Consider the following 138,014-nt stretch of genomic DNA (forward strand, 5'->3'; position numbering starts at 1 on the left):
AGGTCCTGAAACAGGACAAAGCAGCTGGAGCCTCAGCCTCTCTCGGATAGAAGTGCCCACTGCTTCCTCCCTGCAGATATCTCACTGGATTGCGACCTGAACTGCGACGGCAGGCACGATAGGGCCCTTGTGGACAAGGTAGGTGTCCCTGCCTGGGCCCAGGAAGGGCAGTGGGGGGCCTTCCGCTACAGGCTGGGTCAGGAGGGTCAAGGATGTGACAAACAGCCCCCTGCCCCCTGACTGACGCTGAGGCCAGGAGAGCTGAACAGGAGCCTGGGGTGGCCCCAGATTGTCTTGCAGCAGGAGAAAAAAAAACTGGTGTGCAAATGAGCAGGCATAGAGGTCCACAGTCCTGGGTGATGCCCGAAGGTCAGGAGTGACCATGTGCCAATAAAACTTTATTTTCGAAAACAAGCATTGGGCCAGATTCGGCTCATAGGCCATCATGTGTAGAAACCCTAACCCAGCTGACAAAGGATATCTACCAAGTGTGAAATCTGCAGAATTTGGGGGTACATCATGGTGGCACTGATGTACTGGGAGTTCAGTGGGGGTGGCGAGAGGAGGAGGGTGGGTCCAGGAAGGCTGAGTGAGAGAGAAAGCTCTGGAAGGAAGTGTGCTTGAGCTGGACTGCAGGCATGCTGGAGGGAGGGCATTTCAGGTTAGGGATCAGCATAGGGCCATGGCGGAAGGGGAGAGGAGGAGGAAGGGGCATGAGCGGAGGCGTGGGTCTCACGTTCCAGAAGAGAAGCAGGGGAGGAACAGCCCAGACAGCCACACAGGCCACTGGACTTGATGGTGTGGGCCATAAGGAGCCATGGCGGTTCCTGAAGCGGGCCGGGAGGTATCCCTCTGTGACAGGGACACAGTCTCAGAGGGTGAGAAGGCTTAGCCGTCGGGCCGGGGGATGGGAGGGGCGCAGGTCTGGGTTGAGCCCCCATGGTCAGCTGGGCATTGCCGTCGGCAGCGGCAGTGGGTCTGGGGGCCCGAGGGCCATGGCGCCATCCTGCTGGTGAACTGTGACCGGGACGACCTGAGCTGTGATGTCCGGGACAACTCCGACCAGCACGTGTGCTGCCTGGAAGGTGAGGGGCTGAGACCGGGGGCTGCCTGGGTGTGTCCAGGGTCCCTGCTCGGGTAGCTGCCCAGGGTTTCCAACCCACAGGTGGGGCTGTGAAGGCCAAGCCGGGCTGCCACATCTCGATGTTGCTCAGAGTACATCTTAGGGTGACGACCAACCCTCCCCAATGTGACCAGAACCAGCAGTCACTCATACTGGGGCAGAAACTGGCGGCCTCACCACGCTCTTCTTCCTGGACAGTGGACAAGGCTCACACTGTCTGAGCACCTGCCGTGTGCCTTCCCTTCCCTTCTAGTATAATTTGCCAAGCTGGAGTTATCCTCACTCCATGTTAGATGGGGATGCTGCAGTTTGGAGACAACCCCTGTTCCACCTGGCCCCAAATCGCCAGGCATTTCTGGCAGGCCCCGACCTGAGCACCCTCTGGGGGTGGGAGGTGGAATAACACTTGCCCTTTGCTGGTCACCGCCCCAACCCTGGCTAGAGACCAAGACCCTCCCCATGGGACCCCCAGGCGGCCCTCGCACCTGCTACATGCCAACCTCTGGTCTGGGTCCTTGCACATCCTACATGTTGCCAGGGCAGATGAGAACATGTGGCTCACGGCAGGCCCCACAGGTGCCCCGCATGTCACGCAGGTGCGTGTGTCTGGGATTTGCTCCAGTGGAGGAATCCAGCACTTCCCGAGTAGGCTGGGAGCCCCGGGTCTCAGCTGCCCTAACCGAGGGGCAGGTGCTGGAGTCCAAGGCCACCGCCCTGAATAGTGCCTCCTGCTTGGCTCTGCAGACCTAGAAGACATGTCTGTCATGGTCCTGCGTACCCAGGGTCCCGCGGCCCTCTTTGACGACCACAAGCTTGTCCTGCACACCTCCAGCCATGATGCCGAGCGTGCCCGGGTCTTCCACATGTGTGGTGAGTCCAGGCCACCACCCACCAGGGCCATTCCACTGTGGGCAACTCTGCACGGGCTCCAGGAGAGGCCTTGGGGGTGCCCAGGAAGAATACTCTGAAATGGGGGTCCTGAGCCCCATCAGGTGGGTTCCCCAGCTCAGCTAGAAGGTGTCAGATTGGGTGAGTGAATCTTGAAAAATACAGCCAAAGCATATTTGAAATTCTTGATATTGAAAAAGTCAAGTGTGTTTAAAGAACCAGTGTCAGGAGTCCCCATTCTTCCGGCTCCGTCTTCACGTCCTTGTGTGCACGGCAGCAGTGCAAGGCCGGTTCCACATGCGTGGGCTTCTGCCCTGTGAACTTCAAGGGGGTGTCTCCTGAAAATGCAACTGACATGCGTTGTGCTGGGCCAGCGCTGAATCAGAAATACAAATGAGACACCCGTGCACAATTGTCCATGCGTGTAGGGCTTTTCTCCCAAAGATTAATTGATTAAGAGGCAAAATTACAGAGAGAGAGAGAGAATCCTTCCATCTGCCAGTACGCACCTCAGATGGTCGCAATGGCCAGGGCCAGGCCAGGCCAAGGTCAGGATCCTGGAGCTTCATCCCGTAACCCTAATGGATGCAGGGTCCCAAGGCTTTGGGTCATCCTCTACTGCTTTCCCGGACCATGAGCAGGGAGCTGGATGGGAAGTGAGCAGCCAGGACTCGAACCAGTGCCCATATTGGATGCTGGCATTATAGGCAACAGCCTTACCTGCAACACCACCACACTGGCCTCAACTTGTACATGTAGTTTTATCAGCAGACTACCTAGAAGTGGACTTTCGGGGTAAGGGGCAAGCACTGCTTGTTTGGGTACCACTAAGCTGCCCTCCAAAAAGAGCTGAGTACCCATGTAGGAAAGGTTGACTGTGCCCACACTGGACACCCTCGCTAGCTGTGCCCATGCTGGCTGCCCTCCTAAGCCATGCCAGGTTGGACACAACACATCCCTTTGTCAAGGAGCGGGTGCAAAGAATACGTCATGAAGGCCTCACACGGCTCTCTGCACCCCCCGGCTCCCTGGGCCTGACAGGCAGTCACGGCCACCTCGGTTCCCCTTCAGGTCCCGAGGACTCGTGCGAGGCCTATAGGTGCGTACTGGGCCAGGACAAGGTGTCGTATGAGGTGCCCCGCTTCCACGGGGATGAGGAACGCTTCTTCGTGGAGGGCCTCTCCTTCCCTGACGCCGGCTTCGCAGGACTGCTCTCCTTCCACGTCACACTGCTGGACGACTCCAACGAGGTAGGGGCTGGCCAGGGCCGAGCGGGGTCGCAAGGCCTGGGGCCACATGTGGCAGGGAAGGGCGCCAGATGTGCCACCCCCGCTGGGTAATGTCCATCTTGCAGAGAAGCCAGGGACTTGCTGCCATGAGAACAGAGGACTCCGTGTCCAGTGCTCTCCCCCTGCCCCATCTCCCCGCAGGACTTCTCCGAGACGCCCATCTTCACCGACACAGTGGTGTTCCGGGTGGCACCGTGGATCATGACACCTAGCACCCTGCCACCCCTGGAGGTGTATGTGTGCCGGTGAGTCCAGGGGATGAGGGGGCATCCGTCCCGGGGAGAGGAGGCCGGCTCTGACCCTGACGCTGTCCCTGGGCTCACCCGCAGCGTGAGGAACAACACGTGTTTTGTGGAAGCGGTGGCTGAGTTGGCCAGGCTGGCTGGCTGCAAGCTGACCATTTGCCCCCAGGCTGAGAACCGCAATGACCGCTGGATCCAGGTACCTACGGCCTCCGGACAGGCCCAGCCTGGACGGGAGGGACTCTGGAATGAGGCGGGCTGGGTTTGGGTCCTGGGCTGTGCAGCCAGTTGGCTCTATGTCCTCAGACTTGTCTGCTCCTTGCTGTTACCTTCTGTCACCTGGGTGTGAAGAGCTCCTCTGCATGGGCTGGTCACCGAAGCTGGTCGCCTCCTAACCCAGATAGCTCAGCACTGCCCTGCCCCGACCCCTCACGACCACAGGGGGAAGGCAGAGGTCCTGGCTGGTTCCCAGCAGCTTCTTTATCTCACTGAGACCACCCAAGGTCCTCTCGTATCTACCCTGTCCCAGCCCAGCCAGGGGATAGCCCCAAGGTCATGTCCATTTTCTCCCTTACTCTCGGCTTTGTGACCCTAGGCAAGTGCATGCTCTCTATGAGCCTGCAGCCCCTCCCCTCATCAGTTGGCATCAGCCCCCTGTCCTTCCCTCTCCCGCCCCCCACCAGGCAGCTCCTGTGCACAGCACGAGGGGGAAGCTGTGACCACCCATGCCCCACCTTCCTTCGCAGGATGAGATGGAGCTCGGGTACGTGGAGGCGCCACATAAGACCTTCCCTGTGGTCTTTGACTCGCCCAGAAACGGCGAACTGCAGGACTTCCCTTACAAACGGATCCTGGTGAGGACCCTGTCCTGGGGGCCAAACAGGGCATGAGGGCACAGGGAGGGGTTGTGCTGGGAACCCGGCTCCCTGGGGGTGAGGGAACAGTCGCCAGCATGTGCACAGGAGAGATGTAATTACATTAGCCTCTCGCGTTCTGCTGAGTCTGTTGGCCTGGAATGCAGGTGCAGCCAGGCAGCCTGGAGCCTTGCTCACTAAATCCCTGGACGGCAGAGGCAGGGTGGTATGACTGGAAGGAACCCAGGCCTTGTTGCTTGCCCACAGGCTGGGTGACACTGCCTGAGTTGCTTTCCCTCCTGGAGCCTCTTGGGGGAACATGTGGGTCACCCCGGGCTCATGGTGTTTTTGCAGCCACTCTTGCCGTGACAGGAGCTGCAGGGAGAGAGTGGGTCTTGTTGCCCATCTAAAGGCTGCTAACCTGGATCCCTGGCAACTGCTAACCCTGGAGTGGATGGAAGGACCCTCCAGCTGTACCTGGTCATTGGGGGAACCCCATTCCTTCTGGGGAGGACACTCCTTTCCTGAAACCCAAAGACTGGGGCTCAGGGAGCGTCTGCAGTCTCAGGGTCCCAGCCTCAAGACTGGCTGACGTCAGGCTGGGTGTGGCTAAGGGCGTGGCCATGGTCTCAAACTCCATGTCTGATGGGGGGCTGCAGGGAATCCCCCATGTCAAACCCTGCACCCTGACGAGCACCACCACCTTGGAAATCAGCAGGGCCAAGAGCCCAAGTGCATCCTGCCCATGGCCTCTGTGCTGGGGTGGTGGCCTATCGAACAGGCCAGGTGTCTGCCGGCCTCCATCTGCCCCTCCTGGATGCAGCCACTCCTCGCGTGGGATGAGGGAGCTCGGAGCCCAGCAGTGGGCTTCGGGGTCTCCTGTGACCCCCTCCACCACCTGACTTAGTTGCCTCCTCGTCCCTCACCAGGGTCCAGATTTTGGCTACGTGACTCGGGAGCCACGGGACAGGTCTGTGAGTGGCCTGGACTCCTTCGGGAACCTGGAGGTCAGCCCCCCCGTGGTGGCCAACGGGCGAGAGTACCCCCTGGGGAGGATCCTCATTGGGGGCAACCTACCGGGGTGAGAGAAGGGCAACGGGAGGGAGGAGTGCCCAGGGTGCGGGTGTTTAGGGGGGTGAGGGACCCCTGCACCCCTCCAAGGGAATCGAAGTGATGGATGAAGCGGTAGCCCTGGGGCGTCCCCCCTCCCAGCACTCCCCTGGGAGTGTCCAAGGACCTATGAGGCTCTTAAGCTCTGTCCTTCCATCTCTCCCAGAGAGGGTGAGCGAGTTTATGACTTGGCTTGGCTCTGCTGATTCTAAGTAGATGGTGCTGATCTTAGTATCTGTGGGTTCGTGGTAATAAGAGAAGCTTCCATTCCCAACAGTCCTGGGAGAAATGCCAGTGACTCAAGGCTCATTCATATTACCGTGTGAATGACTGAGATCAGATCTTTTCCAGAACGCAGGAGAAGGGGAGGTAGGAGATCAGAGAAATGTGACGCAGTTACCCAGAACAGTGGATTCTGCGCCGTTCATCACAGTGCACAGTGGAGTGGCCCGAGACATTGAGACCCAAGGCAGCCTTAGACTCAGGCGAGAGGTGGCCCAGGGTGAAGCCTTGGAGGGGACTGGGAATCTGAAACATGATGCTTCAGAGAGGACAAGTGTGGGCCCTGCCATGAGACATTGGCAGAAGCCAAAGCAGAGCAGAGGGGCTTAAATACGCATGCATACAGTGCTGGTGCTGGGGGACCCTGCCCACAGGACAACCCAAGGAGTAGAGAGACAGGGCAGAAACTCAAGGAAGAATTGCCTGGCTGTGGGGATGAGGCCAGGGGTGAAACCCACTGGGCTCTTGCCTGGATGTGACAGACCTATCCTGGGTTTGTCCACGTGGAACCCACCTGATGGGATCTTAAGATACTGCTGTTTGTTGTCAGTTGTTTGTTGTCTTTCCTGCTGGCAGAAGGAGTGCATAGACTGATGCGTTTTTTAAAAAAATCAGTTCTTGCAGAGCTCGGCAAAAAGTGTCTGCCAGCTGTTTTCAGTCTGATGCCTCTTTTTTTTTAACCCCGGTGATTCCTAGGTCAAATGGCCGCAGGGTCACACAGGTGGTGCGGGACTTCCTCCACGCCCAGAAGGTGCAGCCGCCCGTGGAGCTCTTTGTGGACTGGCTGGCTGTGGGCCACGTGGATGAGTTTCTGAGCTTTGTGCCTGCTCCCGATGGGAAGGTGAGGATGTGGGGTTGCATCAGCGACAGCAGCTGAGCCACCCCTTCCTCCCTCCTCGACAATGCCCTCCTAGGGACCATGCTGTGGCCAAGAGCTCAGCCCATATCTTCTCCCCACACAGGGCTTCCGGATGCTGCTGGCCAGCCCTGGTGCCTGCTTCAAGCTCTTCCAGGAGAAGCGCAAGTGGGGCCACGGCAGGGCCCTCCTGTTTCAGGGCGTTGTGGGTAGGTCCCTTGTCACTGCTTCCTTGCCACTCACCTAAGACTTACTGTGGTTTGAAAGAGGGAAGGATTTTTTTTTTTTTTTTGAGAGTAGACACAGAGAAAAGAGCAAGAAGTGTCAGCATCCCCAGTTTACCCTCAAGTGCCCTCAGTGCCTGGGGCTGGGCTAGGCCAAAGTTGGGAACCAGGAAAGCAGCCCAGCTTCTCCCATGTGAGGGCAGGAGCCCAGCCACTGGAGCCATCACCACAGGGTCTGCAGCAGCAGGAACTTGCAGTCAGATATCACAGCTGGGTATGAAACCCAGGTGTACTGACATTACCAGCAGGCGCCATAACCCTGGTTTAAACACCAGCTCCAGCATGGCCAATATATTTTTAAAGATTTATTTATTTTTATTGCAAAGTCAGATATGCAGAGAGTAAGCGAGACAAAGAGAAAGATCTTCAATCTGTTGATTCACTCCCCAAATGGCTACAATGGCTGGAGCTGAGCCAATCCAAAGCCAGGAACTAGGAGCCTCTTCCTCTGGGTCTCCCACATGGCAGGAACCAAAGGCTTTGGGCCATCCTTGACTACTTTCCCAGGCCGCAAGCAGGGAGCTGGATGGGAAGCGGGGCTGCTGGGATTAGAACCGGCATCCATATGGGATCCCGGCACATTCAAGTCAAAGACTTTTAGCTACTAGGCTACCGTGCTGGGCCCCAGCATGGCCAATTTTAAGCAAGGCTGTCCCCCAAATTAGATGCCCACCAAGACTCCTGCCCCTGCTCAGTGGGCTTTGCCAGCCACCATTCCATGGGAAAGAGCCAACACAAAGCAAGAAGCAGGTGGTGGGTGACAGACACAAGGTAGACATGGACAGAATGGAGACATGGCTGGCTCCCTGAGTGTGGCACCAAGGCAATGTACCACATCCCCTGCTCAGAAGGACCCAAAGCTTAGGGCTTCATGTCCTGTGATCCAGGTCCCCAAATCCTAATAGTAAGTGAGCAGTGCCTGCTGGGGGCTTGGCGCCTCGGTCTCCCCCGACTCCCAGTGGGAGCCTAGGCACAAGGACAGTCAGGCTTGGGCCCTGCTGCTCCAGCCTCACTGGGCCTTGTGGGTCAGTGCCCTGTTATGCCTGAGAATGAGATGCTTAGGGGCCAGTGCATGCAGCTGAGACTGGCCCATCTGTCTGCGTCCACCTGGGCAGCTGCACATGTGTGCACAGCCTAGGGAGTCCTTCTTTGCCCAGCTAAGGCCTCAGGGTGGCTGTGAGCACCCTATTCCATGTCCCAGCCTCATGACTTAGGGCAAATCAGCTGACCTCTGACTGGTGAGATCCAGTGAGCCCCTGGGCATGGGCAGCAGCTCGGGGCCTTCTTGTAGGAAGAGCCTCATCCTCTTTCCCACCCCCACTCTTGCACGCTGGCCCAGCAGAGCCCTGACAGGTGATGCCCAAAACCTCTCATCCCCCGCATCAAGGTGCAAAAAGATGAGAGGCTGTGACCTTGGCCTCACTTCTCAGGCTGCCCTCTAAAGTCCCCCCACCCCCAGCTCCGTGTACCTCTCTCTTTCGCAGGTGACAGGAGGGCCAAGACTATCTCAATAGACCAGGTCCTGTCCAATAACAACCTCATCAGCTTTAACAAGTTTGTACAGGTACAGGGGCGAAGGGCTGGGGCAGGCATAGAAGCCTGAAGCTTGGAGCCTAGGCAATCTCAGGTTGAGCCAGGCCCAGATAAAGAGGTTCATGCCTCCTCTCTGGGCCTTGGAGAAGTGAAAGCATGAACCCCACCTGGGTGTGGAAAACAGGTGGCCAAGAGCAACTGGTGCAGGGCTGAGCCCAGGTCCCTCGGCCAGTCACAGTCCTGGAGCTGGGAAACTACAAGGAGGCCATGTGACAGGTCAGGAGGCCGCTGACATCAAGCAGCCTGGAAGGGTGGCCTCTGCCCCAGGAGGAGGCCGAGGAGGGGGTGAGGGAGGAGCAGGCTGAGAGTGGGTTTTCAAGGTGGTGCTCACAGGAGGCTTGGCTGTGGCGTGAGCAAAAAGTCAGGGAGCCAGGCGGCAAGGCTTGGGGCCCTACCTGCTGGGCTGACAGTGGTTTCATTGAGGAACCACAAGGGAAGCAGCCAAGCTGGGGGCGCGATGGGGAGCAAAGAGCTGCTGGGTGACAACTGTGCTCAGTGACATCCCAGCAAAGCTACCGAACAGGCTGTGGATTGTGCAGGCTTAGGAGCCTGAGGTCAAGGAGGACACTGGCCTTTATAAAGAGGCTGGGGGAGAAAGAAAAGGTGGAAATGGAGGGGGGAGAGAGAGATGGAGGAAGAAAAAGAAAGGAGGGAGGAAGACAGAGAGAGAGGAGAGAGAGGAGGAAGATGGCGGGAGAGAGAGAGGAGGAGAGAGAGATGAGAAAGACGAGGGAGAGAGAGAGTAAAGAAGACAAAGAGGGAGAGACAGAGAGATAGAAGGAGAGACTTGGGGTCATCAGCACGTTGATGAGGCTTTCAGCCCCTAGACTAGGTGAGGTCCCCAAGGAGCAAGGGCTCTGGGGGGTCCAGGCTGGAGCATCCTGTGTGGCCCTGGCGGTGGCCTGGTGGGCAGCATAGAGGACCCAGGGTAGTGTGGTAGGGATGGCTGCTCCACAGGCCCTCAGCCATCACCCCTCTCCTCAGCTGCACGTGCCCCTTGGGGACCCCCAGCACTTGCTGGTGGGCCCTCCTCAGCTGTGCCCCCACCCCTTCCCTTCTACCCCCAGAGCTGCATCGACTGGAACCGCGAGGTACTGAAGCGGGAGCTGGGCCTGACTGACCGTGACATCATTGATATCCCCCAGCTCTTCAAGAGCGAGCGCAGAAAGGCCGTGGCCTTCTTCCCCGACCTGGTGAGGATGCACCCAGCGCTGGGGCCCTTCAGCCAGAGCTCCCAGCCCCAGTCCCCAGCGGGAGCAAGCTGTTGGGATTGCACTGGCTTGGGGGCAGTGAGGGGAGACAGGGATGGAGAGAATCAGGGTGTGTGAGGTGCCCAGCAGAGGGGCCACTCATTGGTTGAGCGCCATGGCTGAGCCTGGTCCTGCTCACAAAAAGCTCCCAGGCTAACCCACCAAGGGGCTAGCTTCTGAGCCTCTTTGAGGCAGAGTCTCAGCCATCTCTCTTGTAAGATAAAGTGGGCTGTGGTTTGGGGGTGCCTCTGTCCTAAAGACAAGATTGGGGTGTCCAGGAAGGCTTCTCGAAAGAAGTGGCCTTAGACAACATCTTGAGGATTTGGCTGGGGGCTCTCAACCTTGTGCACACCTGGGGCCATGCACCTGGGGTCCTGATGGCGCCGGTCTGAGGATCCGCTGCACCTCAGGGGGCTGCCTGGTTCTACTCCCAGAAGGACTCAGCTCATGTTCACTCAGAGCCTAGAGGCAGGACGGGGTTAGGGGGAGGCCATCAGCCTGCCCTTGCTTCAGCTAACCCTCTATCCTTCCTTCCCCTTTCTGGCTAACTTGGCCCTCTTCTTCCTCCCCGCTCGCTGGAGTTGCTGTGTAATTAGGTGCGCCCCACCCCCACTCCCCGGCCTTGCAAGAGCTTGTGCAATGGTTCAGGCTTTGGTGTTGGCAAGAGACAGAAGCCACCCACAAGGTGGGGGAACGGGAGAGCTTAGTAAGACCCCAGGAGGCCAGAATCGCCTGTCAGCTCTGTGTTTGCATCACTCCCTCCTCCCTCCCTCCCCCTACCCTGCCCTAGTTGACCTTTCTCTGCTGCTCCATCCCTGGGGACACACAGGACCATAACCACACCTTGCCGGTCCTGCACAAGCAGTAGCTGATGAGAATCGCCAGGTCCCCAGAGCCAGAATCTGATTGGCCAGTTTTGAATCCGCTGTCCAGCACTGTCCAATCAGCTGTGGCCTAGAAGTTTGGGCTACCTGGCACAGAGCTGAGAAAGTCCTTGGGAGCGCTGCAGGTGTTCTCAGAGGTGTTTGGCTCCAGAGACCCTTCCCGGGTAGGACAGGGCAAGGCAGGGTAGCGCAGCGCTGTCTGAAGGACGAACTAGTGCAGCTTCTGCCCTGAGGCAGGTGCTGGAGGTGGGAACTGATGGGTAAAGTCTCTCCTGCTTCAGGTGAACATGCTGGTGCTGGGCAAGTACCTGGGCATCCCCAAACCCTTCGGGCCCATCATCAACGGCCGCTGCTGCCTGGAGGAGAAAGTGAGGGCGCTGCTGGAGCCGCTGGGCCTGCACTGTGTCTTCATCGACGACTTCACCCCCTACCACATGCTCCATGGGGAGGTGCACTGTGGCACCAACGTGCGCCGGCAGCCCTTTGCCTTCAAGTGGTGGCACATGGAGCCCTGAGCACCTTGGCTTGGCGCCCCCCCCACCTGGGGCAGTGGACCTCCAGCGACCCCAGAGTTACAGATGGCTGGTCCTGCCCGGAAACCTCTTCCCTGAATGCATCCGCACCTGCTGCCCGTTTGATTCTCCGACTCTAAACCTCTCAGGCTTTCTCGAAAGAGGGACCTTATTTCCTGTGGATCCTTGGGACCCTTGCATGGGGAACCCTGCCACCTCAGGCACCCCAACCCACTGGCAAGTCCTCTATTTGGGAACAAATTCATTTTGGGGTCTTGAGTCTGCTTTGGTTTGATTGCTTCCTGCTTTGCAGGTAAATGAGCCCAAAGTGAGACCCTTCTACCCTATTCAGGAGGACGTCTGCTTAACACTGCCCCTTAGAGAAGGAGCTGGGGGTCCCTTTGGGTCCCCATGTAGTCCTGGTTTCCAGGCCAAGCTCCTGACTAATGCTTCTGCCCAGCACAGAATGACAGTAACCCCCTCTCAGCCTGACAGAGTCCCATCTCCAGTCTGTGTGGCTGAAAACCCACCTGAGGTTCCTCAGAGATGGAAGGATGCAAGGAGACGCTGGAGATGGGGAGGGCCACAGACAAGGGTGCAAAGCATCTTCCATAAGCCACAGGGTGGGCCCCAAGAGCCGGCTCATGGAGACTAGCCTAGGCTGTGGCACCTGCCCGCACAGAAGAAAAGGCCTGGTCCAATAGGATCCGAAGCCCTCTGCAGAGCTCTGCCACATCCTGCCCTTGGGAGTGGGGGGCCCATGTGATGGGAGGGGTCTGGGAAGAGTCACTCGGGGTGTGTGGCCTAGGGACCAGGGAGGGGCTTGAATGTCCACCCCTGTGTGTTCTGTGAGAGACCAGGCCGGCCGCACTTCCATCCTTGGCAAATAAACATAGCACCAGATCTGGGGTCTGGGTCCGCTCTCTGGGGGTCTAGGGCAGGTAGTCAGGATTGAGGCGTTTCTTGCAAGGATGTGGGGCTCACATCTAGCAACACTATGGGCTTGCCTCGTCTCCATCACGGGATGGGCCAGGACTAGCCCAGACCGCATGAGCAAGCCTGGGGACAGGGTGCTGGTTGCCATGCAGGACCCAAGCCTGGGTTGTAGCTGGGGGTGCTCTGCAGGCAGTGGGGAGCCCATGCATGTGAACCTTGCAGGATGCCCTTAGCTGTACTCCTTCCTGCCCCCAGGGACCACCTCCAGGAGCCCTGCTTGCTAACTCCTCGGCCCACCATCCCACAACCCCCTGGTCTCCTGAGGTTCCCTAAAACAGGAACATTTCAGGTGTCCAGGGAGGAGGTCCAAGGAGGTACTCCCTGCCCTACCCCAACCCCAGGGCTGCCTGCTCACCTCCATGGATTACAGGGAGTCTTCAGAACAGATGCCAGTGCCAGACTTTGTCAAAAGACCCCTTCCACCACCACAGGAGGTGGGGACAAATGAGGGAGCAGGCAAAGTCTGGCTTGGGGAGAAGGTTGAGGGTGGGGTGGGGGTGCAACTCTCTGAACGGCTGGGATAGGGAGTGGGAAGTTTTCAAGTGGACTTTCTCAGCCACAGTGGCCCTGGCACAAAGCTCTGGCCACGTCTTACCTCTCAGCCAGGGTGGCTGTGGGGAGACACCCTTGAGGGCAGGGTCTGGCATGGATCCCCATGGGTGAGGCCAGGAATGTGCAGGGACGGTTGGCCTCTTGTCTTTTGCCTTGACAGCTCTGCACCCTGGGCAGGTGGCCCCATCCTCTGAGCTGGTAGCCTTGCCCCTTCTGCCCTCCTCACTTCTGGTCTTCCTCCTCCACTGCCCCCCTTCATGAAGAGGAATGCACATAGGGACCCCAGTCAGTAGAAAAAGGACCCTCCCTCCATCTTGTATGTTTAGGGGTGCTCGGCTGAGGCCTGGAACACCAGAGTGCAGCCTAGATGGTTCTGGAAAGCACCAGGAGCTTCTCGAGCAAACCTGGGAATAAGGGTCCTTCTTGGATGGGGTCGGGTTCCCAGGCCCAGGACCCCAGGAAGGTAGCTTGGGACCAGCTTCTTGGGGGCCTCTTATGGGCACCCTCCCATCCCTCAGACTCCTACAACACAGATGAACCTTGGTCAGGCCTGGAGGCTGGAAGATGCCTCGCTAACCACCCTCCCCTCACTGGCTGCCTGGAGCCCTTTGGAAATGAGCCCCTGGATACTTGCCCAGCTAAGCCAGGCTCTGATCCCTGTGGGTTTCAGTTTTCTTTTCTGTAAAATGGGCATCGTATCTGCCTGCCCCCATGGGGCTGGCTAACTGGGAATGAAGGAAGACAGTGCATGGTACAGAATAAGTGCCCAATAAAGGATAATCATGCAATAAAGGACCCCTCCCCAGGCCCTTGCCCAACAATCACCACTTAAACACCCACAGTGGTCCTGTGTCCTAAGAGGCAACAGACTGCAACAGCCAGAGATCACAGGGGTGGGGTGGGTGGGGGAGAGTTGCCTTGGCACCTGGGCCACATCCTGCCACCTGGGACTGACCGAGGGGTAGTTCCCATCCAGACAGGAAGCAAGGCCCCACGGCCCTCGTGCGGATCCACAGCTCGGAGTCCTGACTCATGCTTTCTTCACACCCAGGAATAAAGTAACTCCGGGGCTTAGGCAGGAGGTTGCCCAACCTGTGCCTTCCGCAGTCCCAGATGGAAGAAGCTAGGGTGAGGCTGGCCACAAAGGGGTTTCGGGTGACAGGACAGAGTCTGAGGGGACCCTTCTCCCTCCAAACCAAAGTCGGCCCGGGCCCCATCTGCACAATGGTGGTACCACCCTTCCTTTATAGACAGGAAGCTGCAGCTCAGAGGAACGGTGGGGCCTGCCCAGCTATCAGTGCGGCAGATGGGTCTGAGCATGGCCTGTGGCCTCCAGACCCTACCCTTGGTTCTCATGCCACCTTCACACCAGAATCCCCCGCAGGCTTCAAAAATCTAGCATCCTCCGAGACCCTGCCTGAACACTGGGGCACATCACAAGGCTGCCTAATAGCCCTTTAAAAAAGTGAACAAAGCCGCCACCTGCAATGCCAACATGTCCTGTGGATGCTGGCCTGTGTCCCAGCTGTTCCACATGTTCCACTTAGTTGTTTGAAAGGCAGATTTTACACAGAGAAGAGAAAGAGAAACTCTTCATCCACTAGTTCACTCCCCCAATGACCACAAAGCCAGGAGCCTAGAGCTCCATCTGGGTCCCCCATATATAGAGGTCCAATACTTGAACCATCGTTGGCTGTTTTCCCGGGGAACATTAGCTGGAAGATGTATCAGAGTGGAGCAGCTGGGACTAGAACCGGCGCTCATGCAGATGTCAGCGTCAAAGGGGGCTCTTTCCTGCTGCCTCCCGACACAGGCCCCATCTCTGACAGTACAGACATATCTCTGGGGACAGCAGCAGTCACCTCCCATTCCCCCGGAGCATCCTTGCTCCCTGCCTAGCATCTCAGCTTGTCCCAACCCCTGCCCAACTCTTGACCTGCAAGTTGCAATTCCAGTTCCAGTTGCCATGTGGGTTCCAATACTGCATGTGTGGGATTTCACCGAGCACACATGAGATTTCCCTGAAGACTGAGTTGAAGCTACAGGTTCCTGGGCGCCCTCCAGCCAGGTTTCCGGGGGCCTGATGCCTGGGCCCGGGGCTCTGTCTGCTGTAATCATCCATGCAAGCACCCTGGGAGAAGGTACATGTTTGTCACCCAGTGCGGCTCCTCCTGCCCTTGCACTCCTTGGCCACAGATGAGAAATCATCAACAGGAAATGAGGCCGCCTGACTGGGAGGGGTCTCCACCAAGGAGTGTGGTGTGAGAAAGGATATCAAGACAGATCCACAGTGGATGGTGGGCATGAGACGGCCAGGCTAGGAGAGAGCTGCGAAGCTGTGATTTGGACACTTGCCATCATAAAAGTCTAAGGTATGCATGTGTATGCACTGAAGATTAAAAAATATATATATGGATTGGGCCCAGCACGATAGCCTAATTGCTAAATCCTCACTTTGCACTCTCTGGGATCCCATCTGGGTGACGGTTCTATCCTGGTGGCCCTGCTTCCCATCCAGCTCCCTGCTTGTGGCCTGGGAAAGCAGTCGAGGACGGCCCAAGGCCTTGGGACCCTGCACCCACATGGGAGACCCAGAAGAGGCTCCTGGCTTCAGATCAGCACAGCACCAACCATTGCGCTCACTTGGGGAATGAAGACCTTTCTCTCTGTCTCTCTTCCTCTCTGTAAATCTGAATTTCTAATAAAAATAAAGCTTAGAGAGAGAGAGAGAGAGAGAGAGAGAGAGAGAGAGAGAGATGCCTGCTGAGCAGGGGCTACACAGCTGGGTACAGAGGCCATTGGGAGTGAGTATGCTTCCATTTGCCAGCTGTGTGACGCTGGACAGACAACTTAACCTCTCTGAACTTGGTTTTCCTTGTTAGCAAGATGAGAGACAATTCTCATTTCGTGGAGGGAGGTGCTGTGAGTGGGTAGAGAGTTCCAGGTGGGTGCCTGGCACAGTGCCAGGCACTCGTCAAGCAGTGGCAGGGTTGGTCGTAGGAACCTGCCTGAGAGTGCTGGCACGAGAGGCGAGCAGCACCGTGGGCGGAAGCTCTCTGTACTGCCAGCCGAGGAGACCTGCCTGCCTCTTCTCCGTGTTTAACACTGCCTTTATTACTTCTTCTTCTTCTTCGAGAGAGATCTCCTATTTGCTGGGTCACTCTCCAAATGGCTGCAAAGGCCAGGGCTGGGCCAGACCAAAGCCTGAAGCCCAGAATTCCGTTTGGTTTTTCATGTGGGTGCAGGTGCCCAAGAACTTGGGCCATCTTCTGCTGCCTTCCCAGCCACATTTGCAGGGGGCCGGATCAGAAGTGAAAATGCTGGACCTTGAATCTTGTCTCTCTGCTAAGGGATGCTGGCGTCCCAAGTGTCTGTTTAACCTACTGTGCCACAATGCCCACCCCTTCTTGCCCACTTCTTCTTGATAATAAATAAAATTGAGCTACAGCTGGACGTGTGAAAAGTCAGATGGAAGCAGAGGAGCCTTGTTTGACAAGCCAGGTGCGTGTCTCCTCTTTGCCCCCTGAGACTCACCATGAGGCCAGCAGCAGGCAAGTTTTCACAAGGCCTGGACTGGGGAAGGAGCTGGGCTCCCTGTGCCCTGAGGGCATCACCAGCACCCCCCACCACCCGCTCTGAGCTCAGGCCTTGGTTGGGGATCTGAGCAGGCGCACCCACTGGGGAGAGCCTGGCTGGGCATTCCCCCAGCCTCCTGGGAGACCTGACAATCCGGGAGCTGGAAGACCTAGCAGAGGCTACATGTGTGAGCAGCCGAGGCCAGTGCTAGAGCAAATTTAATGCTTTCTTCTGGAACCTTCCTTAGGTTTTCAAAATAAATGTTAGTCTTTTTCAGAAACTGCAGGTGAACATGAATGACCTGAGTCTGTCACAGAAATGGCAACCATGCCAGGCGGTTCTCAGGACTCAGCAGGGCTGGGCAGGGCTGGGCAGGGCGCCTTTCAGGGCCATGTCCTACCATAAGGAGCACCTCTGGCAGTGCACTGGGCTGCTCAGCCGTTAAGAGATTCTTAGTTTCAATTTTATTTCCTGGACACATTTCTGAAAGGATTTCAAACAATATTTAAGTAAGAGGATGCTCAAAGGACAGCATCATGGTTCAATAGGCTAATTCTCAGCCTGCAGTGCCAGCATCCCATATGGACACCGATTTGTGTCCCAACTGCTTCACTTCCCATCCAGCTCCCTGCTTGTGGCCTGGGAAAGCAGTCAAGGACGGCCCAAAGCCTTGGGACCCTGCACCAGTGTGGGAGACCCAGAAGTGGCTCGTGGCTCGTGGCTCCTGGCTTCGGATTGGTGCAGGTCCAACCGTTGCCGCCACTTGGAGAGTGAACCATCAGAAGGAAAATTTTCCTCTCTGCCTCTCCTCCACTCTGTGTATCTGACTTTCCAATAAAAATAAAGAATTCTTTAGAAAAACAAAAAAAGGTTAACACACAGGTAACCACAAGGATCAAACCAGTGCATGTAGCTGAGCTCGGAATTAGGATCCGAGCTTCCCAGCAGCCAGTGCGAGAAGGGAATCACATGCCAGCCCTCCCCCCACCACCAAGGGAAGACAGCCAGGGGTATTCTCACCATATGGGGGTCTTTACAGGGGACACAGGGGTGAGATGTCTTTGGCTGCCTTGCTGCAGGAAGCCCAGCAAGACACTTCCGGCGGCTGAGCCCGCTTGCTCAGGTGCACAGGGGAGTGATGCGTCCTCGGGATTACTTTGGAGCTGAAGCAGCTCCAGGCCGCCAGCCGGTGCCCAGCAAACTCCTCTTCCATCTGCTCCTGAATTAACAGATCCTCTAACCTGTTGGCATTGGCACAGAGTTCCCTGAACATGTCTAGTTTCGGGGCTAAATAGGGGACACAGCAGGAAGATGGTCAACATGGAGCCTGTTTCTAGGAAGCTTGTGGTTTAACCCACTGCACCACAGCACAGCCCCAACCTGTCCTTAGCATGATGTGTCTGAGGCAGCTTTTTCTTGACAAGTGCAGCATGAGAAAGAACAGTTGAGCCACACCGACAAAGCTCTCAGCCAAGTAAATGTAGATACACTCTGCTAGGTAAGTGCAAGCTTAACTGATGCCAAGGATGTAAACTTCACCTTAGAAAAGAAATTCAAGGACCAGCATTGTCATGCACTGGGTTAAGCCACTGCCTGCAACATTGGCATCCCATAAGGACACTGGTTCAAGTCCTGGTTGCCCCAGTTCCAATCCAGTTCCCTGCTTGTGGCCTGGGAAATCAGCTGGGGATGGTCCAAAGCCTTGGGTCCCTGCACTCACATGGGCGATCCGGAATAAGCTCCTGGATCCTGGCTTTGGACCAGCTCAGCTGAACCCATTGTGGCCATTTGGAGAGTGAACTAGGTGATGGAAGACCTCTTTCTCTTAGTACTCTGGAGCCTGCAGAGGACACCTGGTACCATAACAGAGGACAGAATAAATTGATCAACTACCACATCCAAGTGTTGGCAGTGAATAACTGAGCAAACAGAAGGTCTAAGGTAAACTATATCAACCAGTAGATTCTGGAGAGATTTCATTGTGCTTGGAGTGGTGAGATCAGCAGTAATTCAGAACTGTTGAAGTACCAAAACCTCTTAAGCAGAGCCCTCAGAGCATGCCCCACATTGGGGACCCTGGGATGGCTTTGGATGGCTGTCCTCCATCCCAGGGTACAGAGGAGGTCGGGAGGCTGGGTGTGACTTCTGCCCTTCCCCCAGGTACAGGAAGGAAAAAAAGGATGTGGAAATAATGGTCTCACCCACCTTCCTGTAGCCCTTGACCCTTGGCACCCTAATCAACTATGTCATAATTATCAAAATAAAAATAATTATCTTAAAAAAAAAGATGTCCTCCTTTTTCTTTGATGTGTGTGTGTGCAGCTTCTGCCAAGGCTGCATTTGGACAGAGGCACTGGTGCCTGCCGCCTGCCTGCTGTCTGGGGACCCTCTCCCGGATCTGTCACCACATCTACAACAAATGTCCTCTCTCCCAGTGTGTGGCTTATATCTTTGCTCTGTTTATCGCTTCTGAATCTTAATCCAAATAAGTTTTTCATTCTTGTCCCTTCCTCGTTTTGCTCTTTGCAAGCCATTATCTAGGGTGCACAAACAATGTCTACCACCATTTAATAGAAACAGAGAGCTGGGACTGACACCGTGGCATGGCATGTTAACTGGCCCCCAGCCACGTCGTAGTCCCGGCTGCTCCGCTTCCAATCCAGCTCCCTGCTAATATGCCTGGGAAATCAGTGAAGGATGGCTCAAGTCGTTCAGCCCCTGTACTCACGTGAGACATTCTGAAGAAGTTCCTGATTCCTGGCTTCAGACCGACCCAGCTCTGGCTGTTGTAGCCATTTAGAAAATTGAGAAAACCTCTCTCTCTCTCTCTCTCTCTCTCTCTCTCTAACTCTGTCATTCGAATAAAAACTAAAAGAGAGAGAACCAACTCAGTGCGCAATAGGATCAGTCTTCAAACAGGCTCTTTGCTGGTAGCTGATCTCCGGGGTGGGCATTCGGGGTAAATGTTCAGATTCTGCCTGGGATGTGCGATTCCCAGTTTGGAGTGTCTGAGTTCCAGTCCCGGATCTGCTCTGGTTCCACCTTCCCACTAAAGCGCTCCCTGGGTGACAGTGGTGATAGCTGGAGTCCCTGGCACCCACACGGGAGCTTGAGATGCAGTTCCTGGCCCCTGGATCTGGCCTGGTCCAGCCGAGCAGTTGTGGGCATTGGGGGAGTGAAATAACAAATGGGGGCTGGATGGCTTTCTCTGTTTCTCTCTGTCTCTTTCACACCATATAGATACATTTTAGAAAAGAAAATGTATATTTTCAATCATCACTTGACAAGCTGGTCTAGGTAATGAACATGAAATCCACGCTGCTCACGGCTCTACTGTTCTCCCTTGCCAGGGAGGCAAACACAGACCCATGAGCACAGTGGGACCATCAGCCAGGATGTGGCACGGCTAAAATCCTCTTGCATGGCTGGGGGGTGGAACTGGTGCAACCACTTGCTATTCAGCAAAGTTGCAAACGGCCAAAGCCTGTGCCAGAAATACTCCTGATGAGAACGTGGGGGCAGACACGAGTGTTCACAGCCATGCCAGCCAGGTTATCTAAACACCGACAGCAGGGTCCTCCTCCAGCAAAGCCAGCAGCCGAATTCTGGAATCACAGGGTGGGCTATCAGTCAGTAGCGGCAACGTGTGGCCTATGACCCCTTCCCACTACTTCACCACGGACACATTTGAGACACAGTGTCGAGTGAGAGAAGCAGGTCACAAAGGATCACAGCCTTCACAGAGCAGTGGGTGTTTGGAGCAGCAGCCAAACCTCCCCTGGACATGCCTGAGCTACACATCAGAAGGCCCCGGGTTTGAGTCCTGCTAGACTCCCGGTCCCAGTCCCCGGCCAATGCATGCCCTGAGAGGCAGCAGGTGAGTGACTCAGGCAACCTGCATGGAAGCCCAGGTGGAATTCCAGGCTGTTGATGTCAGCCCAACCCAGTCCCAGACATTGCAAGCACGTGTGGGGTGGGGGAGGGGAACACATGAAATCTCTTTTTCTGCCTCTCAAATTAATTAATTCAATACATAAAATTTACCAATAATTTTCATTTACATAAAACCCACAAACGGGCAGAACTATGCAAAGTAGAAAGCGTCAGGAAGAAGCAGGGAATGAGGACCATGGTAGCTGTGTGGCTGCTAATGGCGGAGAGCAGGGTTGGGGCAGCGGGCAGCGGGCAGCGGGGCAGCAGGGCAGCGGGCAGCAGGGCGCCAGCCCCAGGAGGCCACAGAGGCATCCAAGACCTCAGTTCTTGTCCTGGGTGAGTGGCGTTTACCAGTGTTCGTGGCAGTGTCACGTCTGCACGCTGCCCCGGGGGCGTGGTGCACTTGGCAATCCTAGGTCCCAGATGCAGAGCAAGCGTGCAGTGCCCATGGGAGTAGCCTGGTGGCCATCTAGGAAACTTGGGCCTCGGTGGGCAGATAGCGGTGCCCCCACGCAGCCCCAGGGAGGGCTGATGGGGTGGCTAGCAGGGAACCAGTGGCCTGGAGCTCGGAGCAGAGCCGGGGCCACACTCTGGTGGCAGGACTGTGATGCAAGAGCTGAGGGCATGTGGGTATGGGGCACCTGTACTGATATCGCCCCACCTGACTCCTGGTGAGGGGAGAGGGAGTCAGTGAGAGAGACTCAAGCCAGAGGCTGGGACTGTAGTCCTCAAGGGTCCATGACCCCCACCCCTCCCCCAACCTACGCAGAATGTTCCGTGGTGGTGTTTGGGGGAGTATCCTCAGCTGCTATAGATGCCATGAGCGCCTGCCCACATCACCTCCCCCTTTGGTCCACGGAGGCCCAGCTCCAAGGACCACCCCCTGCATGCTTTGCCCAGAGCCCTCTCTGGCCACCAGAGCTACTGATCCAAGTGCCACGGAATGAATGCCACAGTGACTGGTGTGAGCTGATCCAATGTTTTAGATGCCAACAACCCATACAGGAGGTCCTGAGTTCAAGGCTTGCCTTTGACACCCAACTCAAGGTTTCTGCTAACGTATACCCTGGGGAGCTGTAGTGATGGCTCAAGAGCTGGGCCCCCACCGCCCACGTAAAAGACAAGGATGAAGCTCCTGGCTCCGGCCTGGCACAGCCCGGCTCTTGTAACTATTTGGGCAGTAAATCCAGGGGAGGGGGTGGCGGGGGAAGCGGGAGGGCAACCCTGCTCAGTACGGGAAGATGCTGAGTGAGCTTGGGAGCACCAGGCAGAGGCCCCTGGACAAGCCAGCCAGCCGCCACCCAGACCACCCTGTTCACATCCAGCCCAGTGGGCCCAGCCCTCCCTTTCACATTCCCTTGTGGGTGCCAGTCCATGTCCTGGCTGCTCCACTTCCCATCCAGCTGTCTAATTAATAGTCTGGGAAAGCAGCAGAGGGTGGCCCAAAGTCCTTGGGAGGCTGCACGGCACGGGATACCTGGAAAAGACTCCAGGCTCCCAGCTTCAGATCAGCTCAGGTCTGGCCATTGTGATCATTTGGGGAGTGAAAGATCTCTATGTGTGTGTCTCTTTTCTCTGTAACTCTACCTTCCACACAAAATAAAACTTTAAACATATCTATGTATGTTTTATATATAAATGTGTACACACACATAAACAATGTTGCAAAATGGCCAGACATAAGGGCTCAAGTTCAGGTCCCAGCTGCTCCACTTCCAATCCAGTTCCCTCTTAGTACACCTGGGAAGGTGACAGAATGGCCCAAGTCCTTGGGCTCCTGCACTCATGTGGGAGACCTGGATGAAGCTTCTGGTTCTTGGCTTCAGCCTGACCCAGCCCCTGGGCACTGGAAAATTTTTTATTAAACAAAGCCAGGCACTTGGGATCTGACGAGAGCTTGTTGAAGAACCTGTTTCTGGAGTGGATTTTGTGAAAGAAGTAGGCTGAAGGGCTGGCCCAGGCCACTTACTCCAAACATAACTTGGCTCTGGCTTGGAGCACCCGGGGGAGTTCCTGACCCCAATTCCTTCCCACAGTCACCTGGAGCAGGTAGCCTGGCCAGTCCCTGGGTCAGTGGCTCAGGTGAAAACCATCAGGATGGCAAATGCCCCCAAAGGCCCCGGGCAGAGGAACCCTTGCTTCCTTTAGGGGCTGGGCTGGCGGCTGAGCCTTTGAGAGAGCAGGCCTCCTCCTCTTAGCCTCAGGCGCTGGGTGAGCACTAACCACAGGTGCAGGCGTGGGGGCGAGGGGAGGGTACAGCCCAGGCAGCAGCGCCCTGCGCTCGCAGCCAACTGGGACAGACATTGAAAACAAGCCGGGGGCAACCTCAGGACAGGTCAGCGTGCTGGACCAGCCGACAGAATGGCACACAGCATTCCACAGAGTCCATGGACACAGGCACAGGGACTGCCTCGCAGCACCGTCCACAACACACAGAACTTGGTACCAGCTGCTGCTTGAGCTTGAAAGGATGCGGATGCAGCCCAGGTGTGGATGACGCAGCCCGAGCTGCAGGTGTAGGCGGGGCCGCACCAGTTCCCCGGGCTGTCTGCTCGTGGTTCCTGTCTGTCAGAGCCGATGGCCACAGCTCCGCTGTGCGTGACAGCTGTGCGGCTGCAGGAGGTTTTGCACCCACAGTGCACCTGCTTTCCTGCGTGCATGTGACTCGGTGTGTATATGTGTGAGTGTGTGTGTTTGTGACTATGAGTGTGTGTGGCTGTGTGAATGTGTTTGTGTGTGACAAGTATGAGTGACTGAGTGAGAGTGTGTGTGTGTATCATTGTGTGTTTATGAGTGTATTATGAGTGAGAGTGTATGTGAGTGTGACTGGGTGTGAGTATGTGTGAGAGAGTGTGTATTTTATAACCTGGCTTTCCATTGGCCACGGTGAAACAGCAGGTGGGGACGCCCCTTGCTGGCCGCTCCCTCCAGGTCTCTGGTGGAGGGCTCAGGGCTCAGCCCTTGGCCTCCTTCCCCTCCACGCCCAGTCCCTGGGGCCGCTGGAGACGCAGCCATCTCTGTGATAGCCTGCTCTTGACTCCTAAACTCCAGGGTCGTGTGCCCCACTGACTCATACCTCCCACGGCTAGAATCAGACCCCGGATCTCCTCGCTGCCCACCCCTTCCCCAGCCTCCCAAGGGTGCTGGCCCCTAACCTTGGGGGGGGGGTCCCTTGATTCCTCTCTCCCTCACAGCCTCCTGCATGTCCTGCACGCTGCACCATTCCTGAGGGCCCAGGATTTGCCACGTGATGCTTCCCATACTGGGCACCCAGCTTTACTGCCCACTGCAACAGCCTTCTGGTCACAGAGCCACCAGGGCACTCCTCCTCTGCTCCCAGCACCCCTGTGGCTCCTGTGTCACTTGGCACAGAAACCCAGGTCCATGGGGTATCTGGAATGCAGTACTTGAGCTCCCTCGCCAACTCTGTGCCCACCATGTTAGCTTCCTTGTCCTTCCCTGAACCCAGCAGGGTTCTTTTTTAAATTATCTTTTGTCCCTGTCTTGGGATTGTTTTTTTTTTTAAAAGATTTATTTATTTTTATTAGAAAAGCACATTTTCAGGCAGGAGACACAGAAAGATCTTCCATTTGCTGTTTCATTCCTCAAATGCTAGCAATGACCAGAGCTGATCCAAAGCCAAAAGCCAGGAGCTACTTCCGGGTCTCCGGTACAGATGGCTTTGGGCCGTCCTCAACTGCTTTTCCAGGCCACAAGCAGGGAGCTGAATGGGAAGTGGAGCAGCTGGGACATGAACCAGTGCCCATATGGGATGGTACCACTTGTAGGTGGAGGATTGTTGAGCCATAGCACTGGCCCTCAGGCTCTTTATACAAGTTAACTCCGAGACTGTCACCTGCTCTGCTCCCTCCCCCACCCCAGCTCCAATTGATTCTGCACTAATCAGAGACGCATAGAAACAAAGACATATTTTCCATCTGCTGGTTCCTACTCCAATGCCCCAGCAGTGGGGGATGGGGCCCGGCCAAAGCTGGGTGGTGGGAAGAGCTGGGAGCTGGAAGGTGGGAGGAGGGAGGTTGAAGGTGGGAGGAAGTGGGAGGAGGGAGGTGGGAACTCAAGCCAGGGATCCCAGGGAGGGAACAGGAGCCTCATCAGGTGAACTGTCACTGCCAACCCCCAGAGTCTGTGTCAGCAGGAAGCTGGAGCCAGGAGTGAGAGCTGGGAATCGAACCCCGGTACCAAGGTGGGAGACGAAAGCATTGTAGCCATCAGGGCTCTCCTGTTACTTTGTTAGAAACTCTCACTGCTTCTAACATGCACACAGCCAGAGAGACTAGGTTCATGGGGACCTACTGTGTGCAGGAAGTGACGTGTGTGCATGGGAGCATCAGGCCTGTGGCTGCGTCACTGGCTGGTACAGGAAACACCCCCGATGGAGCCCAGAGCCAGGGTTTGGGGTCCTGGATCCCTGCTCGGGGCTGTGAGGCCTGGGGGCAATGTCCACTCTCTCTGAGGCCTCATCTACACAGCAGAGTCGGGATGGGATCCACCCCTAGAAATACCAGTGGGCACCCAAGTCTGCCCATCTCAGCCTGGCTTGGATCCTCGCAGCGAATTCCTTACTTCTAGCCAAAGCCAACAAGCAAAACCATAAACAAAACCTCCAACCTGCAAACACATTCTGCTCATGGCCAGGCATGCTCCCTGCCCACCCCTGCCCTTGCCTCACCCCACCAATCCCCTTCTGTGAAATGGGCTGCAGCAGTCTCAAATATGCACCGTGTGTCATGTGTGTGAAGCAGCTATGATAACCCTGAAAAGCACACACATCATGTGGACAAGCAGCTTGTAATGCTAGAACCAGGCACATGTAGTTTACACTGGCTCCGCCCCCTTTCTGCCAGAGTAACTTCTCCGTGCCTCAGTTTGACCCTGAAGAGTTGCTGTGAGGCTGAAACAGAGGGTTTAGTCCAGACCCTAACTCACAGGATTGTCCTAAGCAGCTGGCCTGTGACCAGTGCAGAGGAAGGGGCGAGGAGCTGGCAAGCACCCGGTGGCCCAGCCGGGGGAACAGGTCCCAAACCCGTCCCAGCTCTGAAGGCGAGGCCTGGACCATGACCTTTGCCTGCCCATCTTGCCTCCTGTCCTCTGACACCGTTTATCGCCATGAGGCACGAGTACATAGACCCAGGTGTTCACGGCCGGAGGAAGGGCGCCAGGACTGGAGCCCAGGCAAGGCTCTCCCAGCCCGCAGCCAGTCCCAAGGCCCTTGCTACTGATGCCCAGCACAGCTCTGAGGGCATCACCAGGACAGAGGAAGCCTGAGAGCCAGGGTCAGCTGGGGAGGGCCAGGGGCGAGGGGGGGTGGGGCCAAGCAGCTGGCCGCAAACCGCAGGTGCTGACTCATGCCATCCGGGTGGGCGGTATAAAGGAGCCAGCGCTGGGCAACCCCAGCCGCTGAGACGATGGCTCAGGGGACAGTGATCCGCGTGGCCCCAGAGCAGCCTACCCATGCCGTGTGTGTGGTGGGCACAGCCACTCAACTCGACGTGCTCGGGTGAGAGGGGGCTTCTGGGATGCTGGGGTGTGGGATGGGCGGTGAGGCTGGAGGAGCCGGTTCTGCCAGTGCAGGAGGGTTCTGCTGGCTCAGCTGCCACAAGCACAGCTGGCAAGACCGGAGCCCCTGCAGCCTGGGAGTTTAGGGGTGGGGAGCAGTGCTGGGCTCACGGCAAGGAGCTCTCTGTCACTGGCAAGTGCGGGCTCCCCAGGGCTTTGCCAAACACAGGCTGTTGTATGGGGAAGCTCAGACAGGGTCTGAACTTGCTCGGGGCCACACAGCAGATCTGTCCTGGATGCAAGGCTGGGATCCGAGCCTTCAACTCAAAGCCGGTTCATAAGGTGACTTGATGGCTACACACCTCTCTGAGCCTGGGGGAGGAGACAGCGCAGGTTCTGGCATGGAAGAGAGTGGAGTGGAAAAGCTGGCCCTGCTATTGACTCTGGGTGATCTTTGGCCAACCGAGCCTCAGTTTTTCCATCTGTAGATTGGGGACAGTCTTCTTCCTAGAGGGTTCATTGGGAAAAAAAAAAATGGACATTTTGATGAGTAGTTAGCACAGAACTGGGCATTTGCCTACTGTCTGTTCACTCATTCATCAACAAACACCGGCTGAGGACCTGCTGGGTGCTGAGCCCTGTGCCCAGGCCCAACTCTGGGGTTACATAAGCCAGAGGAAGAATCCCTGCAGGAAACATGTGGCTGATACTGCTGCTGTCTTGGTGGGTTTCTGTGGTTGAGGGGGTGCTGGCTCCTCCCTGCCCTCATCCCAGGCTGGGACACGTTCCTTACCAGTGGCCCTCACTGCCTGAAGCCTGGCAATGTGAAATCAGCGAGGTCTGTGATGTCCCCAGGCCATGGGGACTGGGCGCTGAGGTGAGGGACTCAGAACTTGGAGAGAAAGAAAGGAAAGAAGCCCCCCAAGACCACTGATGACCCCCTGGTTTCTCTAAGAACAAGCTACTTCCGGGTGCATACCAAGAGCCAGCCCAGGACCCTGGCCCCACGCCCAGGCTAGCCCCTCTGGGTCAAGGCTATTAAGGCCTCTTCAGGGGGGCAGCAGGGAAGTCTGGGCAAGTACAGAGGCCCCACCCACTCCTCCCCAGGAAGGGTGGAGCTCCCCCATATCCTTCCCTCTCCCCTGGGGTCCCCATGTTCAGCACTGCTTTTCTGTCCCCTGGGTGTCTCTTGTCATAGCGGCTGACACATCCCGCACCCTAGACATACCTCATGCCACAGCCTATGGGACAGACAAGGCCGCCACTCCCATTTTACAGGAGAGGAAGCTGAGGCTCGGAGAGGCTTGGTGACTGACCAGAGGCCACACAGTGTGCGGGGGAGCCAGGACCTGGTCCCTGGCGGCCTGCCCCCGGGTGGCCCCTGAGCATGCCCTTCCCCCTTGCTCCTTGTGCAAGGGAAATCTTGCTGATCTAGGAGGAAACCTGCCTCAGATCACAGGGCTGGGAAAGCCTCAAGACCTCATGATCTGAGATTTCTAATCTCTGCACGAACCCTGCAAGGCAAACCCTGCCAACACACCCATCACACAGGCTGGTAAACTGAGGTACAAACTCCCACCCAAGGTCAAACAGAGGTGGACTTAAACACCCCCACCTCCCCTGCCCACGTGGCCCCCTGAGTGTGGATGTGAGGCCTCCCCAGCCTGCTCCCGGCTGGACAGCGCTCCCTTGGCCTGGTACCTGGGCATTGTACAGGGGACACACTCCGCTATCCAGGGCTCCTCCCTGCCGCCACGTGCCCTCACCAGGAGGCTCCTCAGTATCACGGCAAGGGAGGCGGGGGAGCGGCAGACATAAGCTTGCTAGTGTCTGTGAGCTTCAACATACGCATCTCTAAAATGGGGGTATCAACACCCCCTGCTGAGTGGAGCTTGATTCCCAGATGTGGTGGTGCGCTGAGCTGCTGCTGCTGGACGGGGGTCCAGGACCTGTCAGGGGCTGCAAGTGGAGTGACCCTCTAGCCTGTCTGTGGCCACATATGCAGGAGAGGCTCCACCCCCCCCCCCGGGGTGGAGCCCCCAGGTTTAAGAGCCAAGGTCCCACAGAAATCGGCCGAGAGCTGCCGGCACACAGTGACTGCTGTGACTTTACCTGCCCTGGGCTCAGCGCTGTGTATGTGGTGGGAGCTCTGCACCCCGTCCTCGCCCTAACCTAGGAAGTCGGTGTGCTGAGAGCTGGGGGTCCTGCCAGCCTTGCTGGTCCATGGGCCACATCAGGGTAGGCACAGGTGAGGGCACAGGCGGGGTCACCTTCTGTCTTGGTCACCAGAAAGGTGTGCTGGTCAAGAAGGATGTGGGGGAGCCCACCGCGGGACTCCACACCCTCTGGCTTGCTCCACCACCAGGGTGACCCAGTGTGGGGTGAGCGATGGACTGGTTCTCTGATGGGCAGGTAAGGGCTGAAGCTGTGCCTGGCACGCAGTAGCTGCTCTTTGTTTGTTGAGTGAATGAAGGAAAGTTGAGCACACACATTGGTTTGTGTTGATTTTTGTGTTTGCTGTAGTGCTAGGCACATACAGGGTGCAGTTATTTGAAATTATTTTTGCAACGAGAGAAGGATGGAGAAGAAACAGCAAGAGAAAGATCTACCTCTGCAGGGTCTGGGCTTGCCCTGCTCCCGTGGTCCTGCTGGAAGGACCCTCCCCTGCCTCTAGTCAAACTCCTCCATTCCAGGACAGTGTGGATCCAACAGCAGTGGGAGGAGGAGACAAAGAGAGAACTTTCCAGACACCAGTGCCCACTGTGAGCCATGCCCCCCTTGCCCATGTGTTCCCGGGGAACCTTGTGAAAGAGGAATTTTTCCTTTAAACCCCGGGGCCACCGCCTCCTGCCCATTCGGTCCCCACCCGGGCTGAGCTCACAGCCCTGCGGCGCTGCACCTGCCACCTGCACCTGCGGGACTCCCTGATCTGCGGCTCCGCCCTTGCCCTTTCTCGGGGCAGCCTCCTCTGAAAACACAGCAGCCACGTCCCCGCCCTCCTGCTGACCTTAGCGGAGCTCCCTTGGGTAGAAGCAGCTCCGGCTGGGCCCTGCCCCCGCACTGCTGAGCTGTGTGAGCAACCAGGGACAGAGGCTGCGCGGGCTCGTGCGTGAGATATGAACGCACAGTACACCAGACGCTGGGAGGAGAGGGCCATAGAGTAGTGGGTCTCAACCCACATCGTGCACTGGGTCTCTCCAGCCTGTTTCAGCATCTGTAACGGGCGGGCGGGGGGAGGTGCTGCTAAAACAGCCACGACCTGGAGCTGTCCCTGGGACCCAGCGTGAGACGTGTGCGAAGCCTCAGCGGGGATGAGCGGCTGCCGTGGTGAGGGATTCTGTGCCTCCGCCGTGTCCAGGGCAGCCTGGCAAGTCCACTCCACTTTCATGTCCGTCTCCTCAGCTCTCTACTCAGGACCCCGACTTCTTCCTCTGTCTCCCAGCCCACTGCTCCGGGGTCTCCCCAGCTTCTCCAGCTGCTGCTCCTCCCAGCTTCCCAACCTGTCCAGTTCTGAGCTGCCACTGACAAACTTGAGACTGTGCCACACGCCCTCCAGACCCTCCCATTGCTCGCTGGACGACGGCTCACCCCAGCCCCTGCCCCGACCCCCACCTTCCAGCTCCAACACCTCGGGGCTGGGTTTCTCTTCTCCAGCTGGGCGAGTCACCTGACTCCAATGACTCCACCCACCTGGGTGGCTTTTCCCTGGGTGGAGTTGCGGGGAGGCACGCAGGGCACACGAAGCTTCCTCTCTCGGCCCAGTGTGCCAGCTCGTGCTGCTCTCGGGTTCCGCGCCAAGTCAGGGCAATTCAGAAAACTCCTGCTAGCTCCCCCCATTCCCTCCAGTCCGGGAGGCCTCTGCAGGGAGCCCAAGAATCCGCATCTCTAACTAATTCCCAGGCGAGGCTGAGGCTGCTCTTCCGAGGACCTCACTTTGAGAATTGCTAGTCCTGGGGAACAGCCGGCGGATGGGGGGCGCCTCACAGCAAGGGGGTGCCGAGCCAGAGACTGCGAGGCTGGGCAGCGGATGGATGGGGGAATGGCATCAGCTGGGTTGTAAAGTGGACTCAGACCCTGAAAAATCATGTGTCTCCTAGCCTTGGTTTTCCCATCCCAGGACATCTGGGAAAATGGCGGCTGATGGGCGTGAGGGTCAAGGGGGCTGCAGGTAACCCTGGTGAGTACAGCAGGACCAAGCCATCAGGCTGGAAGGCGGCACATTCACAGGTGGTGACAAAAGTTCCAAAGGCTGGGTGTGAACAGACGGGCCGGGGGGCTGACTGGGAGTCTGTGACAACGAACTGTAAGCTAAAGGGACAACTGAACTCCATGGGCGTTTCTGCCTGAGCTGAAAATAGCATTTCTGTATTTTCATGTTTTGCTGTTCACTTGTGAAAGAGGAATTCTTCCTTTAAAACACGCATGCACTGTCAAAATGGGTGGCTGATTTTTTTAATTAACAATTTTTTATTTGTTTGAAATACAGAGGGACAGAGAGAAAAGAGAAAGAAATCTTTCATCCACAAATTCACCTCCCCTCGTGGCCACAACAGCCAGGACTGAGCAAAGCCCGAGCTAGCCTGAGCTAGGAGCCAGAACTTTATCCTATGTGAGGGCAGGGGTCCAAGGCTTTGGGCCACCCTCTGCTGCTTTCTCAGGCCATAAGCAGAGAATGAGAGAGGAAGTGGAGCAACTGGGACATGAACCAGTGTTCATATAGGTTGCTGGCGCTTGCAGGGGGAGGAGTTGCCAATTGAGCCATTGTGCTGAACCTGACAGTGGTGTGAATGAGATACAAGGAATTGGAGGGTGGCTTAGTCCTCATCCCTGTCACAGACTCACAAATGCCACTGCAGATAACACAAACCCACCTACTTCCTGCTCCCCAGGTCAGAAATCAGCAACCGATCTCACCCAGCTTCAACGAGCAGGCTCCGAGGTCTTGGCCTGCCTTCTGCCGCTCACCCCGTGGGCGGGCAGGGCATGCAGCCTGCTGAGGACAGCCAGGCCAGAGCGTGCCAGCTCTCACGGCCTCCGCTGCCCTCTCCCTGTCTCCCACAGCTCTGCACCCGAGGACTGCACGGCCTTTAGCCTCAGCACCTCGCCAGGGGTGCGTGTGGATGTGGCTCATGGCCCACCGACCAAGAAGAAGAAGCCCACAGATTCCTCCAAGTGGCCCCTGGAGCCGGGGCTGGAGGTGACCCTCAAGATGACAGCAGTCAGCAACAGCATGGGGGACCAGAAGGTGAGGGCGGCAGCTGGCAGGAGGGGGAGGGCGCGGCCTCAGCTTGGCTGCGGGAGCCGAGGTCATGAGGGTGGGCTGTGCTCACTTCATCCGACTGCCCGTGCCAGGCCCTCGTGTGGTTCAGAGCCCTCACTCTGGGGCATCTCCTAACACCCTGCAAAGGGAGGGAGTTCCTAGAGAGGTAAAGTTCGGGGGCCCCCTGTCCTGGCCCCCGAACTTGACCACCAGAGGCCTTGCCTTCATCCCACCTCCCATCCAGCAAATTGCTGCCCTGAACTTAAGCCACAAGCCTGGGTTCTACAGGGTGGGGCTCGGAAGCCAAGGGTGGGCAGGGCCTGATTCCCCCTGGCCTTCCTCCCAGCGGCTCCAGCGGGCTGTGACCTGGCGCTGTCATGGGGTCACCGCCGCCTCAGTTTGTTTACATCCACACAGTCATGGAGAACAGTTCAGAAAGACACAGTAGGGACCTGATAGTTTCTCAAAGTCTCGGGTTCCCTGGGGTAGAGTGGGCTGGCAGGCTGGCGAGCAGAGAGTGTGGCCCCCTTTCTTCCTGGTTTGGGGCTTTTAAAAATTATTTATATTATTTATTTGAAAATTAGACAGAGGCACAAACAGAAAGAATCTTCCATCTACTGGGTCACTTGGCCACAATGGCTGGGGCTGGGGCTGGGGCTGGGCCTAGCTGAAGCCACGAGCCAGGAGCTTCTTCCAGGTTTCCCACATGTGTGCAGGGGCCCAAAGACTTGAGCCATCCCCTACTGCTTTCCCAGACTATTAGCAGGAAGCTGGATGGAGGTAAAGCAGCCAGGACTTGAATCAGAACCCATATGGGATGCTGGCACAGCAAATGGTGGCTTAATTCACTACACCACAGCACCAGCCCACTGCTTTGGGGCTTGTATCCACCAAGCTCAGGGGTGCTGACAGGATGTGGTCGGGACCCTCATGGTGGGTGTTTGTGACTGGTGTCTTGTTGGACTGGCTGAGCTCCCAGCTAACCACAAGTTGAATCCAGAAGTGGGTGGTCTTGGGTGGGTCCCGGCAGAGAGCAGGATCGGGGTGTCACTGCCAGAGGAAGGTCTCATGGCCCCTCCCCAGCTGCTCCTGTCCCATTTTCTGCTTGGCAGCTGCACTCTGTCCCCCTTCCCTGCACACCATCCCCCCCACTTCTGCTCTGAGGATCCTTGCTGCTAGCTGAAGCCCACCTGGACTGCTCAGGCTGACCAGCTCATCTCCATAGCCTTAAGCCAAACAGGGACAGTCACAGAGCCCTGGAGTCAGGAAATGGGCCCATCCCTACCCAGCTAACACCTCCTTCTGCTAGGAAGGGGTTCTCTGTGGGGTGGGGGGTCCCACAGAGAGCGGTGCCAACAACTACTTGATCCCTTGGGTTCCTCTCTGGAGACACAGGGCTTGTGTGTCCAGGCAGGTGTCCTGGAAGAAGTGGCAAGCAGAAGGATGGTGTAAGAGAAGGGCAGAGCTACATGGAGCAGACGGCCACCCTGTGTGGCTTCCGTGTGACACACACTGGGGAAGCTGAGGAAGTTCCGAGTGGAAGGAAGCAGGGGCGCCAGGAAGGATCCAGGACACAAGCCTGGCATTAAGGACCCATTTCCCCAGGGCCACAGGCAGGCAGCCCAGTTCTCAGGCAAGAGGAAGGGTCCACCGGGAGCAAAGGCCACCAAACAGAAGGCTGGCACGTGGTGCCCAGGTCCACCCCCACCCCAGCTACAGGACAAGTCCAAACACAGGCTGGAGCTCCCTGCTTCCGCAGGCCGCAGCCCGCGCCGGGTCAGCCCTGGACACTCCAGCACTGCTTCACCTGGGGGTGGTGCCAACCCAGGTGCCCTGCCCTGACCTCTCCTGGCAGCCTGGGTCTTGAACCTGGGGCCGAGGAGGGGGTCTTTATCTTGCTAGCACCTTCCTTGAAGAGACCCTACCCTCCTAAAGCCCCTGCTCTCACAACGCCCAGTGGACCTGGCCTGGCCAGGAAGCGGGTTCCTTCTACTCATCAGAGGCTATTCCTGGGTTCAAAAACAGCGCTTCTCTCACCAGGCCATGGCGTCCTGTTGCCTCCTGCTGAGCCCCTGCCGCCCTCCCAGCCCCCTCCCCAGGCCAAGGGATCCTTCCACCTGTGCACCCCCCACCTAGGAACCCCCCCCCCCCTTTGCAGCGTCCATCATTCACAGTCTGGCCCCCACACCCACCCACCCAGGCTGGGATCACTTTTGCCTAACTTGCCTGGCACACAGCAGAATCAGCTGGGTGTTTGTTGAATGACTAACAGAAGTCTTCAGCGGGTTCCTGCTGACCCACAGGTGCAAGTCTGCTACTATGGATCCCAGTCTACACCTGTCCATGCCTTGCTGTACCTCACCGGGCTTGGTAAGTGACCATCAGGGTCCTGGAACGTCGCCTCTCCCCTACACACCCCTGGCAGGCCCTCTGGCCTCAAGAAACCCCAGCTGGGGTTTATCACGACAGAGCAGGGGACAAGGACAGCTCGGAACCGGTCACCCAGTGGCGGCTGCCAGGGGCCAGGTCTTGGCCGGTGAGTGCCAATGAGGCAGCCTGCACAGGAACACTGGTGGGAGCCTTCACGCCAGCTTCTGCCTCATTTCTCAGACCAGGAATGGGCAGGTAGATGCCAAGGGTCTGCTCAGAACCACAAGTAGGGGACGGGACAGGCAAGGTGGCACGACGGAGCAGGCAAGGTGGCACAACGGGGCTGAGCCATCACTTGGGAGCCTGCATTCCATATCAGAGTGCTCCTGGTTTGAATCCCGGCTCCTCCACTTCCAATCCAGCTCTGGCTGACACTGCTGGGAGACAGCAGCGGGCAAGGCTGAGGTGCCTAGGCCCCTGCATCCACTTGGGAGACTGGGATACCCAGCCCGAACTCCTAGCACCTGGCTTTGGTCTGGCCCAGCCCTGGCTGGCAGGTGTTTGGGGATGAACCAGCAGATACAAGATCTCTCTGTGTCCCTCCGCCTTCCAAGGAAACGAGGATAAAGGAATATTTGTGTGATAATATGGATTAACATGCTCCAAATCCCACTATCCCATCTTCACCAATTTCTTATTTACAAAAGATGTGTTTCTTTTTAGAGAAGGAGAGACAGAAAGATCTTTTGTCTGCTGGTTCACTCCCCCAAATGGCTCCAACCACTAAAGTTGAGCCAATCTGAAGCCAGGAGCTTCCTCTGGGTCCCCCAAGCCAGTGCAGGGTCCCAAGGCTTTGGGCCACCCTCTGCTGTTCCCCAGGCCACGAGCAGGGAGCTGGAAGGGAAGTGGAACAGCCGGTCAACAAACCAGCGTCCATAGGGGATGCCACGCTTGGAGGCGGAAGATTAGCCAGTTAAACCAATGCATCCGCCCCATTCACAAGTATATCAGTGAACTTCCTGTGCTCATATTTATTTAAAATTCTTCTTTAAACAAACAAAAACCTCTGAAATTTGACCTCACCCTCACAACAACAAGAGTGTCATGATATTATTATTTACCTGTGCATCAGACCTTCAGGGTTTCATTAATTGTGTTTAAATAATAATAAAACAGCACTTACTCTACCCCAGGCACCATACTAAGACTTCACATTTAATTCTTACAACAACAGAATGAAATTGGTAGGTACTGCTATTATCCCATTTTCCAGGTGAGGAAACCGAGGCACAACAGGTACACAGATCTGCCCCCAAGTCACGCAGCTGGTTAGGAAGGGAACCAGGAGGTTCAAACCACAGAGCGCTGTCTTTGTCCTGGTCTGCCTTGGTCCCGGACTGGGTCCCGCTGTGGGACATAGGGGCCCGCCCTACTGGAGTGTCACGTTGTGGTGAGCCAGGACGGACAGACACCGGCTTTGCCAACTGTGCCATGCGGACCTGATGTGTTTGGGGCCGGTTACTGACATGAAACCCAAAGGGAAAAGCTGGGTGGGGCTGCCATAGTCACTGTCCCCCAGGTTGCTAGGTCACCTGGGCCAGGGTGGGAGCTGGACCCTTCCATCCTTGCAGGGGCTTCGTGTGGAAGCCCCTCCCCAAAGGTGGGGTCCCTCCCTATAGACGTCCCAACGTGGCCCCCCGCTCTGCCGACTGAACTGCAGCCAGACTTTGGGGCTGTAGGCGAGGGAGGGTCTTGAATCCGTATCTCTGAAGGACAGGGGGAGAGGCTCCTCGCTGGGGATGCCCGTGCCCGTGTGCTCACCAACCTTCTCCTCTTACTTGGTGGGATTTCAGAAATCTCTCTGCACGCCGACGTCAGCCGCACCGGTAAAGTGAGGCCACCCAGAGCTGGGAGAGACCAGGTGGGTGTCACCGCCCCCCAAAACCCGCGAGCGGTCCTCGAGCTCTGCCCGGACGCCCTCTGGCGGTGATGGGGCGAAAGGCGCGCTTCGCAGGCATCCCAGGTCAACGGGAGAGAGAACTAAGGAGTTAAAATCCCCATTACCGTTTTTGGTTATGATTTTTCCCATCTCTTTCTCAAGACCAACTGTTGATTCAGAGGACGCGCTGTCTTATGTTCCACGAACTTCAGCCCAGTTCAACATTTGCAGACCTGAGCTCTGGGCCAGAATGTTCCTCCCCGGGGCCTAACAACTTGGCCAGGGGGTGGGAGGTATAGGAGAAGGGACCCCAGGGTGGTGCTTATGGGGGTGAGTGACAGACACAGGAAGGGGAGGGGGAGGAGCTGAGTGGGGACAGGGATACAGGTGGTGGGGGGACAGAAGGGACGTGGTCCCTTGGGTCACAGGGTCCCTGAGGCCCCGGGATCACCTGCCCAGGTGAGCAGGCATGTGCTGCAGGGAGCTGCCACCCAGGGAGAGGCTTCTGTGGGGTCTGACGGATGGCAGAGCCACAGCTCTGGGAGTGGAACCCTGAGGTGTCCGCCTCTAACCATGCAGTCACTTCCTACTGTGTCACTGCCATTAGGCCAAGGCCCCTAATTGGCCTTCATCTCGCAGAGATGGAAATTGGCAGCTAAGAATAGTGACTAATTAGGAGCTGACACAACAGCAGCCGCGTAGATTGGGATCTTGCACCCGTTCTTGGGCTCCATTCACCAGTCAATCTAAATGCTGATAAAATTTTACTGTCCTGGGCTCCCTTTAAAAAAAAAAAAAAAAGGAGGAATCGCATTCTGGGTGAATGCCTCTATGGCTTTTTGAGCAGGCACAAGCCCACCGAGAGACCCCCTGAGAGAGTCAGCTTGGGAGAGAGCAGCCAGAGAGGGGAAGGACCCAGAGTCCCAGAGATGAAGAAAAGGCAAGCTGTGCCCGCCGTCCCAGAGCTGGAGCTTGGTCCTGGCTCCTCAGGGTGCCCCTTCACTCTGTGTCCACAGAGGACTTGGACCTGGGGCCGTCGTGGGCAGGGCGCCATCCTGCTGGTGAACTGCGACAGGGACGATCCCAAGGCCTTTAGCAGGGACTGCGAGGATGACCAGGTGCTGGACAGCAAAGGTAAAGGCGTGTCCCCGGCTACACGGCAGGTGGAGTGCTGGGTGACGATCCAGAGACGGTCAGTGAGCTGCTCAAGGTCACCCAGCAGTCACTGAAGAACTGGGTGTGACTGAGTCCCCCAAGGCCTCCCACATGCTCTAGTTTCCACGCCCTGACCACTGCCAACCCCAAACTTCTGGTCTTGGGTCTGACCTAGACTAGAAATAATTCAGAAACAGAACCTGCCCTGTCTCAGGCCACTGCACAGGCTGGACATGCTCTGAGCACTTCAGAAGGACCACACAGGCCTCACGGGGGGAACCGAGGTGCCCCCAGCCCTGTTCCCTGGGGCCCAACAATTACTGAGGAGCCAGCTGTCTTTCAGTCCAAACCCAGGGCCTGTTCAGGTCTCAGGCCATGTCCTTCTCATCCCAGACCTGAAGGACATGTCCCAGCTGACCTTGAGCACGAAAACGCCCAAGAACTTCTCCGCCAAGCATCAGCTGGTACTACATGTGGCCAAGACTGAGATGGACAAAGTGAGGGTGTTCCAGGTCACAGGTGAGTGGCCCTGGGCTGTGCCCCATCCCTGCCTGGACTGGTGGCTCCTCCCCTTTCAGCCCCAGCCAATGGGGTGTGACCTCTTCACATACCTGCTCTGCTTGGCGGGTAATTCCAGGGCACCTGCTATGTGCCAGGGTCTTAAGAGTCGGGCCCAGCAGTGAGCCAGGACAGAAACCCCTTTGTCCATTTCATTCTGAGGGGGACATTTGTCCTCTGCCTCTCTCTCCTGCACACATCTCCTACTTTCCAATGCACGCTGCCTGCACATGTCATATACTCACTTGTTCTAGAATGTTCGGCTAGTCAGACATGAGTGAGTGCTCAGGAGCTCAGCTCTGGGCACACGTGCGGAGCCATGAAGCTTACAAGGTCATGAACCAGGCTGCGGGGAGACGTTCCTCTTAACAGGTGGGGAGAGAGATCAATGAGTGAAGTCCCCCAGCCTCGTGGGTCAGTGCTGCTAAACTCCACGCAGAAGAACCCTGCGGGGAAGGGGTGTGGTGCGGCGGGAGGAGCAGAGAGCGGGTGGTCAGGGCAGGCGTCCCCCCTTCCACAGAGGTGTCGTCTGAGCAGATGCGGTACAGGAGCCTTGCACGTGCCCCAGAAATGGCACTGCAGTCAGAGGGACCAGCAGGTGCCAAGGCTCTGGCAAGAAGCGCAGGGAGACTGGAGTGGGTGTGCAAGGGCCGCTCTGGTAGACAGGAAGACTGAGAAAGGACAGAAAGGAGGGAAGGATGGAGCAGGCGAGTATTGACCTTGGCATCTACACTGAGGGAGCTGGGCAGGGCCCAAGCATGCAGGGTTCAAGTCCTCCAACTCCTACGCTAGACCCCAGGGACTGCCTCCTCCAGGAAGCCCTCATGGCCTTCTGCAACACCCTATTCATTGCTGATGGTTCTTTGGGCTGTCTTTACTCCTCTCCACCCACCTGTGTGCTCCACAGGGCAGAGGAGGGACCTAGCCCCCTGGTTTTCTCCCCACCCCGGTCTCTGCTGGGGCTTGACAGAAACAGGTGCTCCAGAATAAATGAGTGAGTGAGTGGTGCATATCGGACTCCCACAAAGTTAGGAATGACTCAGGAACTCCCCGGCCAGGGAAGGGGTGTCTCAGCTGGGGCCCAAGGGGGTCGTTCTCCAGCCAGATGCAGATGACATGATGGGCCCCTGGGGAAGGCACCCAGCTTGGGGAGGGGGAGAGAACAGGGCCTCAGCACCATGCATCGGTTCTCCCCCTCCCCAGGGAGCAAAGTGGCCCCCAGGTACAAGGTGGTGCTAGGGCCCCAGCAGCCTTCCCACATCCTGGAGCTCCCAGCCGGCCAGCATGACGCCGACTTCTATGCCGAGGGCCTGTCCTTCCCAGACGCCGGCTTCCCGGGGTTCATCTCCTTCTCAGTCTCGCTGCTGGACACATCCAAGCTGGTAGGCGTGGCTGGTGGTGCACAGCTGGGGAGATGGGCCTGGCCAAGGAAAGGGGTCGGTGTTGGACCCCAGCTGCTGTGACCACCTCCCTAACAGGAGCTCCCCGAGGCCCTGGTTTTCCAAGACAGTGTTATGTTCCGCGTGGCCCCCTGGATCATGACCCCCAACACCCAGCCGCCTCAGGAGGTGTACGTGTGCAGGTGAGGACCCCCTCTGCTGCCTTTCCAGGCGCATCAGCAGGGAGCTGGATGAGAAGTGGGGCAGCTGGGACTTGAACTGGCAGCCACATGGGATGCAGCCCCATATCGCATATCGAGCCAGGGGCCTTGACCCCTGCCTTAGCAACCCTGACCGGACAAGAGCTCCCGGCTTGTTTGAGAACCCTGTGGCTGTCTGTGCTGCTCTGCTGCCCTGGGGAGGCCCGGGCTCACTCCCAGACATCCCGGGGTTGGGGGAAGCTGGGACGGCGGGGGGGGGGGGTGGGTGGGAGGGGGCTGCCAGATCTGGAGGATGAGTTATTGATCCTGGAGCCAGGTGCTCAGGGCTTCTCAGAGAGGGACGAGTGGGTTTCCTGTACTGCGTGCACTTGGAGGAAAGGGGTTAAGTTCAGGCCACTGCTGTCTGCCCCCCAATGCCACCCTCAGCCCCCAACTCCATAATGCAGAGCACCCAAGAGCTACTTTGCCACTCTTCCTAGGATTTTGGACAATGAGGACTTCCTGAGGGCAGTGGCTGCTCTGGCCAAGAAGGCCAAGTGCAAGCTGACCATCTGCCCAGAGGAGCAGAACATGGATGATCAGTGGATGCAGGTGTGTGGGCAGGGTCAGGACGCCTAGGGCCTGGCTGCTCCCTCCACACCCTTGCCCACGCTATACCACTGGCACCCCTAGTTGACCCCAGCTTGCCTGCTCCCCTCAACCTCGCCCTGTCAGGTTCCTCCGGTAGGGACTCTCTCTCATTTAGTTGAAAGGCAGAGTTAGAGACAGGGAGGGGAGTAGGGAGGGAGGGAGATCCTCTATCTACCTGTTCACTCCCCAGTGGCCACACGGCTGGTGCTGGGCTGGTCTGAAGCCAAGAGCCAGGAGCTTCTCCCACATGGGTGCAGGAGTGCAAGCACTGGGACCAGCCTCTGCTGCTTTCCCAGGCCACAAGCAGGGAGCTGGATGAGAAGTGGGGCAGCCGGGACTTGAACTGGCACCCACATGGGATGCAGCCACCATATCACCATACATGCTGCTGTTGCTTTCCCTGGGAGCTGGATTACATCCAATCCCACTGCTGCCTGCTTGCATGGGAGCTCCTGGGGGCAGGATTTGCACTCATTTCTGAATGTCTCCCCAACCCCACCAGGGCTGGACTGGCAGCCACTGGGCCTCCTTTAAAGGAAAGAGTGGAAAGGGATGCTGCCCTGGCTCACATCACGGCCTCTGCCTTACAGGGCTACCACCAGGAAGCCTCTCTTTGGAGGTTGCCTCGGTCTCCCTCTGTGACCCCCCAGTCCCTCCCTATGCCCATCACCTGCTAGCTCCAATGCACACTGCCCAAGTCTCCCTCCCTGGGGGTGCCCAGCCCCAACCCGGCAGAAGTAGGGGTGCAAGCCACACCTGCAATTGCCCAGCTCATGCTCCGGCAGGCCCGCCACAGTAAGTCCTGCTTGCTGGAGCCAAGTGTCTCAGGGAAGCTTGCTCTTAACCACAAGGGTGAGCCTGGAGGGCTTCCCGACCCCCTCCCTGGTGCCGGGTGCCAAGCCCCAGGCAGCCGTGGCCTGAGGGGCCGTTCTTCTCCTTCCCCTGGTGCAGGATGAGATGGAGATTGGCTACACCCAGGCCCCGCACAAGACGCTGCCAGTGGTCTTCGACTCCCCGAGGGACAGGGGCCTGAAGGAGTTCCCCATCAAGATCGTGCTGGTAGCTGCCTGGGGTGGGGAGGGACACAGAGGCCAGAAACACTCCTCCTCTCCCTGCCTCCCTGCCTCCCTGCCTCCCTGCCTCCCTGCCTCCCTGCCTCCCTGCCTCCCTGCCTCAGGCCCCTTCCCGCTGCAGCCAGGCACCTGCCCCCAAGCAGGTGGGGAAGCGGCAGGTGGGTGGGGCTTGTTATTTCTGCTGTCAGCCTGATGAGATGTGTCTCTTTACTCCCCTGAAGCACCTGCCACCTCTGCGGCTCAGCATGTCCTCAAAATACCCCCTCCCCAGGGCTGGGGGGGAGGCAGGTGGGGCTGGTGCATGCTGGGCCATTGGAGGGCTCAGGCCACGAGGTGGGGGTGGGGCAGGGCAGGCCCCTCTCTCAGTCGGCTGGAGGCTCCCCTCTCTCCGCCAGGCGAGGCTCCAGGCTCAGGGGTTGTTTTCTCCGTGTGACTTTATCAGCCCACGTTTCCAGAAGCAGGGGTGGGAACTGACATATTGCTGAGTCATGCTTAGCTAGCCTGGCTGGTGGATGCACATTGAGCACAGGATGTTATTATTATTGTTTTTATTGTGATGATGAGTTGTGTTTACTGAACATGCGTTCTGTGTCATGCAGTGACTCATGTAATTAGACAATCTATGGAGATGTTATCAATAGGTCCATTTTGTGGATGAAAAAACTAAGACTCAGAGTGGGGAAGCTGGCCATCTCACTGGGCCATCTAGCTCAGGCTGTAGGCATCTCCACATCCTGCCTCCCTGCTTTCCCTAGGAAAGTCCCCAGCTTGTTCCCCAAGCCCTGGTGGCCCCTAGGGGAAATGGAGGCAGGAGAGAAGGAGATGAGGTGTGCAGGACAGCTTTCCCAGGAGGTCTGCACCCTGAGGACAGCAGCACAGCCCGTCCACACGCGGCCCCTGGAGTGCAGCCCCGGCCTCCCAGCCCTGTGGCAGGCCGTGGAGGTGCCCAGAGCGTGCTGGGCTCCTAGCACTGACTGGTTGCTAGGGCGCACTTCCCACATCAGGAGCTTGGTGACTGGTCGCTTCCTGCCTGCCGCTCCCTTCTCACTGGAATTCCCTGCCTCAGAGGCCGTGTCACCTGCCTTAATACGACACCTGTGACCAACGCCACATTCTCTGAAGCCACCTCCAGGGTCTCTCCAGGCAGACCCCCTGGCCCAAGTGGGGTTGAAGGGCGCCTGAGGGGGTTCCCTGGCTAAACACACATGTAGTCCCAGTCAGGCTACTCACAGTGAAAGGAGTGACACGCAAAACTGAACACATCACCAGGCTTGCACCCCCATCACTGCCCCGCCCCAGCATCAGCGTGAGCCATTCTCCCTGACTTCATCCTACCAGGCCCCTTTCTGGTCTTCAACGTTACCCAACTTTTCCTAGTCCCAGGGCCTTTAAATAATCCAGAGCACTCAGAGAGGGTGGTGGGGAGCCAAGCACGGTCGGGACAGAGCCATACAGTCCCAGCACCTGGGCACAGCAGATGTGGAAACTTGGAGCTGAGGTCTGCCCTGGGGTTGTTACAGTGAGAATTTAGCAGGTGCAAGGGGTGTCCTTGCTTTTAATTAATTGATTAATAGACAGAGTGACGGATTTTCCATCTACCGGTTCACTCCCCAAATGGCTGCAATACCCAGAGCTGAACCACACCAAAGCTAGAAACCTCATCTGGGTCTCCTGCATGGGTGGCAGGGCCCAAGAGCTTGGGCCATCTTCCACTGCCCACTTCCACTTCCACTGGCGCAGCACAGGAAGCTGGATTAGAAGCAGAGCAGCTGGGACTGGAATTGGCATTTCGATATGGGATGCTGGTGTCACAGTGGGCAGCCTAACCTGCTTGCCCTAGGGGACTAATTTTTCGAAACAAAAGCTGCTGGAAAGCAGAGGGCCACTCCTTCCCGCTCTGTGTCCTGACACCTGTCTGTGTACACACACAGTGAGCATCCTCTTGTGGCTGGTGCTTGGTGTGTAGGGGAGGGATTGTATCTGTGCAAGGTGGAGATTTGCCCACACTGCCCCCAGCTCACCTGCGCCAGCGCCTCCCACTGGCAGCAATAACCACCACCACCCCCCCCAAAGAACTTCTAACGCATTGACTCTGGGGGGAATTTTCTGTGACTCCCAGGGTTTCAGAAGGATCCAAGGAAAGGAGTACATGAAAGATTGAAATCTGTGCAGTGTTTTTTCAAAATCCATTATCCCCCTCCTATCTCAGGGACCAAATTTCGGCTACGTGACACGAGGGGCCGGAGAAGGAGAGGTGACGGGGCTCGACTCCTTCGGGAACCTGGAAGTGAGCCCCCCAGTCACAGTGGGGAAGAAGGAATACCCACTGGGCAGGATTCTGATCGGGAACAGCAGTTACCCCAGGTAAGCAGGGGAGGACAAGCCACCCTGCTCCCCAGCCAGAAGGGCGCCAGCAGCTTCAGGGAGTGTGGCAGGCCCAGGAATACAAGCTTTGCAGCCCTGTAGACCCAAGTTCGAAGTCCAGTTGTGTGGCTCATGTTCTTCCAACCGGTGGGCTTTGCTGGGCACAGACCTTGTACAAGAAGCTGGCAGTGTGGCCGGGAACATGAGAGAGAAGCACCTGCCGCTGTGCTAGTGGGCCAGACAAATGAGATCCTTCCCGAGTGTGAAGAATGCAAGAAGCCAATGAAAGCTAGATGGAGCCAGGGAGGGCATCTCAGAGAGGCTTCTGAGTAGAGGTCCGATGGCAGGAAGGGCATGGCTCCATGGACTTGTGTGGCACAGCAGTCCTGGTATGTGCAAGGGCCCTGTGGCAGGGACAGGCTTGCTGTGCTCAAGAAGACCCAAGACAGAACAAGCCCAGGAGAGCAAGGAGCCATGTCTGAGAAAGCTGAGATTCAGAGAGGGGAAGGTGTGTGCCCAAGGCCCTGCAGCTGGCACGGAATCACCAACGCCAAGCCCCATGCTCACCCCAACACCAGCACCTCCGCTGGTCCCACAAGCAGTGGCCACTGAAGCAAACAAAGCCCTGGCTACCTTAGTGATCATGCCTTGGTGTCACCGTCCAGCAGTGACACTACCGACGAGGCACACTCTTGAGGTCTGGGAAAAGTCGGAATCGCAACCGGACCCGTTATTGCCCAAAGCGGCTGTGTTTATACCCTTCTCTCCGCTGCCTTTATCCCCGTTGGTCTTAGCTTTTCTCCCTGCTTCTCTAGCCCTCTCTCCACTGCTTTTCTTCCCGTTCCTCTCCTCGTAGGTCTGTATTGCTTTTGTACCCCTCTCTGCCGCTTTTCCTGTTCCTCTCCCCGTCCTTCTTCTCGTCCCGTACGCCTTAGCTTTTCTTAGCCTCTCTTCCCCTCTCCGCTGCCCTGTTCTTCCCGTTCCATCCATTGTTCTTCTTCCCATCTTTCTCCTCCTCGTCCCCGACCTTAGCTTTTACCGGCTGCTCTTATACCATTCTCCACCAATCACTTCTTCCGGTGGGTCCACTTGGCGCTGCCTGATAGGCCAGTAGCAATGACATAATCGCAGCGAGGGCATCAGCCTATCCCTGTGACTTCCTGTTTACCTGCTGGTGAGACCAACCCTGCCTCCTGGCCCTGGGCCAGCCGCCATCCTGCAATGGCCTTTCCTATTCCAGGGAGTAGCTTTGGCACCCCGCTCCCCACACCTTGGTTTACCCTCCGTGAAAGTGGATATTATTTTTAATAATTCCTTCATCATCTGAAAAGCAGAATGGCGAGAGCAGGCAGACAGAGTTCTTCCATCTGCTGCTTCAGTCCACGAATAGGTGTGATAGCTGGGCTAGGCCAGGCTGGAGCCAGAAGCTTCATCTGCCAGATGAGTGACAGGGGTCCAAGCACTGGGGCCATCTGCTGCTGCTGCTTGCCCAGGAGCATTAGCAAGGAGTTGGATTGGAAGTAGAGCAGCCAGGACTTGAACCTGCACTGGCATGGGATGCCAGTGTCACAGGCAGCAGCTTAATGCACTAGCCCATGACTCCAGCCCCTGGGATGAAAACTTCTAAACTCCTCAGAACTATCAGACATAGCAAAAGCAGCACATACTCTCCAGGGTCCCTTTCTTCGCTCAAGGAGAGCCCTGTGGACCGGTGGGGACTTCCTGTGGGCTTCTCTCCAATGACACTCCTTCCCCTGTGTCGGCAGTGACAAGAGCCGCGAGATGCACCAGGCCCTGTGGGACTTCCTGTGTGCCCAGCAGGTGCAGGCCCCTGTGAAGCTCTATTCAGACTGGCTGTCTGTGGGCCACGTGGACGAGTTTCTGAGCTTTGTCCCCGCGCTGGACAGGAAGGTACAATGGAAGGACTGCCAGAGCCAGCCAAGCTGCTTACTTCTCCTCTCTGGGTCCCTAAGTCTACCCACTATCTCACACTCCCTGGGGAAGGGGGATCCTGCTCATCCGTGCCTGACTCAGTGCTCACCCTTGGGAGAGGGGGTGAAGGAGACCCTCGCGCCACTTTGGGGCCCCTAGTGACCAAGCTGGCCTCTGACACCCACTGTTTCTGCCTGCAGGGCTTCCGGCTGCTCCTGGCCAGTCCCCGGGCCTGTTACCGACTGTTCCAGGAGCGGCAGCAGGAGGGCCACGGAGAGGCGCTCCTGTTCCAAGAGCTCAAGAGTAAGTCCCTGGAGCCCCGTGCTCCTCTCAGCCCCTTCCTGGCTCCACTTCTGATCCCTGCCTCCTGCTGAGGCCCACCCTGGGAGACAGCAGTGGTGGCTCAAGTGTGCCCCTTGTGTAGGAGACCTGAACTGCACTCCTGGTGCCCAGCTCAACCCGAGCTGGGGTCACTGGGAGCTTTGGGGAGCAACCGAGCAGATGGGAGTCCCCTGCTTTTCAAAAAAAAAGCACCTAACAATTTTAAAAATTTATTCTAGACTCTATTGCCCTACCATGCTATAGAAAATGAGCAAGAATTTCTACTAAGTTGGTACCTCTTATCCAACCCAAGTGAAACATTTTAAATGAGAAATTACACTAATGAAATATTTAATTAACAGCATGTTTCACAAAATGCTCGGAGTAATCCTGCATGGTAGGAATTGTTACTGCCTCCACCTGCAAGAAGGGGTTTTTTTTCATAACTTTATTCATTTAATTTGAAAGAGACACAAAAAGACAGAGCTCTTCCATCTTATTGGATCACACCCAAAAGCCCCAAACAGCCGGGGCTGCAGCCAGGATATAGCTCAGAGGGACTCGGTCCAGGTGTCCCATGAAGGTGGCAGAGCCCCAAGTTGCTGACCTACCACCTCTGCCTGCCTTCTGGAGCGTACAGCAGCAGGAAGCAGGAACCAGTAGCAGACAGCCCATGGCGGGATGCCAGCCTCCTGCATGGTACACTAACGGCCAAGTCATGTGTGTGTCTTTATCCCCATTTTGTGGATGGAACACAGAGTCCCCATTGCACCTGCTGGAGACAGGGAAATAGACCTCTGAATTCATTTGCCTTTTTTCTTCTTCTTCTTCTTCTTTATTATAGGAAAAAAACAGCAGAAAATAAAGGACATTCTATCCAACAAGAAACTGAGAGACCATAACTCGTATGTGGAGGTACCAGCCTGGAGTCTGATTGTCCCTACAATTGGAGCCCTCCCCAGCTGCATGCTGACTCAGAGACCACAGTCCCCTGGGAAGGGGGACAACGGGAAAGGCAAAAGACCCGCACAGATAGATGGGGCGGCAGAGAGACTGTGGGGGCAGAGGGGCGGGCGGGAACCCATGAGGTCCCCCGGAGCCCTGGAAATGGTTCCCAGACCCCACCTGTGCCTGGGTGTCCCACAGCCACCTGCCACACCCAGGGCCTCAGCCCCAAGCTGTCCCCTCCTCGCTCACAGTCCCATAGCCCCTGCCCCTCTTGTCCCCAGAGCTGCATCGACTGGAACCGCGAGGTGCTGAAGCGGGAGCTGGGCCTGGCCGAGGCGGACATTGTGGACATCCCCCAGCTCTTCAGGCTCGTGGGGAGCCATGAGGGGCAACTCAAGGCTGTAGCCTTCTTCCCGAACATGGTGAGGAGGGGAACTGGGCAGCGTGCGGGGAGCTCACCCATGTGGGGGTCTCCCCATCACCTATGCTGAGCAGGTGAGGCACAGAGGGTGAGCTTTCTGACACCCACACACAGCTGGCGAAAGATGCTGAGTTTGTGAGTAGAGTGGTTGGGAACCCAGCACTCTGGCAGCTTCTCTGAGCCGGGTCTGGGGGCGGGGCCCATGGACTGGGGGCGGGGCCCATGGGCTGGGGGCGGGGCCCGTGGGCTGGGGGCGGGGCCTATGGGCTGGGGGCGGGGCACATGGGCTGGAGATCCAACTCCAGTCACTCTCGACTGCTGTGCCCAGCGCCAGGGAGGGCGATCCCACCAGGAACCCTCAGCTGGGTGGTCCCAGAGGCCTCTGTGAGAAGCAAGCCCCACCTGGGCTTTGGGGGCATCCCAGCTGCACGAGGAAGAACTCCGGGGTGACAGTCCCACCCCCATCGCGGAGAACTTGCACTGTTCCCAGGTCACCTGTATCCTCCTCACTTTCCCTCTTTCCTTTCCTCAAAGAGCACCCAAGGGCCAGACAGAAACTTCACCCAGTTCAGCTCGACCCTTTTGCCACTGCCTCCTCCAACTCAAGGGGCTGGGTTTACAGCTCTGAGTCAAGCCAACAGCCCCTAATCTGGCTTGCAATCTGGGTTCCCCAGGGCCCTGGGATTTCAAGGCAGTGCCTCAAACTTGGGGCTCAGGTTGTCTCTGTTCTATGCCCCAATGCCCTGCAGAGGGCTTTGTTTAGCACAGGGTGTCCTGCCGCTCTCACCTGGGCAGGGCACAGCCTGACCCCTTGCCACCACATACTTCTGATGGCACATATTTATTGACATGTAGGATTCGTGCAAGAATTTTGAGAAATCTTCAGTTTCATAAATACTTTTAACTAGGAATCAAAGTCCTGAAGGTCTTGGTCCTTCCCCTGGCTTAGCCAGGAATGGAAGCAAATGCCAATGGCCAGGGGAGAGCAGCACGGAGGGCTGGCTCCATGCTCCACCACCCCAGACCGCTCCAGGGAGCCTAAAACTGAGGGATTTTGGCTTGCAGCTGTTCAAAGCAGGAGGCAGGCTTTTGGGAATGATCCTAAGACAGGAAGAGACATGAACCATGTGGGAGGCACCCAGCTTGGGCTACCTCTGCGCTGCCACGAGGTGCCCCTCCAGACCTGGGCTGGGGGAGGGGCAGCACACCCACTGAATCCCTGGGCTTGCAGGGTCTTGTTTGTCGTTGCCATGGAAACAATAATTTGGGCTTGTTTCATGGGTGAGGCTCAGAGAGGTAAATGTAAGGTGACTTGCTTAAAGACGCACAGTGACTGCATAGCTGGGGTGGGATAAAGACACACTTAAACCAGCCCAAGTCTGCTCCTGCCCCTTCCGTGGCCCCTCGCAGGACAGGAACACTCGCACAAGTCGTGATTTCCAGAACTCACTCATTCACTGAGTGCCCACTGTATACCTGCAGCCAGCTGGGACTTCTGGGAGCATGGAATAGGGGTGACTAGAGGGGTGGCATTTGATCCTGGCTTGACCAGAAGGCGGCAGGTGGAGGAGACAGACCTGAATACAAGTCCTGTACTAGCCAGGTGGCCTGGGGACAGCCCCCTTACCTATGCCAGCCTGTGTCCTCATCCATAAAATGAGTCTACTCCTCCTCAAGGTCAGAGGAAGGAAGGAGGCACGTAGGCCATGCCGCAAGCTCCCGCTGCAGCTTTGGCTCTCCTGCAGGTGAACATGCTGGTACTAGGCAAGCACCTGGGCATCCCCAAGCCCTACGGGCCCATCATCAACGGCCGCTGCTGCCTGGAGGAGAAGGCGCGGGCGCTGCTGGAGCCGCTGGGCCTGCACTGCACCTTCATCGACGACTTCTACTCCTACCACATCCGGCATGGGGAGGTGCACTGTGGCACCAACGTGCGCCGGCAGCCCTTCACCTTCAAGTGGTGGCACATGGAGCCCTGAGTCCTAGCCGTCCCCTCCTCCCCCGGAGACCCTGGCCAGAAGGCTGCTGCTCCCCTGCAGGGTGGCACAGAGAGAGACCGTCGGGGTGGCCTGTGCTCCCAGCAGAGGCTCATGCCCTACTCCTGGCCCCAGCCCAGGTGGCCCCAGCAATGTAAGTTTGCACCTCTTGGAGAAGGCACAATAAACTTTTTCAGCACCTTGTACAAGAAGTCCAGCGATTGCTCCTGTCGCTCACCCAGGCACTCACATGTCCTGGTGGAACGGACTGTCACACACGCCAAGGTGCTCTGAGGGTCTCGGAGGCCAGGGTTAGTGTGTGAGCCTGTGGCTGCCAGGCTTACATGTGGTGGATAAACTCTCCACGAGGGGCTGACAGTTAAGATGCCTGCGTCCCATATCAGAATACGTGCAGTTGGTTCCTGTTCCCGATCCTGGCTTTGGCTTCTTCTGAGCGCACACCCTGGGAAGCAGCGGTGATGGCATGAGGTATTGGGTTCCTGCGTTGCCCAGGGCCTGAGCTCCTGGCTTCCAGCGGCAGCCCAAGCTGGGGCTGGTGACACTGCTGGCATTTGGAGCCTGAGCCAGCAAGTACATGCTCTCTCTCAAATAAACACATTATTCTTTTTTATCTTTTTTAAAGGTTTGTTTTATTTTTATTACAAAATCAGATATACAGAGAGGAGGAGAGACAGACAGGAAGATCTTCCATCTGTTGATTCGCTCCTCAAGTGGCCACAACAGCCAGAACGGTGCCTGTCCAAAGTCAGGAGTCTCCTCCAGGTCTCCCACATGGGTGCAGGGTCCCAAGGCTTTGGGCCGTCCTTGACTGCTTTCCCAGGCCACAAGCAGGGAGCTGGATGGGAAGTGGGGCTGCTGGGATTAAAACAAGTGCCCATATGAGATACTGGCACATTCAAGGCAAGGACGTTAGCCACTAGGTTACCACAGCAGGCCTAATTTATTTATTTATTAAGACCTATTTATTTATATTGAAAGTCAGATATATAGAGAAGAGACAGAGAAGAAACTGCACACTCCCCCCACCCCCACTGTCTGCTGGTTCACTCCTCATGGCAGGCCCACATTATTCATTTTTAAAAGCTTTAAAAAAGGGCCCGGCGGTGTGGCTTAATGGCTAAAGTCCTTGCCTTGAATGCACCGGGATCCCATATGGGCGCCGATTCTAATCCCAGCAGCTCCACTTCCCTTCCAGCTCCCTGCATGTGGCCTGGGAAAGCAGTTGAGGACGGTCCAAAGCTTTGGGACCCTGCACCCATGTGGGATACCCGGAAGAAGTTCCTGGATCCTGGCTTCAGATTGGCTTAGCATCGGCCATTGTGCTCACTTGGGGAGTGAATCATCAGATGGAAGATCTCCCTCTCGGTCTCTCCTCCTCTCTGTATATCTGACTTTCCAATAAATAATAAATAAATCTTAAAAGAATAATCTTGTCCTACTTGGTTCTAAGCTTCCTGCAGAAGCTTCCAGAAAGGGAAGGGTGGTCAGAACCTCACAGGAAAATCCTTTCTCAAGCAACTAGCAGCTGCACAACCAGTGAATATGAGTCTTTGTCCAATTGTTCACTTGATGTTTAAAAAATATTGTTCTTGAGCCTGGCATGATAGCCTAGCGGCTAAAGTCCTCGCCTTGCATATGCCAGGATCCCATATGGTCACCAGTTCTAATCCCAGCAGCCCTGCTTTCCATCCAATTCCCTGTTTGTGGCCTGGAAAAACAATCAAGGACAGCCCAGGGTATTGAAACCCTGCACCCACGTGGGAGACCTGGTAAAGCTCCTGGCTTCTGGTTTTGGATCAGTCCAGCTCCGATTGTTGTGGCTGCTTGGGAAGTGAATCATCGGATGAAAGATCTTCCTCTCTGTGTCTCCTCCTCTCTGTATATCTAATTTTCCAATAAAAAATAAATCTTTTAAAAAATAATACTAACTAATAAAGATTGTTCTCTAAAAGGCAGAGTGACAGAGTAGGAGAGAGCTCTTCCATTCACTGGTTCATTCTCCAAATGGCCACAACAGGCAACGCTGAAAGCCAGGAGCTTGGAACTTCATCTGGGTCTCCCAATGGGTGCAAGGGCCCAAGGTTTTGGGCTAGCCCCCACTTTCCTAGGTGCATAGCAGGGAGCTGGCTTAGAAGCAGAGCAACCAGGACTTGAACCATTGCCTCATGGGATGCCAGGGTCACAGGCTGTGACTTAACCCACTGCACTGTAGCTCTGGCCTTGTGATTGTCCACTTCAGCCTGATGCACTCATCTGGAGGGCAGGGGCAGGGAGCAGGCATGTGGGCCTCTGGTGGCTCCATGTACCCCAGAGGGCCAAGGCTACAGCCAGCCCGAGAGCTTCATTCCCATTCGGCAGCTCCTTTAAGAGATGTACAGCAGGTGGACACCACACCAGGATGTCAGATGTCAGCGTGTCTCTAGTCCATCTTGCTGTGGTTCCACTCCACTAGCATAAGGTATCTTGTTACAGGCCCTTGTCCCGTTCCTGTGCCCTGCACCACAGGCCACCTGGAGCAGGGCCTGAAACCTGCCAGGAGTGAGATTACCATGGACTGAAGTGTCTCTTGCACACACCTCATCTGAAAGTCCAAAACTGACAGTGTCCCCAAATCGGAAACATTCCGAGTAACCAAGAAAACCTGCAAAAATTGCCAAATTTTGGAGTTTCGGATTAGGGCAACTCAACCAGTGAAGTCCATGCAAATATTTCAAAATCCAAGACTCCAAAATTGGAAAAAGCTGTGGTCCCCAGCAGGTCAGATAAGGGATGCCAAGCCAGTAATCTGCCTTCTCAGTGGCCCTTCTGTCCATTGTCGTTATGGCCCCAACTTTCCACTGGAGCTCAGAGAACTTGGTGGCTCAAGATCTTCATAGCAGAGGCCATATGTGTGCCCCATAGGGTCTGAGATGCTCAGAGGCACCCAGAGACATAGCACTGTTCACATCAGCCATGTAGAATAGATGCATCTGGAAAAGTCACCAAAGTAGCATGGCTCTAACAGAAGAACAAATCAATCTGTGGGACAGAGAGCCCAGCAATAAATCTTCCAGGATACGGTCAGGTGGCAGTCAGCAAGGGTGACGGGACAGTTCTGCGACCACAGGACAGGCTGCTCAACAGAGAGTGCCAGGGACCCGGAATCTGCACCTTGTGCCAGAAATGACTCCCAGTGACCTAAGCTCCCCACCCATCAGCCTCACTCTGGCTGTGTGTGTGTGTTAGAGAGAGGGTGGAGAGGGAGAGGGAGGGAGAGAGGGAGAGAGAGAGAGAGACCCCTTCAACATGAGTATCACAGGATCAGACAGATGCCCAGTGCGCCATCTGCTGTATTTCACCACCTGAACCCCAGAAGAGCTTTTAGGGTCCTGCCAGCGTATCCCCTACCTCAAAGAGCAACTGGGACAGAGCTGACCTTGACTATGAAGCTGAGGGCAACATACCTCCAAGAGGGGGATTTGGTAGGCTGTGCTGAGGCAGGTTCAAGTCCTGGCTGGTCAACTTCCAGTTTGGCTTACTACTTATGGCCTGGGAAAGCAGTGGTTCAAGTCCTTAGGCCACCCATGTGGGAGACCGGGAAGAGGCTCTTGGCTCAGCTTGTGACAGCCCTAAAGTTTAAAATGCCATCAGCTTTGTCAGGCCCATAAAGTCTCCATGAGTCTCAGAATGAGCAGGAAATCAAGTGTTCAGTTAGGTACACACATGCAGAACCAGCAGATTGGAAAGACATCGACTGCCTACTTCACGTCTACTTTAAAACTTGCCTAGCTGCAAAACTGGCTTCTGTGAACCACACTTGCTCCCAGCTCCCAGGCAGGATATAGCTGCTAGTTCATATAAATACTTGCCCGATGTACAAAAGAAAGGATACTTACACTTACTGACCTCCAAGAAATGTTAGCAGGTGGATCAGACCACGGCAGACACTGAGGTGTTTAGACAGACACAGTACCATAATTAATGATGTTCTTGCATCTCCTAATGGTGTCTGGCAGTGGAGTTGTGGTCCGCCTTTTCCGTATCCTCAGATTAGCACTCTGCTGTAGTTACCCCTGACAGCTCAGGCCAAGACACAGGTCTTTTATAACCTGGGAGGAAAGACTGCCCAACCTTAAGAAGAATTCCTGACAATTCCCCCTGTGTCATGTTGTGCCAATGTCAGCCTAGTTGATTGGATGGTCTTTTGTGTCCACGTCAATGCTAACTTAGTTAATTGGATGGTTTTTCGTGCCAGTGTGAGCTTAAAAGCCCCTGACAGTGGACGGTCAGTGCTGCTGCCCTCTTCCGCTTGTGAGACGAGCCAAGACTCCTGAGCTTCTGGGAGTCTGCCTTGGACTCATTTGGGGGATAGAATTGGTCACCTGGGAATTGAACCAACAGGTGGAAGATCTCTTTCCCTCTCCCTCTAACTGCCTTTTAAATAAAAATAAGTAAATCTTTTTTTAAAACGAAGAGGAAAAAAGATGAGCATTTGGGGAACCCAACACTGACCTTGTAGCTCTGATCAGTTGCCAGGCTAACTCCCCGGCGCTTGTGGCACCAGGTGACTCTGGCAGCCCAACGCGGACCCAGCTGATACTACAGCGCCTTGCAAAACTTACAGCTGGGAAAAATGAGAGGGGAGGGCCTGGCGCGGTGGCGCAAGTGGTTAAGGTCCTTGCCTTGCACGCCCGGGATCCCATATGGGCGCCGGTTCTATCCCAGCAGCCCCGCTTCCCTTCCAGCTCCCTGCCTGTGGCCTGGGAAAGCAGTCGAGGACAGCCCAAAGCTTTGGGACCCTGCACCCGCGTGGGAGACCCGGAAGAGGCTCCTGGCTTTGGATCGACATAGCATCAGCCGTTGCGCTCACTTAGGGAGTGAATCATCGGACAGAAGATCTTCCTCTCTGTCTCTCCTCTCTGTATATTCGCCTTTCCAATAAAAAAATAATAAAAATAAAATCTTTTAAAAAATTAAAAAATGAGAGTTTAGTTTTCACCCGTGGCCAGGAGCATTGCTCTCCACGTCATGCTGTGAAGTGCGAAAAGCCAGGTACAAGCACCCTGTAGCACACACTGCCATTCAAGGAAGACAACAGTGAGGGGACGCAGATGTATGTGTCTGGTACCTGCAACGTCAAGACACAAGACTGGGGATACCAGCTGCCGCGCCCGGTGGCAGGACACAGCCTTGTGATGCCCTTTCACCTTTCAAATTTGGAACCATGTGAATTGGCAATGATTCAAAGATACGCTTAAGGGGCCGACCTGTGCTGCTAGCATCCCATATGCGTGCTGGCTCGTGTCCTGGCTGCTCTACTTCCAATCCAGCTCCCTGCTTGTGGCCTGAGATAGCAGCAGATGGTTTAAGTCCTTAGGCCCCTGCACCCATGTGGGAGACCTAGAAGAGGCTCCTGGCTTCGGATTGACTCAGCTCTGGCTATTGCAGCCAATTTGGGAGTGAACCAGTGGATGGAAGATCTTTCTCTCTGTCTCTCTTTCTCTCTGTAAATCTGCCTTTCTAAGGAAAACAAATATTTTTAAAAGGCTTTTTTTCTCAAATAAAAATATATAAATCATTTTTAAAAATTATTTTAGCAACCGCAAACTATACAACATGGGATAAGAATTCCCATTTATGTGCTCTGTGAGCTCAGCCGAGATGGAGAGCAGCTGGTGAGCTGGGGCCAGCCAGGGCTCAATTTGTTCCTCTACCAGCACCTGTCCGCCCCCCTCTCTGCCCCCCGCAGCCCTCCCCACGCTCTCCTTCCCCCACACAGTATGAGCTAGGAGCTCACCTCGGGCACCTGAGGATGGAACCCCGCCCCGCAGCTGTTCGCTGGCTTTCTGATACCCACAGCAACCACCAGCGAGCCAGCCAGCGCTCACCAATCCAGCTCTTCTTCGCCAGGGTCCCCTCAGCAACCTCCAGGAACCCTAGACATGCCTGAGGACACGGCCGAACACTCAGAGGAGTCCTCCAGGACTGTGGCCCCATGGCCCAGGGAGCCACCAACTTACTCCCAGGGCTCCTGAAGCTTGAAGCTGGAAGCTCGAAGCTGACAACACCTCCCCCCACCCACCAAAAAAGCTCATTGGAGCAAATCAGTCCCACCTGCTCTACTCCTACACGCTAACAAGGGGGCGGTCTGAAGCAGCCCTGACCCCATAACAGAGGGGGCGGGCTCCAGGCTTAGCTGCAGCTTCCGTACCTGCCGGAGAGTGGTCACCTAGAAGGGCAGCGCTATGTCTCGCCAGAACGTGGTTCGCCTGTCCCCGAGCACGCCTGCCTATGCCGTCTGCGTGCTGGGCACTGAGATTATCTTGGACCTCAGTGGGTAAGATGCTGTGGACTCCGCTAGGGCTGGCAGAGGGTGGGCTGGCCAGGGAGGTTGTGTCCAGAGGCGCCCCAAGCCTGGCAACTGGGTGGCAGGAGTCTCCTCTGTTGTGGGGCTGTTTCACAAGGAGGTGCCTGGCATGGGACTGCCTGTGCGGGACTCTGCCCTACCCTAGCTGTAGTAGGCTGGTGCCTGGGCCTGCCCAGCCCTGCTCTGTGAAATGAGCCCCCAGTGTGCTCAAGGTCACAGCGCAGACCTCCACCAATTACGTTCTGGTGGCGGTTCAGGCACATGGCTCTGGAAGCTGGTGGTTTCACCATGAGCTTTAGCAGCTTAGAGGAGGGTCCAGGGGGAGCGAGGAAAGGACAGTGTCTGGGCTGAAGCTTGTCAAAAAGAGGACCTGGGTCCTGCAGTGGGGTGGGAGGATACGATTGAGGCCAAATCAGTGTCCCAAAGCTCGCTCGCCCCCAACCCCGAGGAAGGGCAGGCTGGGCCTTCCCCGTGGTACCACCTGTCCTCACTCCCTCCAATGTCTGTCTCCCCTCTTGCAAACCAGGGGTGCGCCAGAAAACTGCGAGTTCTTCACCATCAGTGGCTCCCAGAGGGTCCTACTCAGTGTGTCCAATGTGGTCATTACCACGGAGGAGTGGGCCACCGTCTGTAAGCCCCTGTCTGATGCCAAGTCCGTGCTGGTGAAGATGGTATCACCCAGCCCTGCTGAGCATGAGGACAAGGTACCCGGGGAAGAGGGAGGGCACTTCTCACAGGGGGGCCCCAGCTGGGCCCTCCTAGCTTCCCAACAGGGAAACTGAGGCCCCAAATCTCTGGTGGGCAGGAGCAGAACGTGTCTGATGGTGACCTGCAATGACTCTGCTTCCAGGGGCCATCAGTCTGCCTGAAAACCAACACTTGTCCTGAATCCACTAAACTTAGCAGGGCTGCATCCCAAATGCTGGCCCAGCTGGGAGCCGCCAGCTCCACCATGCCTTCTGCGTGGAGGGTAGGCGCTCACATCTGAGCCATCACCTGTGGCTTCCCAAGGCCTGACTTAGCACGGAGCAGGAGTGGGAAGCTGGGGGTGGGTATTGAGGCCAGGTACTCACACGGGCTGCTCAGCTGTAAGCTGTGAGCAGCGGGACTCAATTGGGATTCTGGATGAAGGCAGCTCATTCTGGAAGAAACTTTTGTGAAACTTGAGAGCTGATATATATCAGATGCACGCTGCATCCTAGAGCCCTTGAATCACATTCCAAGGGATTGGCATCTACTTCCAAATTTGCTTTGGGGAACTTGGCATGGGAGGGCCACAGCTAAACTCCCGGCAGCAAACCTGGAGTGGAGGCACCTCCAGGCCAGTGCCGTCTGTCCCGGCAAGCCACCTGCCCCCTCCCTGCCTCGTGGACACCTACGGTGGGGGAGGGGCTCCTCCACCTGGGAGAAGAGGCACTGGTATCGTGGGCTAGGTGACAGTCGGCTATGTTGGGCTGTTTCTAGTCCAACTTTGGCTGTGGACTAGACCCACCCAATCCCCAGGCCATTCCCCCGACCCCCACCAGTTAAGCAGACCCTATAAGGGTAGGAGCCAAGAGCTGCGGGTCAGCGCTTGAGCAGGTGATTCAACACAAGTGAGAGCTGTCTGAAGTAGCTCAGGCCTGGGCGACGGGAGAGGGGGAGGTGGATGGCAGGTGTCTGCTGTGTCCTGTGCTCCGATAGCATGGTGTATGCATCCGTCTGTGTTCCATGCCCAGCCAGGCAACCCCCTAAAGAGGCACTTGGGGGTTAAGCTTCTGGAGGCAAGGACTGGGGCCGTGAGGTGTCCCTGCTGAGCCCAGCCCGCCTGCAAGCCTTCCCCTGCCCAGGACTGGCCCTCTAGCACCGCCGGAAGTGGCTACTGATGGAACGGGTGGGATGCCTGCCCTTTGGGGGTGAGGGTTAGGGTCCACTTCAGCACAGGTGCTATGAGCCCGGGCCCAGCTCCTGGCAAAGACTCATGGTCAGGGCCAATGGCTGAAGCACAGGTGCTTCAAGTCCAGAGGCCTCTAGCGGCAAAGGCTGGTGTGAGACGGCGAGGACTGGATCCACTGCCAGTCCCCACTTGAGTGTCCCTTTTCATCTTGGGGCAGCAGCTGGAGCCACAGGAAGCCCCATTTCCACACTGCTCACATAAGGTGAATGGAGTGGGAATCCTGAAGGGTGTAGGTTGTGGCTCTGGGGCCCTGCAGCCTGCTGCCTCATTCCCCTCAGGCTAGACAACGTAGGGCCAGTCTTTTTGCTCTTGAGGGTTCTGGTTCCCCGGGTGGGGTGGTCCCTTTGGGTCCTGAGTGCCAGCTCCCTGGTAGATGGCAGAAGCTCTGCAGTTAGGAGCCCAAGGTCACATGCCTGGGCTTGGGGGCACGGCCAGGCTCTGCTCCTACCCTCTGCCCTGCCATGGACCCGTGCACTGTTTCCGCAGGTTTTGGTTTCCTATTACCGTTCCGGGGAGGAGAGTCCCACAGCCAAGGCTGTGCTGTACGTCACGGGCATCGGTGAGTGCGGCTGCCATTGGGAGCCTGGGGTCCAGCCCACAGCCAGAGGACAGGGGCGAGCCTCCCAAAGCAGTTGGCGAAAAAGTCTCACCTCTCAGTCCCCCACTTCAAAGCTGCCCAGCCCCACTTGGCGCCCAGAAATTCTTCACCCCCACCCCACATCTGCGCACCTGCTCGTGTCCGCCATCTGCCTCTTTCAGTCACTGATGTGTCTGGTCTAAAGAGTTGACCTTTCTCCTCTCCCCACATCCTGTCCCTTGTTGGCAGGAGGGGCCACTGCCCCTCCCTCAGCTCTTCCAGCCCGACCCTCACTCATCTGTGAACCTCTTTTTCTCTGTTCCTGTGCAGCAACTGTGTCCTCAGCCATTGTCCCCTTTGTCTTGGATCTGCTCTTGGAACATTCTAGTAGCTTGTTGCACAAAGTTCCAGGATCCACTCCATCCTCTGCCTTGACGTGTGGCGTTTCACAGGGCACACTTCGCATGCTGCAGGGGTGGTTCTGCACTTGCTTGCCCCTGTGCCCCCAACTCGGAGCCTCTGGCTATGCTGCAGCCCTCCCAGCCAGTCGCTGCCATGGCCTCTTACCCCAAGCAGCCACCGTGAGGCTGCGGGTAATCTCCCATTACCATTTCCAGTCAGGTGTCTCCCCTAGACTTAGTATTGCCCAGAGAACTCAAATGTAATGGCTTCCACATGAGCTGATTTTTTTTACCCCCAAGGTCTTTTTCCAGCAGCTTTCTGGTCAGCGGTAACTCCACCTATGGGCTAGTGACCCTAAATTTGCCCTCTTCCCATGTCCACCCCTGAACCCTGTTGGCACTGCCTCGGGTGCAGCTGCAATCCAGCAGTCTGCCTCTTGTGACTCTGTGCTCTGAGCTGCAGTCCCCTCTTCTACAGACCTGACCTTGACCCAGTAGCCCGAGAGGCACATCTTTGAAGACATCAGAGAAGGTCTCATTGGTTCAGAGCCTTCCTGCTGGTACCCCGTGTTGTGGGGTAAAGTTGGAGCCACTTTGCCCAGAGGAGCTATGGGAGCAGCCCTGCCCTGACCTGCCCTGCCCTGCTGGTGATCGCTCTCGGCACTCCTGCCTCCCCTCGCCCTTGAACTTGCCACTTTGTACTTCCTAGTCCCTGATCACTGGGACTTTCCCCAGGTCCTTTTGTGGCCTCTTTTCAGGCCTCTTGTTCCAGTGCCAACTTAGGGAGACTTTATGCTCCTCTAAAATCCTCTCCCGTGATGCCCCAGTGTTTAGGACCAGAAGGTGCAACACAGGTGTGTCTGCTCCCTGCCCTGTTGGATGCGTGTACACCAGTGTGAGATGCGGTCTTGGTCCCATATACTACGATGTCCTAGGAAGTGGGATGGAGCACTTCGGACCCCAGAGACTTGTGTGCCAGATGCCAAGCCACCACAGCAAACTGGGTGCTCCAGCCGCCCCAGGGTGGCTAGATCCCTCTCCTCTCCTTTCAGAGGCCTCCCTGGAGGTGGATATCTATCGCAACGGGCAAGTCCAGGTGCCAAAGGACAAGCAGGCCAAGGTGAGGCTGCCAGCAAGGGGGAGCAGGACAGGTACCTGGGACCCAGGTCTGGCCCACAGCCCCACTATCTTTGACCTTGATAATTCTCTCAAGTTCATTTGTAGCCTAGGTCAAACTTGATGGTCTATTTCTAGCTCACTTTAAAAGCTGCAGTGTGGGCTGGCATTGTGTAGCGAGTTAAGCTGCCACCTGAAATGCTGGCAACCCATATGGGTTCTGGTTCAAATCCCAGCTGTGGCACCTTTTCAGCAACCTGCAAATGTGCCTAGGAAAGCTGCAGAGGATGGCCCAAGTGCTTGGGCCCCAGCACCTATGTGTGGAGGCCAAGAAGAAGCTCCTGGCTTTGGACTGGACTCAGCCTTGGCCTTTGAGGCCAGCTCCAGTGGGATTGAACCAATGATAAGGAGCTTTCTGTCTCTTCCTCTGTATTCTACTTTCAAGAAAGAGCTAGAATACTCAGTGATGCTCAACTGATATCCTAGCCTGGCCCTCTGGTCAACTAGGACCAAGCATTACTGAGAGCTTTAGCTAGAAAACTCTTCCGGTTTTATTCTGTCCCTACTTAGCCCACACTAAGGGAAGGGGAACTTGAACCCAGTTCTGCTTCTCTTAGCCCACCCAGCTGGTCTCCACTCTGGTCCTTTGGGGCTCGGCCTTGCAGACTCTCAGCCCGTGCCTTGGGGAAAGGTGTGGCTCTGTCCCTGGTGAGGGTGGCCCCTGAGTAGTCGGGTTTATGTGGCTGCTGCCTGAGCCCATGTCCTATGTCCTCTGCAGGACCAGTGGGTGTGGGGCCCCAATGGCTGGGGCCCCATTGTGCTGGTGAACGTCAGCCCTGCAGACCTGGGCCAGAGAGACAATGGTAACAGCAAGGTGTTCTTCTCAGACGGTAAGACCTCGGGCTGTCTCCACTGCTCTTGCCTGTGGACCTGGCTGCTTGGACCCTCTGCAGACGCGGTTTCCAGGGTGACATTCCCTGCCTCCGGGCTGAGCCAGCCTGGCATTGTGGCTTGCAGCTGTGTGGCAAGGGAGAGGCCATGTGACCTCACAGGCTTTGAGATGACGAATAGTTTCCTAGCTGTGAGCTTGCCTGATCTTGCTTTGCCATCTCACATGGGGATGAGACAGTTGGCCTCTCGAGGTGACTGAAGGGTCAATGAAGAGTGAAGAAGTGCTAAAGCCTCCTGCAGCCACAGGGTAGAGCCCCTGCCGGTCTCTGGCACAGACAGTCTTGGATGTGGCCATGACTTGTGGTTGATGGGAGCTCTGGATCTCGGCAGTAGAATAGAATTCGTTGGTTCACAGCAAGCTGGAGGTGGACCCTCGCCAAAAGACTATGCCAGACCCTGTAAGGGGGTGAGCAGAAGTCCTGCCTACTCAAAGGCTGGCCACATCCCTGTGGCCATGTAAGGGCCAAGCAGTGGAGTCCTGGTGCAGGCCTGGACCATCTGGTCCATGCAAGAGATGGAGGGGCCTTAGAACTCTTCCATGCAGTCCCCCCCAACTGTACCCCCTGGAACACAGGCTTCCAGAAGCCTCTGAGCCTTCACCCTGCCTGTTTTACCCAGAGATAAAGAACCTGTCTCGGATGACACTGAACCTTCAAGGTCCCAGCTGCATCCTGAAGAAGTATCGACTGGTCCTCCACACGTCCAAGGAAGAGTCGGAGAAGGCGCGAGTCTACTGGCCCCAGAGTGAGTGTGCTTGGTCTGTCTACCCCGCCCCCCCTTGGCAGAGCAGGTAGCCATGGTGGCCCACCGAGAGGTAAGGTCTCTTACCAGAAGAGCCCCTCTTGCTCAGCCCCCTCTGCGTTAGCTTCCCAGAAGTCAGCTCCTGAAGCTACTGTGGCAGCTACAGTAGCACTCACTTCCTGGCCGCCACCTTGCTTCCATTTCTTAACCTTCCTGGGAGGCAGGTGAGGGTCCCCAGATCTGTCAGATCAGGAGGAAGATGGACCCACCTCCAGCAGGTGCCTCATGTAAAGCCTCCACTTTCTGACCTGCCTTAGCATAACTACCGCCTCTAGGCATCTCAGCATGGCACTTAGCACTTGCCCTTGGTGGCATGGAACACTGGAGAGTCAGGAAGGGAGGGGCATTCTTTGTTGCCTGAGTTGGCAATAGCCTCTGCAACTTCTTTGTGCCTAGTTAGGTCACAGGGAGCCTTCCATGTACCTGGGCCCTGCCAGGAGAGGCAGCCCCAACTGGCTCTGGCTCTTGTAGGAGGGAATGTTAGAAGCAGAACCTGGCTCTGCAGGACAGAGGCTGCCCTTGGCTGTGGCATCACAGCGGCCTGCCAGGTTCTCTCTCAAACCTATCTGAAGGCATAGTCTGCTGACTACTCCTCAAATAGCTGCAGTGGGCAGGATTAGGTGATGCCAGTGACCAGGCACCTAGAACTCCATCTGGCTCTCACAGGTGGCAAGGGCCCAGGCACTCCTAATGCTTTTCCAGGTGCACTAACAAGAAGCTGGATGGGAAGCAATGCAGATGGGACTTGGTGCTCACATTGGATGCTAATGTTGCTGGCAGTGGCCTAACCCACTGTGCCATAACGGCAGCCCAGTGTCTCCTGAGAGAAGCTTGTTTGAAGACTGAGGGCCAGGAACATACACACGGCAGCTCTCCCAGGTGGTTCTGTAAAGTCCAAGCCCTTGGACAGACACTAGCAAAGGCCTGGGGGCTTTAGAGTCACCATAGACATGGCAAGGAAAAACAAAGGAGATCTGCCCCAGCCTTGGTGGTCAGCTGCGCAAGGGCCAGGCCAGGTCTGTGTGCTCCGGCCTCCGAGGCAGGACTGGGGCAGAGCCTGACCTATGGGGTGTCTGTGTCTACAGCAGCCCTGGAGCTCATGGCAGCTGGTGCAGGCACTTGCCAGACACTTGAGGCAGGTGTACAGGTTGATCTCTCAGGGTCTTGAAAGCCAAGGTGAACCCAACCTGGGTGCCCTAAAGTGATACCTGCATGGGGACCGGGGTGGTGGACACTGGAGCAGCCACGGTCAGGACTCCACTGCTGTATCAGGAGCCTGGGGTCCCAAGAAGGCCCAGGGACCCCAGGGATGTGGGTTCTGAGCAGCTCTGGTGGGATGAGCATGGCGACCATGGGCCATCCTGATCTGGATGACCCGGGACTGCTGCTGCATGTGGTCAGCTCCAAGCCAGGCTCCACGTGGCTGTTCTAATTGACCAAATAAGCAGGAGCAGCTTAGCATGGGCAAGCATGAGCATTCCTGGTAACTTCAGGAGCCCTTGGTGGAGGCACACCCCAACTCTCCAAGTACTTCATCTCTGTTGGGATTTCTCCCAAAAGCTGTCCCAAGTTCAATGTGACCACCTCCTGTGATACCCTACCCCTGAGCCGGAGGCCCTGAGGAAGTTCACATTCACCCTCCTCCCCACTCCTGACGGGTGGTGGATCACTCTGGGTGTTGGGGAGCAGCTGGCCTTGTTTGTCAACAAGTGGTTGACTGTCCCTCAAAGTGCTAAATGCTACAAATGCAGGGGTGACCAGGCTACCGCTCCCTGCCTTCCTCCCAGAGCACACAGCCTAGCGGATGACTTAAGGACCAAGCTGGTGCCCTCATCTGTTGGGTGTGGTGATGGTACCAGGCAACTCCCTCAGCCAGCCTGTCCCATCCCTTCTCTCTCGCAGAAGACAGCTCTGATGCCTTCAAGCTGGTGCTGGGGCCTGGCCAGCACTCCTACACCTTGCCCCCTCTTGAGAAGCCCTTGAAGGAGACCTTCTACGTTGAAGCCACCGAATTCCCATCCATCAGCTTCCCGGGCCTCATCTCCTACTCTGTCTCCCTGGTGGAGGAATCCCAGGACACGGTACGTCCCTGAGGCATCCTGCGCTGTCGGCCACAGCTAAGCAGAGGATGGGGTAGCTGAGGCTCGGTGGGCTAAGCTAGGGTTTCAGGGGTGGGAAGAACCCAGAGAGAGAGGGAGTGGACCCATCCACTAGATCACAAGCCTTATCTTGCTTCGCAGTCGATTCCAGAGACCCCAGTATACAAGGACACAGTTGTGTTCCGGGTAGCTCCTTGCATCTTCCTCCCCAGCACCCAGATGCCCCTCGAGGTGTACCTGTGCAGGTAAGACCCTGGGGCACCTGTGCTAGGCAGGTGACCTCATGGGTTCTATTTCAGGGCTGGAGTACGGAGTCCAGGTTACGCCTCACAGGTGCATAGAAGCTTCGCAGCTGGGCCACCCAGACCCGCTCCAGCCACAGTCCAGAGCATTGAGCAGATTTTATAGGGAAGCGGGGATAGAGTGAGGCAAGAAGCCCAGTCTCAGCTTGTATCAAATGGTGGGTACGATACAGGGCGACTGCAAGCTGAGGGCATGCCCAGGTAGCTTAGGGGAACCATGTTGAAGCAGGAAGAGGGACTTGGGGGCAGGCTGAAGCCAATAGTGCCCCGGGCAGGAGGGCAACGCCCAAGGTCGGTGTTAGAGCCAAGAATTGAGCTCCACGCTGGCTGCCCGCAGGCAGGAAGGAGCAAAGCATGTCCCGGAGGTGTCTTGGGGCCCCTGGCTCCTCTGAGGACACATCCCCCAGGGTGACGTTAGCATCTCGGGAGAGACTGGCACAGGTGCATCTTAGACCCAAGCCTGGGGGAGGAGGGCTGAGCAAAGCTGCCTAGTTGAGGGTGGGGATAGGGGCCAGGAAGGCCCCTGCACTGCTGCTGTTCCCACGCCAAAGGCCTCGGGGGCAGCTACAGCTAACTGTAGAGAAGGTGGAACAGTGCCTGGCCATGTGGCTGCATGCCTGAGACAGGGAACAAGGGCCCTGGCACAGCCTCTGGGTAACCATCAGTCGTTCTGTCATCACTCTGGCCATGTGGAAGACCAGGGTATGAATAAAAGGCAGGAGAGCATGTCACACCTAGAGCAGCTCGGACCAGGGAAGGACACACACAGTGGCCAGGATGACTCTGGGGGCACAACTGTCCCCTCCACATTGACTCCTACCACCCTCCCTAACTCCTCCCTGGCTTCCCTCTGGGCCAGATTCTCCCCAGGAAGGCAGTGCAGGTGAAGCTGTAGGGAAAAAGAAGGGAGGGAAGACCTGGTGGGAGGGAGAAAGCAGCCACGCTTGCCCAGGGACCTGGGTCATACCTATGGACCGAGAAGGACAGCTTGTTCCTGCTCCAACTGCCCAAAAGTGTCAGCAGGCTTCCCAGTCGGGGCCGAGAACCCATCTAGGATGGGGAGGTCACAGCCAGCCTCCCTCTGGGACAGGGAGCTGCAGCTCCATGGTTTTGTGAACACGGTGACAGAGCTAAGTGAGAAGAGCAGCAGCCAGCTGGCCTCCGTCTACGAAGACCCCAACCGCCTCGGCAGGTGGCTCCAGGTAAGGCCACACCTGTGGACCAGGGAGACTGGACACATCCCATAAGCGAGGGTCTTCACAGGCAGCTGCTTAAACCTTGAGCAAACCTGAGCAGAGGAAATTTCATGTCTAAGCCACAGCCAAGGGGAAGACTGGAGCTCGTCCTCCCCTTCTATCCCCTCCCCCAGGTGTCCCATGTGGGTACAGGGTCCCAAGCACCTGAGCCATCATCCACTGCCTTCCCAGGCCAGTAGCAGGGAGCTGGATGGGAAGTGGAGCGGCTGGGACATGAAACAGCAGCTATGTGGGATATCGGCACTGCAGGTGGAAGCTCCTATGCTCAGATGCTGTTAGAATGTTTTCAAGCAAAGAAACAAATCCGAGATGGATTGCGGTGACATTGACAAATACAGGGCAGGGAGAGGTCATGACCTCTGAACAGACCCCTCTGGCTTGGGTGCAGAGGGTGGGTCACAGGAGAGGGGACACCAGCTAGAAGCCTGGCCATGGCTCCTCTGGGGGCTCCAAGATTGAGGGGATGACTTATTGGGAATTTGAAATGACACCTGTGTCCAAGGTGCAGAAATAGAGGATTCGGGGGACTGGAGGTTTGACCCAGGGAAAGCCCCGTCCCAGAAGCTGGATAGTTGGCAGGAAGAAGGAAGACCCTCGTCACACCCTCTTCCTGGGGATGACCACGCCCAGGAACCAGGTTGGTGGCAGAGGGGATAGGAGGGGTCAGGGCGACTTCACCATCTTTTCTCCTACCACCGCTAGGACGAGATGGCCTTCTGCTATGCCCAGGCTCCGCACAAGACCGTCTCCTTCATCCTTGACACCCCTCGAGCCACCTTACTGGAAGACTTCCCCATGAAGTACTCGCTGGTGCGGGGCTAGCTTGGGCACATCTGGATTGACTCCATTCTCTTGGGTCTGGTGCTCTTGCAGAGCAATGGGAGACCATGGGAAAGGGCACGGGCGGCCCATGTGGTGAAGGGACTTGGTGCTACTGGGGAGTTGGGGTTAAAGGCTGACCCCTCTCAATACCCCTGCCCCGCTGGATCTCCTTCCAGAGCCCCGGCATCGGCTATGTGACCCAGTGCACTGAGGACCACCGAGTAGCCAGCATGGACTCCATTGGGAACCTGATGGTGTCCCCACCTGTCACGGTGCAGGGGAAGGAGTACCCCCTTGGCAGGATCCTCATCGGCAGCAGCTTCTACCCCAGGTGAGCCCAGAAGCCAGATAGCGTCCAACTAGGAGAATGTCCGTGTTGCACCTGGCCCTGCCTGCACTGTCTAGTCCACCTTGGCAGGCGGACTGCTCTAGGCTGCCCTTCCACTGTGCCATCTGGATGCATGTGAGTCTGAGTTGTACAGGAGACTAAAAAGGCCCTTGAGTGGTGACTGCAGGCTAGGGGTGACCTAATCTCAGCTGGCCCTGGTACCCCAGCAGTACTACCCCCATAAGATTGGTAACCAGCAAGAAGTGCCAATCTAAAACCAGGGGATGCTTGAGCTCTGGGGTTCCACCTGTCCAGACCCACTTGGCTCAGTCTTCAGGGAGTGCTGCCGCCCTAAGGTCAGCAGCCAGGCTCCTGGTGGTGGCCTGACTGCAGGTGGTGGGCAGCCAGTTGGAACCGTGCTGGCTCACGGCTGTTCTTTCCCTCTTTCCAGTGAGGAGAGCCGGGCCATGGGCAAGCCCCTCCGGGACTTCCTCTATGCTCAGCAGGTCCAGGCACCAGTAGAGCTCTTCTCTGATTGGCTGATGACAGGCCACGTGGACGAGTTCATGTGCTTCCTCCCTACAGACAAACGGAGTGGGAATGGAAAGGTCTGTGTGGGCAGCGGGAGGAGGGGGGGAGCACTTAGAAGCTTCTAGAGGTGAGGGGATCTGGCTGCTGACCCTGGCTGGTTGTGCTGCAGGACTTCCTGCTGCTACTGGCCAGCCCCAGCTCCTGCTACACCCTCTTTGAAGAGAAGCAGAAAGAAGGCTACGGGGATGCGATGCTGTTTGGAGATGTGAGAGGGGACCAGCTCCTTTCTAACGGTGAGCAGGGGCTCCCTCAAAGTGGCACATCCAAGTCCCTTCTACAGGGGTCCCTCTTGGCATACTCTCCTGGGTTATCCTTGGTAGCAGGAGCCCAGGGCAGCCTTAAGAACAGGTGGAACTGCCGATTTCAAATACAGTCTGTTTCTGGCTAGATTAACCCAGGTAGACCAGTTTTCTCCAAAAGATTATTGGGATGTGTATGAAGGTGAATTGAGAGGTTTATGTCTTGGTGGGTCTAGGATTGCTTGGACAATGTTGGGTTAAGCACTTGGCCCTGGGATGGATTTCCATGGTCACCCATGAGGACGCATATTCTGATTGGAACACTCTGGGGACCCTCATGTGAGTAGCTACTGCTCCCCAGAAAAGGGGTGAGATGTTGAGATGCAGTCCAACCACATCTGAAAGCAGGAAACCACCTCACCCATCCCAGCGTGCTTGGTGAGTCGCCAGCCTCAACCATGGGGTCAGGCACCTCCTGCTCACAGCCCAACGGGAGGGAGATGGTTGCTGGGCATGGACCGCATGGAGATGCTGCATGCTTCCTTGGGGCTGAACCAGGCTCCTCTACCCCAAAGCTCAAAGCTTGAGGATCCATGGGAGGTCATGGCCAAGGCCACGGTGGTGAGGCTGTGCAGGTCTAAGAACACAGAAGTGTCCAGCTGAGAGGTGAAGAAAGGAGCCAAAACTGCCCCCTCCCTTGTAGCATGGCCTCTGGCCACAAGCCCCTATCTGAGCTTCCTGGTATGGACTCTGATCGGGCCCCAAGGTGTGAGGTGTTGGTGGCAAGGGGAGAAGGAAGAAAGCCTGGAGTCCAAGCAGGTCACTTACGTGGTCCTTGCCCAGTTGATGCCCTGGTAGCTGTGCCCAGGCCCCGAGTCTATCTGGGTCTGGACAGTACCAGGTTCTATAAAGTTCATAGAAGTTGGAATGGTTAAGGTTTATTTTGTTTTTTTTTTTTTTTTTTTCAAAAACGCCTTCATCCATGCATATGAGAGTTCACCCTAAAAAGCTAATGGAAAACGCATTTTGTGAAAGAGTATGCGTGGGTTTGTTCCCTTTTTTTGCATCAAAACTTTTTGAGAGGTAGAAAGAAAACAAAGGACAGCTTGCACCCACCAGCTCACTTCCCAGATACCTGTAAGAACAGAGGCTAGGCTGGGTAAGCCAGGAGCTGGGAAGTCGGTCTAGGTCGCCCAGAGTGGAGGAAGCTGCTGGCTTTGGGGCATCACCACAGCTGCCTAAGGTGCGGCTCAGCAGGAAGCCGCAGCCAGCACAGCTGGCACCAAGCGCTCTCCTGCAGGCTGGACCTTCAGGAGCACACCTGCTCCCCAGGTAGAGGTTTTATCTTTCTCCACCCTTGAAATGTCCTTGTGCTGCCCTGACCTGCAGCCCTTGCCCACCTCCCTTCTCTCCCTGCAGGGAGGGAGTCCCGGAGCATCAGCAAGTTGCTCGCTGATGAAGACCTGAGGAAGCAGAATGACTATGTGGAGGTAAGGGCTACTGCTGGTGGGGTGGGGGGGACTCAAGAAGGGGCCGGCAAGGATGGTCCTCCAGGAAGGTTCTGACTCACCACTCCTGCTGGAGAAAGGGGGACAGCCGCGGCCACTGTCTCCATCTCCTGCTGTGAAGTGGATTCTGATGCCACCCTTGGGAAGCAAGCGGAGTTGGAGCCCCCAGTGGCAGGTGCACCTTGTTCCTGAAAGGCACCCGAACCTATAGGGGACAGCTTTTCCAAGATGTAAACCTCAATCTGGCCATAGGGCCAGCCAGAGAGACCCCAGGGTGGGGCAGGGGCTGGCACAGAGGGCCTGTCGATGCAGACCCTGCTTACCTAGCAGGCTTTTTGCATTCTCCAGATGAGCACCTGGCTGCAGCCAGGTTAGAAAGGCCCTGGCAGTGTAAAGCTCTTTGCTGAGCACCTGCTAAGCTGAGGCATCTTCCACACCTCAAACAGCCCTAACAAAACCCATCCCTCCCAGGAGACATCAGCTCAGGGTCAAGACCTTGACCGATGAGGCCATTGAGCCACAGAGCTGGGCCTTGACCTGAGTGGCTCCCAAGTTCATATTTTGCTGGCTGGATCACAAGAACCTTGTGTATTTCCCAGAGGTGACAACAGCTCACTTCCTTGCCTCCTGCTGCCTCCTGGCAACTTAGCATGAGAAAAAGACCAGGGCAACTCCCATCCAGCCAGGGAGGAGGCTGCTGGTGGTCCCGGGATTATGCCCTCTATCTCCTGGGATCCCTGACTGGGAGAAGCAGGGTGCCCAGAGCTCACCTAGTTGCTGGAAGGTGGGAAGCTAGGGCTAGGGGCAGTGTGTGTGACCAAGGTCATGCAAGGAAACCTGCCAGTTCCCCCGGTCCTGTTCTGGGCCCATCCCATTGGGATCCTGACCTTGATGAAGCAGGGAAGACCACCAGTCCCTGGCAGGTGCAGGAAAGAGACCATCGGTATGTGATCCTGCCAGAGCCCAAGAGTGGGGCTGGTGGGTAGATGCCAGGAGGCACCTGGGGGCTGGGCTTCAGTTGGTCTGAGTGGGGACAGTGTCCCATAGGGGAAGGAGGGACAGCAGCATGCCTGGACCCGAGGGCTCAGCCTTGTTCTCCACATCTCCTCACCCACCTCCTGCAACTCTAGCGGGGTTGATGGTTAGAAGGGCCCCAGTGCACAGTAGGCTCAGGAACTGCCCAGATCTTGATGGGCTTCAGGTCCCCCTCAGCCTCATTTCTGCCCAGAGAAGCAGAGCTGCCTGCTTCATCGGGTCTGGTACCAAGTAGGACGTGGCAAGGGTTGAAACCAAGCGCGTTCCAGAACGCGGCCCATCTTCAGAATGCAGAGCTGCAGGCTCGTCTCTGCCCCACCGCGCCCCTTCCCCGCCGGCCCTTCCCCGCCGGCCCTGCCCCACCGCGCCCCTTCTCTGCCAACTCCATCTACAGAAGTGCCTCCGCCTGAACCGCACCATCCTGAAGTCTGAACTCGGCCTAGCGGAGGAGGACATCCTTGATGTCCCTCAGCTGTTCTGCCTGGAGAAGCTGACGAATGTCCCCTCTGAGCAGCAGAGCGAGAAGCCCTTAGCGAGGCCATACTTTCCTGATTTGGTGAGGAGCAGGGAGGGGGGGCGGGCTGGTGACACAGGCTGGCTGGTACCTCATCGGGCATGGTGCCAGGCTAGAGGTCAGGCCAGGAGACCGTAGTACCCAAAGGAAGTGGGCTGGAGGGGCCCTCTTCCTACTTGTTTTGGAGAGGAACCTGGTCTAGGGAGCAGGCCTGAGAGTTCTGTGGGCCAGGCCAGAGGCCCACACTCTGGGGGCTTTGGCCAGCTCATGACCCACCTGGCAGAGACCTGGGAGGCCCCCTTCCCGGGGAGGTGTTGCATCTTAGACCGAGTGTTCCCCTGGCCTGGGAACAAGAGCTGCCACAGCCCCCTATGTGTGGGGGACATATAGCAACCAGACAAGCTTCTTGGAATAAGGAATAAAGATGGGATAGGTACAGGGAAGTTGGCTGATGCAGCTGGGGGACCGGGAGAGCAGGAACACAGTACATCTAACCCCCAAAGGCCACACAGAGCCCTGGTCAGTAGAAGCAAGGAACCCCTGAAGCCAGGCAGGACTCGAGTGCTACTGCTGAAACAGTGGCAGCACTGGGAGATGTCTGCTAGACTCCTAGCTTGATGAGTCAGTCATGCCTGCAAGAGCATGGGCCACGAGAAGGCACCAACACTTCCTGTTCCTGCGTGATCCCACCACCAGGCAAGGAACTGCTGGATCTGCCTTGCCGCCAGCCCTACAGAGCCCCTTGCTTGGGAGAGGAGGCAGGACTCTTCCTGGCTCTGATTCCTGCCCGGGCCTGGCCCACTCTTCTCCCAATAGCTGCAGATGATTGTGATGGGCAAGAACCTAGGGGTCCCCAAGCCCTTCGGGCCCCAGATCAAAGGCACCTGCTGCCTGGAGACAGAGCTGTGCCGCCTGCTGGATCCCCTGGGCTTCAAGTGTACCTTCATCGGTGACTTCGACTGCTACCTGACGGCCGTGGGAGACTTCTGCGCCTGCGCCAACATCCGCCGGGTGCCCTTCGCCTTCAAGTGGTGGAACATGAAACCCTAGGGAGGCCCATGGGAGAATGCCAGCTCTGCCCTGCCCAAACACCCGCCCCCATAGGAGCCTGGGTGCTGGCTTAAGGAGGGCTGGGGATTCAGGCACTGAGCCCCCTCCCAGGCTCCGCCCCTTTGAGTGCAATTTGATGGCAGATGGGGCTGGCTTCTCCCCTCCATGGGGCATGGCGAATGAACTGTCCTTTACCTAAGAGGTGTCAGCTAATAAACTCAGCACTTTCGAATGCATCTTGGCAGCAGCCTGAGGGGGGGAGACGGGGAGGAAGGGGCTGAGAATGGAAGGCAGAGCCCCATCAGGGGTGCTAGCAGAGGAAGGATGAGATGGACCCCCCCCCAGCCCTCACCTCAACCCACCCAGCCCTCACCCCACCCCACCTCACCCCCTGCAAAGCTCACTCTAACATCTTCTGAGTAGGAAGTGGATAGGCCTCGGATTTGACAAATGTTTCTGAGTCCAGAACTGAGGTGGCGCCCTGCTGTATCTAACAAGAGCCTGGAGGTCAGTTGCTCAGCAGGTGGAAGGCTTGTCTCTTCCCCCACCCCCACCCTGCTGGCATCCTCTGGAGGGACACACTGAGCCTGCAGCGGCCACCTCAGGAACACTCCAGTTTGTGTCCATCTGGTCCCCTCTCAATGGCAGACTAAATGAGGGCCTTGCCTTCACCATGACTCCCAGCAACACCCTCCAGACCGCAAGGTAGCCAACCAGCTGGTTCCCATCGCACGGTTAAGTGGGGCACAGAGCTGAGCCTAGGCCCAGTCCAGGCTGCGCGTTTCTCAGCTCATGTCTTTGCAGGGTGTGAGAATGGAACGCACTTGCAGTCCTTGGTGTGGGAGGGTCATGCCCCTGCCTGCCTGAACCCTGTGATTGTGGTTGGCAGGCCTGGCATGGTGAAGCCCTGTCCTGGTCATCCCTGTCCCCAAGGGAGAGGGGTTCTGTGCACCTGCTCAGGGCTGTAACTTGCCTGAGGTCACACAGGACAGTGGGGACTGAGGGGCGGATGGTTGCAGCGTGCTATGCAGGCGACTAGTTCTGGATCCTGGCCTCCCGCGTGTGCCCACCATCTGGGCAGTTGGGAAGCCTCCTGCGCCGTGAGTGTGGAGCCTCGGGGTTCAGGGTCTACACTGGCCGGGCTGACACAGAACAAGCCTTAGCAGTGGTGCAGATGTCAAGGGCTGAGTCGGCTGACCGTGCACTGCAAGTCGGCATGCAAGCTGGTGTGGAGAGGCTGGAGCCATCGCTAGGGAGCAGGGAAGGGCCACTCCACGAGGACTGCCTCCTGCCCAGGGCCACAGGAGAACACTTCTGCTCTAAGCCCCCCATGCACTTGCCCAGGAGCCTCAGCAGGGCTAACCCCTTCTCGTTACTCCCTGGGCCCTGGCAGTATCATCCCAGACTCCTGCTTGTCAGCACATCTGGGGCAAGCTGGGATCTGCTGGTCCTCAGCAGAAGCTGGGCTGGCCCCACCCTGTGACATGTGCTGCTATGGGACAGCTCGGGCCTCACCTGCCAACGCAGGCCTCTTGGTACTCTGCTCCTGCCAGAAGTGAGCAAAGCTGGCCAGCCAACTTGGTGCTGCTTCCAGGCTCTGACCTGGTACTGCTCTAGGTGCTCTGGGCACTTGGGAAGGAAGCCAGTGGGCTTGAGCCTCACGTACTACAACTTTGGGCTTCTTCCATTCTCCACGAGTGGCAGGTGGTGATGCTAGAGGACCTCCTGCTGTCATCCTTGGCGTACTACAGTCCTGTGTGACCTTCCACTGTGGCAGTGACTTGGGCAGGGCCGTGAAGAGCCTGACCAGGGCTTTCAGCTCCTGGGCTCAGGCATCCTGCCTCTTGGTCCTGCCCTGTTCCCCAACCACCAACGGGCAGTGAGCACGGAGCAGCCCAGGACCCATTAAGTGGGGTGGAACTGGCCATCTGCTGCCCCCTGGTGGGCATTCAGGCACACATCCCAAAGGGAACAGCCTGCACTGAACAGGATAGAGCTAGGAGGAATAACGGTCTCCAAAAATTTGGGCACAGGCTTCAAATCTATGCCAAAAACTCACCCCTCAATCCAGTCGCACACAATCAAGTCCCCTGGCACATGTCAGCCACGTTCCTGGACATGCCCACACTGACAGGATCTTCCAGCAAGATAGAAAACCAAACCTCCAAATTGGACAACCCACCCTAGCCCTGCCTCCAGCAGCAGCGTTGGGGTGCCCCTTCTCCCTGCCCGAAGTTCCCAGGGGTGCCGAGCCCCAGACTGGCTGCACCTGCCTCGTTCCACTGCCAACCAAACACAAGAGCCAAGACCGAGTAAACAATGATGCAGTTTATTCAAAATGTTGACTCCAAGAAATATATATATAAAAAAAAATAAGACAATTACAGCACTAAACCAGGCACCTTCAACCGAACCGCGCCCCCCGCCCCGCCCCGCCCTCAGACTTCATTCCCTCTAGCCCGTCCAGGTCCACTTCGCCCGCTAGCGGGGGTCAGTACAGCAGCCTGGCTGCGGGGAGTGGAGCCACGTGTCCCTCTCCAGGAGTGCAGGAGCCAACCCTCCTTCTCGGAAGGAACTTCAGTTCCAGCTCTGAAGCAGGAGGGGATGGCAGGGGAGGAGCAGGGCGGCAGGCGTGAAGGGGCTGCAGTGGCTGGTCCGTTTCACCCACCGGAAGCTCCAGGCCCAGCTCGGCCTCTGCAACTGTGCGCTTAACCTTCTCGGGAGGGCACTCCGTCCGAGCCCCGAGCCAGCGAAGAGCTCGCGGCAGTCAGCAGGTCCCACAAGAGTGCGATGGTGGTGTGGGTCCATCGGGTCAGGCCAGCAGAGGCCCCAAAGCTGCTGGGACCAGGTCAACAGAGCTGAGCGTGAAGGCAGCCTGCAAGGTGCCACCTTGCCCTCTGTGAAGCCCGGGGCGGTTCCAGGCCGGAGCAGGTGCCAGCCACAGCCCACAGGAGCAGCCCCTGCAGGTGGCCGGAGTGGGAAAATAGGAAAAAAAAGCAACAATGACTAGGATCATTTTTGGCATTTTAACATGGACAGTGACAAGCGGTAATAATAGCAAAAAGCCAAAGTTTTCCAAAAAGACCAGTAATCACTTTTCCATCCACCCGAGTCTCACGCCCAAGCCCTTCCCCATCTTCCCAGAAGCACCGCGCAACTACAAGTCTACTTAAAGCACCCAAACCAGTCCAGACCCTCTGCCAACCAGGGCTGCCACGGCACACGGGCCCGAGGGAGAGGAGGGTTCCGGGGAAGGCACCTCATCACCGCAGGGCACACGATGCCAGTGACGAGCTCGGGCACAGGGCACTTGGCAGGGAGACGGGCGGCAGCCGTGCTGTCCACGCCTACATGTGGCGGGGCGGGGCCTCTTCGGTAACCCCAACTATTTGGTACCGCAGCCGAGTACGCACAGCTACCGCCAGCCGAGCAGGGAACAGTGTGGTGGGATCGGGCGGGTCCAGCGGGCAGAGCGGAGTGGCCGGTCCTTCTTTGCATGGCTGCTGGCACTGCTGCTCCTCGGTCTCTCGGCAGGGCCGCACCCTGGCCGCAGGGAGGGGGGGCCGCACAGCCAGTCCCCCAGGCAGACACAGAAGTGTCCCCATCACCTGATTTGCATCTAGACTTTGATAGCTAAAGGAGATAAAAATGACTGCATACATACCCCAGCCCCCACCAGGGGGACATGCCAGAATCTGGGATGCTGCAGGAGCCCACGAGCAGCCGAGGGGTTGCAGGCGGCAGTAAACGCCAGCAGGGGGAGGGGAGCAGGAGTGGGGCGGTCTTGGAGAAAAAAGGTAGGACAGGGGCGCAAGGGACTGGCCAGGCTCACGGCGCCGGCCCCCTAGGGGACCCCGTTTCTGGCAATCGTCTCCCAGACAGCACTGCGCTAATTACCACTGGGAAGGGCTGCCTAGGATGTGGATCCTAGAGTGAGAAAAACACGATTTGGAAGAAGAAAAAAAAAAAAAAGATTGCTCAAGGCTTCTGCCTCTTTTACAGGAATGGTGAGAACTAGGAGCGAATATTTTAATTAAACATTAGGAGGAGGAAAAAAAAAACCCACTTTGGAAAGCATACAGAAAAAGGTAGTTAACGTTGAATCACTTATAAAACGGAACCTCAGGGGGTCTAACAGAAGTGCACCTGCACTGGCCTCGCTCGCCCCCATCCGCGTCCACGCGCTGGTCCCAGTGCCCGCGGGGCCGCAGCTGCCGGGGGGGAGCCGCCCGCCCTCACAGGGTCCGGGGGTTGTACTCCGGCAGCTTCCCAATCTTCTCTTTCTCGGACTCGCCTTCGTCTCTCGCTATCACCAAGGAGTGTGAATAGCCCATGGCAACCTGTGAGGACAAAGCCATGCTGCCTTGGCAAGGGGCACTGCTGTGTGTCAGGGCACGTGGCCACAGGGCAGCAAGGGGCTCTGTTCACAGGGAATACACAGGACCCTCAAGCAGTGTTTCCGGGGCCACAGTGTCATGGCAGTGCAAGTTACCCCTCTGCCTGCAGCAACGGTGTCCCGTATGGGCCAGCTCAGGTCCTGGCTGCTCCACTTGCGATCCTTGCTAATGTCTTGGGAAAGCATCAAGAGGGTGGCCCAAGTGCTTACGCCCCTGCACCCACGTGGGAGCCCTGGAATAAGCTCCTGGCTTTGATCTGACCCTGCTCTGGCTGCTGGGTCATTTGGGGAGTGAACCAGCACGTGCAATATCTTTAAATCTGCCTTTCAAATAAATAAGTATTAAAAACAAAAAAGGCATTAACATCCCTTATTGAAAACAGCCAATTGAACCATGATCCCACCATCTACACCACCTGCCCTGCCAACAGCGGCCATCTGCAGGGCCTGGAGGGGACATGGGGGTCTGGCTGGCTGGCCAGCAGGCCCACAACCCTCCTGTCGTGTGTGACTGCATCTGTGACCCAGCAGGCAAGGCCTGGCAGCCTTAGGCAAGTGTCAGCGGCATGGCCTGGCCACACTGTCCACTTCCAGAAGGGCAGCCCTACCCTGCTACCTACTGCTGAGCAGGTGTCCCAGTGAGCTGCAGTGACAGGAGCTGGCGTGACCTGACACCCCTCTCTGTTCGGAGAAGGCCCTCACCTGCTCGGAGAAGATGCCGTCCAGAGTCTTCACCTCCTGGGCTGCGGTGGAAGACTTGGGCTTGTGGTCCCCATAGCCCTGGGAAAGCAGAGGAGACACTCACAGAAATGGTGGACCACAGAACCACTTCCAGGCCCCCCCACTAACCAGTGGGAGATGCCCTGGATGCTCTGAGAGCCAGCCTAGACCCATGGGATTTGCAGGCCAAGGACATTCCAGGGTCACGGGGAATGCCGCCACATCCCTGCCCTGCCCTGTGGCACTGCGGCCACTAACAGGTCTCCAAGGGGGACCAGCACGAGGGGCAGACCCCTCCCCATGCCACCCACCCACGCCCAGCATGGTTTACGGAATGCCTGGCTCCCACTCTCCCAACGTGGCTGGAAGGACTCACACAGCCACAGGACGGGCAGGTGCTGGTCCCGGCAGGCTAGCGTGGCCCACACCACACATCACAGTTCAGCGTTAGCCCTGCCAGCTGCTTCCCCCTCCCTCTCCCCCTCGCCCTTGCGAGCTTCCAGGGCTCACCAGCTCCCCAAAGGTTGGCGAGGGGCCCCAGCTGATGGTGCTCTCGTCGGCGGCTACTATGATGCTGCTCTTCCTGCAAACGGGAACAGGTGGTCACTGCTGTCACCATCACGGCCATCTGCCCCCCCACCCCACAATGGAGCTGCTTGCTCCAGGGCAGGACTGGGGAGGAACTCGTTCCAAAGAAATGGACAGGGAGGCTGATGAATGTCCTGCCCAGGACGCGACCCCTCACGCTCCACATGCCGGAAGCTCCCTGTTCACAGATCATGTGACCATGCAGTAGCGGCCCAGGAAGGAGGGCTGCCCCCCAGCTTGCTCCACCACACAGAAACCTCCAGAATGACTTTCCTCTTGCAAGGTCAGGGAAGGGCTGGCTGTCCCAGGAGCTGCAGTGGCCACTCTGGATTCCATAATCAAGTGAGGGGCCTCTCCAGTGAGCCAAGGAAGGGACAGACCCGTTGCGTACTCCCACCAAAGCCGCTGTCACTTACCCACAGGCCAGGCTCCGGATCCTCCAGCCACACAGGTCCTGGACAGCTTTCGGGTACATGGTAGATTCACGAGAGGTGTTGGTGGCGCCCCAGAAAAACAGTCCACCTGGAAGACAACAAAGCATGTTCCCATGGAGACCAGACACCTCGAGGGCAGCAGCAAGGGGGCCGGACAATGGACCAAGGCTGACAAACGAACACTCTGCTTAGATATGCCAGCACCACAGGGCAGGCTGGGGCCAGCTATGGGGGAACATGGGGGGCCTCCTACAGCAGAGGGGGTTCGAATCCTAGCTGTCCTGCTTCTGTGTGGCTCCCTGCCAACAGGCCTGGAAGCACAATGGACGATGGCTCATTTTCTCTCTCCAATTACAAAAGTCCACCAGTACAAGGGAGAAAGTGAGCTGGGCTCCAAGATCTGGGACAAGATGGTGGCTACAGGGTTCCCATGGAAACCGATTCATGGAGGAAAGAAAGACTCCAGCATAGCTCCTGACACTCCCCCTGTGCCACCCCCCGCCCCTGCCCAGGGGCAGGCAGGGAGAGAGCACCCACCCACTTCACTGACGGCAAAGGAGCAGGTGTAGCCGGCGTAGATCTGGGAGGCACCACGGCCAGGAAAGTCGAAGAGCTTCACCAGCCGGGGCACCATCTCGTCCTTCTGCTCCGCGTGGCCCAGCCGCCCATAGCCACCAAAGCCCCAGGAGAAGACGCGCTTCTGTGAGTCCAGGACCAGCTGCAGGGAAAGGAGACCTGAGGTCGGCCCCACCAGAGAGCCTGGTGCAACCACAATGGCTCCATGGCCTGTGGCGTGCGACACCAGCATCCCGAACACCAGCACTGGTTCCCAAGTTCCACCTGCTCCACCCTCATCGTCTGATACACCTGGAAGCACAAGGGCCGCTCCTGCCACCCCACCCACCCGGATGGAGTGTGTGGACTCGGCTCGGCCGGTGCTGGCCATCGTGGCCGTTGGGGAGTAGAGATAACAGACCCTCTGTCTCTCTCCACTTCTGTGATCCTTTAATAACCAACCAACCACAGGGAAGGAGGCAACGGGGGCAGGGGCAGCCCCAGGTGCCCGACAAGGTCACTGCTGCTTTCTCTGCCAAGAATGCTGCGTCTCAATTCCAAAACCCCAAGTCTCGGGGCTGGCACTGCTAACAGGTTAATGTTAATGTGACGTCAGACACCAGCTTGGCTGTTCCACCTCTGATCCAACAGTCTGCTAACGCAGCTGGGAAGCAGCAGAGGATGGTCCCTGCACCCGCACGGGAGAGTTAGAGACTGGGCACGCTGTGACTGCCTGGAGAGTAAACCAGCTGATGGAAAAATCTCTAAGCCCACCTTTCAAAAAAAAGAAAAACACACCCCAAACTGTCTGCCCTTCTCTCATCATCAGAAGCAAGCCCTGCTGTGTAACTTCGTGCTACGTCACAGGCGAGGCTGCGGCCAGAATGGGGCCGTGTGGCCTGAACACACGGCTGAGCCAGCCCTGCTCACTAACACCAACATCACCCCGTCTCTCTGCAGGAGATGCGCACAGCCGACACCTGCGTGGGGTCCTGCAGCCCCCGGCAGCGAGCCTGGGTGAGTCCTGCTCCACTCCCAACCCCAACTGCCGACTAAGGCACAGCTTGGGAAGTGACAGGTGACAACGCAACTAGTTAATCCCCAGCCACCCACGAGGAAGACCTGGAACAAGTGCCCCACTCTCCTGCCGGCCCCGGTTCAGTGCACATTTAGCAAACGAAGTAGCCGCTTGCCCACCTGCCATACCAGCCAACAGAAGCCGCTACAAGCCCACCGTGTGCTTCCTGAGCTACGTGAACATGCGACAGCTCGCTAGGCAGCAGTCACAGCACACAGTGACGGGCAGTGATGCCTGTGGCACCGCGTCCTCTGAGGAAGGCAGGTGTCCCCCTGGGACCAGTTTCCGGCCAAGGCCACGTGCTCAGACACCAGAGCCAGCCACACGCCGTGTCCCGGTGGCGCTCCGTGAAGCGAAAGGTGTCTTACCGTGTGGTTCGCACCGCAGGCCACGTCCCGCACCACCACGTTCGGGACCGGCAGGATCTGCCCGTCCTTGGTCTTCTCGATGAAGATGGCCACGCGCCGCGGCACCAGCTCGCAGTCGTACTCTATCCGCTGTGCGCGGGCAATAAACTTCCCGTCCGAGTTGTGGCCTGTGGTGACCAGAGTGCTTATCAGCACAGGGCAGCCCCTGGCCGCTGGAGCCCAGCCGGCCCAGGGAATGGCATAGTCTGGACCTGTGGTCATGCCAGCTCCCTTCCCTGGCTGGCTGGCTGGGTTCCCCCCCCCCGAGTCCCGCCCCCTAGTGCCTCACAAAGCCATTGTGCAGGTTGAGACAAATGACTTTCAGAAAGGACAGACGGAATGGTATGCCAAGGCCAAGGCCAAGTGGGACAGAGAGGATGTGCCCCCCCGCCACTCCCCTCTGCCACAGCACCGCTTTCGCTGGCCCTGGGCCTGCTCTGGCTCCGTCTGCCAGCCACAATGCTAGGATGGTGGTCCCAGCTCCGGCTGAGCACACCCCCATGCCACACCCTCGGTCACTTGAGTGTAAAGGCACGACTGAGAAGAGTGCGAGATCCCAGGCACAGATTGCTCACACTTCCCACAGCCCCCGCCAGGACGCCTTTCTCCGCCAAAGACCTGCTGATCCTGAGGACGTGGCCATCAACTGCCAGGCCTACAGCCTGGTGCCAGAAGCCACAGCCCACCTCACAGGGCCCAGCCCTGACACCTGCTGATGCCCACAGACCCTGGGGAACAAGTGGCCACTTCCCTGACCAGGCTCCTGGCACCCACCTGGGGCACCTGCACCGAATTCCCAGCTGAGTGCAGCCCCTGGCTGCTATGGGCACTTGGGGAAGGGGAAGAGTTCTCTCTCGGTTGAATTAAGAAAAAAAAAAAAAAGAAAAAAAGGGCAGGGGGCATCACAGCACAGTTCAGCTGCAGCCCAAAACACCAACATCCCATGGCACAGTGCAGGTACAAGTCTGGGTTGCCCCAAAGTGGATCCAGCTTCCTGCTAATGGGCATGGCATGGCAGGGGAAAGTATCCTACTCACAAGACCAGAGTGGAGCTGCAGGCGCCTGGCTCGGTCCACTGCAGCCATGCAGTGAGTAACCTAAGGCATGGTGGTCCCTGTGGTCTCCTGCACAGGGTGGATGGGCACGCAGTCCGAGGGTCTCAGCCCTCCGAGGCCTGGATGCGGGGGACACCTGAGCAAACCACTGAGACTAGGGACCAGGAAGCTCCTTCTCATCAAAAGGTGACATTTAACCCTTGGGCTCTGCAGGTAAGGCTGCAAGCAGAGGGCCAGGGGAGGGACGGTGACAGGGATATGCCAATCTCCCAAAGACCGCCCCACAAGTCCCAGCTGAGCCAATCAGCTTTCGCCCTGTTCCCAGCAGAAAGTACTGGACGCCCATTTCGAGGACTCAGGCAGGCAAGGTGGTGCTGGAGGGGCCGTTCTCCATCCATTTGTGACTTAGGTATATTTAGTTTCAGAATCCCTGACACCTGCAGTCTAAGGCCGAGGAGTCACTGTGGGTTCTATTTATAAACGTCGCCATCTGCTGGCTGCTCACGACAGACCTGGGGCAGGGCAGGGCCAGCAGAGGGCGCCGGCGAGTCACACTGCCGAGCAGGTGGACCCAGAGACCCAGCCCTGCCAGTGGGGAGCAAAGATGGAGCAAGTCCCTGGGCAGCTAGGGCACCCCGCGCGGGTGAGACACCCCACTCCTTCTTCAAGGGAGGGGCCACATGGCGTAGAGGCGGCTGCCTGGTTCCACAGCTTTGAAGCCATGTTACACAGACGCATCCAAACATCCAAATCTTTTGTAGGCCTCCAGCCCTGCCATTGTCCCTGGAGCCCGGCCACAGCCGCTCCCCAAGCCCCAGACCCACTTAGCAGGGGGCAGCTTTCATCTGTGATCAATGGTCCACACCTCTCACCCACAAGTGCAACCCATAGCCTGTCGGCTCTCCACTCACAGCTAGATCACAAAGCTTTTAGAAAACAGACAGGCATACCCAGCTGACCATATTCAGGGCACCCAAAGGAATACAGGTTTCCTTTGCAGTCCATTATCATGCTGAATTCGGCCCCACAGGCCATCTTGGTAATTGGCTGGCCGTTGTACATTATCTGAAAAGACAGAACAGCAGACAGAGCTATTCCAGGAGACCAATTCAAATCCCACCTTCCCCTGCAGGTCGGTGGGCAGCAGTAACCAGGTTAGAAACAAGACGTTCCAACACTTCCCAAGGCCATGTTTCCAGAACACAAAAGCTTAGTTTGTTCGCAGAACTCTGTGCAGCCCCACCCCCAGTTTAGGATGCAGTTCAAAGCAGGGTGCCTTACGGAGGGTGCTCAACTCAGGGACTAGCCTGGAAACAACAACAGGGGTCAGGGGAAAACAGAGGCCGGTGCGGGTCCCAGACTTCACCCTGTCTGTCAGTACGGGCCTTGGGCCCTTTATTTATTTTTTTTTTTTAACACTTCCACCCTCTTTTCCTAAAGGAAGCCCTCAATTAGACTTTATCTGCTCCTATCCAAAGGCAGAAGCGCTGTGATTTCATTGGTCTTAATTGAGGATGTGAACAAGAAATAAAGCAGCTCAAAATCCCAGAGCGTTGCTGCAGCCAGCATTTAGATGCTACCTTCACGGCAGAGTGGTGGCTCAACCAGCTAATCCCCCCTTACAGGTGCCGAGATCCCACATGGGCACTGGTTCAAGTCCCAACTACTTCACTTTCCATCCAGCTGCCTGTTTCTTGCCTGGGAGACCTGGAAGAAGCTCCCGATTTCTCTTTGTAAATCTGCCTTTGCAGGGCCCGGTGGCATGGCCTAGCGGCTAAAGTCCTCGCCTTGAACGCACCCAGGATCCCATATGGGTGCCAGTTCTGATCCCGACAGCTCCACTTCCCTTCCAGCTCCCTGCTTGTGCCCTGGGAAAGCAGTTGAGGACAGCCCAAAGCTTTGGGACCCTGTACCCATGTGGGAGACCTGGAAGAGGTTCCTGGATTCCGGCTTCAGATCGGCGCAGCACTGGCCATTGCGGTCACTTGGGGAGTGAATCATCAGATGGAAGATCTTCCTCTCTGTCTCTTCTCCTCTCTATATATCTGACTTTGTAATAAAAATAAATAAATCTTTAAAAAAAATCTGCTTCTCTCCCCAATTCTGCCTTTCAATTAAGTTTTAAAAAAAGGTTCAAAATCAAGAAAGCAGAAGCAAACAGCAAATTCAACATGGAGTTTGGCGACAAGTTGCTTTAGCACACCAAGTGACCCACCAGGACCCCACCAGTGCTGGAAATGTGCACCGAGAACAGGGGGATGGAACAGGAGACCCCCAGGGATGCACCACCCACTGCTCTGTCCTGCGGGGGACTGGGGGGCCAGGGGGGCCAGGCCACACCCTTCAGCACAGGAAGGGCTCCCCCAGCCTCCCCTAAGGCACTGCCTGGGCGCCCAGCACTGCAGCCGTGCGCCGGTCCACGTTCCAGGCTTATACCTCACTCCTCCAACGGGCTCCAGCGACCTAGCAACAAGCACCTGCCAGCCACCTTTGTTCCCAGTGCCTGAGGTCACACAACACGCACACAGCATCCTTCACTCAACACAACAGTCTCGGCAGACTTCTCCTTTGGCTTGTCAGGGTGTTTTTCACCTTGGCCAGACACTCAACCCTTCCAAAGACTACACTACTGAGAGGGTCTAGGCCATCTTCCTTGAAGGGTCCATGAACTCCATGGTGGGAAAGAGGGCACAGCAAGAAGTCAAGCACCGAAGGCAAGAGAAACCCACACCGCAGTCTGCACGGGGGCCGGGAGCTGGGACCGTCACCTGTGCCGGGCTGGGGACAGCATCGGTCTGGTTGCCAAGGCCCAGCTGTCCCATCTTGTTCTCTCCAAATGCAAACACAGAGCCCGTTTCTGGAAGAAAGGAAAACACCGCTGAGCATTCTGGACAAGGGTTGGAACCAAAGGCATCGAAGTAATAAAACTGGCCCATGTATCAGACGCAACAGCATTGAGTGTCCAAAGATGACGACACAAGAGTGGAACCAGCACACACCACATTGGGGGTGTGCCCAGCCAGGGCCTCGACTCCCCCATGGGGTTGGTTACAGAGGCAGCTCTCAGGCCCTCACCGTGGTTCCAGCCCGCATGGAGGGCCCCCAGCTTCCTGTCCAGGCCCCTCCTTACCTGTCAGTGCCAGGGTATGGTTGCGCCCGCACGCTGCAGACACAATCACTTCATGGCTCAGCCCTTCGATGAGTCTGGGAGCTTCCACCCTCTTGGTGTCGCCATGTCCCAGCTGCCCCTTCTCATTACGACCTGCAGATCACAGCATGCCAAGTGAGAAACGTGCAGGTGGCCAGAGTACCCCATGGCACACACACTGACGGGCGGGCCGTGGCACCTGCTGCCACACCCACCAGGAGCTGTGGCCAGCTCGGGCTTCCCAACAGCAGGTGGGGGAGAGTAGCCAGGGCGGGCAGCAGTGCCATCCTGGAGATGGGGCTCACCAGGACCTGCCTCACCTTCCCACATCTCTGCCACTCATCTGGCCGTCATGCATGTGTCCCGAGAGAAGCGACTCCCAAGGCCCTTCACTCAGATGCCACATGGTGGATGTCCGCACAGCAGCTAAGTGGCTGCTGGGGACACACCATGTTCCACTTCGCAGCCTCGGACTGAGGCCCAGTTTCTCAGCTTCCAGTCACTGCACACCCAATTCTTGCTAAGGCAGCACTTGGGACTCGAGCACGAAGCCCTTGCCACCTACACAGGATGTCCAGGAGGGCTCCTGGCTCCAGCTTGACGCAGTCCTGGCTGCTGCACTTTGGGGAGAGCCAACAGATGGAAAATTTCACACTCTCCCTCTGCCTAGCAAACAAAATTTAAAAATACAAATAAAAACTACCCTTTGTTCTCAAGCATTCACCCTGGTGCCCTGCGGATCTGCCAAGATGGCTCTGTGCTATGTGTCATTCCTCCTTCCATCTGCCCCCTTCCATCTTCCCACCCTGGAACGACCCCTTCCCGGGACCAGTCAGACTAAGGGCAGTTCTGAAACCACACCTGGCTGGCTGCTCTGGGGTGGGACCACCCCGCATGGCCCCCACACTGCAGCCATGGCCTCTAGCAAGGTGGGCCGGCCCACAGAAACCTCAAACCACAAGGCCGCAGGCACAGAAGAGTCAGAGGCACGTCACACACTCAGACAGGAGCCCACGCACACTGGCACCTGGGGAGGCTGGTGGATGGGGCTCCAGAGGTGGAGCATTCTGGTGCTTTCCGCCCTAAGGTCCAACAGCAAGTGGAACCACGGGGCTGACCACCTGGGAGGCTGCCGGGCCAGTGAACGGCCCGTGTTCATAGGGGGAATTGCCATGATGTGCCCACTGCCAGACCGGTGAACAGCCCAGGTCCACAGCGGGTCTCGCCATGATGTGCCCACTGCCAGGCCGGTGAATGGCCCAGGTCCACAGGAGGAACTGCCACGAGGTACCCACTGCACGTCCTTCACTACACAAGGCCAGCTGCAGCCCCAGTACCACACTCTGGAAGATGCCCCCCATAGGTGTGGGTGCAGGTGCCACTGGCACTAGTGTTTGAGGACACAAACGGCTTGGCTTGACTTCACGTGACTCGGCCGACTTGCGGCCCCCACTACCCCAGGAACAGAATCCCACTCTGGAATCCTCAGGCAGCGGGATGCGCCTTGTCCCTTCCTCCAGGGTCAGCACTCAGGATGTTTTTAGCGCCATCACGCAAGCAAAACAGTCAACAGACAGGAATGGAGGTGTCTCAAGTTGGAACAGGATCAAATGCTGTGCTGGGCCCTGGATTCCGAGGGAGGCAGCCTGCTCTGGAGGAGGGGCGCCAACGGGGGCAGGAGGGGGGAGACGACAAAGCTGGGGCAGCCTCGACAGGCCCCCCAGAGCCTGCCGGGGTGAATCTGGGCCAGGCACGCCGGTTAGCTTTGCTCCGACACAATGACAAAATTAGCAGGGTGCAGGGAAGACAACAGATGTTCGTCCATTTGGACTTGGGTACAGCAGCTCATGAAATCACAAAACATGGTTCAAACAGACTGAAATAAAAACGCAGTCACATGGGGCTCAGGCTAGCCAGAGGCCCAGCCACCCAGGCGGGGACATCCGCCAACAACCCCAGCTGCAGAAGCAGTGAGGAGCCCCCAGAAGGGCCTGGGGCTAAGATGCGCTTAGGGCTGCTTCCTGTTCCAGAGCAGGACACCCAGCTGAGAGGGACAGACCCCGCAGGGGACAGGAACCAGCCCAAGCTCCCAGGTGAGCAAAGAACCACCCAGGGGAAACAAATCAATGCCAGAAACAGCCCATCAGGGAGTCCTGCAGAGACCCACTGTCTGCAGACCTGGTGCAGGACAGGTGCCCCCACAGGGGCAGGTGGCCAGAGCAGAGGGCTATCATGGTGGGCCACCAAGCAGAGGGCCTGGTCAGAACATTCAGCAAGAGGCTGCTGGAGGTGAAAGAGTGGGAGGCCGGATGGCAGCAGCGGGTGCATGGGGGTTTAGAGAGGGCCAGAAGCAGGGCTGCCCACTCCCTCAGCCCTCCCCCAGGGACCTGGCCCACACAGTACTCACCCCAGCTCCACAGCTTCCCTTCTGTGGTGATGAGAAGGCTGTGTGCAGCACAGGATCCCGAGACCACCGTCCGCACCCGGACCCCCGACAGGCACCCATACCTGTGCGGCCCCCACAAATTCTGACCAAGGTTCCGGTAAGCAGCTATGAGGAGAGTAAAAACACAAATCAACTCCCCTGGGGGGAGGAAAACAGGGGCTCCGAGTCCCTCTCCAAAGGTCTGTCCCTGGGAGCCAGAAGCCAGGACGCTACCCCCTTGCTGGTTGGTGAAGAATGGAGGGCAGTCCGACACGGGCTGGTGGGGAGTGGGGGCGGTCTCCGAGATGGCCAGGGCTCAGGAGCTGGCTGGCCCTGCCCCCAGCACCCCTCTGGCCACTATTCCACTCCCTCCCCCCAACTCCAAGCATCTGGCTCAGGCCCAGGAGACACCCCTCACCTATGCCCAGCCCTCCCCGCCTTCCTGGCTCTGGGGCGCCTCCAGCAGCTGCCGCTGTTCCACCTCCCCAGTGGGCTATTTCCTCCTTGCTCAGGCCTAGGCCAGTCCACCACCCCTGGTCCTTCCCAGCCCCTCCTCAGAGAAGCTCTTCTCATCCTCCTGCCAACGTTGAACTCTGCCCCTTAACCACAGCCAAACCTCCTGAATCAAGAGGGCCGTGCACGGCTCTGGAGGCGTGCCTGCAGGCCACAGCGACTGACTGTTCTCCAACCACAGCCAGGCCCACCAAGACCACAGCAGGAGTCAGGCTGCTGCGAAGAGAGCAGGCCACAAGAAAACCAGCAGTGTCCTGGGCACCCCAGACGCCCCACTGGGACTTCCCACAGTGCACTAAGTTAAGCTGCTGCTTCACACATGCGTCCCATATTGGAGCACCTCTTCAGCTCCCAGCTGCTCCACTTGCAATCCAGCTCTCTAACAGCCCAGGACACGCAACAGCAGGTCCCTGTCAGCAACCCGAGATCCAGCTGAGGATCCTCACCTAGCCCTGGTCATTACAGCATTTGGGAAGTGAGCCATCTCACTCTCCCATCAGCTCTGACTTTCAAATAAATCTTTAAAAAAAAAGGCTTTTCAAGAGAAAGTGAAAGCAGAAAAACCACATCAGGTAGCCACTCTATTACAGCAAAGCCAAGGGCAGTGACGGGAACGGGAACATGGTGTGGCTCACCGCGTCCCTCTGGCCTCCCGAGGACACAGGCCGGCCCCAACCAGCAGGTCACCCAGGCCCAGGGGTGGCTAAAACCCAGTGGCTCCACTGCAGAGTAGCTCCCTGCTGATGCGCCTGGGAAAGCAGTGAGGGCAGCCCAAGACCTTGGGCCCCTGCAACCACCCGCGACTAGGAAGAAACTCCTGCTTCTGGCCTCGGCCTGGCCAGCTCTAGTCGTTGCAGCCCTTTGAGGGAGTAACCCAGTAAACGGAAGAACTCTCACCTGTTTTACATTAAAAAAAAAAAAAACACAGTATTTTTTTTTAAAATACAAGAACTGAAGCAATAGAGGCCAGCAGAAGCCTCCAACATGCCATGCGGGCTCATCCCTGACCTGGATGCAGTTACCACGCAGGCAGCACATCCCAGAGGAGTGGCGCCTGTAGGTCCTGCCCAGGCCAAGCCACTCCTCCAAGGTGCCAGCAGGGTGTGCAGTGTGCAAATATTTGTTCAAGGGGGAAAGCCGTGCTGGCAGAACTGCGGAACTCCTTCCAAACAAAATCAAGAAGCCGTAAGAGATGGCGAGGCGCCAGCCTTCCAGCCCGGGATCGGCCTGTCTCCCGAGGACAGCTGGGTGGGGACAACCGGTTACTTCTCCCTCCACGCCTCCAGACCGTCCCTGGGTCGCCAGCTCCCTCCAGCAGCTGGCCAAGAACCACGGCCCCCAGCAATGTGTGACACATGAAACCTGGCGGTCACTAGGGTGTCACTTCACAGGCCAGCTCTCCACTGTCGTGAAGTCACAGGGAACGAAGACAAAGGGTCCTGTTGGTATTTTTATCTAACCTTACTGTGGCAGAATTGTCAACTGACAAACACGAGACCAGGATTCCAATCCGGCTGTCCTGACAGTGGCCACCTTGAGCAAGCCACCTGGCCACTCTGCACAGGTGTGCACACTGAGGACCCTCCTCCCCGCCCACGGGCCCCAGGATCGCCCAGGACACCTAGCACACAGGACGCGTGCAGTGGGTTCAAACACGGTTCTCATACCTTGTTGCTTAGGCACTTCTTTCCGACCAATCAGGTCCCAGTTGGTTGCCCCAAAAATCAAAAGCTGCCCTTTGCACTTTGAGCCTTCAAGTTTCTGAAGACAAAGAGGAACAAGAATTAGCTTGTTAAATAAAGCTGCTTCTAGCTTCCCAAGGCTGCACCGCGACAGTGGGGGGCCCTGACCGACATTCCCCAACCCCTGCACAGCAGCCTAGTCCCTTTCGCTCAGAGGCACCTGCTGTGACTCAGGGCAGGCAACAGGGACCTGACTTCCCAAGCCAGCAGACATCCACCTGTGGCCTTCACACTCTAAGGAGCCCCCTCCCCACGCCATCATTCCACTTAGTCATTCCTGCAGTCTGCTGCCCACTGTGCAAGGAGCTTTCCAAGGGGCACTGGTAGCCCAGCGATAAGTGGTCAACTTTCCCTAGGGAAAGGAGGACAAGCGAGGCCTGTGGACCGCCTATACACGTGGCTTTCCACGGGTCACACACTGCCGACTGAGCCGAGTGGCAAAGGCTGTCACTCCAGTCATGGCACCCTTGAGGCTGCCAGCTGTCAGACAGACCCACCTGCCCCATCCTCTACACCACCATCCCAGCTGAAAGGAACGAGGGCTCCCGGGGCTTCCGGAATTGCTCTGTACAGGCCGAAAGGCCATCATTCCAGCCTCAGGCAGCACTGCCCAGGCTGGCTGCTCACATTCAGTGTGGTTTGTGACTTAAGACTCCATGTGTCTGCCACCAATAAATTCTGTTTCTTGGAGATGCAGTGAGACCCAGACCTGCAGTTACAGACTCCCCACCCCCATCACCGCCACCACACGACAGGCCAGCGTGCAGGGACACATCCCACACCGGCACCACAAGAGAAGTGAGACAGCAGCAGCGGAGAACTGGACCACATTAACTAGAGAAGGCCCGAGTTGGAGCACAGCCACTCCAGCCCCGGGGCCAAGTTTCCCTTGGTTATCTTCCCTTCCCTGTGAGCTGGTACAGGTGACTGCAACACTGCAGGCTGCAGCGGCAGGGTCGGGGCAGGTCCCCCTGGACAGCAAATCCAGGGACCCCTTCCTGACTCGTATCCAAGTCAGCAGGCAGGCACTGCCAACAGAGGTGGGAAGAAATGCCACCCTGTGACCCTCACTCCAGATCCGTTCAAGGGCAGCAACCACCCAACACGAGATGCAGACACTCCAGCCAGACAGCCCCAGCACAGGGCAGGAGCTGTGACCAGGCGGCCCAAGCTTGCTACCACCCACCGGAGCTACAGCAGGGACCCGCCCAAGGCTTCCTGGGTGACCCATGGACACTGCTCTGGCCAGGCAGCCAGCTGAATACCTGCACCAAAACCCAGCCTTGCTGACAAAAGGTAATCACGGGGACCCTGGGCAACCCGAGCCCACTGCCCCGATTCCTGGACTTCCCCAGGTGTGCGCCCTGAGCCCAACTTCCTCATACCTCCTTAGGTACAAGTAACTTCTATGATCTCTGCCCTGTCCCCGACTTCTGTATGAGGAGTCTTAACTCTTCCCTCCACACTGTATGGAATCATGAGAGTAAAATCCCTAACTCACAGCCCAGGCATGGCTTCAGGGGGACAGGGACCCCAGCTGACTGCCTGACAGCTCTTCAGGGGACATCCAGGACAGGTATCAGGGCTGCCCAAGTTCCAAGGCTGGAAGACAGTCTGAGACCTAATCCTGACCTCATGGCTCAGCAGCTGCAATGTTGCTTGCATGTAAAACAAACAAACAAACAAACAAAAGGTCCTCCAGGGCAGCTGATTGCCTCTCTGCGACCAACAGGCTGCTCCTGCAGCCTCAGCAGGAACACTGCGAGCGTCTTCAACCAATGGCACGGGATTTCTGGACCATAGCAATTTTTGAGGGTTTTTTTTGCCAAGCCTGGAGAAGCTAGGAACAGCTTCCCTGGGTTTGCTAGGATTGCACCAAGGATGCCTCTTTCACAAGGGACGAGGGCTCAGTCAACCCTGGACGGTGACAAACTGCTCACTGCACGTGACCTACAGGCAGCGCTGAGGTCCTCTGAGAGACAGTCTCCAGACGGAAAACCCTGGGTGGGCACACAGCCACCTGTCACTCCCCAGGCTCTGCTTCCTCACCCGGCCCAGCAGTTGGGGCTTGTGCGGCTGCACTCCCGCCCCTGCCCCCAGCAGCCTGTACCGTGGCCAGGATTCACTGCCCAGGACAACAGCCAGTGACAGCAGACAGCATCCCCAGGACTGACCTACAGAGAGACCAGGAACCCGGGGAAAGCTAGCAACAAGCAGGAGGCTAACCTGAGCCAGGAGCAGGTACAGACAGCAAGCGGCTTGGCCCGGCCCTGGCCCCCACCCCAGGGAACCTTTGCCCTGGAGAATGGGGTCCCCACATTGTGGCGCAGCCAGTGAAGCCACCACCTGCAACGCAGGCGTCCCCTACGAGTCCTGGCTGCTCTGAATTCCAACACAGTTCCAAGTTCATGCACTTGGGAATCAGGGGTGATGGCAGGGTACCCCAAGCTCCTGGCTTCAGCGACGCCAGCCACGGGCAGTGTGGCCAATAGGGCATGCACGTAAATTCTTCTCAAAGCCACCCTCTCAACAACTCCCAGTTCAACCCCCGACTCATGCACACGCAAGCATGTAAGTCACATTCCAAGACTAGACACACACCTGTGTGTGCATGTCAGCAGGCATGCCCAAGACACAAGGGGTTTCCAGAATGAGAAAAGCATGCATGGGTGTCCCATTTTTGCATACAGGTCACCTTTCAACTTCCTCTCAGATGGGAACATCAGGCCGGGAGGAATGCACCCCGCTCCTGGGCTAGGTGGGAGTGTCCCTTGAACAGCCCGTCTACTTGGTGATCCTCAGTATGGGGTGAAATGCAATCCGACAGCTGCTGGGACCTCAAACTCAGGGACACGCGTGGAAGCCACCCCCCCACACACACACGTTCTGAGTCTGTCCTAAGGCACTGACATCACAGGAAAAGGCTGTGTTGCTCCTATTCCAACTCCCTGGCCTCGGCCAAGCCCCCAGGGAAGACTTCTGACAGGTGGCTTGTGGGGACCGGTAGCTGCTTTCCACCGTCCGACCCATTAACCGCCCAGGGTTCCAGCTACGATCCTGTCCAAGGCAGCTTACCAGGCATGTCCGCTGCCGTTACCTGCACAAGGTGATGTCATCTGGACAGTTCAGACCTCGCACGCTAAGTTTCTACCCTCTTCCTCTGGCTGGGGGTATCTGACACCCTACTGATAGCTCTGACCCCCGCCACTTTCACAGCAAACTTGCAACAGTTCTGCCAGGAAAGGGTGCAGGTCTGGGCTGAACCGAGAACCCGAGTGGGCCACGGCCTTCCCTGAGCTCAGCGAACGGAAACCCATCAGACCTGGGGCGATGCTTTCCTCGTGGAGGGTCAAGGCACAGTTACCCCCCACCCTGCAAGCACCCCACAGCTCACGCGAGGCACACAAAGCTCGCTCGCGCTCTCTCCCTCCCTCCCTCTCTGTCTCTCTCTCGGGGCGGCGGGGGGAGGCTGCCCCGACCGGCGGGGAGCCCGGGGGCTCCCCGGGAGCATGCGCCCTCGCCCCCCGCCTTCCCGGCAGCGCGCGAGCCTGCGCAGGGCCGCAGGAGGCGTGCGCGGCGGCCGGCAGGCCCCGCCCCACCGGGGCGCCGGAGCCGAGGCGGCGGGAACCTCAAAGCCCCGGCGGTTTGCGCCGCTCCCCGCAGAGCGCCGGCCGCCCCCGCCCCGCAGCGCCCGGGAGCCGCCGGCGAGCACGCTGGGGGCCGGGCACGGACCGTGCTCCCCGCAACCTCACTCCGCGCTCGCCCGGGGGGGAAGGGGACCACCCCCCAGTCTCGGGCCTGGCCCGCGCCCAAGGTGCCCAAGGTCCCCCCTACCCGGTCCCCGGGGCGGGCGCGGGAGAGGAGCGGGAGGCGCTCACGCGGCGCCGGGGGCGGGGCCACGACCCCCCACGCGCGGGCCTCCCCTCCCCCTCCCCGGGAGCCCGGGGCGCGCGCGCCCCAACGGCCAACGGCCCGCGCGCGCGGGGTCGGGTAGGCCGCGCCCGGCCGGCCCGAGCCCTTTTGTTGTGCGGAGGCGGCGGCGGCGATGATTCAGCCCCGCGGCCTCCGCCCGCGCCGCGGCCCGCTCCCCGCTCCCCGCCTTCGGGCCCAGGGGCGCCCCCCGGCACTCACGACGCGCTCCTTGGTGTACTCGGGCTCGGTGATGACCACGGCCGCGCCGGCCGTCTTGCCACCCGCCGCCGCCGCCGGCCGCGCCGCGCGCTTGCCCCCGCCGGGGGCCCCGTCGAGCTCCAAGCCGTCCTCGTCGCCGCTGCTCCCGCCGCCGCTGCTGCTGCTGCAGCGCTCGGGCCGCTCGCGCTTCCTGCCCGCCGGGCCGCCGCGCTTCCTGGGCCCGGCGCGGGCCGTGCCGTTGCCCGAGCTCGGCTCCTCCCAGGCCGCCGCCGCCGCCGCCGCCGCCTTCTTCCTGGGCATGGTCGCGGCTGCAGGGAGACACGGGGCCGCGGCGCACAATGGACGGGTTATAAACCGCGCGGGGGGAGGGGAGCGGGCCGAGCCGCCGGCTCCACTTCCTCCCGGCCCTCCCCGAAGTGGCGGCCGCGGGGTGGGCGGAGAGGGGGCGAGCCGGGAGAGGAAACGGCGCGCGGGCCCGGCCGGCCGCCCCCCGGGGGAATCCCGCAGGGCAGCCGGGCGCCAGGAGGACCCCGGCCCACCCTCAAGTTCCGAGTGTCCACAAAGCATCCCAGTTGCCAGCCGCTCCTCCTCCCTCTCCGCGCCCCCACCCCCAGAAAGTCGAGGGGAAGGCCACCCCCCCATCCCGAGACTCCGATGGAGGCTTTGGGACACTTTAAAGGTCCCCGAGCCGGAGCGCAGCGCGCCCCACCTGCTGCTTTTGTCTGCGCGCCCCCCTTCCCCAAGCCCACTCAAGGGGCGGCGAGGAACCCCCGGGACCGGCACGACACCCCAAAGTCGCCCGGACCCCGAAGGTTCCAATCTCGGGTCACCCAGAGCCAAATCTCTCAGGGAGGGGGTGGGCTGCCCCCGGCCCGGAGTAAAGGAACCCGAATAAAGACGGCCCCTAGCCCCCAAGCACCTGCTCGCGCAGACAGGGGAAAAAGGGAAAAAAAAAAAAAAAAACAACTTTAACGGTGCGCGGGGCCCCCCGGCGTCCCTGCGCGCTCCTCCTGTCTGCCTTTTTTTTTTTATATTGATTTTGAACAATGGGATCTCTGTCTGTCTCCGATTAAACCACGTGGATCCGCCTTCCTTCCCCTTTTTATTCATTCATCCCCCACTACCCCTCCCCCAGGATATTTTTTTTTTTTTTACCTTTTTTCTTAAAAAAAAAAAAAAAAAAAAAAACTTTCCCAGACCCCGCAAACTGCTGGCTGTGGCTGAGCAGCCCTTACCTGGTTAGAACGCTGAGAAAAAAGGAAGAGAAGCGACTAGGAAGCGGATCGGAGGGCGTCCCGCTACCCCCCGGCCCAGGCGCAGGCTCCAGCCCCCTCACCAGATAGACTTAAAATGTAAATACGAGCTTCCAGAACAAATGCTACAACACAAAACAGAAACACATGTGCGGCCGGCGGCAAGCGAGCGCTCGGCGGGGCGCGCAAAGCGGGGCTCGGGGCGCGCGCGCCGCCTGCCGGCCGGCGGACCCACGCGCCCCCCGCGCTGCACCCCCAAGCTCCATCGGCCCTCGCGCGCCTGCACCCCGAGTCCCGGGCCGCCGGGGCTCCCCACGGGCGGGAAGGGCCCCCGGGACGCGCGCGCGCGAGGAGGCAGAGTCCTGGCACGCAGCGCGCGTCCTGCGCGTCCCAGGCCTCTCTGGGAGCTGGGGAGAAGGTGAGGTTTGTGTACCCCCCCAGCCCCGGTGCAGGGCGCGTCTAGACAGGTCACCTGAGGACACTCGCTGGCGAAGAGTTACGTTTTGCTCCCGCAGCGGCCAGCAAGGGACGTGCCCTAATTGAGTGATTGGAACGAACTAAGCGATGAATACTATTTGAATAATTGTCTCGGGCGCAGAGAGAGGCCGGGTTCTGTTTGCCTGTGGGACGGGTCCGCAGCAGGTAGCAAGGTGCTGTGACTTGATGAGAGTGACCTATGTGAAGCTTTGAGCTTAAGCAGCGGTTTTCGCTGAAAGCCCAGGAAGTCGCTTGGGATGGAAATTTTTCCTTTGGGGCAAGCGTTTAGCTGAGCTGAGCTCCCGGTGCCTCCAGGGCTGGGAGAGGCAGTCCTGGCCGGCCACTGTCGCAGGGGAGAGACGCAATGAATTCCCAGGACGCTGTGGGCCTGGCGGGGCCAGGCGAGTGACCGTCCTCCGGCATCAGGGAGGGCAGCTTGTGCAGAGTTAAGCTACCCGACTTAGAGGGCAGCCAGAATTTGTCTGCCAAGCGGTAAGAGGCGATTCGAGCCAGCTGCAACGATGCTTGAGGCCGGAAAAGAGGCCTCGGAGAGCACCTTGCTCCGGGCTGACGCGGCGGGTGGAGCCGCTGCCGCGATGCCCAGGCAGCCCCGTGTGCCAGTCGTCCCTGTTAGAAAGGTCTTGTTGAAAACCTTTTGCTTTCTCCCCACTCATTGCTCGACTCAAGTCAGGAAGGAGGTCTGGGAGACCGAGGGGAACGGCAAGGTCTCTGATGGAAAGTCGGTGTCCAGGGAGAACTTTGGAAATGGCAAATCAGCTAGTACAGATCAGAGGTTTCCAGAAAGGTCAAGACCAAGGGCAAGCCTCCTCCTGAATGGGTCTGCATGTGAAAGAATTGCCAAGGTTGAACCCCGGTGCTTTGATGTGAAAAGTCGGCAGAGCCAACGGCCTCCCTGTGGCATCCAGTCCCCTCCTGGAAGTGGCGTGCTGCGGCTTGTCAGGCTCCGCGGTTCCTTGGCTGGTTATCCTCCCAGCAGCCTGGGTGGCCAATTAGGACCGCCACCACCAGTGCCTGTAGGTTTCAGCCAGCCAGCCCTTCGCTTTCTTCCTTCCTGCCCCATTATCTTCCTTTTTTTTTTTTCCAGCATAAAAGACACGTGCGTCAGAAACACTGATGCAACCAGACGCTAATATCACATTGCGTCACCCAATCCTAGGTGTGGCGCCCCCGAAACTGGTTTTTCTTGAAGCAACAGAGAAGCACCTCAAGAACAGCACCCGTGCGCACGCTGGCCCTACTACTCAGGAGTGACAGAGTCAGGTGCCCCGGTGCTGCATTGTAACTCTCCCGGACGGAAGGGAGGGCTTGGGGGCCTTCACAAAGGAGGCGTGTCACACTGCCACTTATGTAACATCATGTTCTACTGCAAGGTGTGCCTGCCAGGCAAGCCGGAAAGCCACACTTCCTCCCCCAAAATGTGCTTGGGAGTTCGCCTGACTTTGACTAAATGACGCCTGTCTCGGGAGACGGGATGAATCTGCAGAGCCTGGGGAGGGGTGGTGACAGAGGGCTCCTGGGCACTCAGCACCTGTGCTGGCACTGTGCGTTTCAAAACTGACCAAATGTGGGCTCGGGGCACCAGCCTGCTGTCACCGGTGGCTCTCTGTTGGGTGAGCTCATTTGTCAAGTGTGATCCAATGTAATTCTGTTGAACTTGGCCATGGAAATCCATACCTGTAGTGAGAAGGTTTTTAGGGGGTCGACACCGTGGAGTTTCAGGTTAGTCTTCTGCCTGCAACACCAGCCTCCCTTATGGGCGCTGTCTCCAGCTCTTCCATCTCTGACTCAGCTTCCTGCTTATGGCCTGGGAAAGCAGGGGAGGGTGGCTCAAGTTCTTGGGCCTCTGCACCCACACGGGAGACCCAGATGGAGTTCCAGGCTCCTGGAGTTGTCCTGGCCCAGCCCCAACTATCGTAGCCATTTGGTGAGCAAACCAGTGTGTGGAAGATCTCTCTTTTTCTGCCTCTTTGTTTCATCCGTTCTCTCTCCGTAACTCTGCCCTTTACACTAAAAGTCTTTTAAAATGAATGCTTCTGGACTTCATATTCCCCAAGCGGGAGACTAGGGGTTTCTGGAGGGTGATTTCCTGTCGGGGGTTGCTCTCCAGGAGATAGGTGCAAGCCCCGTTCATGCCACTGAGTCCTGTCACTTTAGAACCCAGAGGGTCTTTAAATATTGCAGGACTTGGAGCCCACGAGGGCTGCCTGGGCTTGGTGTGCGGTTTCCTTATCTCTGATTACCACAGGCAGCCTGCTGGGCAGTAAACTGTGTGTGTGTGTGTGTGTGTGTGTGTGTGTGTGTGTGTGTACACCTCAGCAATGCCCACAGGAAGAACTGAAGGCTGGAGAGACTCTAAGACCCGCTATTGACACACACTCTTGGTTGGAGAGCCTGGGGACATGCCAGTCCGCAGACCAACCCAAGCGGCTCTTGACGTGGTCTCTGGGCCACCAGCTGGTCCATTCCCGAAATGCACGCAGAAGAAAGGGACAGGCCAGGCCCAGATCAAGAGCCCAGAGCTTCATCTGGGTCTCCTGCATGGGTGGCAGGATCGGGCACCTGAGCCTTCCCCTGCTACCTTCCAGGGTGCATATCAACAGGAAGCTGGCTTGGAGAGTACAGCCAGGATTCGAACCCAGGCACTCTGGCACAAGCTGGGCACATCCTGAGTAAAGCCTTCACCATTATACTCATGCCACACCTGCGTTTTCCACAGATCTCCTGGGTGACTTTTAGGGACCCGAGAGATGAGAGGAGCTGCTCGCAGCCATGCCTGCTGACTGCTGGAATCCTGTCTAGTCCAAGGCAAGAGGTTTGGGAGGTAAGATGCTGGAGTCCCCCAAGAAACTGGCCTGAGAAGAAAGAAGGCTGAAGAAAAGGTAAGAGCTGTGGACTGAGCCAAGCGCTGCTGCTCCTGCTGGAAAGGCTTGGAGGTGGGGCTGTGCGCTCTCACTGCCCCTGTCATGGTCACAGGCAGTCAGCGAGCAAGCGCTGCATGCTTGTGCCCCCGGCTGGTTCTGCTGTTCCTCCTTGCACACAGGGAAATTCAAAAGAAAGCTGAGGTGAAAACGGGCACACTTAGAGATTAAATCTCACTTGTCACACCTGAGAAAGTCAGAACTAAACATCGACTTCATCCGAGTCCGTGTGCTACGACCCCCAGTGCCCCCCGTGCCGCACGTGTACTTGCACTTAACGTTGGCTGGCTTAGGGCCCATCCGTGATGTGTACATTGGTCCTCAGTGATTTTTGTAAGTCATTTCCCTGATCCAGGTTTGCAAACGGAAGTCATGTCCTGCAGGCAGTGCGCTGTCCCTGCAGGAGGACGGTGTGGGTGTGAGGGTTGGGGCTGAAGCAGGAGACAGAGATCCAAACGCAGGGCCCGCCTCGTGGGCGTCCACCCAGCGCTGGTTGTGAAAGCCGGAAGTCCATCCCGAAGAATCAGGGTGGACAGTGAAAAAACACAGCTCGGGGCTCCGCTGCAGATCTGGGTCATTTGCCTGGAAAGTCAGTGACAAAGCACCAAGGGATAGTCTGTTCAACAGATCTGGTGGCCCTGGCAGCCAGAAGCCACGCCACTTGACACTGAACACTCCTGTGAGCCTTAAAAAGCCTTTGAAAATCCAAGAACTCCGCCGCGTGAGGAGGTCCCAGGGGCCCAACTACCTGGGCTGTCTAACTTGCAAGTTCCTTTGCACGGGGGTCTGAGCCAGAGCCAGCCAGTTGGAGCGTGAGCTCTCAGCCCGTGCATTCGTTCCATGGAGCAAGCTTTGCTTATCACTGCAGCCTCCACAGGCATCGGGCTGCTGGACGCCAGGGGCTGCTGTAACACAGGACCCCAAAGGGGGCAGAGGGGTGGGGGAGAGAAAACAAAAACTCAGGGTGGACATCTGGCCCCATGGGTTGGGACACTGGTAGGTTCCCCGTGTTCCACCATTGTGAAGTAAACCAGCCAATGGGAGATTACTCTAGCTCTCTTTCTCACTGCCTTTAAAATACATATATATATAATATTATATTATATATTATATATATTTATATACTATATATGAGAAATAAATAAGAAAAATCTGTTGGTTCACTCTGCAATGGCCACAATGGTTGGAGCTAAGCCAATCTGAAGCCAGGAGCCAGGAGCATCTTCTGGATCTCCTATGTGGTGCAGGGTCCCAAGGCTTTGGGCCATCTTCTACTGCTTTCCCAGGCCACAAGCGGGGAGCTGGATGGGAAGTGCAGCAGCCAGGACACGAACCGGTGCCCATATGGGATCCCAGCTCTTACAAAGCAGAGGATTAGGCAATTGAGCCATCATGCTGGACCCTTTTTCTGTCTCTCCTCTCCGTAAATCAGTCTTAACTAAAAATGAATAAATCTTTAAAAAAGCAGTGACCTCATGTTTTATTGTTCACCAAAGCTCAATTTGATACAACAATGTGAAGATAAAGTGCATCAACATAAGGGATTATGATACATTAGTTACATTTCCTTCTTCTCTGAGAATCAGAGGCAAAGCAAGTGCTCAAGCGCCCCCATCTTGGGACCAGCATTGTGGCACTTTCAAAATAACTTAAGGGCCTGGCACAGTAGCCTAGTAGCTAAAGTCCTCGCTTTGAATGCACCAGGATCTCATATGGGCGCCGGTTCTAAATCCTGGCAACCCCGCTTCCCATCCAGCTCCCTGCCTGCGGCCTGGGAAAGCAGTCAAACATGGCCCAAAACCTTGGGACCCTGCACCCGCGTGGGAGACCTAGAAGAGGCTGCAGGCTCCTGGCTTTGGATTGGCTCAGCTCCAATTAATGTGGCCGCTTCGGGAATGCACCAATGGACAGAAAATCTTCCTCTCTGTCTCTCCTTTTTTCTGTATATCTGACTGCAATAAAAATAAATTGTTAAAAAAAAAAAAAAGCTTTGGGCCCGGCACAGTGGCCTAGCAGCTAAAGTCCTCTTCTTGAACACACCCAGGATCCCATATGGCCACCGGTTCTAATCCCAGCAGCTTCACTTCCCATCCAGCTCCCTGCTCGTGGGCTGGGAAAGCAGTTGAGGACGGCCCAAAGCTCTGGGACCCTGCACCCATGTGGGAGACCCGGAAGAGGCTCCTGGCTTTGGATCGGCATAGTATCGGCCGTTGCGGCTCACTTGGGGAGTGAATCATCGGACGGAAGATCTTCCTCTCTGTCTTTCCTTCTCTCTGCATATGACTTTCCAATAAATAAATAAATCTTTTTTTTTTTTTTTTTAAAAAAAAAAGCTTTAAAGTGCTCCATCTACAGCCTACACAGGCTGGAGCCGGTCCGAGTCAGAGCTAGCAGCAGGGCACTCACTCCAGCGCCCAGGGGTGCATGCCCAGGTTATGGTCCTACCTAATACGATGTCGATGCTGGTAACTGCTGGCTACCCTTCCTTGTGTAGCAAGTGACGACCAGGGAAAAGTCTGTGTGTGTTTAGTGTAGTTGTGATTTATTTTCTGGATGTTTCCCATTCGCCTCCTGGTACATGTTGGGAACGCTACCCTGTGGACGCAGAGGGCCAAGTGTGTGGTCGTCTTTGTGGTCGTTCCGGTGTCCTGTCCTAGCTGCCCTTCGATCCCCTGCTTTGAGTAAGCTAAGACCCAGAGCAGCTGAGCTGTTTCCCAGGCTGCAGCGGTGAAGGGGGCCGTGCGGTGACTCCCTCGGGTCCGCAGCGGGGGCCTTGCCACTCTGCAGGAGCCACTCTGCCATCTAAAGCACTCATTATATTTTATCTTCTGGGGCAGCTTAAATAACTGTTATTATGCACGCATTTTGCAAGAGTACCTTTATTATCAAGCCTCGTAACATCACTGGAGCCTGGCTGGCCCCTCGCTCTGCCGGGGAGGGCAGGAAGGAATTTGGCTGGATACGGCCTGCTCCTCCCACACTGCCCCCACCTGAAGCTTTGTATCGGAACCAGCCAGGGTCGAGGGCTGCTAGGGCTGAATTACAGAGAGGGAAGGATGCAGGGGATGACCCTGAGACCTCACACACAGCCACAGGTGGGTGGCCTGGCTAAGGGGCAGCATACTGGGGACAACAAGAACACCTCCTCTGGGATCCCTGGGGTTCAGATCCCTCCTCTTTGCTTGCTGTGTGACCTTAAGCTAGTTAAATGGCCTTTCTGTGCCTTCCTTTCCTACTGATGACAATTCTGCCGTGGAGACAGAGCCAAGTTTGAGTCCCAGCTCTGCTCCTATTACCAGATTCCCGATAAGACACAATCTGAGGGGCAGCGGGTCCTAGCCACGCACGTGGGAGACCCAGATGCAGCTCCCGACTCCCAGCTCCTGGTCTCATGGATGAGGTCGGGGTAGATTGATCATGAGCCTTAGCTGATGGGGTTGCTAGGTGGCGTCGAGGACTCCAGCCCAGCACCTGGCATGGAAAGAGCACTGGACGGAGAGCAACTTGTGTTAGCTAAGTCAGCCCCCAGCAGAGCGTGCCCAGGGCGCACCAGGAGGACGAGGGGCAGGAGCCCTGAGGAAAGAAGCCTAAAGGACCCGGGAGAACGGAGTTCGAATCTCCCCACGTGCCAGGGGTCTGAACAGCCCTGACCAAAGGAGTGGTAGTCAGCCAGGCACACCATCCCAAGATGTATTTCGTTTGTTTGAAAAGCACACTTCGAGATGTGGGAGGAGAAAAAGGTTTAGCCTCTGTTGGATCACTCTGCAAAAGGCGGAAGAGCTCGGCGTGGAAGTCTGGCACGCCATCCTGGTCTCCGTGTGGATGGCAGAAGCAATCTCAATGTCTTCAATCTCAACTTCTTGGCTGTTTCCTTGTTGCTTTTCCCTGGCTGACGATTAGACACTCGGATAGAAAGGCAGCAGCAGGTCGGGGCTATGGCGTAGGAACCGCGTCCGGTAGAGGTGCCGGTGTGAGTCCTAGCTAATCCATGTCGATCCAGCTCCATGCTAGTGTGTGTGCCTCGGAAAAGCAGGAGATGATGGCGCAAGTAACCTGGGTACTTGGAAGACCTGGATGAAGACCTGGCTCCTGGCTTTGGCCTGGCCCAGCCCTGGCCTTGGAGCCACTTGGAGAATGAACTAGTAGCTAGAAGATCTCTCTTGCTCCCCGTCTCTCTGCCTCTCCCTCTCTGGCTTTCAAATGAATAAATAAATCTTTGTTTTTTATGCAAATAGATAAATCTTTAGGCCTAGTGTAGTAACTTAGTGGCTAAATCCTCACCCTGCATGTGCTGGGATCCCATATGGGAGCTGTTTTTTTGTATCCCGCCTGCCCCACTTCCATCCAGCTCCCTGCTTGTGGCCTGGGAAAGCAGAAGAAAATGGCTTAAAGTCTTGGAACCCTGTACCCATGCGGGTGCAGCTCCTGGCTGCTGGCTTCAGATCAGTTCAACTCTGGCCATTGCAGCTGCTTGGGGAATGAACCAGAGGATGGAAAATATTTTTCTCTGTCTCTTTTTCTCTCTGTAAATTTCATCTGCCTTTCCAATAAAAATAAATAAATCTTTTTTTTTAAAGATTTATTTATTTATTAAAAAGTCAGATATACAGAGAGGAGAGACAAAGAGGAAGATCTTCTGTCCGATGATTCACTCCCCAAGTGAGCACAACAGCCGATGCTGTGCCAATCCGAAGCCAGGGTCCAGGAACCTCCTCTTCTGGGTCTCCCACACGGGTGCAGGGTCCCAAAGCTTTGGGCCGTCCTCAACTGCTTTCCCAAGCCACGAGCAGGGAGCTAGATGGGAAGTGAAGCTGCTGGGATTAGAACCGGTGGCCATATGGGATCCTGGGTGTGTTCAAGGAGAGGACTTTAGCTGCTAGGCCACTGTGCCGGGCCCCCCAAATAAATAAATCTTAATAAATGAATAAATAGGATCTGGCATAGTAGCCTAATGGCTAAAATCCTCACCTTGCATGCATTGGGATTCCATATGGGTGCTGGTTCTTATCCTGGCTGCTCTACTTCCTATCCAGATCCCTGCTTGTGGCCTGGGAAGGCAGCAGAACCTGGGAAAGCCTTGGGACCCTGCACCTGCAGGGGAGACCCAGAGGAAATTGTCTGGCTCCTGGCTTCAGATCGGCTCAGCTCCGGTGGTTGCAGCCACTTGAGGAGTGAATCAACGAATAGAAGATCTTTCTCGATCTTTCTCACTGTATCTCCTTCTCTCTGTAAATCTGACTTTGCAATAAAAATAAATAAATCTTTAAGTAGATAGATAAATAAATAGATAAATCTTTTTTTTAAAAAAAAAGTGGAGCAGCAAGGACCTGAACTGGCGCCTGTATAGAACACTACTGCCTGCGACAGCAGCCTAACCTGCTATGCTACAATAGCAGCCCCAATGGTTATGTCTCATATGATTGTAATTCAGTACCCAAGTCAGGATGTAGACGTTGGTTCCGTGTATCACATGAATTCTACGTCATTTTAATTTCCTATTTATTAGTTATTTTCATTTTGTTGGAAAGACAAAGAAACATAAAATTCTTCCATTGACTGGTCCTTTCCCCATATGCTTTGTAATAGCCAGGGCTGAGTCAGACCAGAGCGAGGAGCCGGGTGTTCCATCCCAGTCTCCATGTGGGTGACAGGAACCAAGAACTTGAGCCATCACCTGCTCCCTACCAGGGTGTGAGTTAGCAGAAAGCTGGAGGCAGAGCCGGGACTTGAACCAGACCCTGCAGTGTGGGATGCTGGGCCTTACCTTCGGCACCAAGCGCCGGTCCGTGCTGTTGGAGATTACTAAGGTCCATGACTCCCCAGCCACCATGCCTGAGTCCTGGCAGCCCCTGCTCTGTCCTCCAGCGTGCTGTAAAGGGAAGCGGGTGAGCTCCAGGCTGCCTTCTCTCCCTTTAGCGCAGTGCCTGGAGATCCAGCCCCACTGTCCTGCGATTCAGGGCTTTCATCTTTTTCATTGCAGTGTCATATTCCGCATGTGCCTGTACCGTGGCTCACTGATGCCTTCATCAACTTAAACGCATTCTGCTGTGGCTGGTACTCGGCACTGTGGCTTTCCGTGTCTGGGCACTGGGATGATGACTCAGCAGTGTGCCTGCTGGCTTGTTCAGTATGTGTTTAATTAAAAAAAAAAAAAAAAGAAGAAAAGAAACTTGGGGTGGCCGTTTGATGCAAGGGGTAAACCTGTCTCTTGGGAGACCTTCAGCCCACACCAGCAGGGCTGGGTGTGAATCCCAGCTCTGCCCCCAATTCCAGCTTCCTAGCACAGCACATCCTGGAGGCTGCCCTGGTGGCTCAAGTGTTTAGGTCCCTGCTGGCCAGATGGTAGACGTGGATTGAGCTCTGGATTCCTGATTTCAGCAGCCCTGGCTGGGGAGTGAATCAACAGGTGGAAAATTTCTCTCTCTCTTTCAAATGAAGATGAAGTTTTGAAAACTAAAAAATAAAAGAGAAATGAAAAGATAAGCCCACCCAAGTGCTTTCCGGAGGACTGTCCCATCTTTGGTTCCCAGCAGCAGAAGCCAAGAGAACCAGTTTCTACACCTCTTCGCCAGCACGCTTTGGTACCGCCCTCTGAGCATCTGCCTTATCTTTTTATTGGCAGAGAGACAGAGACACAGATAGAGGGGAGAGGCAGGTCGCTCCCGTCCAATGGCTCACTCACCAAATACTTGCAACAGCAATGGCCAGGCCCGAGCCAAAAGCAGGAGGCTGGAGCTCAGCGTGGGTCTCCCAGTGGGTGGTAGGAAGCCCCTCGTGAGCCTTCCCAGCTGCCTTCCAGGGTCTGCTTCAGCACGGGGAATTATCTTTTTGCTTTATTTGTTAAGATTTATTTATTTACGGGCCCAGTGCGGCAGCTCAATGGCTAAAGTCCTCACCTTGAATGTGCCAGTATCCCATATGGGTGCCAGTTCTAATCCCGGCAGCCCTGCTTCCCATCCAGCTCCCTGCTTGTAGCCTGGGAGGGCAGCTGAGGACGGCCCAAGGCTTTGGTACCCTGCACCCACGTGGGAGACCCAGAAGAGGCTCCAGGCTCCTGGCTTAAAGATTTGTTTATTTACTTATTTGAAAGGGAAAGTGTTGGGAGAAGGGTCTTCTGGAACCTGTTTTGCTCCTCACGTGCCCTCAATGGCCTGGAACCCCCTGGCCTCCCAGGTGGGAGGCAGGGCCAGGACACCTGAACTGTCCTCCGAGGCTTCCCCAGGTACATTAGCAGGAGCTGGATCGGAAGCAGAGCGAGTGGGGCCTGAGGCTTACGGAATGCAAGCTGCGGCTTTACTTGCAGTCCTAGGCCAGCTGCCTCCACCCCAGGAGGACTTCCCTTGGAAGAAAAAATAAACAAGCAAACAAACAAATAAAAACACATTCCCCTGCTAAAACAGCATGAAAGCCGCTGCTCTGCTCCCGTAAGGTGCCAGTTCAGCCGTGCTTTCCCATAGGGAGCCAGAGTCCAGCCCCACTGTCCCTACCAGAAACTGCACAGAGCAAGGGTTTGTTCCAGCCTCCACTGAGGCTCAGGGGTGGGACCAGAACAGTTCCAGCCCAGGCCGCTGGGCCTGTGCCTGATGCAGGGCAGGCAGCCCGGTGGTGAGGAGCAATTAGGAACCTGTGGCAACTTGGAGGAAGTCGGGGCGGGGGCAGGGGCATAGCGGTGGTGTGTGTGCGTGCGTGTGCCTGCAGATCGAGGGCATGAGGATCACGACCTTGAAAACTGGGAAGGGAAGCTTCAAAAGGTGGGTTGCACCAGCTGCCTCCACTGCTGGCTCTGACACAGAACTGCCTCGGGGAGGAACTGGGCGTGAGCTGGCGAGAGGAGGTCCCGGTTGGCTTCAGAGGTCTGTAGGTAAGCAAGAGACACCTGTCTCCTGACACTGGGGTGTTGAATCCACACTGTCCCTACCAGCGGCAGTGTGTCCCCAAGGTCTGTGCTCAAATTCCAAGAAAAGGCAGCTGCAAGGGCCGCACCCGGGCCTTCCTGGCTCACTGTGGTGAGACACCACTACACTCCCTCCCAGTGCCTGCTTTCTCCTCTCTTGGAGCCCACCTGACAAGCCCACTGACCAGCGGGGGAAACCAAGGCTCCAAAAGGCCCCGTGACTTACTCCTTACTTGTTCTGCTGTGAGAGGTGTGGAGAACTGCGGGTGGGAGGGGCCTTGCGGCCTGCTGGGTACACAGGTGTCGCCCAGGTGGCTTACAGGGGACAGGAGGTGCTCAGAGAGACGGGGCAGGTGAACGCAGGGCAGGTGCAGAGGCTTCAGGCTCGGGCCCGCACCTCTGGCAGTCTCTTGGTGGGCTAAGACCCGGTGAATGAGAGGCAGGCAAATGAGTCAGGGTGGGCATTAGGACTAGTGGTTAAGTCAAGGGTTAGGATGCCCCTGTGGGGGTGCCTGCACGCTTGGTACCCTCTGGTGCACCTGACCCCAGCTTCCTGCTGCTGGGGGTTCTGGCAGGCAGCAGTGAGGGCTCAGGCGACTGGGTTCCTGCCCCCCCCCCAAACAGGGACACCTGGACTGAGTTCCAGACTCCCAACTTCGGTTTCTGTCCAGCCCAGGCTGTCCCGGGCATGTTGGGCGTGTATCTGTGGATGGGACTCCGGTTTCTCCATGCTTAGCATCTAAAACATCATTAGTCCCTATGCCGAACATGCACCTAAACTCCACTGCATCTACAACCCGTGTCCACGATCCATCCAACTCCTCTTTGCCCTTCAAAGCCCAGTCCTAAATTCCCAGAATCCTGGGATTGTCCTGTGTGTTTGCAGTTAAGGCTCACCACAAGCCCTTCTGATCAGCAGCTACCATTACCAACCTCGGCTCCTACACAGGGAAACTGAGGCCCAGAGAAGGGAGGCCGCTCGTCCAAAGTGAATGATACATACAGGGTGTGTACACAGAGTCAGCAGGTGACAGCATCAGCCATCTCCATCGCACGCTCTACCGCTTTCAGTCTAAGAAAGGTGTCACACATCCGACTGTGTCCAACCACTACCTGCCCTACCAGGTGCTTCCCAGCCACCTGTCAGTCGTTCTCACAATGACCTGAGGTCAGAGAGGTGAGCTGAAGCCCCAGAAGTCACATGCCAAGGAGGTGGCAGAGGAGGAGCCGACGCTGTGGCACGGCTGGTTAAGCCACCATCTGCAGGGATACTGGCGCCCTGTGTTGGAGCATCAGTTGCTGTCCCAGTTGCACCATTTCCAGCCCAGTACCCTGCTAATGTGTCTGGCCAAGCAGTGGAAGATGGCCCACTACCATCCACCTGGGAGACCCAGATGGAGTTCCTGGCTCCTGGCTGAGTCCCAGCCGGTGTGGCCATTTGGGGAATGATGCAGAGGATGGAACATCTGTCTCTGTGTCTGTCTACCCTCCTTTCAAAGCCGTTAATTAATCAAACTTTCTTTAAAAATGAAAGGAAATGACAGGCCCAGATTGAAAAGCCAGGCCTGGGGGTCCCAACACATCATCTTCTCTCAGTGGCTCAGCGCTCCCCCTCCCCAGGCTCCCGTGCCAGCTCCCTGAAGCCCTCTCCCTTCCTAGGGTCCTGCCTGCCTCAAGGGCTGTCACCTCACAACCTCATCTCAGGCAACCCCTCCTCCAGTTCAGCAGCAGTGCTCCGGGCTCTGGCAGCCAAGGGTTGCGTGGGCATTGGCGTGAGAGAGCCTGGCAGGGCCTTTGAAGATGCACCAAGTTCAAACCTGCTTTGCCTGGCATGACCTCAGCAAGTCACAGCCCAGTCTCACTGTTTCAGGCAAAGCCTTTGCAAGCAGGAGGCTGGCCTTGCAGGGCTTCTGTGGGTGGAGGTGACAGGCATGTCCCAGAAGGTGGGTGGGGACAGAGCTCTTGAGGCATGCAGGTGCACTGGGACAAGCTTGGAAAGCCCCTACTCCCAGAGACCACCTTGAAAAACGAATGTGAACTCACTTGCCTGCCTGGGAATCCCCCCTCATGTACACCTTCGGCATCATTTCATGTGTGTGCCGAAAGCAGTTTCTGATTCAAGGGCTGGACACATCTCACCACTTCGCTGCATTTGAGAATCTTTTTTTTTTAAGGCTCAATTCCCAGAAGTAGAATTTCTGAGGTCAAGGGCATGACTATTTTTAAGGCACTTGATGCAAATTGCATACACAAAGAACCTGCTGCTAACACTGCATGATAGAACGTGCTGGGTTCCTGCTCTCAGCCGCGGCATTCAAAGACCTAACCCAGGAGCAGGCATTTGACAAGCAGTTAGAGCTGCTGCCTGGGACACCTGTGCCCCATTTGAGGATGTCTGGGTTTTGCTCCTGGCTCTACTCCCAGTTCCAGCTTTCTGCTAATGTATGGCTTCAGAAGCTACAGGTGATGGCTTCAGCAGACATGCCACCCCCATCCAGCCACACCACGGGAGACCTACCTGCTTTGAGTTCTGGGCTCCTGGCTTCAGACTAGCCCAACCCAGCCTGGTTCATGCTCTCTGGGAGTGAACCAGTGGATAACAGGTGTCTCTTTGCTTTCATATAATTTTGTTTGTTTGTTTGTTTGAAAAGCCAATCCATAAACAGAAGGAAAGAAAGAAAGGTTTTCCGTCTACTATTTTTTTTTCTTTAATTTTTATTGGAAAGTCAGATATATACAGAGAGGAGGGGAGAGAGAAATATCTTCCATCCAATAATTCACTTCCCAAGTGGCCACAGCTGAACCAGTCCATTTCCCAGGAGCTCAGATCCTCTTCGGGATCTCTCATGTAGGTACAGGGTCCCAAGGCTTTGGGCCGTCCTCGACTGCTTTCCCAGGCCACAAGCAGGGAGCTGGATGGGAAGCAGGGCTGCCAGAATTAGAACTGGCACCCATGTGGGATCCTGGCATGTTCAAGGTAAGGACTTTAGCTGCTAGGCCACCTTGCAGAGTCTTCCATCCACTATTTCACTCTTGCCACAATGGCCAGAGCTCCTCCGATCTGAAACTAGGAGCCAGAAGCTTCTTCTGGGTCTCCCATGCAGATGCAGGGTCCCAAGGCTTTGGGCCATCCTCCGCTATTTTTCCAGGCCATAAGCAGGGAGCTGGATTGGAAATGGAGCAGCTGGGACATAGAGCTGGTGCCCATATGGTGTTGGCAGGTGGAGACTAGCCTATTGAACCATGGCACTGGTCCCTCATAATATTTTTTTAAACAATGAAAAAAAAAGTCCCAGTGACAAACAACCTGCAGAAAACTATACTTAGCACATCAGTATTGGACACATGAAGAAAAAATACAGCCCACTACACCTTTCTCTCCCTCCACTGTTCAAATAAATAAAAGACATTTATTTATTTCAAGAGGTGAATCCTTTTGTGTAGTTTAGCTTTCTTTTCTTTGTGACTCACAAAGACCCCAGGGAATGAAAACCCCTGGCCACAGCAGGAGGGCAGGACCCAGTGGGGATCCTGGTGGGGAGATTCAGAGGCTGGGGGTGGGGCAAGGAAGAGTGTCAGGTGTGCTCCATCTTAGGTGCGCAAGGGGAGGGTAATGTCCCCATAACCCAGACCAGCAAAAAGAGCACTCCAACTCAGGAAGACGCAGGTGCCCAGGGCAGCAGGTGCTGGTGGATGACACAGATTTGGAGAAAGTGATGTGAAGACCGGGGCTGCTTCGTGGAGCTGGCCCCGAAGGCTCCTCTGGGGTCTCGCTGGACTGAGCTGTCTCTGGGAGATTACCTGCTGTCTGTTTCCAGACTTGGCGGAGTGGAAGGGGAAGGAAGGACATGGAGGGGGAGGGGCACCTGTGTGATTTCTATGCAATCTTCCTCAGCAACAGGTTGACAGAGGGAGAGAAAAAGAGTTGTGATATCACCTGCTTCTTCTCAATGTCAGGTGCAGTGATCCCACGAGCACATCCTAGCCCTTCAGATGAAGTTGGGAGTCCGACTGGCTGGGCCGGGAGGAGCAGGTAGGTGGGACTGGGAAGGTGGAGGGGGATTCAGGGTAGAGGGGCAGGGAGGACTGCCCTGTGCCAGGATCCAATTTTCTGCCCAACTGGGAAGTCACTCCCAGCCACGTCCCCTTGACTCCAGGCCCCTCCTTGAGTGGAAAAATCCTTGCCACAAGCTATAATGACAAAGTCATCTACTGTGCACCTGCTGTCTGCCACCACTGCATCCTGCTTCTCCTCCAGCCATAAGCAACTGGGGTCACTAAGGGCCCTTGGGACTCCCTGTACCCCCCAGAAAATTGCAAACTGAGAAATCGCTTTTGGGGCCTGGTGTGATGCTCAGTGGCTAAATCCTTGTCGTGCATGGGATCCCATATGGGTACCAGTTCATGTCCTGGCTGCTCCACTGCCTTCCCAGCTCTCTGCTTGTGGCCTGGGAAAGCAGTCAAGGACGGCTCAAAGCCTTGGAACTTTGCATCCGTGGTGGGAGACCAAGAAGTTCCTGGCTCCTGGCTGCGGATCAGCTCAGCTGCGGCCATTGCAGCTACTTAGGGAGTGAACCAGAGGACAGAAGATCTTTCTCTATGTCTTCTTTCTGTAAATCTGAGTTTCCAATAAAAATAAATAAACCTTGGAAGAATATTTTATTTGAAAGGCAGTTACAGAGAGAGACAGAGGAGGAGGAGGAGGTCTTCTATCCTCTGCTTCACCCCCCACATGGCCAGGGCTCGGCCAGACCAAAGCCAGGACCCCAGAGCTTCACCTGGGTCTCCCACATGGGTGGCAGGACCACTTGGACCAGCTTCTGCTGCTTACCCAGGTGTATTGGCAGGGAGCCCAAATCGGCAGTGCGGCAGTTGGGAAACAAACCAATGCCTGGCACCACAGGTAGTGGTTTAACCCACAACACCCCTGAGCTGTGGACCTTCTCCATCCCTCTCCTGGACCATGGGTCCCCAACCTCCCAGGCTTCTTATGAGGGTCTGTCTGTGAAGCAGGTGGACAATGGCCTCTTCCCTTTCTCTGTCTCTCTTCCGCCCTGAAGATCTGATTTCCCAATACAAATAAAACAATCTTTTAAAAAAAGACAAATACTTCTATGGGACATACGCACACAGAGGACCTTTCCTCATTGAAAGAAAGAGAGAGAGAGAGAGAAAGGAAGAAAGATGTGTATGAATGACAGAGGAAGGGAGACGAGAGAGCGCCCATCCCTGGGTTTACTTTCCAAATGCTCTCAGTGGCCGGGGCTACTGCCAAAGCCAGGAGTTGGGAACTCGATCCAGCGTCAGGAGTTCAATCCCTAGCGCCATCACCACTGCCCCCCAGGGACGGCTTGGGCAGGAGGCTGGAGACAGACGCCAAGAACTCATCCGGCATCCTCATGCGGGTAGTGGGGACCCAGTCATGGGAACCTTTATCGGCTGCTTCACCGGGTGAACCTCAGGAGGAAGCAGAAATGAAGAGTATAGCCAAGGCGCACAGCTGTCGGACACAGGCGCCCCGAGTGGCAGCTTCCCCTCCAAGCCAAATGCTCACCTCTAAAATCTCTAAATGATATCTTCTGAATAGCAGAAAATTAGCACTGGCATCATGAGATAGTGAGTTAAGCTGCCACCTGCTACAGTGGCCTAAAATCTTTTTTAAAAATTGCACAGTTTATTTATTTATTTACTTACTTTAATTTTATTTATGTATTTTTTATTGGAAAGTCAGATATTCAGAGAGGAAGAGAGACAGAGAGGAAGAACTTCTGTCCGCTGATTCATTCCCCAAGTAGCTGCAATGGCCAGAGAGCCGAGCCAATCCAATGCTAGGAGCCTGGAGCTCCTTCCAGGTCTCCCACGAGGGTGCAGGGTCCCAAGGCTTTGGGCTGTCCTTTGCTGGTTTCCTAGGCAACAAGCAGGGAGCTGGATGGGAAGCGGGGTGTGCCAGGATTAGAACAGGCGCCCATATGCAAGGCACTAGGCTACTGCACCAGACCTGACATAAAATAAATCTTGGAAAAGAAAAAAGAAGGATATTCCTTCCTTGTATTAGATTGTTCCACCCCTTTCATTAACCGCCCCACCTAATGCTGAGTTTGGAGCAGGCCCCACTGAGAACATGTTTGCTTTCTCTCTACTGGAGCCAAGTCCCGGCCTGGGTATGGTTGGCCCCGGCTCCCTGAGGTCGCAGCAGCCCCTCACTCCACAAAATGCTTCTCTCAGGCCCTAGGGACCCTACCAGGAGCAGTCAGAGCCGGTGGCCTCCAGGGTGCTGAAGGTGACAAAAGATCAGGAACTTGGGAGTGGCCAGGACCCAGACCCTCCCCTCCCCTTGGGCACCTGCCGCCCACCTGACTGGCCAGTGGAACCAGCTTGGTAACTGTTCTCCCTCTGGTGTCCTTAATCCTCCACCCCCCCTTTTTTTTTTCCTAAGATTTATTCATTTTTATTGGAAAGGCAGAGTTATGGAGAAAAGGAGAAGCAAAGAGAAAAATGTCCATCCACTGGCTCACTCCCTAGATGGCCGCAGTGTCCAGAGCTGGAGCCGGAGTCAGGAACCAGGGGCCTCTTTCAAGTCTCCCATGTGGCTGCAGGGTCCCAAGGCCTTGGACCATCATCTACAGCTTTCCCAGATCATAAGCAGGGACCTGGATGGGAAGTGGAGCAGCCAGGACATGAACCAGTGCCCAAATACAATGTCAGCACTTGCAAGGGGAGGATTAGCCAACTGAGTCATTGCTCTGGCCCCAGCGGCCTTAATTCTTACAACCTGCACTCTGCTGCCCTGATGGTTTCCATGTTGATCCTGTTAGGAGGCGAGCCCTTAGAATGTTGAATGTTGTGTGTGGGGCGTGGCGTGATAACCTAGAGGCTAAAGTCCTCGCCTTAAATCCTGGGATCCCATATGGGTGCCGGTTCTAATCCCATCCAGCTCCCTGCTTGTGGTCTGGGAAAGCAGTCGGGGACGGCCCAAAGCCTGCATGGGAGACCCAAAGGAGGCTCCTGGCTCCTGGCATTGGATTGACTCAGCTCCAGCCGTTGTGGTCACTTGGGGAGTGAACCATTGGACACAAGACCTTTCTCTCTGTCTCTCCTCTTCTCTGTATCTGTGTTTCCAATAAAAATAAATAAATCTTTTTTTTTTTTTTAAAAGTGCTAAGTCTGGGCCCAGGAGTGGGACCTGACCAGAAGCCAGAAGTAAGGCCCCAAATCCTCTCCGCTGGAGTGATCTTAGTGGGGAACTCGGCATCCCGTTGCACGGGCGCCTCTGGGAGAGGGCAGCTTTGAGGGGCCTGGGGAGCTGGAACTCACACAGTTTGACTGGATCGTGATAGTAGCTGCATTATTGTCACATATTTATTTATTTTTGGAAGATTTGTTTTACTTATTTGAAAGGCAGAGTAACACAGAGAGAAAAACATCTTCCATCTCTGTTTCCCTCCCCGGACTGGATAAAATCAGAAGCCCAGAGCTCCAGCTGGGTCTCCCACGCGCGGGGTGGGGATTCCTGGAGGTGGTCCACCAGCTGCCAGCTGCCAGCTGCACGAACAGGGAGCTGGATTAGAAGGAGAGCAGCCCAGATGTGAACAGCTGCTCTCACTGGGAAGGCCTGTGCTGCAGGCAGTGGCTTAACCCTCTATACCATGATGCCAGCCCACTGGGTCGACTTGGTTCAGCACTCAGCGGGGCCTGGCAGAACTCTGCCTGTGCCGCTAACCGAAAGTAGCTCAATTTGGCACTGTGTCACCAACACTCCCTTCACACACCAGGCTGACCCTCTCAGACTTGCCCTGCTAGTCCCCGGGACAAGTGGGGCTGGTTTTTTTGGATGCTCGTGGTGAGCCCTGATTCTTGACCTCAAACCCTCCCTCCCCCAGTTCCAGGATGACACGCGTGGCTTCATTAGGTGTGAGCGTGGGGGTCTGGGTTGAAACTCTCCCTCTCTTGGATAGGCAGCAGCCAGGACAGGGGCTCTGTGAGCTTCTCCACCCTGCAGACCACACGGTCCCTAAGGAGAAGGCCCAGGCCCAGCCTCACCTGCTGGAATGCATGCCAGTCACAACTACTTCAAGTTTGGCTACAAGCAGGTTGAGGGAAAAAAACTGGTCCAATTCCCAAATTTCTCCCTTTTGAGTTACTTCAGGCAGCTGGCAAAATTAACCCTTTGATCTTCCATTTTTCTCTCAAAGTGGGATGTTTGTCTTTTTTTTTTTTTCTTAAAGATTTATTTATTTTCACCACAAAGTCAGATATACAGAGAGGAGAGACAGAGGAAGATCTTCTGTCCGATGATTCACTCCCCAAGTGACTGCAATGGCCGATGCTGTGCTGATCCAAAGCCAGGAACCAGGATCCAGGAGCCTCTTCCGGGTCTCCCACATGGGTGCAGGGTCCCAAGGCATTGGGCCATCCTCGACTGCTTTCCCAGGCCACAAGCAGGGAACTGGATGGGAAATGGAGCTGCCCGGATTAGAACCAACACCCATAGGGGATCCCGGAGCATTCAAGGAGAGGACTTTAGCTGCTGGGCCATGACGCCTGGCTTTTTTTTTTTTTTAAATGAGGGCCAAGCACGGTAGCCTAGTGGCTGAAGTCTTCACCTTGGCATGCACTGGGATCTTATATGGGTGCCAGTTCATGTCAGCTGCTCCACTTCCCTTCCAGCTCCCTGCTTATGGCCTGGGAAAGCAGATCCGAGTTGCAGCCATTTGGGGGATGAACCAGCAGACGGAGGATCTTTCTGTCTGTTTCTCCTGTCTGTAAAATCTACCCATCCAGTAAAAATAATAATAATAAATAAATCTTAGGAAAAAAAATCATGGTAAGAACACGGAGCGTGAGGGTTACACATGTGGTAGGATGGTCCAGCCTGAAGTCAGGAGCCTGGGGCTCCATTCTGCTCTCCCGTATAGATAGCGAGTGTTTGGGCCGTCTCCTGCTGCTCTGCCAGGTGCACCAGGAAACCGGCTCGGATGTGGAGTAGCCAGGACTTGTATGTGGGTGCTGGTGTTGCCAGCAGGGGCTTAACTCCCTGCCCCACAATGGTAGCCCACTTCTTTCTATTTGAAGGCTAAACAGTAGGACCACTTCTCTCGATTCACCCATCTTCAGGTCATCTCTACCTCCCGGCTGTGATGGACAGCGAGTGACAGAATGTTCTCTGGACTCCTAGATTCTTTTCTAAGATTTATTTGAACATCAGAGTTACAGAGAGAAAACATCAGCCACACAGAGAGAGTTCTTCCATCTGCTGCTTCATTCCCCAGACGGCTGCAGTGGCCAGAGGCTAGGGCCGGAAGATGGGACAGGAGCTTCTTCCGTGTCTCCCACACGGCGGCCACGGGCCAAGCACTTGGCCGCTGCTTTCCCAGGTATGTTGGCAGGGAGGTGGATCGGAAGTGGAACAGCTGGGACATGACGTGGTACCTCTACGGGCTGCTGTGTCACGGGTGTCAGCCTTACCCGCCACACCACATGGCTGGTCTCCGAGATCCCGATTTCTGTGTCTGGTAGGGACCCAGAAGTGGGATTGCCGCGCTATTTGGCGGTTCTGTTTGTTATATTATGGAAACCTTCATGTTGTGGTCCACAACGGAGGTACCACCTTGCACTCCCACCCGGTGTGCTGGGGCCCTTACTGAATGTAGCACCTGTGAGGCAAAGCATCGTGGTGCTGACAGCTTACATAAGATGTGGCTATTTTGTGTCTCACATGGCTCTCTCTTTTTCTTTTTAAATTTCATTTATTTTTTATTTTATTTAAAAAGATTTAAAAATTTTTACTTTTATTGCAATGTCAGATATACAGAGAGGAGGAGAGACAGAAAGATCTTCTGCCCGCTGATTCACTCTGCTAGTGACTGCAATGGCCAGAACTGTGCCAATCCGAAACCAAGAGCCAGGAACCTCCTCCAGATCTCCCACGTGGGTACAGGGTGCCAAGGATTTGGGCCATCTTGTACTGCTTGCCCAAGCCACTAGCAGAGAGCTGGATGGGAAGCTGCTGGAATTAGAACTGGCGCCCATATGAGATCCTGGTGTGTTCAAGGTGAGGACTTTAGCTGCTAGGCTACTGCGCAGGGCCCAAGTTCATTTATTTTAATTATTTGAAAGCAGAGTGACAGAGGGGAGAGAGAGAATCTTTTATCCATTCGTTCACTCCCCAAATGCCTGCAGTAGCTAGAACTTGGCCGATTCAAAGCCAGGAGTGGACAATTCAGCCTGAGTCTCCTACAGGAGTGGCAAAGACTCAAGTGCTGGAGCTGTCACTGCTGCCTCCCAGGGCAAGATGGGCAGGATTGACTCTGGGTACCAGGGTGTGGGATGTGGGGCATCCCAAGCAGCAGGAGGGCCACCTGCTGGGCCACAATGTCCATCCCTCTTAGAATCCCACGCAGTGACAGATTTTAAGGCACAATCCCATCAGCTGTCCATGAGCATGCAAGCCACACCCTATGGAGATAAGGAAACTTCCCTTGGTCTCTACCTGATGGATGCCCAGGGCACTGGAGGCCAGGGGCTGGTCTGCTGCGGACCCAGCATGTCTCCCAGGCTTCAGCCCGGAACAGGACGGGCCACAGGAGCCAGTTACGTCACCAGCCTGGCAGGATTCCAGCCAACCAGTGGCACACCTGAACGGACATGCCTTACTTAGTTGGGGCATAGACAGCCCCTTTGCCAGCCCACGTGTCTAGAGGAGTATAAATTCCTCAACACAGATCTTAGAGGCCCTTTTTGCCTCCATCTTCCTTCTGCTCTGCGCGAAGGGGGCCCGGGAGTGGATTTTCCAATAAAGCTTCCGTTACAACTAAGGCCAACTTGCTGATATTCCACCAGCGGGTGGGTGGTCAGCAGTCATGATGTAATACTACCCACTCCTGCTCCAGCAGTCTCAGAGTCCTCACCCGAGCCTCTGGCCAGGCAGCCAGTGGATCACGGCTGGGCCCGGGGTGAAGCCAGACATGGGGCCTGTGGTTCAGAGCTACTGGCTCTTAGCCCACATGGAATTTCCACAAAGGCATGGGCAGAGCGAGGACAGGTAACCTCACAGGAGCCCCAGGTAGTGAGAGAGGCTGGTATAAGGCTGGTGTGAGGCTCTACCAGCCCAGCAGAGGCCTGGAGTCTGGGTGATTCAAGAGTGTGTATGTGTGTGTGTGTGTGTGTGTGTGTGTGTGTAAAATCCAGCCCCAAGAGTTCATACTTTTAAAGGGGAAAAAAAAATGCACTATCTAAAATGGCAAGCAGGGACCAGACTTGTAGCATAGCGACTCTGGTGTTCCTTCTGAGTACTGGTTTGTGTCCTGGCTTTTCCATTCCTCACCCAGCTTCCTGTTACAATGGCCTAGGAAAGGCAGCGGAGGATGGCCCAAGCGGTTGGGACCTGTCACCCATAGGGGAGACGCAACTAGGGCTCCTGGCTTTGTCCTGGCCTGACCCCAGTCCCAGCTATGGCAGCTGGGGCGTGACCTTGTAAATGGAAGATGTCTCCCTCTCTGTCTCCTCCGTCTGTCACATTGCCTTTTCGAATACATAAAATCAATCTTTCAGGAAAAAAGAAAATTATATTTGAGAGGCAGAGAGACTTGCATTTGCTGGCTTACTCTGCATGTCTGTAGCAGCCAGGAGCCAGGGCCTCCATCCGGGTCACGCACACTGGGGGCAGGGACCAAGCCCTTGTGCCACCGTCTCAGCTACCTCCAAGGTCTGTCTTGGCGGGGATCTGGAACATCTGCCCAGATGCCAGGAGCAGGTGTTATGGCTATGCGTGCATAGTGTTGTGAAGGCTGCTGCCTGGCCTCTCTCCTGTCGGAAGTGACAAGACCTGAGCAGCATGTGGGTCAAGGCAAAGGTCACCTGGGAAGGGAATAAGAAGCAGGCTGATGTGGAGTCAGATTAGGGTTAGGTTCATGTGAGGTGGAGTGCTGGCTCGCTCTGCTCTGGGTAGCTGACTGTCTCCAAGTTACTCACTCACCTTCCCTGGGTGCCCAGAAAGAAGTGTGGGCTGCAGCTGGCCTGGCCGAGAAAGGCACCCTCACTGCTGGCTGTGATCACAGCAGAAAGTGCCTGCACTGCCGGACCCAGTGGAGGGCGGGGCCAGGACGGCACCTGCCTCCCAGCGAGGGTGAGAATCAAGGGCTCCAGGCAGGCTGGGGATCTGTATCCAGAAATAGTCCAGATGTTCTTAGAAAGTTGATGTTTTCTTAAAACGTCTGGGGGACATTAAGTACTTGTGCACGCGCGCACACACACACACACAGTGACTTTTCAAGGTAGAAGGCTTACGTGCAGTTGTGGCTCAGGGGGTTAAATCACTGCTTAGGAAGCTGTCAGCCCACAGCAGAGTGGCCGGGCTGGGCTGGGCGAGTCCCCGGGTTCCTGTGAATGCCCCTGGGAGGGGGCAGATGACAGCCCGAGGACTCAGATGGAGCTGGGAGCCAGTGAGTGGACGAGCTTTCTCCTGGTCACTCTGCCCTTCGAGTACATAAATAAACCCTGAGAGCGAGCGGGCGTGCAGGCTTCACCGGGTCTCAATAAACTGCTGCTTGCCTCTCCCCGTGGGCCGCTGAAGCAACACCAGCCGTGGGCCACAGCCAAGGAGAAGGATGGCAGCATAGAAGGGGGGGTTGTGTCACTTCCGCTCATCTGCAGGGACCCTGGGGTTCCATCTCGTCTCCGCCCGGCTAGGGCTTGCCAGGGTGGGCTTTGTTCTGGAAAGTCCTGGATATGGAAGTGGCCCCTTGGTCAGCTCTTTCCTGCCCCTCTCACCTGGTCTTCCCACTTCCTCACCATTCGTATGCAGATGAACCTGCTGTGAGTGGCGAAATCTGCATAGCAATTGCCCTCTGGGAAGACAATTTCCATTTTTATGTAAAAATCACTCACTTGGCTATCAGCTTTTTATCCTTGGCCGGCGTGTCAGTTTCCCTGCAGACAAGGCCAGATGGATATCACCAGGTCTCCGTGGTCGGCTAGGGTCCCCTGCGCTTGGTTCCACTCACGCCCATCTCCTGCTGGCCCTGCAGAGGACTGCCCGCGGGCCTCGGAGCTGAGCCCTTCCCTCACCGGAGCCCTCATCTCCCTCAGGTCTCTGCTCGGGCCCCCGCGGCTTGTCCCCTCTGACACTCACCATCCCAGATCCGGCCCCTTCTCCCCACCGCCCTGGGCCTCAGAGCATCTCTCCCACTTGGGATGGGCGGTTCAAAAGACCAGTCCAACCAGCCCCCACCCCAGTCTCTGCATTTCCTTGCCCCCAGGGAGCAAGGCCTAAGGAGGTTGAACCGCCCAGGGGTGGGGGTGGGGCTGGTCCTGGCTCCATCCACTCCTCCATTTTGTTGGAATTCTCCCAGCCCCAGTAAGGCCCACCAAGACCCCAGCTCCACAAAGGCCAACCTGCTGAGGGACCGGGACCCCCCGCCGCGGGCTCACTTACCTACCAGACAGCCCAGCACCCTCCATGGATTTACTCTCTGATAATAAAATCCGATTTGCCCGTGAATTCTCTTTGTTTCCCTGTGTTTCATGGAAGATTGGACTAGCTCTCGGGCCCAGGCAGTAGGGTTGTTTTTATTGTTAAAGAAATGAGTTGGGCCGGGTGTGGTATTCGTCTTGCATGTGCCTGGATCCCATAAGGGCGCCAGTTCTAATCCCGGCAGCTCCACTTTCCATCCAGCTCCCTGCTTGTGGCCTGGAAAAGCAGTCAAGGACCGTCCAAAGCCTCGGTACCCTGCACCCGGGTGGGAGACCTGGAAGAGGGTCCTAGCTTCTGGCTTCGGATTGGTTCAGCTCTGGCTGTTGTGGTCACTTGGAGAGTGAATTAACAGACCAAGATCTTCCTCTCTATCTTTCCTTCTCCTCTGTATATTTGACTTTCCAATTAAAAAAAAATCTTAAAAAATAGAGGAAAGTGAGTTTACAATCCTGCTGCCTCAGTGGTTCAGAAAAACCAAGAGCGAGGGAAGGAGACCTGGTTGGCACCATGCATTTGGTGCAGACTCCGAGCAGTGGGGTGCCGGGGTAGCGCCTGGGTCCTGAAGCCTGTGCTGGGCTCAGCTGTGCTGTGTGACAGGAGACTTCCCGCCCTCGCAAAACCTCATTGTGTTCATCTGTGGAATGGGAGTGCCAGTGTCCCTGTAGGAGCCTTGTGAGTGTGTGGAGCGCAGTGACACAGCGACAACCCAGTGTTGTGACTCTGAGGCAGCTGGTTCAGGGTGACAAGCTCGGCAACGTCGGTGGCTTCCTAGCAGGTGGCCAGTGTGAACCTAAGTTGTCCGGGCTCTTTAAGATTAGACTCAACACAAATCATTTCCTCCGGGAGGGCTCTGTCCAAGCTTGGTCAAGGGTTTCTGCTTAGTCAATGAACTGTGCATTTCCTCTTTGGGGAGTGCCCAGCCTGGCAGAGGTTGGCATCTCCTCCACCTGAGATACCATCCAGACCCGCTCAAGTTCTAGGCCAGCAGCAAACCGGACCAAGGGACTTCTGCCAGCAGAGGGCGCCGCAACACCATGATTCTACCCGGGTCCTGCGGCCCCCAGCGGTTGAGGGGTGGGGAGCAGGTAATGAATGCCTGTTCTCAGGAGGCTTCCGGGCTGGTGGGGCAGGCTTGCCTGGTTCTCTGAGACTCAGATAACCTCAGGGTAAAAGGGCCCATGGCTGTGGCCCAACCATTCCTAGCCCTGTGGCCTTGGGGCTTTGTGAAGGTGCTACAGGATTGGGCTGCCACTCCATCTTGAGACAGTTTGTGGAAAAAAAATTTTTTTTAAAGATTTGTTTATTTATTTTTATTGGAAAGTCAGATCTACAGAGAGAAAGATCTTCCATCTGCTTGTTCACGTCCCAAGTGACTGCAATTGGCCAGAGTTGAGACAATCTGAAGCCAGGAGCTTCTTCTGGGTCTGCCATGCAAGTGTAGGGTCCCAAGGCTTTGGGCCATTCTCTACTGCTTTCCCAGGCCACAAGCAGGAAGCTGGATGGAAAGTGGAGCAGCTGGGATACGAACCCATCCCAGCAGATGCAAGGCAAGGATTTAGCCACTAGGCTACCACGCCAGGCCGTTTGTGAATATTTAATGAGCTGATGGTGCCATGTACTTAGTGCAGGAACGGGCCCAGGAGTGGCACAACCACCACATACCCACCAGATGCCTGTAGACTCACGACTTCACCTCTTTGTGCCTTGGTTTCCCCATCTGAAAAGTGGGGATCAATTCATTTTAAGATTTGTTTATTTGAGCTCTGTCTGCTGATTCATTGCCCCTAACACCTGCCGAGAGCCAGGAGCCTGGATCGCCATCCAGGAGTCCCACACAGCTGGCAGGGACCCATGTGCTTGAGCCTCCCAGGGTCACCTTGCTGCCTCCCGGGGTGCACTTCAGCAGAATGCTGGCGTGCAGTCAGGACCAGAACCCAGCACTTGACACAGGTGTGCAGCATCCTGAGCTGGGGCTTCAGGACTTGCACCAGACACCAGCCCCCTTTAAAACCTTCCTTATTTGGTGATGGTGACATTTCTCTGGCTTCCCTGTTACTTTGCAGCTGCTTTCTGGTCTCAAGTCAGGGCCACTCCATCTTGAAGTTTCTGGGTATGGATGCGAGTCCTCCACATGGCAGTGCCATCTGGTGGCTCCTTGGGGCTTAGCTGAGAACCTGTGGGCTGCCGTGGGAGTGCACGGTGTGTCCAGGGCTAGCTCGAGCCAGCAGAAAGCTCTGCTCCTTGCAAGATTTTTGCCCGCTGAAGGGCAATGGCCAGCTTGGCAGCCCAACAGGTGTCCTGGTGGGAAAGCATGGGGGAGGTGGCATGGGCACCAAGACAGCTCCATTGTCCCCCTTGGGGTGGGCTGTTAGTGCTGAAGAATTCCATGCCAGGGAAAAAGCTGGCATTGGAGGCCTGGCTCTATGGCTCAGTGGCTAAATCCTCACCTTGTAACCATTGGGATCCCATATGGAGGCTGGTTCATATCCCAGCTGCTCCAATTCCCTTCTAGCTTCCTGCCTGTGGCCTGGTAAAGTGTTAGATGATGATCCAAAGCTTTGGGACCTGGGAGATCTGGAAGGAGCTTCTGTCTCCTGGTTTCAGATTGGCTCAGCTCTGGCCTTTGCAGCCACTTAGGGAGTGAACCAGTGGATGGAAGACCTTTCTCTCTCTCTTTGTAAATCTATCTTTCTAATGCAATAAATCTTTTTAAGCTGGCATTGGAGGCCAGACATGTTGACTTGGTTTCCTCCTAACTCTAATTCCTGCTAGCTGTGTGATGCTGGGCAAGTGACCTGAACTCCTTGAAGCCGTTTCCTCCCAGGGCAACTGGGGAGAAGACAGAGATTGTTGTGGGGACCCAGAGAAGAAGCCCCTAGTGCGGGTGAGTCAGACCCATGTCCAGGTCTGTGGCTTGGCCTGTGCAGGTGCAGCAGGAAGCCAGGCCTGTAATTCTTGGGACTCTTCTGTCCAGCAGGCCCTAGGACCACTGAGGGATGGGGCTTCAGTGCTCTTCTGCAGCAGGAACACTGGAGATAAACCAGTGGTGAAGGATGTCCATTTATTTTAGAGAAGCCACAAGCTTATGTAGGTTAGGAAAAGGGGGCAGGCAGAAGGCGGTCCCAACAGTACTTCCACCCAACAACAACATTGTGACTGGCTAATAGATATGTCTATCTCTCTGGACCCTCCAATGAAGTTAAAGGTCAGGAAGCACAGGAAGCTGTGTCTCAGGGCAGACTCTTAGCTGCTGAAAAGCAGGATGAATGTAACATTTGACTTCACACAGTTGTTAACAAAGGAAGTCCTAGCACAGTTCATTCAAGAGCAGAGACAAGAGACTGGGGTGCAGCCCCTTGCTCTTGCTGCATGCCCAGTGGACAGGCCGTGTTGGAGTCTCAGCCAAGGGCACAGGCAGGTGGAGTTCCAGGGGTGATCTCCCACATGCAATGGCCTCATCTGTGTCAGGAGTGGTCAGCGGACTGGGGCACAGTTCCCCTGCTTCTCTGAAACCCTGAGTGTCACCTGCCTGAGGGTGGCCTCACCGCTGGGAGACTTGAAGGTGTAGACCTGGGATTGCCAGGAGACACAGGCCTGGGCTCTAGAAGCTTCCTTGTTGTCTCTTTGTGACCGCTGTGGCATGTGGGTCCAGGATGGAGTGCTGGGGGACAGAGGACAGCTCCCGAGAGGGACCAAGTCCCACCCCAACCACCTGCCAGTTGACTGTAGACTCACCGAGTCCTAGTCTAGGCTGGAAAAACTCACACAGCCGGCCCAGAGACCTGTGACCCACAAGCTCTGTGCGCGTAGTGGATGCTTATCTCCCAGAGCTGTGAGATCTGGGTACGCATAGTAGACCGTGAGAGTACATCATGTGGCCAAGTAGTGATCCCATCGGCGTCCTGTAGGGCAGAGCTCGTGTTGCCATGGCAACTGGAGCATCCTCAATGACGATCACAAGTTGGTCACTGGCTTACGAACTGACCCAACTGCTTCTGCCATGCAGCCACTTTTCTAATATTTATTAAAAAGATTTATGTTTTTTTTTTTTTTTGGAAAGGCAGATCAGATTTATGGAGAGAAGGAGAAACAGAGAGAAAGATCTTCCATCTATAAGTTCATTCCCCAAATGGCTGCAATGGCCAGAGTTGAGCTGATCCAAAGCCAAGAGCCAGGAGCTTTCTAAGGATCTCCTAAGCAGGTGCAGGGTTCCAAAGTTTTGGGGCATTCTCCACTGCCTTCCCAGGCCATAAGCAGAGAGCCGAATCGGGAGTGGAGCAGCCGGGACAAGAACTGGCATCCCTATGGGATCCTGGCCCTTGCAAGGTGAGGATTTGGCACTGAATCCCACGGCACTGGAGCCGGTGTGTTAAGTTGCATCTTGCAATGCTGACCTCCCACATCTCAGTGCTAGTTTGAGTTCCAGAGGCTCCACTTCTGATCCAGTTTCCTGTTGGTGCACCTGGGAAGGCAGCAGAAGACAGCCCAAGTGCTGGGGGCCTTGCACCCCGATGGGAGACCTGGACGAGGCTCCTGGCTTCGGACCAACCCAGCTCTGGCTGTTGTGGCTATAATCTATCTGGAAAAAATAATAATAAAAGGAAGGAATGAAAGAAAAGAAGAGGAGGAGTAGCCTGGGCTTGAGCCAGGATTCTGATATGAGATGTGGGGTCCTAAGTGGCAGATTCACGTGCTGCTCCATAATGCCCATTCAGCGCTTAGTGTGTGTTTAAAATGAAAGATTTCTTTTGTTTTATAAATGCAGACAGAGAAAGAGAGGAACAGAGAGAAATTGTCCACCTGCTAGTTCATTCTCCATGTGATTACAGTGGCCAGGGCTGGACAAAACCAAAACCATTAGCCTAGAACCCCATCCAGGTCTCCCACGTGGCTGCAGGGGCCCAAGCACTTGAGCCATCCTCTACTGATTTCCCAGGCACATTAGTAGGGAGCTGGATCGGAAATAGAGCAGCTGGGGTTCGAGCCTGGGCTCGGATGGGATGCTGGTGTCTGCGGCCACCGCGCTGGCCCTCATGTGTATCTCGGTTGTGCTACAGGACCTGGTCAGTGACTGGAAAGGGTCCATGCCTCCCATGGCTGGAGGTTTCTGCACACGGGGAAGCAGAGCCCATATCAGCTCAATGTGCTGATAGGAGCCCTAGCCAGTTGGGCACCTGCTGCGCCTCCATCCTGAGTGGGAGACCTCACAAAGAACCCTGCTAGAGGAATCTTCTTCCCCTTGCTGGACAGAGGCAAGGCCCAAGGAACTCTGGGGACCTGCTTAGCACCGCTAGGGACTGATCCAGAAGGATTTGAGAACAGCGCTTTGGGGTTTAGGCCAAGAACCAGAGCAGGCTGTCGCAATATACTCTGCAGTCAACATATCTGCTTGTGTTTTTCCTGCCCCGCCCCGCCCAGCACTGTACGGTCAACTCCCTTTGGAGAGCTGCCACATGGCCTGGGCCAGAGGGGAGCCCAGGGTCCCTGCCCTCTGCCTACAGCCAGGGTCTTCTCCGGCAGTGAATTCCTGGAGACAGCCTGCCTAGGAGGGGCTTGCATTTCCAGAATATTCTGACTTCTCAATTCCTCATCCCCAGGCTGATAACAAGTCTTAGGGCAGAGGACATCTTTCTCTTCTTTTTTTATTTTATTTTTATTTGTTTGGAAGGGTTGCAGAGCGTCTCCTACGTGGGTCCAGGGGCCCGAGGTCTGGAGCATCTTCCACTGCTTTTCCAGCAGTATTAGCTGGGAGCTGGACCAGAAGTGGAGCACCATGTCCAAACCAGCACTGTGAGGGAGTGTGGCAGCTTAATGTGCTCCTGCCTCAGACTGTGTCTTCTTTTTTTTTTTTTTAAAGGTTTATTTATTTATTGGAAAGTCAGATATATAGAGAGGAGGAGAGACAGAGAGGAAGATCTTCCATCCAATGATTCACTTCCCAAGTGACCACAACGGCTGATGCTATGCCGATCCGAAGCCAGGATGCAGGAACCTCTTCCGGGTCCCCCACGCGGGTGCAGGGTCCCAAGGCTTTGGGCCATCCTCGACTGCTTTCCCAGGCTACAGGCAGGGAGCTGGATGAGAAGTGGAGCTGCCAGGGTTAGAACCGGTGCCCATAGGGGATCCTGGTGCATTCAAGGCGAGGACTTTAGCCACTAGGCCACGCCGCTGGGCCCAAGACTGTGTCTTCTTGATTCTGGGCAAGGCGTGGCCCACTTTGGGCCTCAGTGTCCCCATGTGAGAAATGGGGGAGTTGTTGGTGGCATCTACCTCAGGGATTCCCTTCTTTTAATTTTTATTTTAATAAGTACAAAGGTGATGGGCTTGTAGATCTGTGTGGGTCTCCCATAGGGAGAAGAGGGCCAGGCTAGCAGGAGAACGGGGTGAGGTAAATGTTTTTTTCCTCCTGGGTTCACAGTGGGAAAGCAGGGGCACACTGCCCCCTGCTGGCTGACTACATCAGTGCCCCCGGTGGAGACAGTCCTTTGTTGTCATCTTGGAGACCTTGATGAAGAAAAGAATGTTCTAAGGGGTTTATTCAAGTTGTCTTGATTGTTCTGAGAAGTTGTTGGTTTCGTTATACCAGAGGTAAAAGGAAATTATTTCTTTTCCATTCATTTAAAATTTTTATTTGAAAAACAAGTTTTACAGAGAGAGGAGAGACAAGAGAAAGATCTTCCATCTGCTGATGCACTCCCCAAAGAGCTCCAATGGCCAGAGCTGAGCTGAGCCGAAGCCAGGAGCCAGGAGCTTCTTCTGGTCTCCCACATGGATGAAAGGTTCCCAGAACCAGGGCCATCACTGCTGCTTTCCTGGGCCGTGAGAGCAGAGGGCTGGGTCAGAAGTAGAGCCGCTGAGACACGAACCAGCGCCCATACGGGATGCTGGTGCCACCGCAGGAGGATTAGCCTGTACGCTACTGTGCTGACACCTGAACAATTCTCTCCAAGGTCTGCTGGCTGTCACTGTTTACCCCAGTGTGCCCGCTGACCTACGTGTGTGTTCTAGAGCCTGGCCTGGAGCGTTGCACACCTGTCCTGCTTTCTGCCTTTCGATGAGGTACTTGAAGTTCTTCTCTTCCGTGTGTATCTGGTCATGCTGCTCTCCATCCTCAGCTTAGGTGGCCCAGGCTTGCGACACGTGCTCAGGGATCAGCCCTTGTGTCCACGTGGTTTTCCCTGAAGGTGGGGATAAAGTGCAGCCCTCCAGTTGGGGAGCCCTCCCACCCCAGGTGAGAAACCTCACCTGGAAGTCCCAAAACCTTGCTCTCAGCTGTGTCAGCTGGTGCAGGACCAGGCTCAACCGTCCCCTGTACAAGCCGACACACATCCCGGTTGGTGTGGCCGCCTGGTCAGTTCTTGCTCCTGACCCCCAGCTCTCATGCGAGCTGGCAAGTGCTGTGGCCTAGTTGGGGTGACCCTCAATAACCCCTACCATGCCTGCCCCCATCCCCAGTTCTACATGCCTGCAGTTACTACAGCCTAACCCAGCTCTGTCCACCCCAGCCACGATGCTCATCGCTGGGTACTGTGGCCCAGCCCAGCATGGTCTGCCCCCAGCCTTGGCTTTCGCGTGTGCTGGTGGGTGCAGTGGCCTATCAGGGATGTTCCCAAAGATCCCATATCAGACACACCCCCAACCGTGGCTTTCTCACATGCTGGCAGGTACTGTGGTGTAACCCAGCCCTGCTGGCCCTCCGCCCCAGCTCTTAGGCACACTGGTTATTGCTGTGGCCTGGCAGCAGTGTCCCCAAAGATCCCGTACCAGGCCCTCCAGGTAGTTCTTTATAACGACTTACTTTTTTTTTTTTTTACAAACATTAATTTTTTATTGGAAAAGTAGATATGCAGAGAGAAGGAGAGACAGAAAGAAAGAACTTCCACCTGCTGATTCACTCCCCAAGTGGCCACAATGACCAGCCAGAGCTGAGCTGATCTGAAGTCAGGAGTCAGGAACCAGGAACTTCTTCCAGGTCTCTTATGTGGGTGCGGGGTCTCAAGGCTTTGGACCATGCTCTACTGCTTTCCCAGACCACAAGCAGGGATCTAGATAGGAAGTGGAGCAACCAGGACTTGAACCAGCGCCCATATGGGATGAAGCAATTGCAAGGTGAAGATTTAACCACAAGGCTACCATGCTGGGCCCTGCAAAGATTTTCTTGTTTTATGTATTTGAAAGGCAGTTACAGAGAGGAGAAGAAATGATGATAGAGAATCTTCCATTTGCTGGTTCACTCCCCAAGTGGCCACAACAGCCAGAGGTGGCCCAGGCTGAAGCCAGCAGCTATATTCTTCCAGGTCTTCCACGTTGGTACAGGGACATCTTCTGCTGTTGTCCCAAGTGAATTAGCAGTGAGCTAGACTGGAAGCAGAGCAGCCAGAACTCAGACCAGCACCCATATGGGATGGTGGCGTCCCAGAAGGGCCAGCCCCCACCTTGAGTACTTACTGGGCTGTCGGAGGCTGCTTCTGCTACCCCAAGAGTAAACTCTCTAGTCACATGGCCAGGGGGTCTCCTGGAAAGGGTGTGGATGGTGAGTCTGTTCCTCTCCCTGGGTACAGTTCTGGGGCTGGAGGGCTCCTGGGGCTACAAAGGGGCTAGGGTGGATCTGAAAATGGCCATTATGTAAGCCACCAATTAATAATTGGTTTTTCAGGGCCTCTGTCCCGCCCTCAGGTCCATGTTGGATTGAGCGTGAGGCTGGGGCCCATAGGAGGTGCTGAGGCCAACAACAGGGGAGGGAAGGACAGGACAGCAGCTCCTTTTGGGAACAGATGGTGCCACATGCCAGCACCTTGCCCTGGACTCTGCGTGCTCAGACACCCTGCTGCCCGCTCCACTTCCTTCCATCCCTGCCCAGGAACCAGGAGAGCACAGGGGAGGGGTGGGCCTGTCCCCAAGACCCTGAATCAGGTACCCAGCTCCCCAGCCATTGGGGAGCCTCATGGTGTGGAGGTGCTGGGGCACCTGGTGTCAGGAGTACCACTCACAGACCTGGGGGGCTGAGCATGGTGTGACTGTGGGAGCCCGAGTTGGGCCTGGAGTAGGTTGAGCAGGCTCTGCTCACCAGTGAGGAGTGGGGAGAACCCTCCACGACCCTCACCGCACCTTGTCTGCTGGGCATCACTGCACCGACATTGTACTCTTGAGCTGGGCCCTGATTCCACACCCATCTCTTGTAGTGGGAGGGCCTAGGGATCTGGGAGGCTGGGGTCCCCAGCATGGACCCCTGACACTGAGTCTCCCCACACACATGCTATTATTGAAACCCCCGACCCAGCCCGGATTGCATATGGCCTGACAGTTGCTCAATTGGGCCCAAACTAGAAACTGAGACGCTTCAAATCCCAGCTTGAGCTTTCTATATGATGATCATGGGCAAGATTTTCAAATCTTGGGCCCAGCACAATGGCTGTATTGGCTATTCTTCCCCTTGCAAGCATCCCATGTGGGTACCGGTTAATGCCCTGGCTGCTCTATTTCCCATCCAGCTTCCTTCTTGTGGCCTGGGGAAGCAGCAGAGGATAGCCCAAAGCTTGGGACCCTGCACCCACATGGGAGACCTAGAAGTTCCTGAATCCTGGCTTCAGATTGGCTCAGCTCCAATCATTGCAGCCATTTGGAGAGTGAACCAGCAGATGGAAGATCTTTCTCTCTGTCTCTTCTTATCTTCCTAAATCTGCTTTTCCTATAAAATTTTGTTATCTGCAAAATGGGCGTAACAATAAACCTATAATGGACATGTTAGGGTGAATGTTGATGGCATGGTCATGCTGATGCAGCAGGCCCCAGAAAATGCCCACAAAAGCACAGTGAGAAAGGAATCCTCTGTCCACTGGTTCACTTGCAACAGTTGGGACTGGCCCAGGCCGAAACCAGGAGCCAGGAATTCTATCCAGGTCTCCCATCTTTATGGCAGAGACCCAAATATCTGGACCACCCTTTGCTGCTTTCCCAGGTACAATAGCTACAAACTGGATTGGAAGTGGAGCAGCCTGGACTGGAACCAACACCCACATGGGATGCCAGCATTCCAGGCAGTGGCATAAGCTGCTATACTACAGTCCTACCAGCCCAGCACTATTTTTTTTTTAAGATTTATTTTATTGGAAAAGCAGATTTACAGAGCAGAGAGACAGAGGGTAAGATCTTCCATCCACCGGTTCACTCCCCAGGATCACAACGACCAGAGCTAGGCTGGGTTCAAGCCAAGAGCCTGGAATTCAACCCAGGTCTTCCAGATGGGTGGCAAGGTCAGAATCCTTGGCCGGCCTCTGCTGCTTCCCCAGGTGCATCTGCAGGGAGCTGGATCAGGAGTGGAGCTGCCGGGACTCACAGGGTCCTAGATTGGATGCTGGCGCTGCAGGTGGTAGATGCTGGCGCTGCAGGTGGTGGATGCTGGCGCTGCAGGTGGTGGCTCTATCAGTCGCAGTGCTAGCACCTCAAGGAGCATCTTAGCTACTAGGCGAAATGCCCACGTCCACTTGGGCTGTCTTAAATTTCTTAACTTAGTTCCTTTGTTCAATAAGTGCTAATTAACTTCCTACAGCCCTAGCGCTGGGTTGGGTCCTGGGAACGCAGCTGCCGCACACTGGCCGGCTCCTACTGTTGCAAGCCGCATCTGTATGCACTGGCCACATGCTGTGTCTAAAATGGCGCCGGCCGGAGAAGCCACACCTTCGTGCGTGGTGGAAGTCACGTAGCCTTCGCGGTACTGCGCAGGCGCTTAGGGCATGCGCAGTGAGCTGCGGCGTGGCCGGCACGTGAACACTGGGGACTGACGAATCCGGTCGCCCAGGACCCTGCGTGATCATGACGCCGACCTATCATCGGCGGAGGCGGGGCCGGTCAGCACATAAGAGTAGAAAGCCTGCCGGGGTTGGGGCCCCCTTCCTCTTCCTCATCTTTGTGCGCGCAATAAACTTTACCGCAGAAGACTTCACTCGCGTCTGCATCTTATTGCGGGACAATAAGACACGTGGGCGCGACATCCTACCTTCCTGGAGTTTGTAATGCAGTGGAGGGACCAGGCTGGGGGGCGGGTTAGTCCATGCAGACCAGCAGATGTGCTCTTAATGGCACACTGCAGCTGAAACTTGGGAGGAAACAAGCTGACGTCACTACTAAACGGTCCAATCCGTTTCACCTTCTCCCATGAACCGTCAGAGTTCTTTTTGCTTTGGAAAGATTTATTTATTTATTTGAAAGGCAGAGTGACAAAGTGAGAGAGAGGACAGAGAGGTAGAGATCTTCCATCCACTAGTTCACTCTTGAAACGGCCCCCATAGCTGTGGCTGGGCCAGGAGCCTGCACCTCCATCCGGGTCTCCCACATGAATGGCAGAGACTCAAGGACTCGCGTAATCTTTGCCTGCTTTTTTTTTTTTTAAGATTTATTTATTGGGCCTGGCGCGGTGGCGCAAGTGGTTAAGGTCCTCGCCTTGCACGCCCGGGATCCCATATGGGCGCCGGTTCTAATCCCGGCGGCCCCTCTTCCCCCCATCCAGCTCCCTACCTGTGGCCCGGGAAAGCAGTCGAGGACGGCCCAAGGCTTTGGGACCCTGCACCCGCGTGGGAGACCCGGAAGAGGCTCCTGGCTTTGGATCGACATAGCATCGGTCGTTGCGCTCACTTTGGGAGTGAATCATCGGACAGAAGATCTTCCTCTCTGTCTCTCCTCTCTGTATATCCGCCTTTCCAATAAAAAAATAATAAAAATAAAATCTTTAAAAAAAAAAGATTTATTTATTTATTGGAAAGTCAGATATACAGAGAGGAGGAGAGACAGAGAGGAAGATCTTCTGTCCGATGATTCACTCCCAAAGTGAGTGCAACGACCGATACTATGCCGATCTGAAGCCAGGAGCCTCTTCCGGGTCTCCCACACAGGTGCAGGGTCCCAAAGCTTTGGGCCGTCCTTGACTGCTTTCCCAGGCCACAGGTAGGGAGCTGGATGGGAAGTGCAGCATGCAGGACTCAAGCCATCAGTCTGCAAGGGATGTCAGAGCTGCAAGCAGTGGCTTGCCCTACCGCACCACAACAATGGCCTCTCAGATTTCTGGAGTAAACTAGAACACAAAAGAGCTAACCACCTTTCTGCATGGCCACATTGTGAACTGCCTGCTAAGGCTACCAGCATTTTGCAGGAATGAATTCACTGTCCCACAACAACCTTCAATAGTATAGAGTCTTTTCTTCCATTTTACAGATGGGCATGCAGGGGTCAAGGGGCTTGCCTGAAGTTCCCTGGCATGTTAATAAAGCTGGATGCAAACCCAGGCCTGTTTGATCCATCCCTCCTGTAATTACAGCCGTGTCAGGGAGGCCCGGGCTGCAGTCCGCGTGTGTGGTTAGGCGTCCATCCTGAAGAGCAGTGGCGAGTTCACCCATGGGGCACATCCCCTCCTCTGAGGTAGCAGGAGGGGTGAGGAGGCAGTGGGGCTGGGGCTGAAGGTTATTAAAGCCGAAGCCCCATCCAGCAGCTGGGGTACAGCCCGTGGGAGCAGACGGCGTCTGTGTCCGAGGCACACCCCAGGCCGACAGGCACAAGGGCCTCTGCGCCAACCCTGGGGGCTAACGCTGGATGAGGTGCTGATGTCATGAGCAGTGGGTGAAGCTGCCCCGCGGCGAGGCTGGCATCCCATGTCGGAGTGCCAGTCTGAGTCCTGGCTGCTCAGTCTGTAATCCAGCTCCCTGCTAATGTGCCTGGGAAAGCCGTGGAAGAGCCACAACTCCAAACTGTGCTCATATGGGACGCTGGTGCTGCAGGCAGAGGCATGATGCACTATGCCACAGTGCTGACCCCTAAATTAGTCAAAGTTTTAAAAGATTTGTTTATTTATTTATTTTTAATTGGAAAGTCAGATTTACAGAGAGAAGGAGACACAGAAAGATCTTCCATCAGCTGGTTTACTCCGCAGGTGGCCACAATAGCCAGAGTTGAGTCGATCCAAAACCAGAAGCCAGGGGCTTCTAGGTCTCCCACGTGGGTGCAGGGTCCCAAGGCTTTGGCCATCCTCAGCTGCTTTCTCAGGCCACAGGCAGGGAGCTGGGTGGGAATAGAACTGGCACCCATATGAGATCCTAGCACATGCAAAGCAAGGACTTTAGTCAGTAGACTACCGTTCTGGGCCCTCAATTTTTTTAAAAGCGCTGTATGAAGGAGATGAGATGGGACACCCCATTCTACATCCACACAGTCTGACACAGCTCGCAGTCTTGACTTTTGCATCCTCAAGGCTGAGGGCAGAGGTGGAGGGGGCCATCCTGGGTCCCTGCTTCCAGTACCTTCCACTGGAGATGATCTGCTAGTGTTGGTTAAGAGCCTGAGTCCTGGAGACCCAAGAGCCTGGCTTTAAACACCGGCTCTTCCACCTGCGGCGATGACGTCACCTCGTTGACTTCGGGTTTTCTCTCAAATGGGCAGGAGGACTGCGCGTGGGCTGCTGGGACGTTGGACCATGGGATCACGACTGAGCACTTTGCCCAGTTGCTGGGTAACCCCACAGTGTCCGTCACCCCGGGCCTGGTGGCAGCCACCCAATTTCCCGCAGAGTCTGTGAAGCAGGGTGTAACCCACACACATCCATCCCCTACTTTGTCTCAACCACAGAACGCTTCTCTGAGTGACAGGCATGTATTTCATGTGGCTGTACCCCTCTCCACAGCTGACAGGCTTGGCTTCACCCAGGGGTGCGGCTAGGCTGTGCTACCCCCCAGGCCCTGGCTCTGGAAGTGCCTAGAGGGGCATGCCCTCTTCCTGGGAGGGTGAGTCTCATGTTTAGAACGGGGAAAGAATCTGCGGCACCCCTCCCTCCCTCAACAGCTGTCTTTGGGTCTGAGTAGGTGACGTTGGCCAGGAAAAGGGGGAGTGAGGTGCAGGCAGGACAGAGGGGACAAAGGGTTTTCCTTTGCAGGGCTGAGTTGGGGGACTGCTGTGAACAGCTGCGTGTGGGGAGGAAGGTCAAACTCATGGAAAGGAAGGTGGGATGTCACGAGCCTTTCCGGTAGGCTGGCCCTGGGCAGAGCGTGAGGGGCTGGAGGGGCTCCCCGGAGGTCACACGAGGGTCTTCTATTGGCAGGTGTGGGTGTAGAATCCGGATGTGCCAGAGGAGTCAGAGTGTCTGGGGACCCAGAACTCTGCCTGGTCTTGGAGACCAGGGCCTTGGCAGACCCAGGGCTGGGCGGGGCTGGGAGCCAAGCAACACCTGTCTGTCTCACCTCTCTTCGAAGTTGCAGTAAAACATACACGGCTTAGAACTCGTTATTGTGAGTATCCAAGAGGCAGAGAGAGAGGGAGAGATGGGGAGATCACACCTGTTGGTTTACTTCCTGAGTGCCCACCTTGGCGAGGGCTGGGCCAGGGCCAAAGCAGAGAGCTGAGAACTCAGTGCAGAGAGCCCAAACTGCCACCACAGGCTGCCAGGATCTGTGCTGGAGTCAAGACTGGAACCACCTACTGAACCAAGGCACTCCCTGGTGTGTGATCTTTTTTTCAAAAGGATTTACTCATTTATTTGAAAGCAGACAAAGGTCTTCCACATGCTGGTTCATTCCCCAAGTGAATGGCATGACCAGAGCAGGGTCAGTCTGAGGCCATGGGACTCTCACATGGGTGCAGCGGCTCAAGCACTTGGGCCATTCTCTGTTGCTTTCCTAGGCTGGCTACAAGCAGGGAGCTGATGGGAAGCAGCTAGGACACAAATTGGCACTCATATGGGATCCCAGTGCTTGCAAGGTAAGGATTTAAAAAAAAAAGATTTATTTTTATTGGAAAGTCAGATATACAGAGAGGAAGATTTTCCATCCGATGGTTTATTCCCCAAGCGGCCACAACAGCCAGAGCTGAACTGATCTGAAGCCAGGAGTTTATTCTGGGTCTTTCGCGTGGGTATGGGGTCCCAAGGCTTTGGGCCTTTCTTGACTGCTTTCCCAGGTCACAGAGTTGCTGAGATTAAAACCGGCACTCATATGGGCTCCTGGCACATGCAAGGCAAGCACTTTAGCTGCATGCAAGGTGAGGATTTAGCCAATTGAACCACCATGCCAGGTCCAATATTTTAAAAATAAATAAATAAAAGCACAAAAACCCCAAGCAACCTTACAATATGGAGAACAGCCAATAACACTGAATCATCCAAACCAAGTCATCCTTAGTGCGGAGGGCCACAGCGCTGGTCTCGAGCCGCCTAAAGGATGCCTGGGTAAATTAGGTGCTTATTGGGTATCATGGTGGCAGGGGAGATGTGGGAGGGGCTGAGGACTTTTTGAATGGGGCAGGACCTGGTCCCTCCCCTAGAAGGTGGGCATTCTACTCTTTCTGCATCAAGGCTGAACCCCAAGACCTCTCTCTGCACAACTCTGCCTTGGAAATAAAGAAAGGAAATGTGGAAGACCTGGTGTGGCCCTGCTTCAGGCCTAGCAGCCTTGCAAATGAAGGTGAGACAAGAAGGCAGTCTTCTTAAGGAATGAATGACTTTAGGTGCACACAGCCATGTTGTTAAGTGGGGCTCCCAGAATGTTCTGTGGGCCTTCCCTCCCACACACAGAGTCACACTGTGGGAAGGGTTGGGACAGGTGCCGCCCCTTTGGGAGGACGCCTGGTCCGCTCCCCCCACGATGGCCTGCACTCTAAGACAGGAAGTGGAGGTGGATTTACAGCATTTTTCATTTGCTGAACTTCGGGCTCTGTCTCAGCCAGTATTCAGCCCCTCCCTTCCCGCCTGAAGCTGGGATGGGGTAAGGAGGGGGTAGAGAAGGCAGACGCCCCCACCTGTGGGCTGTTCCTCACATCCTGAGCTGGGCACTGCTATTTTCGGGGTGAAATGCCCAGGGCAGCTCTTCCGGTGGGGTAGCAGTGGGAGGAGTGATGCCTCTGGGGTGGGGCTGGAGGTCAAGGTTCAGCCATCCCACACTGGGAAGGGACACCAGGAACCACAGGCTGTGGACTCTGGCTGTTGTAGCCCTTTGGTGAGTAAAGCAGGGAATGGAAGATCTCTGTCTCTAGCTGTGCCTTTCAAAAAAAAAAAAAAGTAAACACATTAGGAAATATATTTTTTTAAAGATTTATTATTTTTTTATTGGAAAGTCAGATATACAGAGAGGAGGAGAGACAGAGAGGAAGATCTTTTGTCCGATGATTCACTCCCAAAGTGAGCGCGACGACCGATGCTATGCCGATCCAAAGCCAGGAGCCTCTTTCCAGGTCTCCCACGTGGGTGCAGGGTTCCAAAGCTTTGGGCCATCCTTGACTGCTTTCCTGGGCCACAAGCAGGGAGCTGGATGGGAAGCGGGGCTGCCAGGACTAGAACCGGTGCCCATATGGGATCCCGGGTGTGCAAGGCGAGGACCGTAACCACTTGCGCCACTGCGCCAGGCCCAGGACATCTTAAAAAAGAAATAGAAATGATGTGTGGAGAGGATTTTACTGTGTATAACATGTTTGAGCCAGTCCACACGATTTATCATTGAATTTACGGAGAGGACAGGGGTCACAGAACTTTCCCTATAAAGGGACCGATGGCAACTTAAAAAAAAAATTTATTTGTTTTTATTGGAAAAGCAGATATATCTAAAGAGAGAAGAAGAGACAGAAAGGTCTTCCATCTGTTGCCTCACTCCCCTGAGGACCACAATAGACAGAGCTGAGTCGATCCGAAGCCAGGGACCAAGGTGAGGATTTCAACATTGAACCATTGCGCTGGGCCCAATCAACATTTTTTATTTTCTTAAGATGTATTTTATTGGACTTGGCTTGATGGCTCAATGATTAAATCCTCATCTTGCACATGCCAAGATCCCATATGGGTGCTGGTCCAGGTCCTGGATGCTCTACTTCCTGTCCAGCCCCCTGCTTGTGGCCTGGGAAAAGCAGTGGAGGATGGCCCCAAGCCTTGGGAACCTGCACCCTCAATGGGAGACCAGAAGAAGCTCCTGGCTCCTGGCTTTGGCTCAGCTCAGCTCTGGCCATTGCAGCTGCTTGGGGAGTGAACCATTAGATGGAAGATCTTTCTCTCTGTATTTCCTTCTCTCTGTAAATATGCCTTTTGAATAAATAAATAAATAAATAAATAAATAAATCTGTCTTTAAAAATGTATTTTACTGGGGCCAGCACAGCAGGTTAGGCCACTGTCTGTGATGTTGGCATCCCATATGAATGCTTATTTGTGTCCCAGTTGCTGCATTTCTCATCCAGCTCCTTGCTAATGGCCTGGGGAAAGCAGCAGCAGGTGTCACAAACGTTTGGGGTCCTGCCACTCATGTGTGAGACCTAGATGAAGTTTCAGGTTTCTGGCTTTGGCCTGGGCCAGCCCTGGTCACTGTGGCCATCTAGGGAGTAAAGTCTCCTTCTGTCTCTTTTAGTCACTCTGACTTTCAAGTAAACCAATACATTGTAAAAAAAAAAAAAAAAAAAAGCTGTATCTCTCATTGATTGATTCACCCCCCACATGTCCACAATGGCCAGGGCTGGACCAGGCAGAAGCCAGGAGCCTGGAATTCCATCCAGGTCTCCCATGTGGGTGCAGGGGCCCAAGGACTTGGACCATTGTCTGCTTTCCCAGGTGCATCAGTAGGGAGCATATGGGAAGCAGAACAGCTAGGACTCGAATTGGCAGCAGCTTAATTCACTGCACAACACAGGCTTCAGCTGGTCAACATTTTGACTTGGGGGCCTGTGATCACTGTCAATGCCCATTCCTGCTCCGAATCCCCAGAACAGCCGTGTAAAATCAATTAGCAATGGGGCTTGAGGCTCTTTCCAAAAAATTTTATTTATAGCTCCCCGTGGTGGGTGGATTGGCCTGTGAGTCACACCTGGCTGACCCCAGGTTGTTAGCTTCCATGGCCGGCTTCCCAGCAGGGTGTGGAGCTCTGGCGTCCACCTGCAGACCGCGTCTAGAGGGCAGGGCTCCGTCCTGTGGTGTCCTGGAGTTGGTGAGACAGAATTCATGTCTGTGGTTAGGTGACTTTCCCCAGGGTCCAGATCCTTGTGCTGGGCTCTGAATCAGCCAGGAAGAAGGTGACTGTGGACTCTGGGTCCATCCATAGCAAGGATGCAGCTCTGGGAGGCTCCTAGGGTGCAGGTTGGGTCCTCCTGCTGTTGGCGCTGTCCCTTCCCTATCCAGCTCTCATTTGATTCTCCCCAGAAGGCTGCTGGCTGGCTTGCTGTTAACCCCAGAAGAGCAAGAAGGAAATTGAGGTTCTGGGAGACAAGGCCATGCCCCAGGAAGGGCAGGGATTTCTAACTGGGTCTTCTTGGTGCGTGCCACCGGGACCCTACAGCCCTACCCTTTCCTGGCCAGAGCCTGGAGTGTGGCCTCCTGGTGCTCCTTGCCTGTTGTGCAGGCCCTCCCTTCCCTTCCACTCCTCCCCTTCTCACTTCCTGGGTCTTTCAGGCTGAACCTGACTCAGTCTAGCCCTTCCCTGTGGCTGTTTGCTGGCCTCCTGCCCGCCTGCCTGGCAGGTCTGGCAGGGGAATGAGTCACATACCTGGACTGTACAACGCACCTGCCTGGGAGGGTGAATACAGATCCCGGGCTACTCCTGCTTGCTCTGCCAGCTGCGACTACAGACAGGACCTTTCCCGGCCTGGGGGCTGCTCCATCATCTACTCTTCTTGCCCCAAGGACTGCAATTTCCAGGTCGGTGTTATTCTGTTTAATCATCTTTGTCTTTTCATCGAGATCTTTGGATGTAGTGGATTTGGAGAACAGATCTGCCTCTGCCATTATGGGCGCCCCTTGCTATCCAGACCCAGGGACACCTGCTCCCTCCCTGTTGGCGGTGGTGGTGGGGTTCGGGGATGCGTGGGGCTGGGTGTGGAGATAGCGCTTCTGTGAACCTCTGGGCTGGTTGTGACCCCGAGGCTTCAGCAGCGGGGCAGGTCAGGGCAACGTGGGCCCAGGAATGCAGAGGCTGCGAGGGCGAGGATGTGTGTGGTGGGAGCCCTTCCCACTCCCTGCCTAGGGTCACAGAGTTTGAAGTTTGCAGTGTGGTATGGCCATGGAGCACTCCATGAACCACATCTTCAGGCAGCTGGGAGAGTGGAAGCGCTGAGGAGCCAGAATAACTCAAGGTCACGCAGTGGACTTGAGCAGGACAGGACCTGGGTGGGAAGCCAGCATACCTGGCTCGAGGGCTCCCTGAGCAGTGCCTTTTCCCTGCTGCTCTGTTGCCTGCTTCTGTCTTCCCCCGGAGCCCTCTCCCACTCCAGCCCAGGAGGGACACAGCCACACAATTCCATGGGCAGGGATTTCATGGGCTCACACTGAGAAGTTGTTTAAAAGGTTACCCGGCAGACCTGGTTGTGAGTCTGAACAGGTGGTTGTTTAAAACTCCAGCTTGCATGTCTCCCATGACGGGAAGCTCACTGCCTCCACAGGCAGCCTTTTTCACCCATGAGGCCGGTGTCTGGTGGACATTGTTGTAACCCTTACTGGATACTTTATGGGTGCCAAGTACTTTGTCAGACAAGCATAGCATATGTAATAACTCAGTTAATTCTCCAACCAGTGAGGTTAGTATTTCTCTTCTCATGTCTTTTCAAAAATATTTTTTATTTATTTGAGAAGCAAAGAGAGAGAGAGAGAGAGAGAAGGCTCCCATTGTCTGGTTCACTCTGGGGATGCCCTCAGTGGCCACAGTTAGTGGATTTGCAGTCTGAATCCTGCCGTGTCAGTGGCAGGAACCCAATAACTTGAACCACCATTGGCTACTTCCCAGAGGCAGGATGCTGGAGCCAGGAGCCAGGAGTCAGGAGCCAGGCTCAGAACTGAACCCTGCTACTCACCTGTGGGGCATGGGCATTTGTATTCTCTGAACTGAGGAAATAAGCACAGAGGAGTTAAGTAACTTACTCAGGACTTCACAGCTGGAAGAGGGGGAACTGGAGATTTGAACCCAGGTCCTTGGGTTGCTCCCAGCTACCCTCCTCACTGCTGCCAAGTGATGGTGAGACTTGCCAGGGAGAGTGTCCTGCTGGATAGGGTGCACTTTGAGGCTGGTGTAAGGGGGACATTTAGATGCCTGTGTGACTCCCTGGCTTGCCAGGCCCCCCGGACCACTGCAAATATCCCTGTCCAAGCTTTCCCCCTTCATCTGTGCCATCTCTGTGGAGCACCATTGTCTACCTCAGCAGCACCCCTCCACCCTCCTACCCCCTGCTGGCTGCCAGTCAGGAGGTGTGGCCGCTGCTCCCCAGGGCGCCAGTGTGGGCAAGGGGGTGTCAGCGCATTTGGATCCAGAGGTGGAGCTTCCTTGTCTCCTGGGCTCCACCTCACCTGGCCCTGATGTTCAGGGGATCCTGGTGATTGATCCACAAGGGCGGGGCCTTGACCTGGGCAGTTTACAAGTCAAGTCCACAGCCATTATTGCGAAGGACGCTTCTGACAGCCTGGGGAGCTGGGCAGGGCAGGAGCTGGCCTTCCTGTGATGACTGTTTCAGAGAGGGTAGGTGAGCAGCCCGAGCTCCCACCACTAAGAGAGGGTACAGGGGCAGATCTTCCGCCTGGCTTTGGCCTGGCACAGCCCCAGCTGCTGCAGCCATCCGTGGAGAGAATCAGCCGATGGAAGCTCGCTCTCTCCTCCTCCTCTCTCTCTCTCTCTCTC

The 138,014-nt window shown here is 56.2% G+C and overlaps 4 protein-coding genes across 7 annotated transcripts in view; 3 read left to right on the forward strand and 1 right to left on the reverse strand.

Annotated features, from left to right (window-relative positions):
* PADI3 (peptidyl arginine deiminase 3) overlaps nt 1–11,170 on the forward strand; it is a 23,259-nt gene extending 12,089 nt beyond the window's left edge. The window contains exons 4-16 of the mRNA XM_040987974.1: nt 77–138; nt 968–1,085; nt 1,868–1,993; nt 3,083–3,261; nt 3,442–3,545; nt 3,630–3,741; nt 4,289–4,396; nt 5,326–5,477; nt 6,485–6,629; nt 6,751–6,853; nt 8,413–8,492; nt 9,589–9,714; nt 10,937–11,170. Coding sequence (XP_040843908.1) covers nt 77–138; nt 968–1,085; nt 1,868–1,993; nt 3,083–3,261; nt 3,442–3,545; nt 3,630–3,741; nt 4,289–4,396; nt 5,326–5,477; nt 6,485–6,629; nt 6,751–6,853; nt 8,413–8,492; nt 9,589–9,714; nt 10,937–11,170 — 1,649 coding nt within the window. The remainder of the gene's footprint in view (nt 1–76; nt 139–967; nt 1,086–1,867; nt 1,994–3,082; nt 3,262–3,441; nt 3,546–3,629; nt 3,742–4,288; nt 4,397–5,325; nt 5,478–6,484; nt 6,630–6,750; nt 6,854–8,412; nt 8,493–9,588; nt 9,715–10,936) is intronic.
* Nucleotides 11,171–25,649: 14,479 nt separating this feature from the next.
* Nucleotides 25,650–48,919, forward strand: PADI4 (peptidyl arginine deiminase 4). Of its 2 annotated transcripts, XM_040987972.1 has the most exons (16): nt 25,650–25,742; nt 30,803–30,986; nt 33,305–33,371; nt 35,225–35,292; nt 36,327–36,444; nt 36,859–36,984; nt 38,227–38,405; nt 38,502–38,605; nt 39,103–39,214; nt 40,205–40,312; nt 42,536–42,690; nt 44,457–44,601; nt 44,823–44,925; nt 45,788–45,858; nt 46,173–46,313; nt 48,058–48,919. In XM_040987972.1, exons 1-16 carry the CDS (start codon nt 25,651–25,653, stop codon nt 48,289–48,291), a joined length of 2,007 nt encoding a protein of 668 aa, XP_040843906.1. In that variant the 5' UTR covers nt 25,650; the 3' UTR covers nt 48,292–48,919. The 2 variants fall into 2 exon arrangements, with proteins under 2 accessions (XP_040843906.1, XP_040843907.1); XM_040987973.1 differs by lacking the exon at nt 40,205–40,312.
* A 5,596-nt stretch (nt 48,920–54,515) lies between these two features.
* On the forward strand, nt 54,516–70,417 carry PADI6 (peptidyl arginine deiminase 6). 2 transcript variants are annotated; one of them, XM_040987976.1, is made up of 16 exons: nt 54,516–54,625; nt 55,182–55,359; nt 57,078–57,150; nt 58,622–58,689; nt 59,464–59,575; nt 60,255–60,380; nt 62,340–62,518; nt 62,678–62,781; nt 63,929–64,040; nt 64,797–64,904; nt 65,093–65,247; nt 65,696–65,852; nt 65,945–66,068; nt 67,494–67,564; nt 69,012–69,173; nt 69,948–70,417. In XM_040987976.1, exons 1-16 carry the CDS (start codon nt 54,534–54,536, stop codon nt 70,179–70,181), a joined length of 2,055 nt encoding a protein of 684 aa, XP_040843910.1. In that variant the 5' UTR covers nt 54,516–54,533; the 3' UTR covers nt 70,182–70,417. The 2 variants fall into 2 exon arrangements, with proteins under 2 accessions (XP_040843910.1, XP_040843909.1); XM_040987975.1 differs by having other exon boundaries at nt 54,534–54,625; nt 59,464–59,548; nt 60,219–60,380; nt 62,343–62,518.
* Nucleotides 70,418–72,489: 2,072 nt separating this feature from the next.
* Nucleotides 72,490–92,742, reverse strand: RCC2 (regulator of chromosome condensation 2). 2 transcript variants are annotated; one of them, XM_040987978.1, is made up of 13 exons: nt 92,609–92,742; nt 91,374–91,681; nt 87,168–87,261; nt 84,970–85,113; nt 82,545–82,676; nt 82,183–82,271; nt 80,365–80,479; nt 78,321–78,487; nt 76,857–77,037; nt 76,302–76,407; nt 75,808–75,880; nt 75,280–75,357; nt 72,490–74,521 (listed from the first exon to the last, which is right to left on the reverse strand). In XM_040987978.1, exons 2-13 carry the CDS (start codon nt 91,671–91,673, stop codon nt 74,417–74,419), a joined length of 1,584 nt encoding a protein of 527 aa, XP_040843912.1. In that variant the 5' UTR covers nt 91,674–91,681; nt 92,609–92,742; the 3' UTR covers nt 72,490–74,416. The 2 variants fall into 2 exon arrangements, with proteins under 2 accessions (XP_040843912.1, XP_040843913.1); XM_040987979.1 differs by lacking the exon at nt 92,609–92,742 and having other exon boundaries at nt 91,374–91,714.
* Between the last annotated feature and the right edge of the window lie 45,272 nt (nt 92,743–138,014).

This window comes from Ochotona curzoniae, unplaced genomic scaffold, assembly GCF_017591425.1.
Source record: "Ochotona curzoniae isolate NIBS_2020 unplaced genomic scaffold, NIBS_Ocur_1.0 contig_4792, whole genome shotgun sequence".
Lineage (NCBI taxonomy): Eukaryota > Metazoa > Chordata > Mammalia > Lagomorpha > Ochotonidae > Ochotona > Ochotona curzoniae.

Excerpts from the sequence above, each read along its gene's own strand:
- PADI4 (XM_040987972.1), top strand. The coding sequence starts at position 25,651 with ATGGCTCAGGGGACAGTGATCCGCGTGGCCCCAGAGCAGCCTACCCAT. Across the intron at positions 36,985-38,226 it reads GAGGGTGTTCCAGGTCACAG|GGAGCAAAGTGGCCCCCAGG; the intron begins GTGAGTGGCCCT and ends CCCCCTCCCCAG. Across the intron at positions 46,314-48,057 it reads TAGCCTTCTTCCCGAACATG|GTGAACATGCTGGTACTAGG; the intron begins GTGAGGAGGGGA and ends GCTCTCCTGCAG.
- PADI6 (XM_040987975.1), top strand. The coding sequence starts at position 54,534 with ATGTCTCGCCAGAACGTGGTTCGCCTGTCCCCGAGCACGCCTGCCTAT. Across the intron at positions 55,360-57,077 it reads CTGCTGAGCATGAGGACAAG|GTTTTGGTTTCCTATTACCG; the intron begins GTACCCGGGGAA and ends CTGTTTCCGCAG. Across the intron at positions 64,905-65,092 it reads TCCCCATGAAGTACTCGCTG|AGCCCCGGCATCGGCTATGT; the intron begins GTGCGGGGCTAG and ends ATCTCCTTCCAG.
- RCC2 (XM_040987978.1), bottom strand. The coding sequence starts at position 91,673 with ATGCCCAGGAAGAAGGCGGCGGCGGCGGCGGCGGCGGCCTGGGAGGAG. Across the intron at positions 78,488-80,364 it reads CCCTGAATATGGTCAGCTGG|GCCACAACTCGGACGGGAAG; the intron begins GTATGCCTGTCT and ends TGGTCACCACAG. Across the intron at positions 76,408-76,856 it reads CTTTGCCGTCAGTGAAGTGG|GTGGACTGTTTTTCTGGGGC; the intron begins GTGGGTGCTCTC and ends GTTGTCTTCCAG.